Source organism: Argentina silus (genome assembly GCF_951799395.1).
Source record: "Argentina silus genome assembly, chromosome: Y".
In the NCBI taxonomy this organism is placed as follows: domain Eukaryota; kingdom Metazoa; phylum Chordata; class Actinopteri; order Argentiniformes; family Argentinidae; genus Argentina; species Argentina silus.
The window spans coordinates 34110000-34254178 of record NC_139654.1 but is presented as its reverse complement, the minus strand read 5'-3'; positions in this window follow the sequence as shown (position 1 = coordinate 34254178).

Genomic DNA, 144179 nt, shown 5'->3' with positions numbered 1-144179 from the left:
GACATTGCGCCAAGAATTGAGGATCTTTGCAAGGCAAAGCAGGCTCAGGTCTCACATTAACATCGCCAACCTGCAAGCTTCTGTAAAAAATGCAGATGATATGCCTACTATTAGGCCTAGTAATAATAACAATAATAAAGCATAAATTCATATCAGAGGTCTGGTGCCAATTCCCAATTATAGCAGTAGCCTAGTAATGATAATAGGCCTACTGATGATAATGATAATAATAATAATAACAACAACAATAAAGCATGTAACCTCATATAATTATATAGCAATAGCCTAGTAATGATAATAGGCCTACCACTACTCATAATAATAATAATGCCTGCAAGCTCACATTAGAAGTCTGGTGCTACTGCCAATTATAACAATAGCCTAGTAATGATAATAGGCCTACCTACCGCTACTGATGATGATGATAATAATAATAATAATAATAATAATAATAATAATAATAATAATAATAGTGTGGGCCTAACAATAATAGCCTAGGGCTATCTATCTATCTATCTATCTATCTATGCAAGGTGGTGTAGTGGGGGTGGCGCCGGGAAGGGGGGGGGGTGGCGCCGGGAGGAGGGGGGGCCCCAACTGCAATGAACCAGCTTTGGGGGGGCCCAGCTTGCAAAAGGTTGAGAACCCCTGCTCTAGAGCTTGCAAGTCTGTGGCCATGGATTCAAAGATCTGCACCTCAGATGGTTCCCAAATTGAGAGTCATACAAATATCTTGGTATCTGGATTGATGATAAATTGTCATTTAAAACACAGTGCCAACTGAAGCCCACTTTAGTCTGAAGGCAAACTATTAGGCTAGAAGCTTCCATAGAGAACTCCACCCCCACCACTATCGTCAGTGAGGAGCTAAAAGTAGCCTACAAAAAGCTGGGTCCATAGACTGGATCAGATAAATTACGCTAGCAATGGCTAGCAGATGAGTATTCTGGCTAATGTGCTTGGCATGGCAGAATCCCTAACTAATCATGTGAGTCTTGCCCAGGCTAATAGGCCGGGATGGGTTCAGAAGGGTGCTCATTGAGAAAAACGCTAAATGGTTATCCAGTCTAATTGTTTTATGGGTAATGTGTGCGTGAGGTTGACCGGTGCTTAGATGAGGTGTGTTTGTGTGTGCGTGTGTGTCTTTTGACTGGTACGGAGCACAGCTGCTCTATGACAGATAGGGCCTCCCTGATTCCTAATGATACTGTGAGAGGGCTCACACTGCTGCGGATGAGTGCCAACGAGACATCTGCAAACTATTCCCCTCTCTCCTCTTTTCCCCTCTCCTAACCAAGAGGGCTGGGCAACAAGTGAGGTTACAGCCAGCCTACAGTAAAAGCTATGGTCAACAGTTTTGAGAAAGCTGCTGTGTATGCCTGTGTGTGTGTTGGGATAGAGCGATGAAGGTAGAGTCAGAGAGAGAGAGATGAGGAAATGGTAAAGATAGGCAAGTAGGCCCAAGCGGAAAAAAGTACTCAAGTGTATTCTCAAAGTATACTTTAATTTTATGCCCTTAAATTTGTGCTTCAGTATATTTTAAATTGTACTTTAGTATACTTACAAAAGGTACACATTGTCATGTAATTGAATCTGCATTTTAGTATACTTACAAATAGTATACTTTGTCATATCCTTAAATGTGTACTTCGATATACTTATACAATAGTGTACTTGTATTTCAAACATTTGTAATCCCATACTTTTGATTTTTCATTTTGACAAATGAGAGTCCCTGAGTGTTAGGTAACCTGGTCCTTCAACTTTAATGCAGTTGCACCTCTAATGGGATCAATTAGAAACTCAGTTTTGGCAAGTAAATATCTTGGTCGTCTTGGGCCATGAGTAAACCATCTCAGCGACAGCTTTGAACAAAAACATTTGTAGAATACCCTGAAAAAAAATCCCATTAAAAATATTAAATGAAGTATGCTTAGAATAATGTTAATATACTTAGTTAGTTAGTATATTTCATGTAAATTACATATTAGCCAGCATTCCTGTCTCACATGTACGTTTTTGTTAACAACAAGACTTACAGTTTGATTATTTATTGGATTCAATGCTCATTTTGGATAGTTCACATCCTGCTATACACCACAATTATGTGTATGAAGTTGCTAACTAATTAATATAGGACCATAATTAGGACCAAGATAAGGTATGCCATTCAGCCCCATGTACAAGTCAGAAGCCAATGGGCTCCTTGCTTGGCAGTTGACCTGCTGCAAGAGTTACATGGTTACATGTCATGTCCCCCTCAACCTCAATAGTACGTCATGCATTAATAAAGGTTGAATATTAAAATAAAATAGAACATAAATACCAATGCATTTTCGATCTAATTGAAATGTACTTTTAGAATACACAGAAATATGCTAGTGACACATTATTAAACACACTTCTAATACAGTTCATACTGTTCAACAGTGTCTTTGAATATGTACACATTCTAAGTGTGTTGAAAGTACATCTCAGATAATCTTCTTATAAACATACTATAATATGAATTAGGAGGGGTCAATTTACAATTTTAGTGTATTAAATTCAACTTAAATACAATTTAAGATGGGTCATTTTAGTATCCTTCAATAAAGAGCATTGGCACAGTAGGGGGAGAGGAATGTGAAGTGGGCATTGGAGGAACCTTTTGGCCGGGGAGGTCTCCTTGCTCTCTGCAGCCTGCCTTTGGGACTGGGGGGGGTGGGGGGAGGGGGGATGGCTGGTGACCGGGGACAGAGCTGGCAGGGGGCTGGCGGGAGCTTGGGGGGCTTTATCGTTAGCCTGGGGAGGCTCCTCCTTCTCTTTGATGCCCTCCATCTGAGGCTTCTCCTTCTGCTCCGGACCGCTCGGGGGGGGGTCAACTAGGGGACACAAAGACGTCAACCACGGGGGGAAAGACAGGGAGACACAACCAGAGGGGTCATGGGAACCATGAACACGCCATCAACCAGGTAGTCTAGTATAACCACGTGTGAGGTCAGGGGTCAGACAGGTCAAACAAGGTCACATAGAAAAATTATCCGCGAGACTTGAATGGAGAGGTCTCTAAAACCACATCAGAAATAATTCCAGGTCAACGAGAAGGTCAGAACTAACTAGCATCCTCACTGTGGAGTTAGACACGGATCGATCTAAGGCCTGTGTCGAAATTCTTCACCTACTAGTTAGAGGTACAGTGGGGGAAATAATTATTTGATCCCCTGCTGATTTTGTTAGTTTGCCCGATTACAAAGAAATGAGCGGTCTATAATTTTTATGGTACTTTTATTTTAACAAATAGACACAGAATATCAACAAAAAAAGTCCAGAAAAACATATTATATAAAGTTATAAATTAATTTGCATTTGATCGAAGGAAATAAGTATTTGATCCCCAAGCAAAACATGACTTAGTACTTGGTGGAGAAACCCTTGTTGGCAAGCACAGAAGTCAGACGTTTCTTGTAGTTGGTCACCAGGTTTGCACACATCTCAGGAGGGATTTTGGTCCACTCCTCTTTACAGATCCTCTCCAAATCCTGAAGGTTTCAAGGCTTTTGCTTGGCAACTCAAAGCTTCAGCTCCCTCCACAAATTGTCTATAGGATTAAGGTCTGGAGACTAGCTAGGCCACTCCATGACCTTAGTGTGCTTCTTCTTGAGCCACTCCTTTGTTGCCTTGGCCGTATGTTTTGGGTCATTGTCATGCTGGAAGACCCATCCACGACACATCCTCAGTGCTCTGGCTGAGGGAAGGAGGTTCTCGTCCAAGATCTTATGGTACATGGCCCCGTCCATTGGCCCCTCAATGCAGTGAAGTCGTCCTGTACCCTTAGCAGAGAAACAACCCCAAAGCATAATGTTTCCACCTCCGTGTTTGACGGTGGGGATGGTGTTCTTGGGATTGTAGCATTCAGCATTTCTCTCCCTCCAAACACGACGAGTCGAATTTATGCCAAAGAGTTCAGTTTTGGTCTCATCTGACCACATCACGTTCTCCCAAGCAGTGTTGCCAACTCCTCAGTAAGGAAAGTAGCTATTGGCTGTCCTAAAAGTCGCTAGAAGTCGCTAAATGACGTCATCGCCTAATTTGCATAATATCTCATTTGCATGTAATTGTAATGGACGCTGTAGGAGAGAGGAATAACGTCCTGGGAGAGACAAAAGTGAGTAAAAAACACCCTAAATATGTTTAGAACTACAAATGAACTTTCTTCTGTTGATTCTTGTTTTTTTGTTTTTTTTAATTTTGCCATTGAAATCACTTCTCAAAATAACGTTAATGCTTTGTCTAGACCCACATTACATAAAACTATTTTGTCCTGTATTGTTAAATGTTAGAATATCAAATTTAATCAAAATACTGTTATGTGGGGTGGAATTGCTAGCTCTACGTCCAACCCTCCTCCTTTATCCGGGCTTGGGACCGGCAAAGTGACCCAAAAGAGACGTGGTTTTCTTTTTTAAGTTTTTTTTTTTTTTTTTTTCTTAAGTTTGGTTTAGTTTCTAACCTTATGCTCCACTTAGGAGCCTACAACAAGTCACAGTGAAACATGAACATGTTTTGCCATAACTATAAAAAAATTTTTTTTTTGTATAGACGGTTTTAACTTGACAACATTAACAATCTAAATGGACCAAAAAGAGACAATAGAAAAAACTGTCAATAGCAATGTGACAAAATGATGGTAACTAGTCTGGCCCTAATTCAGGTTCATTGTTTGTTTTTTTCAGACCCCCCTCCACACACACACGCTGTGCTGGCTCACAGAAAGAGTAGGTCATCTTCATTTTGGTCAAGGCAGGTTCAGCAACTGAGGGAGCTGACTTAAATGAGTAAGCAGCTGATGTGCCAAAAAGCTGCAAAACATTATCAGGCAGTTTGTGCTCATAGCAAGCCTCACCAGACAACTTCAGACCATATCAGACATAAGAGAATATAGTATTCACCTTCTGTCAAAAGGTGATGACGTCACATGAATTTAATCATCAAAAATAATACTTGAAAATTATAAGTCCCGCCCCTTTGGGGCGGATGTGGTGGGTGTTGATGCTTGCACAATGAGACGTTGGTGAGAGGACAAGGTGTTCTGCTGATTGTGAAATTAGATTTAGGAACTTGACAGTTTTATGTGGTGGGTGTTGATGCTTGCACAATGAGACGTTGGTGAGAGGACAAGGTGTTCTGCTGTTTGTGAAATTAGATTTAGGAACTTGACAGTTTTTTGAGGATGTGGTCACCCCCATAGGATATAGAACCGTTAGAACGTTTGGATTAGGGGCCTTTTCTCTTTCTAGGAAACCAGGGGCCCTGAACTGGCTGAAGACCAACCAAGGGCCAGCTAAAGTTTGTCACTGATAAGTGCTGTGTGATGTGTCGTGATGACTTCATGCCGCATACATACATCTATGTCAAAATTGCATATGAGGCTTAAAATAAAAGCTCAATACTGAGGGTTAAAATGTGCAATAAAAAAATAAAATCAAAAAAGGCTATTAAAAAATGGTTAGGCTGCTACTCTAGTGGTAGTAATGTGTTCAATAATGAAGAATAAAAATAAGTGTTCAATAATGAAGAATAAAATGGGGAATTAAAAAATGGTTACATTTTTAAAAATGTTTAGTTTCAAACATGGGTATGACACATGTCGCGGGCGTGTCACTGATAAGATCACGTGTTTCCCGGGCAAAAGGTGTATATATATGACCCTGTGTGAGATCTGTAGTAGTTGTCACTATATGACAGTGTCTAAAATGTCGTCTACAAGTATGATGTGGGAATTGGACGGCGGTCGTGTAGTGCGTGTAGAGTTTGCATCAGGAGGTGCATTCCCCTATGTGGACATACACACTTTCGAAAAAGAATCTGAGAATCTTCTGAGAATCTATTCATCAGAATTCGAAAGATTGAAGGGTCACATCCTGGAATTCATCCGCTACATGTATTCTGTGCACGACGAGTACCGAGCCGTTCCCTGCAGGAAGCTTTTCTTGTTGACTGTTCAAGATCTCACATATGGCTGTTGGTGCGATTCCAGACAGAGGCAGAGTCTTCTGAAAGACCAAAGACGGTGATGGAGAAAGAGCGCTACTGGCCGATTAAACTGGCAATCAAAGTGGTAGACTTCTCAAGGTTGACAAATCTCCTGAAAGCTATCACCGAGTTTTTCAATCAGGAAAGTCAGAGACTGAGACTCATCCAGCTGGCAAAACGTCTGAACACGTGCTCTGGTAAACGGATCTCAGGCCCGTCCAGGCGTTTAACCCCTAGATCTCTGTCTGACTCTGAGCCATACAGACGTAATCTTTTTCCAGAAGACATGCTTGAAACAGACGGTGTTGAATCACAGTAAATCATGCTAGACACCTCTACTACCAATGGCTACTAGACACGCCTACTAGACACAAGCCCTTCCCCCCCCCCCCTCACCTTCAATCTATTTAAGAAGTTTGGAAAAACGAGTTTGTGCGACATTACTTCAACATGGCTGATTTTTTCACAGTCAACGATTTGCCTTCATCAAGTGAAGACGAAGGCTACTCTACAGCTGGGGAATGTAAACCCCTAGAATCTCAGGACGAAGAGTCCTTTCTCAGGAATCTGGCGGCTACGATGATTTGTATAAACCGGTTCTTGAAGACTATCGGAATGCCCAGACGGACGACCTCACGAGGTGGAAAGCCCTAGAACATCAGAGTGATTCCGAGGAGACTATTAGCCTTGTCACCTACTCTCCCGACTCGCCCGACAGCGACGTGTCAAATACTCCGTACTGGCCTCTTGAATTCCCCGTCAAAAGATATAGGCCATATACCGACAAGCCAACATCGGACAAAGCACCCTGTCTGTACACCCCTGGGTGTCAGGCTTCAGATTTTGCTGCCCCCGTGGCTGAAGATCGTTCTGTCCTCAACGCCTATCCTACACCTCCGACTTCGCCTCGCCTGCAAGTAGCGGGATCCCCTGTGGTTCAGAACGAACCCTGTGCCGAAGCTTGCATCACTGCTCAGGGGACACCCCTGAACCCTCCCTTGTATGAGCCGATGGTTGTTGTGGTTAAAGAAATTCTAGAGAACCGGCTTCAATCTCAGCGTCAGGGTGGTGATGTTTTTCTGGACACGGTGAAGGCCAGCGTTGCCATTGTGTTAACATTGGTGATAGAGGATCAGATAAAAAACGAATGTTATGGGTGTAAAACCGGTCATCCAAGCCAACGTCAGCATGCTTGTCTGTACCCTGTAGAGCGTGATTACTTTTACAGCAACTTTGAGGCGCTGATGACCGCCCTGTGGACATGGAAATTTCTCCCGACTCTTATGGTTGCTCTGGAGACGGTTGGATTAGGTGAGATAGCAACCGGCCGTGTTCAAGGAGCAGCCGAGGCCTTTCTATACGGTCTGAAGTATGAAGAAAACATCCAGGGGAAGCTTAAAGAGATCGTTGATGCGTATGTGGGGGCTGACAAGGACCGGGATCATATGACAGATGAACTCATATCCTACTGGAAGAGTGTTGAAATAGTTCACACCCTCTTTTGAACTAGTCTAAACTGATCAAAAATGGGGAATGCTTTCAGACTATTCTTTAACTTTTTAAATTCCGCTTCAGGTCATCCTGGGGTCAGCTCTCTTGTAAAACGTGCTATTGCTAATCGTGTTAATGATGAATCTTTATTTCAAACATGTAGCGATGTTGACATTGAACAAGTTGTCCGTTTTGAGAGGTCATTGGATATTGTGAGAGGTTGTGTGTCTTTTAACCATTGTATTCTACAAAGTGTCCTAATGAGGGTTTTATTGTGTTTGAAAAATGTATTCTGCAATGTATTCTACGAAGTATCCTAATGTTGTTTTATCGTGTTTGAAAAATGTATTCTACAATGTATTCTACGAAGTATCCTAATGCTGTTTTATTGTATTTGAAAAATGTATATCTCATTAAATTCTTATTCATACGTCACCCCACCTCGTCGTTTTTTACATATTCTGGGCTGGATATAATCAGGGTTCATCGTTAACCATGCGGTTAGTCTGTTTTAGTACAGTTGTAAGAATGGATGTGACTGTCGATCTGGCATTCCAAATGCCATGTAGCATGCTAATAGTGGGGCCTAGTGGCTCAGGTAAAACTTTTTTTGTAAAACAATTACTTGAAAACATGGAGAGTACATTTTCAAAAGTGCCGGCTCGTATAATCTGGGCATACTCTTCATACCAGCCAATGTATGACGAGCTCAGTCAAAATGTCAATATCGAATTTATAGAAGGTATTCCCGCAAACTTTAATGATGAAAATCTATTCCCACGGAACCAACACAATCTTTTAGTGGTAGATGACTCCATGGATGTGGGTGGCAATCATGAAGAATTAATGAAAGCGTTCACAGAATATCGACATCATAAAAAATTGAGCGTATTTTATCTGCTTCAGAATTTGTTTAATCAAGGGAAACATTCGCGCACGATTAGTTTAAACACTAATTACATGGTGCTGTTTAAATCACCACGTGATAAAATGCAGATCCGGGTTTTAGCTCAACAAATGTATCCCGGCCTGAAAAAATTCTTTTTAGAAAGTTATGAAGATGCTACAAGGGAACCGTATACATATTTAATCGTTGACCTGCGTCCTAATTGTCCAGAACCCCTAAGACTGAGGAGTGGAATACTCCCTGGAGAGTGGCCGGTGGTCGATCAAACTAAAAAGTGACAAGAGACTTTTTAAATAAATAAACAATGTCTCAACGGATGAAAAGAAACCTTCCCATTTTAAAAGCTTTGCTCGCTCTAAAACCCTCTGAGAGAAGAAGTTTTCTATGTAGAGGGTCGGAAGATCTCATACTAGCCCTGTGTGAGATTGCATTAAACATATTGAAGGGAAACATACCTCTCACCCCTGGACAGTTCACTAAATTAAAAAAACAGAAACAATTTATCAAGCTTTTTGCCCAGCGTAAAACCGGATTTAAACACAAGCGGAAAGTGCTGACGCAATCGGGGGGCTTCCTATTGCCATTATTAGCGACCGCAATACCATTTATAACTAGTCTGTTCTCTCGTCAGAGATAGTCATAGACACTCTGGGCATGGCTGCGTTTAATAAAATGTACATGATTTCTCCACAACAGCTGGATAATTTAACCCAAAAGAGTTCACAGAGCATTGGTGAGCGAGCCCAACATGTCTTGCAAAACAATATGGAACGAGTTCTGAAACAGACAAGTGTTGACTCGCATACTGAAGCCAAGCAGTTCAATGATTTACTCGATAAATATCTAACCTTGCACCGCAAGGGGGCGACTCAAGATCGCGAAATCGTTTTTAAACTACCTGACAAACCCTCTGAGAAATCAGGTGAAGGGGATGAGGGCTACATAAGAGTGGGGGAGGAGGAAGAAGCTTCAGACAACCTGGAGGATGAGATTTTGGAGAATATAGGTTCTCGCAATCGAAAAAACGCCGCCTACATTCTGCAGAAGCTTCGTCAATCAAACCTTCTAAGATGGAATCGTTCAGGCGAGATAATTGTCCAGGATACCCCTATTAAAGGATCTCATATTTTCGATTTGATGAAGACGCTGTCAAACCGTCGGTTCCATTCCGGAACTCTACCGCGAGGCTGGGATGTTTTTTTAAATACAATTTCTGAATTAAATATTCCAATCACAACGGTTACGAACACCCACGCTCGCCAGCAATTACGACTTAAACCCTCCAAAACCGCGAGTGAATCAATTCCTCAGATACGTCACAGCAAGAGAAACCGTGGAGAAAAAAAAAAAAATCTCCATTGTCAACATCATTATTATTAGACATGTCTTACGCCAGGACCCCTTCTAAAACCCCAATGGACATGTTACAGATGGCTACATCTGCAGACTCTGAATGGTCAACCCCCACCGAATGGCAACTCTCTACACCCATCCATCCTAGATGGTTAGATTTCAATCGAAAAAAATGAATTCAAACAGACTGTATGATGTTTTAATCAATAAAATGATTTATTGAAATTAATATATGTCCGAAAAGAGTATTCATTCATGACAATTATAACACTCTTTAAACAGTTTTAAAGAGCAGGCATTCTGATTATACATTTTAACAGTCTTCACCCGTGAAATACATTTAGCATATTTCTTGACAAACTTGCTGACCATAACATCATTCTTTTTTAAATGATCAGAATACAATCGCATTGTTTCTTGAAAGGAGAGTCCTTTAAATCGATGACATAGGTAGAATACTACATGGGCTCCGCAAGTCGTTGAATAATCATCTTGAACCTTCTGTTTGTTATAGAGTATTTCTTGAGCATTCCTTGATAGAAAACGCATAAACGCTTCAGGGTAGAATCTGTGATCTGGAGGATTTGCATATGAATCAAAAAATGTTGCCTTGTCAGGTTCAGCTTCGATAATCATACCCACCCAATGTTCGCCTTCTCGGTTCTGATCGTGCGTGTTAACGACTAGATAGCTGGGGCGTCTAGCTATCTTGGAGGGTAGTAAATCACTAGGCCAAACACCTGCAAAAGCATCACCTAAAATTGGCTTTAATATAGACTCCAGCTGATGGTTATCCATCCTTTTATCAGGTTTAAAGGTTTCCACTTTTTTTTTAATAGTCGATCAGGACTTGACGCTTTGAGTTTATCTCTATAACACTGTCGTAGCAGGCATACACTATCAGGGTCATTGTCTGAGGGAGGGCTATTCTGAATCTTAAATCCAGACGACATGTGCCATGCACCGAGGGTGAGAGAGCCTCGCTGTCTAATTCATCATCCCTTGACAAATTGAACAGGAACAGCGAGTATCCATTTTCAAAGTTGTCACGGTTGATGCAGAGCGGAGAGTCTCTGATATGTCGGTTTGTACCCACATATAAGTTGTAAAATTCTCGAACACTCTGATGGGTGTCAAAGTGGGGTTGGTAGGGTTTTGCGGGGATAAAGCGTGAATTTACACTGAGACTGAGATATTCAAGATCCGAGTGATGGAATCTGAATGGGTTCTTATCTCTTGCGCCTACGAAAGCTCGATGATCAACTAATCCCGCTACTATATATTTAGGGAGCCTCCCTAAATATAAATTGTCTTGCGCGCACACCCGGGAGCCTCTAGGGATTGTATAATTCTTAACGACTACCCGGCTTATAGGGTATAACGCATTGGATTTCATCAGAGCAGCCGAATGTCCTAACATGACATCGGGTGAAACCTGTACTTTTTTCGCAAAAATACTTGCAGATAGGATTTTTAATGCATACTCCTGGTCAGCAGCCGACACCAGTGTAAAAGCACTTTTGGCTTTCACCAGTTTCAAACGAACATCGACATTGTTTAACAAGAGTCTTTCGGAGAAAAATATGTCACTGTGTAGAGGCCCCATTAGTTCGAATGCGCGTGAACCTCGACAGAAGCTCGCGCGCTTAACAAGTCCTGTGTTAGGACCATCAGCGGCAATAGATACAGAGTCCAAATTTACACCTTCATCTTTGTACCATAGCCCCGCGGAAAACTGACTCTCCAAGGTTTCTTTTGAAAAGTTGAGCAGAGTTTCAATAATAGATCTGTAAGGATGTGTAGCGGACGATGAGCTAATGAGAACATCATTTAGACTAACATCTACCTGGGAGAATATAGTATTTAAGGGGTATTGTATTATTCCACAATTATCACCGCCCGCCAGATCTGTTCCATCAGCCTTGGTAATCTTGAGTCGTAGATATAGCAATGTTGAGTTTAGATCTAGATATGCACTTCCACTTCCTGATATCTGAAAATCCAGAACCTCTTGATCCACAATAGAGTTTAGAGGATGGATCTCCACGTAACCGCTTTGTTCTATAGACAATTGGGTCATGGGCGGTGCAAAAAGGTCAAGTTCCGATTTGGTGCACTCTGCTGAGAGATGATGTACAAGAGACATTCTTCTTATTCTTATTATTTTTAGAATATATTTCCGTCACTTTGTTTTTTAGACTTTCTGGGTTTTTTTGATATGCGTTTCTTAGAGGTGCGATGCTCTAACAATGCCACAGATCTTTTTCTTCTTCTTCCTCTGGCAAGGCGTCCTATTCCAGATCCTTCCTGAGACCTGCTGGCGCGATCGGCGATATGACGGGTTACGGCCCCCACAACGTCAGATGCTATCCCCTTCGCTGCTGTTTTCAAATGCGGTTTAACTATATATGCACCGCGCTTAAGAAACGGTAGGACAAATCTGAACGCCCTACTTAAGATAGACCCTAACCCTCGACCATATTGCACAGGAGTACCTACAAACCCACTTAGACTGCCGCGACCTGTTTGGTTTACGTAATAATTCACAAATCTTTGTGAATCCATTTATTTTATTTTTTTGCTGCTGTTTTTGCTTTGTTCTATAGATTCAGATGAGAGACTTGGGTTTAAAGTGCAGCTTGCAAATTGTCTTCCCGTATGTGAATCGAATCGGCTTGTTTAAATCCGTTTTTAGCTCAATCTGTATATCCTGTATGCGCTGTTTATTAACAGTAACGTAGTGTAGCCTGCTGTAGGAGAGAGTGATTACATCCCCGTAAGATCCTTCTTTTTTAACGATTCTTGGAAGAGGAACCGCATAGTCACCAATATGCTGTGCTTCCACGATATTCGTATAGACGAAAAAATTATACTGCCCCGCATTAATATCGCTGGGATATTTACTCAACGGTTTTCCACCCGACCGTGTCCAAGCGTCGGGTTCAAACCCTAGCATGTAGGCTAGTGGAGCCTTGAACCTGAGAGAATATTTGTCAGGTCCTAATATAGAAATTCTTTTATGTATAGAACAGTAATGTAAATGTAGATCTGTTTTTTGTTTCTTAAATACGGTATTTATCTCCTTCACTAGCGCCTCGATATTGTCATAATGACCTGTAGGGATTTTCAGGTGGTTTGGAGGGTCCCTCGGTCTCGAATGGTCTTTCAGATCATAGGTATCTTCTAAACTTAAAATATTATTCCAGGTATGACAGTACATTATCTCTGCTAACGCCACCTCATAAGGTCCATGTAACTCTATAGGCTGAGACAGCGTTATCGTATAATTTGAACTGTTATTGCTAGGGTAAACGCTGTGACATGCATTTGAAGGGAGAGTCACATAGAAAGATTCTCGCTCCTCCATCCTTGCTTCTTCTAGTTTGGCTTCTTGTTTTTCTTCCTCCCGAGCTCCATGACCTCTTTAGCCGGCAGCCATGAGTCAAACTGACTAGGCCAACCTTGCCAGTGGACTAAAACCATCTTCCGTCCATTTTGAATTTTCTTGTCTAAAATCCTTTCTACCCGAAAGACTGTGTCAGAGGTGATTCTCACCTTCTGCAGTTCTGCCTCATAGAACGTGCCAGTAAGAATTTCACCTTTTATATCCCTTAATTTATAAACGGTCGGGAGTCTAGGGATACATTCGTTAACTATAAAGTATTCATCAGTGAATGATTGTTCGTACATTTTATCGAATATCCCCCTGTATTTGGAAATCCGCACAATGTCACCCTCTTTGAATTTAAACACAGGGGTCATACTGTTCAGAGGTAAAGTCCCGTATAAATTCTCAAAGACTTGCATGCTATTGGAGGATGTTACCTCAACAGGTTTCATTTTGATACTGCTATGATAACTATTATTATAGCTATCAAGCAAATCCCGAATCACATCAATATATCTGCGGGTGTTCTTAGCTGTGAAAAACCTCCACATCTTTGTCTTCAGCGTACGGTTAAAACGTTCCACGACTGACGCCTTCAAATCACTACCCGTTGCAAAGTGTTGAATATTATGTTTCTTCATTAGTTTTTCAAAGATACGGTTAAAAAATTATTTTCCAGCATCCGTTTGGATTTTAACTGGTATACCGCTCTCCTCTAAGACTGCTGCAAAGGCCTCCGCAACTACGACGGCCGTCTTGTTTTTTAAAGAGCGTGCATAAGCTTTTTTTGAAAATACATCTATTACTGTAAGCAGAAATTTAAAATTATCATTGTCTTCAGACAGTGCACCCATATCGCAAAGATCCGCTTGAAATTGATACATAGGACGTGGCGCAAAAACACGATTTCTAGCATAGGTTTTTCTAGCCGTTTTGTGTAAGGTATACGCCTCCTGACCAGACAGCCACTCTCGTACTTGATCAGTGCTAACTTTTTCAGCCGTCTGCTCTTCGACGGCTTTTTGAAGTTTTTCTACCCCTCCAAAAGATCCCGGGTGTGCAGGGTCATAATATATTCTCTTCATTACACGCTCAGCCTTTTTTGAGGTCATGACGACTAGCAATCATGCGAGATCTGAGTACAATGGCAATTTTGCATAATTATTTATTGATTACAAGTCATTACATCTGAATGATTAATACAAGTTTTTAATACATCCCCACAGAAGTGTGTAAGACATTTAGGGCCCTATCAACATCAAATGCTAGACCATTCTTAAAACGATATGTTGCTACATCAATTATATAGGTATACAACACCATGAAATGACTAAATTTGAAGCTATGCATACTTCTCTAATAATTCCATCTAATGTTTTTTCAAATTTCTCCGCATCCGAGGCATTTGAACCAATATACACCAATTCCTTCCAACGGTTAAAAGACACACAATCTCTCACAATTTCCAATGACCTCTCAAAACGGACAACTTGTTCAATGTCAACATCGCTACATGTTTGAAATAAAGATTCATCATTAACACGATTAGCAATAGCCCGTTTTACAAGAGAGCTGACCCCAGGATGACCTGAAGCGGAATTTAAAAAGTTAAAGAATAGTCTGAAAGCATTCCCCATTTTTGATCAGTTTAGACTAGTTCAAAAGAGAGTGTGAACTATTTCAACACGCTTCCAATAGGATACGAGTTCATCTATCATATGATCCCGGTCCTTGTTAACCCCAACATACGCATCAACGATCTCTTTAAGTTCCCCCTGGATGTTTTCTTCATACTTCAGACCGTATAGAAAGACCTCGGCTACTCCTTGAATACGGCCTGTTGCTATCTCCCCTACTCCAACCGTCTCCAGAGCAAACATAAGAGTCGGGAGAAATTTCCATGTCCACAGGGAGGTCATCAACGCCTCAAAGTTGCTGAAAAAGTAATCACTCTCTAGAGGGTAGAGACAAGCATGCCGACGTTGGCTTGGATGACCGGTTTTACACCCATAACATTCGTTTTTTAAATGTTCATCTATCACCAGTGTTAACAACATGGCAACGCCGGCCTTCACCGTGTCCAGAAAAACATCAACATCCTGACGCTGAGATTGAAGCCGGTTCTCTAGAATTTCTTTAACCTCTACAACCATCGGATCATCCAAGGGAGGGTTCTGAGGGGTCCCCTGAGCAGTGATGCTAGCTTCCGCAGCGGGTTCGTTCTGAGCCCCAGCGGACCCTGGTACTTGCAGGCTAGGCGAAGTCGGAGGTGTCGGATAGCCGTTGAGGACAGAATGATCTTCAGCCACTGGGGCTGCAAAATCTGAAGCCTGACCCCCAGGGGTGTACAGACCGGGTGCTTTGTCTGATGTTGGCTTGCCGGTATACGGCCTATATCTTCTGACGGGGAATTCAAGAGTCTCGAACAGAGTATTTGACGCGTCGCTGTCGGGCGAGACGGGTGAGTAGGTGACAGGGGTAATAGGCTCCTCGGAATCGCTCTGATGCTCTAGGGCTTTCCACCTTGTGAGGTCGTCCGTCTGGGCATTCCGGTAGTCTTCAAGAACCGGTTTATACAAATCATCGTAGCCGCTAGATTCCTGAGAAAGGCTCGGAAGATAGCTGAGAAGCTTAGACTCTTCATCTTGAGATTCTAGGGGTTTACATTCCCCAACTGTAGAGTAGCCTTCGTCTTCACTTGAGGAAGGCAAATCGTTGACTGTGAAAAAATCTGCCATGTTGAAGTAATAAGTATTGTCGCACAAACTCGTTTTTCCAAACTTCTTATATAGATTGTAGGTGAGGGGGCGGGGGAAGGGGCATGTGTCTAGTAGGCGTGTCTAGTAGGACTGGGTAGTAGAGGTGTCTAGCACGATTTACTATGATTCAACACCGTCTGTTTCAAGCGTGTCTTCAGGAAAAAGATTACGACTGCATGACTCTAAGTCAGACAGAGATCTAGGGGTTAAACGCCTGGAAGGGCCTGAGATCCGTTTACCTGAGCACGTGTTCAGACTTTTTGCCAGCTGGAGGAGTCTCAGTCTCTGACTTTCCAGCTTGAAAAACCCAGTGATAGATTTCAGGAGATTTCTCAAGGTTGAGAAGTCTACCACTTCGAATGCCAGTTTAATAGGCCAGTAGCGCTCTTTCTCCATCACCGTCTTTGGTCTTTCAGAAGACTCTGCCTCTGTCTGGAATCGCACCAACAGCCATATGTGAGATCTTGAACAGTCAACAAGAAAAGCTTCCTGCGGGTTACGGCTCGGTACTCTAAGATCCACGCCCATCTCTATAGAAGCTTTCATACCCTCCAGGGGCACGTTTTGTGTGTCGTGCACAGATTGCATGTAGCGGATGAATTCCAAGATGTAAGCCTTCAATGTATCGAATTCTGATGAATAGATTCTCAGACGATTCTCTGATTCTTTTTCGAAAGCGTATATGTCCGCATAGGGGTGTGCACCTCCAGATGCAAACTCTACATACACTACACTGCCATCCATCAATTCCCACATCATACTTGTAGACGCCATTTTAGACCCTGTCATATAGCCTCAACTACTACTACAGATCTCACCCATGCTCATATATATATATATATACACCTTATGCCCGGGAAACACGCGTCTCATTGGGCAAGCCTCAACAGCCCACCACATCCGCCCCCAAAGGGGCGGGGACATAATTTTCAAGTATTATTTTCGATGATTAAATTTATGTGACGTCATCACTTTTTGTCACAAAGTGTATACTATATTCTCTGAGGTGGTATGCTTTAAATCTTGGGCAGATCCTTTTTTCTCCAAACGTTCCTCTTACAATCACTCTGGTACATTATAATATTAATCTTATCTGTCCACAGGACCCTTTTCCAGACCTCTGCAGGCATTTTAGGTACTTTTTATTAAACTGTAGGTGACCATCCTTTTTGAGGATAACAAGTGGTTTGCATCTTGCAGTGAAGCCTCTGTAGTTCAGCTGGTGACGTATTCTGTGGATGGTAGTCTCTGACACATTGACACCTACCTCCTGGAGAGTGTTCCTGATCTGTAGGACAGTTGTTTTGGGGTTTTTCTTAAACATTTTTCAAAGAAGCATTCTTCGGTCATCCACAAATTTGCGATTGCGGAGGTCACCAGTGCTTTGTTTTCTTTTTAACGATGTTCCAAACTGTTGATTTTCTGATTGTTCAGCCTAAAAAAGGCTTCCTTGACTTTCATTGACAATGCTTTGGACCTCATGTTGACAGACACCAATAGCAGACTCCAAAGAAAACGCAAAGTCTAAAATCAATTCTAGACATTGACAGCTCTCTTATGCCTGCACAAATGATGTGACAGAACATGCCCGGTGTACCAGAAACACCTGTCAATCCAATACTACTGGTTCCCTGAAATAGGGGGACTATGCATCAAAAGGGTTGTCATTTCTAAATGGGGAAACAAATCTGAAAAAAGAAAACATTGAATTAAAGCTGAGAATCTCTACTTTAATCTCATAGTAATTAAAAAAAGATAAAATGCTCCCTCTTTCCAATACTTATGGAGGGCACTGTTTTTAAGTTGATAAAATAATACATTATTACCTTAATGTCATTTTGTTACCATAATTCTGCTACTGGATGTAAATCCACTTCTTTTACTGTACAACCAAACTCAACCAAAATATTTTCAAACTCAAGGTATCATATGATAGCTAACACCCCACTCTTTCTGCAGACATATTTGCAGAGTTTATGTTTAGGTTACATAGAAAAAAACTGTGAGATTGTATGGTCAATTGCTAGTATTCATTGCATAGAGCTGTATGGTTTGTTAAACTTTGTGTGATAGAAATATTATTGATAGAAATGTTTTAGACAGAATACTGCTGCATTGCTTAAAAGAATGTACTAGGCCTTGCCCTTATGGTGAGGCTGACAGAGCTACTGGGCAAAACGGGGTTTGAAGGTTGGAAAAATAAACTGTGGGAGAAAACAGTACTCGTGTCACCTGTTATTGACACAATATGTTCCAATCCTCAACATTCCTATCTTTGTCCTTGGTTGAGGCACGGTGTGCTCCAACCCTCCCTATAAGAAAGGAAAGTTGCTGAGCTGCTTCAGAGATTTCACTAAACTCTGTTTAGAGTGTCTCTCTGCTTGCAAGTGTAATAAAGACTTATATTGTGGCTAAACTTGTTTTGACTCTTGAATCTCACCTTTGCTGAAATACTACAGTGGGGAATTTCCACAACATTTGCTACCAAGGGTTGTTGTTTGGCATAAGTTTGAAAGTAAAAATTCTAGTCCCAGCATCATTCTGTTACCGTGGAATTGCCCATAGGTACACACACAAAGCAATATCCCCCTCAAACATTGCTAATTGTATGTAGAGTCTGTCTGTCTGTCTGTCCACATTGCTCTCTGCAACCAAGCCTTCCCCCAAGCCCAGACTCAGGAGAGAACCGTATTTATTGTCATTCCCGCTGTAATGTAATATACTGTTATGGAGGGAAAAAAATAAGGAGAAAAATGTGGGAGGTTGGGAGGCGACTCAAGAGTGAAGATACTTCTCACACACACACACAGCCTGTGGCATTGTTATTGCGATTTGATAAAAACTGAGAGAGTAATTGATGCCTGGGAAGCTACAGTACATTGCCTTCAATAAACCTCAGTGGCATGGCACTGCGCATTGCAATTGCATTTCCGCTTCTTCGTTCTTCTACAAATATGGCTTTGCCAATCACCCTCTGGTTTCTGGTTTTTAGTGCCATGTTTGGAGTTTTCCACCGTGGCGTCAGGTAATGACAGGTATAAAGTTAATCTGTATGGATATTAAGCAGCCCATTGGATATTTTGTGGGGCCGGAGAAAATCTGTGATGATGGAAAGTACGTGGATATTTTCAAAACTTGGATAAGTGATGCCGAAACGGGTAAGGGCATATTGAATTAAGTTGTAAGCTCCGGTGAGGTCGGAAATCCGACTCGGTGTGAATATCGACTCATTTAGCGTCTATTTCCGGTTCATTTCCTGGTTTTGATATTGCGCAATTATCAGACGTATGAGTGTATGTGTATTTCATGGATGTTTTTGGGTGCGATTTAGCTAATATGCGTTTGTATTTATGGATCGTAAATTAGGTGTAACTTAGCTAATATGCGTTTGTATCGAGCTAGCTTTATGCAACGTAGATTCACTACAGTATTTATCCAATTAAACATTAGGCAGCCATAAGCGCTGTTAAACTCGATCATTCTAATGAAATCACCAGAGTACATTTTTACACCGAGTCGGATTTCCACACCGCAACAGATCATCATATACACTTGTTGCCTCGCTTTCTCAGGTCGTCCGCGTAGCATGATAGAGATGTCCCTGCTCTTTTACGCGAGGTGCTGGGTCGATCCCTGCCTGGAGCATGTTCTTTTTTGTTGATGTGATTTCATTTTAATGATCGAATTGAACAGCGCTTATGGCTGCCTACTGTTTAATTGGATAAATACTGTAGTGATTCTCTACATTACATTAAGCTATCTCGATACAAACGTATATTAGCTAAATTACGATCTATAAATACAAAGGCATATTAGCTAAACTTCACCCGAAAACATCAATTAAATACACATTCATATAAATTCATTAAAAACACTTATATTTCTGATTATTGCGCAGAATCAAAACCCAAAATAGACGCTACCCGAGGAGATATTCACACCGGGTCAGATTTCCGCGTTACGATAGTCGATGTGGCGATGAAAACTGGTGGGACTGATTCGACACGGTTGCATACAGCTGGCTGTGTAACATCGTGGATGTTGAAATTCCTAAAGAAGAAGTGCATCCGAACTGTAACATCATTTGTGTGTGTACGAGTCAAATGTCGCACTTCCAAATAATAGTTCCATTGTTAAGAGTTAAGCATGTTCTGCCAACAAAAATCTGCCATGTAAATAACTAAAACATTTTGATTCCGAGGTGGGACGCAAACTCAAAACCTTCACGCGGCTTACCATGAACAATACCACTCATCTGTCGTTCCTTAACATCGAAAGTTTGTGTTTCATCATATGGAATTCTGCATTGGTTTTGCACACACAAAATCACTGAGACGCCCCATAATAACTTGACACTGACGTTTTTCAGAATTTACTCCGAGTATTACGGACACATTCTGGCAGACACTTTCGCATGGACATGATTTATTGTGAGATGTGCAGAGCACTCTTAAGCTGTCACCAAAAAGCGAGGGTTTAGTAATGATTCTGCTGCCATGGCTGCCACCTGTAGGTGACTGAAGTGATTACACAGTGTCATCATTCCGACTGAAATGACTCCAACCAAAGAGAGTAGTTCGAACACTTGGCTATCGCATTAATTTAATCTCTGCTTAAAGTGTTGTAAGCGTTCATCGGGGGGTGTAACATGCACATGTCATTGCACCTCGTTAAGACGCTCTGTCGGACAATAGGTCATAGCGATGCTTACAGGCTAATCACAAGTTATTATTATTATGATTCGTACACACACATATTATGTTACAGTTCGGGTGCAGTTCTTTATTGGGAATTTCAACATCCACGATGTCACACCCAGCTGTATGCAATCGTGTCGAATCAGCGCCACATCGAGTATCGTAACACCAGCAAGCCAATACCACGACACTGGAGTGTCGCGTCGGAGCAAAATTGTAGCCAACCTCTGTGTCAAATACAAACGAGTGTTCTAATGTTTCAATGTAACAACGTTCACTAAATTATAAATACAGCATTGACGTGTATACATGAAGATACCATACATTCCAAGCTGCTTTTATGTTTGCATTGATCACGTTCAACAGACGGACAGACTATCTATTAATAGTCTTAACTCACCCAAACTGCCTGGGAAACCGTCCATTTCTGGGAGAAATATCCGAGCAAATTCCAAGCGCTATTCCTGTTATGACGGGTCCGAGTCTAGCGTCGTTTTTCAGCCCTGTATTCGAGGAGCAATGGGGGACTGTCGGCCTCAATACGGGCTATCCAGGCGGGCAAGACTGAGGTTATTACACAAGCCGACCTTCTCACGGAGGTCGGCCTCTTCAATGACAAACGAGGGTCTGCCGAGTCACTGTGATTTCTCAGTCCGGACAACACCGTGGTTCTAGGGACAGCTGATCACGCTCTCTCGCTTGACTCCGGCGGTGGAGGAAAAGATGGGGGGGGGGGGAAAGCAATGCTCGGTTTTCGCGTTTCCGACTCCGCCCGCTTCGGCACAGTCAGCTTCCCGTCAAAGACCGAAGAGCAGAGTGGCTGCAGTGCAACAGCTATGAATACAGCGTGTGTGTGACAAGACGATATGAATTTGGATTTCATGCAACATATTTCAACTATAATAGATAGGCCTAATTTTTTTAATTTGTTTAATTTATCTTATTTGACTAGGTAAGTTAACTGAGAACATGTTCTTTTTTGCAGCAACAGCCTGGGGAAGAGTTACAGGGGAGGGAAAAAGCAGGCCATTGTAGTATGAGGGCCAGATTGAGAATTTAGCCAGGACACCAGCATAAACACACCTACTTTTGCAATAAGTGCCATGGGATCTTTAACAACTTGGGAGTCAGGACCTCAGTTTAACCTCTCATCCAAAGGACAGCATCCCCTTCACTGCCCTGGGGCACCTAGACCAGAGGGAGGAGTGCCACCTACTGGTCCTCCAACACCACTTCCAACAGCCTGTTTTGGTACCCACATCCAAGGATTGACCAAGGCATACCTAGCTTAGTTTCCCAGACAGGCCAGCAGAGGGATACAGGGTGGTGTGGCTGCTGGCTAATGGAAGCACTGCTAATAATTCTCAGTGTTCACAGCTCACTATCTTAGATACCCCATCTTTCAGATGTATTTCAAGTCAAGTTGACACTGTGTGGGAGGAGAGTTCCCACTGAAACTACAGCAGTAGTACACTTCCTGCCTATGTATCTCTGGCTCATATTGTGCATGCCCACATTTGACTTGGGAGGTGTTCTATGAAGTTGTCTAACCCGTGGTCAACCAGTTATCCTTTCCCATAGAAGTCTTTGGGATGACATCAGCACACATACACTCACCGGCCACTTTATTAGGTACACCTTGCTAGTACCGGGTTTGACCCCCTTTTGCCTTCAGAACTGCCTTAATTCTTTGTGGCATAGATTCAACAAGGTGTTGGAAACATTCCTCAGAGATTTTGGTCCATATTGATCCATATAGCATCACGCAGTTGCTGCAGATTTGTCGGCTGCACATCCATGATGCGAATCTCCCGTTCCACCACATCCCAAAGGTGCTCTATTGGATTGAGATCTGGTGACTGTGAAGGCAGTCCACTCATTGACTGTGGAGTACAGTGAACTCATTGTCATGTTCAAGAAACCAGTTTGAGATGATATGAGCTTTGTGACATGGCGCGTTATCCTGCTGGAAGTAGCCATCAGAAGATGGGTACACTGTGGTCATGAAGGGATGGACATGGTCAGCAACAATACTCAGGTAGGCTGTGGCATTTAAACAATGCTCAATGGGTACTAAGGGGCCCAAAGTGTGCCAAGAAAATATCCCCTACACCATGACACCACCACCAGAAGCCTGAACCGTTGATACAAGGCAGGATGGATCCATGCTTTCATGTTGTTTACGCCAAATTCTGACCCTACCATCTGAATGTCGCAGCAGAAATCGAGACTCATCAGACCAGGCAACGTTTTTCCAATCTTCTATTGTCCAATTTTGGTGAGCCTGTGCGGTCTTCTGCTGTAGCCCATCTGCTTCAAGGTTCGACGTGTTGTGTGTTCAGAGATGGTCTTCTGCATACCTTGGTTGTAACAAGTGGTTATTTGAGTTAATGTTGCCTTTCTATCATCTCAAACCAGTCTGGCCATTCTCCTCTGACCTCTGGCATCAACAAGGCATCTTTGCCCAGAGAACTGCCGCTAACTGGATATTTTCTCTTTTTTGCACTTGTAACAAGGTCCATTGTACACAGAGAGGCAGACGCAGCGTGTTGGTGAGGGAATGTCCCGTTTATTTATCAAGTTCGTAATCCTTTGGCTTTTCAGCCCTCCAAAACCAAAACACTCGGCGACTTTCCAGTCGCCGTCCTTCCCTCTCGAACGCAGAGGCACACACATCTTAAACCATCTAGTCAACGAGGCTTCATTTGCAACAGGTGTGCAACGGAGCCTCGCTGACGTCACCCTGGCCACGGTCCTGTAGCTCCCTCTACAGGCCGAACGCTGCATGTCCCCCCACATACCGACACAGGCCGGGGACACGACGGCCGACAACCTACTCCCCCCCCCCTGCACGGGAGAGGAAGTCTGCCACGACCATCTGCGCCCCCGGTCTGTGCACGACCGAAAAGTTGAAGGGCTGCAACGCGAGATACCACCGGGTGATCCTCGCGTTCACATCCTTCATGCGGTGGAGCCACTGGAGGGGAGCATGGTCGGAGTAGAGGGTGAAAGCGCGACCCAGCAGATAGTAGCGGAGGGCGCCGACCGCCCACTTGATGGCCAGGCACTCCTTCTCCACCGTGCTGTACCGGCCCTCCCTCTCCGATAGTTTGCGGCTCAGGTACAGCACCGGCCGGTCAGCCCCCTCCACCCGCTGGGTCAGCACTGCTCCCAGGCCTCTATCCGACGCGTCCGTCTGTAGGGAGAAAGGGAGGTTAAAATCAGGCGCATACAGGACCGTTTCTCCACAAAGAGCTCCCTTAAGGGCCTCGAACGACCCCTGGCACTGGCCCGACCATTGGACCGGATCTGGGGCACCCTTCCGGGTGAGGTCCGTCAAGGGACTGGCCAGCTCTGGCCCTCACCTCCTTCTACGTCTTGGGCCGCGGAGAGGCGGCGATGGCCGCAGTCTTTTCAATCTGCGGCCGCACCTCCCCCCGACCCAAGTGGTACCCCAGATACCGGATCTCCCTCCGCCCGATCACACACTTCTTCGGGTTGGCCATCAGCCCCGCCTGCCTCAGGGACCGCAGAACAGCAGCCACACTCTGCACATGCTGCGCCCAGGTGTCACTGTGAATGACAATGTCATCCAGGTAGGCCGCAGCATAGGCAGAGTGCGGCCGCAGAATGCGGTCCATGAGGCGCTGAAAAGTGGCTGGGGCTCCGAACAACCCGAAAGGGAGCACCGTGAACTGGAATAGCCCGAGCGGAGTGGAGAATGCAGTTTTCTCCCGGGATACCGGCGAGAGTGGAATCCAACGTCGTGAAATACTTGGCCGTGCCAAGCCGGTCCAAGAGCTCGTCAACCCGGGGCATCGGGTAGGCATCGAACTTGGAGACCGCATTAACCCGTCTATAATCCACACAGAACCGTATAGCCCCATCCGGCTTGTTGACAAGCATGATGGGGCTACACCAGTCACTGCGGGACTCCTCGACCACACCCAGCTCCAGCATGGCTTCCAATTCCCTGCACATAATGTCTCGTTTGTGCACCGGCAACCTATAGGGACGCGTGCGCACCGTTAAAACCGGCTGCGTTTCTATGTGGTGGTCGATAAGCGTAGTCCGACCGGGCAGGGGAGAGAACACGTCCGCGAACTTAGCTTTCAAATCTGCAACGTCCGTGGGCTGGCAAGCAGAGAGATGGTTATCAATACCGACCGGAGTGCTAACTTTTGATTTTGGGACTTCCGGACCGAACTCATCTCTCTCTGGAATTACTGTAGCCAGAGCAACAGTGACCACGTCGTTCCATTTTTTTAGGAGATTTACGTGATACACCTGCAAGCTATCCCCCCGGTCCGAGCGTACTACCTCGTAATCCACGTCCCCCATGCGACGTGTGACCACAAACGGCCCTTGCCACTTCGCTAGTAATTTCGTGCTGGAGGTGGGTAACAGTACGAGCACCTTATCTCTCGGTGTAAATTCTCGTAGGGGAGTTCCCCTGTCGTACAGTCGCTTTTGGCGCTCCTGGGCTTGCAGCAAATGCTTGCGTGAGATAACCCCTAGGGCGTGGAGCTTTGTGTCCAGGAGTCCAGGACGTATTGAATCTCATTCTTATTGTCGCTAGACCCTTCCTCCCAATTTTCTTTAAGAAGGTCTAGGACACCCCGGGGCTTACGCCCGTAGAGTAATTCAAACGGGGAAAACCCGGTGGAAGCTTGGGGGACTTCCCGTACCGCAAACAACAGGGGATCTAGCCATTTATGCCAATTCCGACTATCCTCGTGTACAAACTTCCGGATCAAGGTCCGATTGAACCTCTCACAAAGGCCATCAGTGGCCGGGTGGTAAACACTGGTTCGAACCGCCTTGATGTTCAACAACCCGTACAGTTCTTTGAGGGTGCGTGACATAAAATTAGTGCCCTGATCAGTGAGAATCTCTTTCGCGATTCCCACGCGGGAGATTACTTGAAACAATGCCTGCACTACACTCCTGGCAGAGATATTGCGCAGCGGTATTGCCTCGGGGTATCGGGTTGCTTTACCAACAACTGGGTTACTTCCTCCTGGCTATGTGAGTCACGACTTACTCGGTACAACCTGTCGCTGATAATCGCGAAATAGGGGTGGGCGCGTACTGCATCTGGCCGTACCAAAGTACCATCAATCGCTATCACTTGGTCATAGGCCGATCTTAGGGTCTCGTCACGAGACTGCTCGAGGGGGAAGTCGCCTAGCAGCGGATAGTTCGGCGGGGGAATCTCGGGTTGAGACCCCCCCGCCGGCTCCGGCTCCTCGGCAGTGTCGCGAGGCACCGCCTCAGCACAGAGCACATTACACGCCTCACACCTCCCCCTTTGTCGTGCACGCACCCCGGTAGCCCGCTTTACTGCTTGAGGAAACCCCTCCCAATCTACACCCAGAATAAGGGGATGTGTGAGGCGCGGGCTAACCGCCGCCTGTACACTATGCTTTTTCCCTTCAAAATGAATTTCGATCGCGACCACAGGATATTCGTGAATGTCCCCATGCACACACTTCACCAACACCCTTGATGCCTTTAACAATGCCCCCGGTCGAACCTGGCGCTCCTGGATCATGGACTGCATGCAGCCCGAATCCAAGAACGCCTGGTGCGTATCATGTTGTATCCTTACCGGAACACGATACGCCGCTCCTGGTCCGGGGGGAGGGCCCGGTATGTCGCCGATGCGGACGACCTGCCCCACCTCCCTCGGCACTCCGACCGTACATGGCCCGGCCATCCGCATCGCCAACACACCCCCCCTGTCGCTCGGGGTGCTTCCTGTGGGGCCAGGGCTGGTTCTCGACATGCCTGCCCCTGCCATCTCGTCCTCGGGGCGGGCGCCGGCCTCTCCTCCTCCGGCAGCACGGCACCTTCCGGGCGCCGGCCTCCGCGCCCCCTGGCGCGGGGCCGGGGTTGGTCGCCGGGGCTCCTGCGGCGGGAGGGAGAGATGGTCCTCCGCCAAGGTAACGGCGGCCGCGAGATCCTGGGGCCGGTGGTACTGGACCCAGGCGGTGGTCCGGGCCGGGAGCCCCGTGAGGAAGTGCTCCAACACCACCCGGTCCCCGACCTCCTCCGCCGAGCTGTTCTCTGGGTCCAGCCACCGCCGCGCGCTGTCCCGCAGCCGCTGGGCATAGGCAAAGGCGTAGCGTAGGCTCCCCTCCTCCATCGTCAGGGCCCGGATCCGGCGACGGTGTTCCTCCGGGGTGAGGCCCAGGCGGTCCCGAATCGCCCGGGCGAGGGAGGGATAGTCCCGCTGGGCGGCCGTTGGCAGGCTGTGTCTGCCTCGCCCGACAGGAGGGGCAGCAGATGGTACGCCCACTCGCCGTCCGGCCACCCCGAGATCCTCGCCGTCCCCTCGAAGACCGCCAGGAACGCCTCCGGGTCGTCCAGGTCCCCCATCTTCTGGAGGTGTACCTTGGGGGGACCTTGTGGCGACCCGGGCGCCGGTCCCACTTTGATGGCCCCGAAGAGCTCCCGCAGGAGGGCACGGTCCTCAGCCCTCACCGTCGCCATCTCTCCCATCGCGGACTGCTGCTCATGCTGGAGGTGGGCCTGCTGTTCCGATATGAGGGCCATCTTTCCGATGGCCGTGCTTAACGCCTACATCTCTGTGTCCCAGGTTGGGCGCCAATGTAACAATGTCCGTGACACACAGAGGCAGACGCAGCGTGTTGTTGAGGGAATGTCCCGTTTATTAAGACAATCGTTATTTCGATGTGACTTTCCAGTCTTTCAAAAACACTCTGCGACTTTCCAGTCGCCCTCCTTCCTTCCCTCTCGAAAGCAGAGGCACACACATCTTAAGACCTTTCGTTAGCGAGGCTTCATTCGCAACACCTGCGCAATCAGCCTCGCCTCCGAACCCTGGCCACAGTCCTGTAGCTCCCTCTACAGGCCGAACGCTGCATGTCCCCCCACAACAATATAATATAGTAATAAAAAAAGTACAATAGTAATAGTGCAAGCTGTGTTTTTGTAACCTATTTTACTCTGTTTTAATTGCCTTGGAGTTGCGCTAGCTGAGAGATTCTGATCATTTTCCACCCCTGCCTTTCACTCCACACTGTGTGGGAATGTGGACAAGAAGGAGTTGCATACTATACAGAAGCCATGGGTGGGGGGTTGATGTGTACTGGGAAGGGGGCTCTCCTCCCAGCCCAATAGAACACCATATACAGGTCTATACTCCAACAGTTTGGATTTGAAATCAAACATTTACTATAACTTTAATTTAGGAAGTACAACATACTCTATTATTATTTAGTGTTTCAGGAAGTATTGGAACAAATCATATAATGTCTAAATAAAGTACTCATGTTTAGTATTTGGTTGGCAATCCTTTGCATGCAATAACTGCCTGAAGTCTGTGACCCATTGACCGCACCAGACACTGGGTATATTCTCTGGTGATGCTCTGCCAGGCCTGTACTGCAGCCATCTTCAGTTGTTTGTCCTGGGGTATTTTTGCCTAAAATGTTATCATCAGGTAATTAAATGCATGTTCAATTGGATTGAAATCTGAAGATTGACTTGGCCAGTCAAGAACTTTCCACTTTTTGGCCCTGAAAAACTCCCTAGTTGTTTTAGCAGTATGTTTGGGGTCATTGTCTTACTGTATGACGAAGCGCCATCCAATGAATCTGGAGGCATTCGCTTGTACTCGAGCAGACAATGTGTTTCTGTACGCTACAGAATACATTCTGCTGCTGCTGTCAGCAGTAACATCAATTAAGTTAGCCAGTTCTTGTGACAGCTATACATGCCCAAACTATAGCACTCCCTCCACCATGTTTCACAGATGAGGTGGTATGTTGTAATTCTTGGGCAGATCCTTTTTTCTCCAAACCTCCCTCTTGCAATCACTCTGGTACATGATAATATCCGTCTTATCTGTCCATAATGGTCAGGCTAGTGAACCCAAATGCAGAACACAGAGAACAAAGGCAGATGATGGTTGAACCCAATAGATGGGTGTGTTTATTGTAGAGGCAAGGGTGTGCTAGGAGAGAGGATGAGGGAATACAGAGTAGCAGGGTGGAATGGCAAGCAGGGAAGAGGTGGCTGGGCAGGCAGGACAGGTAACAGGAGGCTGGAGTCAGAGGCAGGAGTCAGGCTGGGGTACTGCAGGAACAGGGAAACAGGTATTACTAAATATATCAGAATACTGGTGGGACAGTATATAGAAAGGCTGGAAGCGCAACTTAACAGATAAACTGAAGCTATGATCTGGCAGCGTGGTGAAGTCTGGACGGGGTCTTTATGGCAGGACTAATGATGGGAAGATGACAGACAGCTGGTAACCTGACTCCCGCACACCTGACTCCACTTCTGACCATCAGGGAGAGGGCGACAGAGCGAGAGGAGGGGCACTGCAGGCTAGATGGAAGTGGAGGGCGTGACACATAAGACCGTTTTCCAGACCTCTGCAGGCTTTTTAAGCACTCTTAATCAAACTGTAACCTGGCCATCCTTTTTTAGGATAACTAGTGGTTTGCACCTTGCAGTGAAGCCTGATCCCCTCAAAACTGGACTCCAGTTCCTGTGGTGGAATACCACGTTAAAATGCCGAAGACTAGAGCTGATGGTTTATTCAGAGACTTTTATTCACAAGTAATAAAAGCCGATCTGGTTCGCGAAGTAGATCACGTTGTTCTCCCTATCCACCATCTTTATACTTTCAAATTTAGGTTTCCTCCCTCCTATGCAAATCATTCACCCTTCCTGGCTGTATACACCAATAACATTCGGTTCCTATATCTCGTCACGGCCTGGTTTCCCCTCCCATTTCTGAAGACAATTCTCGCGTTACTTCATATTGGTGATGAGCTCATTGTGTTTATTACTGTGATCCTCGTGCCTGGTTCTTGATGACCTTTTCTTCACCTACCAACTGCCCTTGTGTGTGCTTCTGCCATTTCAGTAGGAGAGGTGGGCTGGGAGCGAGAGAAGGAGAACTCGACAGGCAACTGGAAAGTTACCGAGTGCATGACGGCTGGAAAGCCAAGACAGAACATTATCGCTATTACCTTGAATAAACGGGAGCAATCCCTAACCCCTACACTGCGTCTGCCTCTGTGTACCATCGGACATTGTTACATTGGCGCCCAACCTGGGACACAGGAAAAAGGCAAGATGGACGCGCTAACAGCGGCGATAGCAAGGATAACGCTCGTTCTCGAGCAACAGACGGCCCTGCAGCAGACCCAGCAGGCGACCCTGGAGGAGCTGACGGCGGCGAGGGTCGCGGACAGGGCCGGCGGGCCGGCGCCGGGGACCGGAGCGGCACCAGGTCCCCCCAAGGTCCAGCTGCAGAAGATGGGGGACCTGGACGACCCAGAGGCGTTCCTCGCGGTGTTCGAGGGGACGGCGAGGATCTCGGGGTGGCCGGACCGAGAGTGGGCCTACCATCTGCTGCCCCTCCTGTCAGGGGAGGCGCAGCTCGCGGCCCACAGTTTGCCGGCGGCCGCCCAACGGGATTACCAGTCCCTGGCCCGGGCGATTCGGGACCGCCTGGGCCTGACACCGGAGGAACACCGGCGCCGGTTCCGGGCCATGACCATGGAGGAGGGGTGCCGGCCCTTCGCCTTCACCCAGCGGCTGGGGGACAGCGCATGGCGGTGGCTGGACCCCGAGAACAACTCGGCGGTGGAGGTCGGGAACCGGGTGGTATTGGAGCAGTTCCTCGCGGGGCTCCCGGCCCGCACCGCCGCCTGGGTCCAGTACCACCGCCCCCAGGACCTAAAGACCGCCGTGGGTCTGGCCGAGGACCATCTCTCCCTCCCACCGCGGGGGCCACAACGACCAACCCCGGCCCCGCGGCAAGGGGGGGGGGGCCAACGCCCAGGAGGAGCCGGGGAAGCAGAAGGAGGGAGGCCGGCGCCCGCCCCGAGAACGAGATGGCAGGAGCACGCCGATCCGGAACCAGCCCCGGCCCCGCAGAGAGCACCTCGAGCGACAGGGGGGGTGTGTTGGCGGTGCGGACGGCCGGGCCACGTGCAGGCCGAGTGTCGGGCGATGGACGTGGGGCAGGTCGTCCGCATCGGCGACATACCGGGCCCTCCCCCCGGACCAGGAGCGGCGTATCGTATTCCGGTAAGGATACAACGTGATACGCACCAGGCGTTCTTGGATTCGGGCTGTATGCAGTCCATGATCCAGGAGCGCCTGGTTCGGCCGGGGGCACTGTTGAAGGCATCGAGGGTGCGGGTGAGGTGTGTGCATGGGGACATTCACGAATATCCGCTGGTCGCTATCGAAATTCATTTTGAGGGGAAAAACCATAGTGTACAGGCGGCGGTTAGCCCACGCCTCACGCATCCCCTGATTCTAGGTGTGGATTGGGAGGGGTTTCCTCAAGCGGTAAAGAGGGCTACCGGGATGCGTGCACGACAGCTAGGGAGGTGTGTGGCGTGTAATGTGCTCTGTGCCGAGGCGGCGCCTCGCGACACTGCCGGGGAGCCGGAGCCGGCGGGGGCGCCTCACCCCGAGACTTCCTCGCCGAACTATCCGCTGCTAGGCGACTTCCCCCTCGAGCAGTCTCGTGATGAGACCCTCAGATCAGCCTTTGACCAAGTGATAGCAATTGATGGTACTTTGATACGGCCAGACACAGTGCGCGCCCACCCCTATTTCGCGATTATCAGCGACAGGTTATATCGAGTAAGTCGTGACTCACATAGTCAGGAGGAAGTAACCCAGTTGCTGGTTCCCCGCAGCCGCCGCGAAATGGTCTTCCAGGCGGCTCATTTCAACCCCATGGCGGGCCATCTAGGGTATGACAAAACACTGCACCGTATAATGGCTCGATTTTATTGGCCGGGGATTCGGGCAGAGGTGCGTAGGTGGTGCGCGTCCTGTCGGGAATGTCAGTTAGTAAATCCCCCGGCCATCCCACGGGCCCCCTTGCGGCCCTTACCATTGGTCGAGAACCCATTCGACCGCATTGCGATGGATATTATCGGGCCATTTGAGCGGAGCACACAGGGTTATCGATTTGTGTTGGTCTTGATAGATTACGCCACCCGATACCCCGAGGCAATACCTCTGCGCAATATCTCTGCCAGGAGTGTAGCGCAAGCATTGTTTCAAGTCATCTCCCGCGTGGGAATCCCGAAAGAGATTCTCACCGATCAGGGCACTAATTTTATGTCACGCACCCTCAAGGAACTGTATGGCTTGTTGAACATCAAGGCGATTCGAACCAGTGTTTACCACCCGGCCACTGACGGCCTTTGTGAGCGGTTCAATCGGACCTTGAAGTCAATGATCCGGAAGTTTGTCCACGAGGATAGTCGGAATTGGCATAAATGGCTAGATCCCCTGTTGTTTGCGGTGCGGGAAGTTCCCCAAGCTTCCACCGGGTTTTCCCCGTTTGAATTACTCTACGGGCGTAAGCCCCGGGGTGTCCTAGACCTGTTTAAAGAAAATTGGGAGGAAGGGTCTAGCGACAGTAAGAGTGAGATCCAGTACGTCCTCGACTTGCGCACAAAGCTCCACGCCCTAGGGGCTATCTCACGTGATCATTTGCTGCAAGCCCAGGAGCGTCAGAAACGCCTGTATGACAGGGGGGCTACCCTACGAGAGTTTACACCGGGAGACAAGGTGCTCGTACTGTTACCCACCTCCAGCACGAAATTACTCGCGAAGTGGCAAGGGCCGTTTGTGGTCACACGTCGCATGGGGGACGTGGATTATGAGGTTATACGCTCGGACCGGGGGGATAGCTTGCAGGTGTATCACGTCAATCTCCTAAAAAAATGGAACGACGTGGTCACTGTTGCTCTGGCTACGATAGTTCCAGAGAGAGAGGAGTTCGGTCCGGAAGTCCCAAAATCGAAAGGTAGCACTCCGGTCGATATTGATAACCATCTCTCTGCTAGCCAGGCCGCGGACGTTGCAGATTTGCAGCTTAAGTTCGCCGACGTGTTCTCTCCCCTGCCCGGTCGGACTACGCTCATCGACCACCATATAGAAACGCAGCCGGGTTTAACGGTGCGCACGCGTCCCTATAGGTTGCCGGTGCACAAACGAGACGTTGTGTGCCGGGAGTTGGAAGCCATGCTGGAGCTGGGTGTGGTCGAGGAGTCCCGCAGTGATTGGTGTAGCCCCATCGTGCTTGTCAACAAGCCAGATGGGACTATACGGTTCTGTGTGGATTATAGACGGGTTAATGCGGTCTCCAAGTTCGATGCATATCCGATGCCCCGGGTCGACGAGCTCTTGGACCGGCTTGGTACGGCCAGGTACTTCACGACATTGGATTGCACGAAGGGATACTGGCAGATTCCACTCTCGCCGGTGTCCCGGGAGAAAACGGCATTCTCCACTCCGCTCGGGTTATTCCAGTTCACCGTGCTCCCTTTCGGGTTGTTCGGAGCCCCAGCCACTTTTCAGCGCCTCATGGACCGTATTCTGCGGCCGCACGCCGCCTATGCTGCGGCCTACCTAGACGACATTGTCATCCACAGTGACACCTGGCCGCAGCATGTGCGGAGGGTGGCCGCTGTTCTGCGGTCCCTGAGGCAGGCGGGGCTAACGGCCAACCCGAAAAAGTGCGTGATCGGGCGGAGGGAGATCCGGTATCTGGGGTACCACTTGGGACGGGGGGAGGTGCGACCGCAGATTGAAAAGACTGCGGCCATCGCCGCCTCTCCCCGGCCCAAGACAAAGAAGGAGGTAAGGGCCTTCCTGGGGCTGGCGGGATATTACCGCCAGTTCGTACCTGGGTTTTCAGAGCTGGCCAGTCCCTTGACGGACCTCACCCGGAAGGGTGCCCCGGATCCGGTCCAATGGTCGGGCCAGTGCCAGGGGTCGTTCGAGGCCCTTAAGGGGGCTCTTTGTGGAGAAACGGTCCTGTATGCGCCTGATTTTAACCTCCCTTTCTCCCTACAGACGGACGCGTCGGATAGAGGGCTGGGAGCAGTGCTGACCCAGCGCGTGGAGGGGGCCGACCGGCCGGTGCTGTACCTGAGCCGTAAGCTGTCGGAGAGGGAGGGCCGGTACAGCACCGTGGAGAAGGAGTGCCTGGCCATCAAGTGGGCGGTCGGCACCCTCCGCTACTACCTGCTGGGTCGCGCCTTCACCCTCTACTCCGACCATGCCCCCCTCCAGTGGCTCCACCGCATGAAGGATGTAAACGCGAGGATCACCCGGTGGTACCTCGCGTTGCAGCCCTTCAACTTTTCCGTCGTGCACAGACCGGGGGCGCAGATGGTCGTGGCAGACTTCCTCTCCCGTGCAGGGGGGGGGGAGTAGGTCGTCGGCCGTCGGGTCCCCAGCCTGTGTCGGGCGGTGGGGGTATGTGGGGGGACATGCAGCGTTCGGCCTGTAGAGGGAGCTACAGGACCGTGGCCGGGGTTGTGTCGGCGAGACTTTTGTTGCACACCTGCTGCGAATTAAGTCTCGCCGGCGAATGTTTAAGATGTGTGTGCTTCTGCCATTTCAGTAGGAGAGGTGGGCTGGGAGCGAGAGAAGGAGAACTCGACAGGCAACTGGAAAGTTACCGAGTGCATGACGGCTGGAAAGCCAAGACAGAACATTATCGCTATTACCTTGAATAAACGGGAGCAATCCCTAACCCCTACACTGCGTCTGCCTCTGTGTACCATCGGACATTGTTACAATCCCTTATCCTGTTTTCTCACGGAATAAGTGTATCTGGTTTCTATAACCCACTATTAGCTTCTTTGTTCTGTCTCACATGGAATGTTTACAAGTGGTTTTGTTTACATCATCTCCTGCACTTCTTATCTACTATATCCTGGCTTCTCATGCCCCCATGTAACCTCTAAGAACCTCTTTCACAAATCAACCTCTGGCCATCTGCGTTCTTATTCTCTCTCTACTTCAACCTTTTCTCTGTGGAATTAGGCATCTTTATTCTCTATAAAAATGTACCATATTCCCACCCCACAATTGTCCCACCAGGAAGCTGCCCTTCACTATGGACCCCTGAACTCTTGCACCACATTCCACATTAGTTTACTGTTTAGCACCTGATCAGCCAGAGGAGGATGGGTCCCCCCTGGAGTCTGATTCCTCTCAATGTTTCTTCCTCACAGGGAGTTTTTCCTTGCCACTGTGCCCTATATTTTTCTCCCCTCTGGGGGTCTATGGTTTGATGTTTTTATTGTTTAGTGTTGTTTAGTATTGTTTTGGTTGTGAAGCACTTTGCAACATTTGTCTATGTAAAAACTGCTATACAAATACATTTGACTGATTGATCTGTGGGACAGTTTTTTTTTTTTTTTTTCTTAATTATGGTGAGCATTCTTCGGTCATCCACTGTACAAGTCTTCCTTGGCATACCAGCTCATTTGCGATTGCTGAGCTCACCAGTGCTTTCTTTCTTTTTAAATGTGTCATGAATCAGAGACTGAACCCAAATGCAGACTAGGGACAATCAGGTAAGTGTAAAGCAAGTGGATTTAATAAGACAGGTATAATAGAAAGGAACAGGCAGGCATACGGGTAGTCAGACAGGCAGTGGTCGCACAGGCAGATGGGTAATCGAGCAGGCAGACGGGTAATCAGACAGGCAGGGTACTGGAGCCGGAAGCGTGGCACAAAGACAAAACCATGAATGGCAAACAACCCAGCGTTGACTAGCAGCCGGTGCAGGGTATAAATAGTGGAGAGTCGATTACTCGATTGCCGACAGGTGTGCTAGTCACCTGAGATCATGGAGGCGGAGTCGTGACAATATCAGAATCAGAATTCTTTTATTTGGCCAAGTATATGTGCACATACAGGAAATTGACTTGGTGAGGTTGGTGCATGGGACATAAAAAAACAATAGCAAATATTGACAAGAAATTTACAAAATAGCAATAACAAATTTACTAATTTACAAAAAAGAACAGCAAAACAATACATTTTGTAGGCTGTGCGAGGCTAAGTGGCAATGAGGCTAGAGGCTGTGGGTATGGGGCATGTAAATATATATATATATATATATATAAATTAGAATAATTTTAAATAATTATAAATTACACTGTCAGTGCATTGTGTGTGTGTGTGTATGTGACAGGGTGGGGGGGGGCGGAAGTCCCAGGGTCAGTGAAAGGCAGGGAGCTTGTTTGTGAGCCCCACTGCCATGGGGAAGAAACTGTTCAGGTGGCGCAAGGTTTTGGTCTTGATTGACCGGAACCTTTTGCCGGATGGAAGTCTGTAGAAGAGGTGGTAACCAGGATGGGAAGGATCAGCTATGATCTTTCCTGCTCTCTTACTGGTCCTGGAGTGGAACAGGTCCAGGAGAGATGGCAGGTTGCAGCCGATGACCTTCTCGGCTGACCGAATGGTCCGCTGCAGTCTGCCTTTGTCCTTGGCAGTGGAGGCAGCGAACCAGATGGTGATCGATGAGCTGAGGATGGACTCAATGATGGCCGTGTAGAACTCGACCATCACTTTCTGCGGCATGTTGAATTTCTTCAGCTGGATGAACATCCTCTGCTGGGCTTTCTTGATGGTGGAGGTGATGTTCTCCGCCCACCTGAGGTCCTTTGAAATGATTGTCCCCAGGAATCTGAATGACTCCACAGTGTTAACTGGTGTTAAATGATGTTAGAAACTGTTGGTTTTGGTAAGTCTAAGGTTTTAGCTACATTTCTGATTGATTTTTCTGATGTTTCAGCCTCATAATGGCTACCTTGACTTTCATTGATGTCTCTTTGGTCCTCATGTTGACAGACACCAATAGCAGACTCCAGAGGCAAATGCAAAGCCTAGAATCAATACTAGACATTGACAGCTCTCTTATGCCTGCACAAATGATGTGACAGAACACACCTGACTAACCAGAAATACCTGTCAAGCCAATTTTCCAATACTTTTGGTACCCTGAAATAGGGATACTATGTATAAAAAGGGTTGGCATTTCTAAATCGTGAAACCAAACTGAAAAAAGAAAGCATTGAATTAAAACTGATAATCTCGACTTTAACTTCATAGTAATTGTTTGATTTCAAATCCAAACTATTAGTATAGAGCTAAAAGAAGACAAAATACTTCCTCTTTCCAATACTTATGGAGGGCACCTGCACTGACTTTAGTGTATTAGTTGAGAGATGTTGTGTGTTGATGTTCTTTGTGTCTGTATGTTTTCATTGGTCTGGTGCAGCTGCATTTGTCCTGTGGGGATGAAAAGTATTATCTTATCTTATCTTTTGCCTTATTGATTTTCCACACTATAGTACAAGATTCAAGAAGATGATTCAAGATTCAAGATGGTTTTATTGTCATATGCACAACAGTTACAGAGCAATCGCTGGCAATGAAATTCTTAAGTCTTGGGCTCCTCCAACAGTGCAATAAGAAGTGTAAATAATAAAAATAAAGAAACAACAACAATAACAATATTTACCTAAATATAAAACTAAATAAATGTAAATGTAAAATGTAAAAAGTGAAATGTAAACAGACGTTTTTATCCAGATGTCGACTGGTATAAAGTGGCATTTTATAGTGGCATGTTATAAAGTGGCATAGTTAAAGTGTCATTGTGGTGAGCTAAGTAGCTCAGGAGTTCAACAGTCTTATAGCCTGTGGGATGAAACTGTCCCTGAGTCTGGTGGTGCGAGACCGGATGCTGCGGTAGCGTCTGCCAGACGGGAGCAGCCGAAACAGTTTGTTGCTGGGGTGATGAGGGTCTTTAATAATCCGGTTAGTCTTCTTCCTGCAGCGCTGAGTGTAGAGGTCCTCCATGGATGGCAGCTCCGTCCTGGTAATGTGCTGGGCAGCTTTCACCACCCTCTGTAATGTCTTACGGTTGAGGGCGGAGCAACTGCCGTACCAGGCGGTGATGCAGCCAGTCAGGATACTCTCTATGGTGCACCTGTAGAAGTTGCAGAGTATCCTGGAGTCCATGTTGAACCTCCGCAGCCTGCGGAGGAAGAAGAGCCGCTGTCTTGCCGTCTTTGTGATGGCGTCGGTGTGGTGAGTCCAGGTCAGGTCCTCGCAGATGTGGACCCCGAGGAACTTGAATCTGCTGACTCTCTCTACTGCCGTCCCGTTGATGGTGATAGGGGCGTGCCCGGCTCCCTGCCGCTTCCTGTAGTCCACAATCAGCTCCTTAGTTTTGCTGAGGTTGAGCTGGAGGTTGTTGTCCTGGCACCAAGATGTCAGGACTCTCACCTCCTCTCTGTACGCCGTCTCGTCGCCGTCGGTGATCAGGCCGATGACGGTCGTGTCGTCAGCAAACTTGATGATGGTGTTGGAGCTGTGTGTGGCCACGCAGTCATGTGTGAACAGGGAGTAGAGGAGAGGGCTGAGCACGCAGCCCTGGGGTGCGCCGGTGTTGAGAGTCAGGGTGGATGATGTGGCGCCTCCTATCCGCACTGCCTGGGGTCTGCCCGTCAGGAAGCTCAGGATCCAGTCACAAAGCGTGGTGTTGAGCCCGAGGTCCCTGAGCTTCACAGCGAGCTTGGAGGGCACAATGGTATTGAATGCTGAACTGTAGTCAATGAACAGCATTCTCACATATGTGTTCTTCTGGTCCAGGTGGGAGAGGGCAGTGTGGAGGGCGAGGGCGATGGCGTCGTCTGTGGACCTGTTTGCCCTGTATGCAAACTGCATGGGGTCCAGCGAGTCAGGGAGGGAGGAGGTGATGAATGATTTGACTAACCGCTCAAAACACTTCATGACGATGGAAGTCAGTGCTACTGGTCGGTAGTCGTTGAGGCAGGATGTTTTTGACTTCTTTGGGATGGGGATGATGGTGGACTTTTTGAGACATGTGGGGACCACCGACTGGAGCAGTGACAGGTTGAAAATGTCTGTAAACACACCTGCCAGCTGATCTGCACACACCCTGAGAGCCCGGCCAGGTATGCCATCCGGACCAGGGGCCTTGTGTGGATTAATCCTTTTGAAGGATTTGCACACATCTGCCCTTGTTATTGCTAGTGTGCAGGGGTCCTGGTCCATCTGTACTTCCTCAGCCGGAGAGTAGCTCTCAAAACGTGCGAAGTAGGTGTTAAGGTCATCTGGGAGAGATGGAGACACTTCCTCAGTCACACTCGTAGTCCCTTTAAAGTCTGTAATTGTTCTGAGTCCGGTCCACATGTGCCTTGAGTTGGAGCCCTCAAAGTTGGACTCCATTCTGTCCTTGTATTGTCTCTTAGCAATGTTAATAGCTTTCCTGAGTGCATACCTGGAATTGCTGTACTCCTCCAAATCACCTGAGTTGTAGGCGGCAGTCCGTGCCTTAACCCTCGTATTGTCTTCACTTTTTGGACCCTTTGGAAGTCTTCGGGTCAAATTGACCCGGGACATTATTGGGGCTTTAAAAGCAATACAAAAATACAAATTTCCATTCAAAACTCTTTAACATATATTGTCTTTATCTCAATTCCAAACAATATAGATAACATGTATGATTAATATTTGCAATTAATCTCTGCTAGATCATATTTAACAGTGGAAGTGTAATTCGTTTTTTGTGATAAAGTTCTGCTTAAAAGATAAGCAGAACTTTATCATATCTGATAAAAGATCTGCTATAATAAGGACTTGGGTGGAATGCTTATCTCTGAAAAGTTGAAATGAAACAATGTTTTCATTGATGTTTATTATTTTTCAGGAGATATTCTCATTTGATTTTCATCTTTATCTTATTATAATCAAAGCTGTGAAAAGCAAATACAGGTGATGAACGACAATAGAAACACGAGAACCAAACTTAGATCGATTTAGTCACTGGATATAAAATACATCTCTCAAAAATGTCTCCAAAATAATTTGAGATGATTTACAATAAATAGAAACACAAAACATGAACGAAATGCTTTATTCACTGTCAATGAAATACAGTACACTGAAAAATACATCTTTCAAGCAATTCTGAAATAATATTGGATACATACAATTTGAGAGTATGTGTACTACAGACTTTTAGCAGTTTCTGCATGTGGTTTGTGTCTTTGAGTCCTTTGAGGGTTCACACACCTCGCTGTGCTTCCTCTTGTTGCCACCAGCTGCAATCTAGAATAATGAAAATACTTTATTAGTTCAGGATTTTTTTCCCACCACATCTTCTAATAGTCAATTTCAATTTGACCCACATACATACAGAGATACTCAGAAACATACACACACACACACACACACACAGATACATGCACACATAAACAACAACAACAACAACAGGACACTTACTTCAGGCACTGGAGGTTGTGGTTGTGTGGGTCGTGCAGGTGGGACAGCAGGAGCCTCCTCCACCCTCCTCACTATGGCTAGAGAAGCTGGGTTCCTGGGCACATGTTGTCTCCTCTGTATGTGCGGTGTCACCAGTGCTCATAAGCATCACATTTTTGCCCTTTTTGGGTATGTAGGATACCAGGGCCATGTTGGCCGTAAACACAAAGTGGGAGGAATGGACTGGCCTGTTCTTTACAGTTGGGAGCTCTGTCTTATTTTTTCTGACTGTTCCACCCATTGTCAGCTTTCTTTTGAGAAGTTCCTGTCCCGGGCTGTACGATGTGAAAAAATTATCCCAAGTGATGTTGTGGCCACTGAGGCCCTGTGACATATCCAGTACCACCCGTGTTCCCTGGTGTCTCTCAGGGTCTCCTCCCTCTGGCTTCCCAGAATGTTTTGTAACAACATTGTGCAGATTCTGTGTGTGTGTGTGTGTTTGTATGTGTGTGAGTGAGTGTGTGTGTGCGTGCATGTTTCTGTGAGTCTGTGTGTCTCTGTGTATATGCGGGTCAAATTGACCCGAAGACCTTGTGAAGGACATAAATGTGTAGGGGGGGTGTAGCATGTGCACTCAATGATTTTTTTTTCTTTGACATGTTCTTCACAGTAAATAAGCCAAGGCCATGGAGTTTCAGGTTGAAAAAATGTTTCCTTGTATATTTTTTCTTCAATTAAAAATTTAACACGGGTCAATTTGACCCGAAGACCACACAAGGGTTAAGTTTGGCTCGGACTTCTCCATTAACCCAGGGCTTCTGATTGGGAAATGTCCGTACAGTAATCCGCGGCACGACGTCATCAATGCATTTGCCAATGTAGCAAATCACCGAGTCCGTGTGTGTGTTTAAATTGTCGTCCTTAAACACATCCCACTCCGTAGTGCTGAAACAGTCCCGTAATGCGGAGTCTGATTGGTCAGACCAACGTTGAATGGTCCGCGTCACCGGCCTGTCACGTTTGAGTATCTGCCTGTAGGAAGGCAGAAGCAGTACTGAGCTGTGGTCTGATTTGCCGAATGGGGGTCGTAGGAGGGCCTTATATCCGTCGCGGAAGGGAGAGTAAACATGGTCGAGCGTGTTTGCGCCTCGCGTGGGAAAGCTGATGTGCTGGCGGTATCTCGGCAGGACTTTCCTCAAGTTGGCTTTATTAAAATCCCCAGCCACAATGAAAGCAGCCTCGGGCCGTGAGGTCTCCGTCCTGTCGATAACTCCATACAGCTCGTGCAGCGCTTGGTTGGTATCAGCGTCTGGTGGTATATAGACAGCTGTAAGCACAACCGATGTAAACTCCCTGGGCGAATAATAAGGTCGACATCCGATCATGAGGTGCTCTAAATTGGGAGAACAGTCCGATGAAAGTATCTCCACGTCTGAACACCACTTGTTATTCACCATGGGTTGGGAGGGGGGGGGTGGTTTCAGCTTCCTGACAGCTAGGAGGATGTGGCTGGGGGAAGTGAGGGGAGAGAATTTAGCTTCCTGACAGCTTGGGGTATGAAGCTTTTCGTGAGTCTGGTGGTGTGGGCACGGAGGCTCCTATACCTTCTTCCAGAAGGCAGGAGGCTGAACAGACTGTGTGCGGGGTGGCTTGCGTCGCTCACAATCGAGGTTGCTTTTCGGGTGAGGCGGGTGGAGTAAGTCTCTTGCAGGGAAGGGAGTGGGGCACCAATGATCTTAGCAGCTGTGTTCACAATGCGTTGCAGTGCTTTCCTACTGTGTTCGGTGCAGCTACCGCCCCACACAGTGATGCAGCTGGACAGGATGCTTTCAATGGTGCCTCGGTAGAATGTTGTCAGGATCGGTGTGGGAGCTTTCGCTCGCTTCAGCTTGCGGAGGAAGTAGAGGCGCCGCTGGGCTGTCTTCGCCAGTGATGCGGTGTTGGTGGTCCAGGAGAGGTCCTCACTGATGTGCACCCCCAGGAATTTGGTGCTGCTCACTCTCTCCACAGCAGCACCATCGATGGTCAGTGGTGGGTGTTCGGTGTGCCCTCTCCGGAAGTCGACCACAATCTCCTTCGTTTTGCTGACATTCAGCAGGAGGTTGTTGTCTCTGCACCACGTGGTCAGAAGGTTGACCTCCTTTCTATAGTGGGTCTCGTCGTTCTTGGAGATGAGACCCACCAGAGTTGTGTCGTCCGCAAACTTCACCATGTGATTGGTGCTGTGGGTTGATGTGCAGTCGTGAGTCAGCAGGGTGAAGAGCAGGGGACTGAGCACACAGCCTTGGGGTGCCCCTGTGCTGAGTGTGATGCTGCTCGAGGTGTTGTTGCCGACTCGTACTGCCTGTGGTCTCTCGCTGAGGAAGTCCAGCAGCCAGTTGCAGAGGGAGGTGTTGAGCCCCAGCTGGTCCAGTTTGCAGATCAGTTGTTGCGGGATTATGGTGTTAAATGCTGAGCTAAAGTCTATGAAAAGCATTCTCACATATGAGTCTGCTTTTTCCAGGTGGGTGAGGGCTGGGTGGAGAGCAGAGCAGATTGCGTCCTCTGTGGAACGTTTTGCTCGGTATGCAAACTGAAAGGGGTCCAGGGTGGGGGGGAGGATGGACTTAATGTGAGACATGACTAGCCGTTCAAAGCACTTCATGATGATGGGGGTCAGTGCTACCGGGCGATAGTCATTGAAGCAGGATGGAGCGGATTTCTTTGGCACAGGTATGATGATGGAGGTCTTGAAATGTGATGGGACAGCAGCTTGACGCAAAGAAGTGTTAAAGATGTCCGTGAAGACATCCTTAAGCTCCTCTGCGCAGTCCCTCAGCACACGGCCTGGGATGTTGTCTGGGCCTGTTGCTTTGCGGGGGTTGATGGTAGAGAGTGTCCTCTTCACACTGGCAGCAGACAGGCACAGGACCTGATCGTGGGGGGGGGGTGGAGTTTTCTGTGGGCTTGTAGTGTTTGTTGCTTCAAACCGTGCAAAGAAGCTGTTGAGGTTGTTGAGCAGAGAGATGTTGTTGTCGCAGGTCTGTGGCGCGGGCTTGTAGTCCGTTATGGTCTGAATGCCCTGCCACAGGCTCCGCGTGTCTCTGCTGTCCTTGAAGTGGCAGGTAATCTTATTTGTGTAGTCCAGTTTTGCTTTCTTGATGCCACGGGACAGGCTGGCTCTCGCTGTTCTTAGGCCATTTTCATCCCCGGCTCTGAAGGCTTTGTCTCTGGCCCTCAGCAGCCGATGGACAGCCCCTGTCAGCCATGGCTTCTGGTTAGCCCGAGTGATGATGGTCTTTTTGTGGGTCACATCATCAGAGCACTTACGGATGTAGGAGAGGACAGTGTCTGTAAGCTCCTCATTGTCCGTATGGTTGTTCTGTGTGGCTGCTTGCTTGAACATGTCCCAGTCTGTTGTTGCAAGACAGTCCTTGAGAGCAGACCTGGACCCCTCCGGCCACACAGTTATCTCTTTCCGGACCGAACATCAAGGCGATTCGAACCAGTGTTTACCACCCGGCCACGGACGGCCTTTGTGAGCGGTTCAATCGGACCTTGAAGTCAATGATCCGGAAGTTTGTCCACGAGGATAGTCGGAATTGGCATAAATGGCTAGATCCCCTGTTGTTTGCGGTGCGGGAAGTTCCCCAAGCTTCCACCGGGTTTTCCCCGTTTGAATTACTCTACGGGCGTAAGCCCCGGGGTGTCCTAGACCTGTTTAAAGAAAATTGGGAGGAAGGGTCTAGCGACAGTAAGAATGAGATCCAGTACGTCCTCGACTTGCGCACAAAGCTCCACGCCCTAGGGGCTATCTCACGTGAGCATTTGCTGCAAGCCCAGGAGCGTCAGAAACGCCTGTACGAAAGGGGGGCTACCCTACGAGAGTTTACACCGGGAGACAAGGTGCTCGTACTGTTACCCACCTCCAGCACGAAATTACTCGCGAAGTGGCAAGGGCCGTTTGTGGTCACACGTCGCATGGGGGACGTGGATTATGAGGTTATACGCTCGGACCGGGGGGATAGCTTGCAGGTGTATCACGTCAATCTCCTAAAAAAATGGAACGACGTGGTCACTGTTGCTCTGGCTACGATAGTTCCAGAGAGAGAGGAGTTCGGTCCGGAAGTCCCAAAATCGAAAGGTAGCACTCCGGTCGATATTGATAACCATCTCTCTGCTAGCCAGGCCGCGGACGTTGCAGATTTGCAGCTTAAGTTCGCCGACGTGTTCTCTCCCCTGCCCGGTCGGACTACGCTCATCGACCACCATATAGAAACGCAGCCGGGTTTAACGGTGCGCACACGTCCCTATAGGTTGCCGGTGCACAAACGAGACGTTGTGTGCCGGGAGTTGGAAGCCATGCTGGAGCTGGGTGTGGTCGAGGAGTCCCGCAGCTATTGGTGTAGCCCCATCGTGCTTGTCAACAAGCCAGATGGGACTATACGGTTCTGTGTGGATTATAGACGGGTTAATGCGGTCTCCAAGTTCGATGCATATCCGATGCCCCGGGTCGACGAGCTCTTGGACCGGCTTGGTACGGCCAGGTACTTCACGACATTGGATTGCACGAAGGGATACTGGCAGATTCCACTCTCGCCGGTGTCCCGGGAGAAAACGGCATTCTCCACTCCGCTCGGGTTATTCCAGTTCACCGTGCTCCCTTTCGGGTTGTTCGGAGCCCCAGCCACTTTTCAGCGCCTCATGGACCGTATTCTGCGGCCGCACGCCGCCTATGCTGCGGCCTACCTAGACGACATTGTCATCCACAGTGACACCTGGCCGCAGCATGTGCGGAGGGTGGCTGCTGTTCTGCGGTCCCTGAGGCAGGCGGGGCTAACGGCCAACCCGAAAAAGTGCGTGATCGGGCGGAGGGAGATCCGGTATCTGGGGTACCACTTGGGACGGGGGGAGGTGCGACCGCAGATTGAAAAGACTGCGGCCATCGCCGCCTCTCCCCGGCCCAAGACAAAGAAGGAGGTGAGGGCCTTCCTGGGGCTGGCGGGATATTACCGCCAGTTCGTGCCTGGGTTTTCAGAGCTGGCCAGTCCCTTGACGGACCTCACCCGGAAGGGGGCCCCGGATCCGGTCCAATGGTCGGGCCAGTGCCAGGGGTCGTTCGAGGCCCTTAAGGGGGCTCTTTGTGGAGAAACGGTCCTGTATGCGCCTGATTTTAACCTCCCTTTCTCCCTACAGACGGACGCGTCGGATAGAGGGCTGGGAGCAGTGCTGACCCAGCGCGTGGAGGGGGCCGACCGGCCGGTGCTGTACCTGAGCCGTAAGCTGTCGGAGAGGGAGGGCCGGTACAGCACCGTGGAGAAGGAGTGCCTGGCCATCAAGTGGGCGGTCGGCACCCTCCGCTACTACCTGCTGGGTCGCGCCTTCACCCTCTACTCCGACCATGCCCCCCTCCAGTGGCTCCACCGCATGAAGGATGTAAACGCGAGGATCACCCGGTGGTACCTCGCGTTGCAGCCCTTCAACTTTTCCGTCGTGCACAGACCGGGGGCGCAGATGGTCGTGGCAGACTTCCTCTCCCGGGCAGGGGGGGGGGAGTAGGTCGTCGGCCGTCGGGTCCCCGGCCTGTGTTGGGCGGTGGGGGTATGTGGGGGGACATGCAGCGTTCGGCCTGTAGAGGGAGCTATAGGACCGTGGCCGGGGTTGTGTCGGCGAGACTTTTGTTGCACACCTGCTGCGAATTAAGTCTCGCCGGCGAATGTTTAAGATGGGTGTGCTTCTGCCATTTCAGAAAGGGAGCTAAGCTGGAAACGGCGAGACAGGCGAGGAGAGCTGAGAGTGGAGAGAAAGGGCGACTGGAAAGTCGAACTGAGGAACTTTATGAATAAACGGGAAAGTTGTTCCCTTACCTCAAACGCTGCGTCTGCCTCTGTGTACAACCGGACATTGTTACAATAAGTTAAAACAATAAAAAGGTGAGGAGGGGCGTGAGACACGGCAGCCTTCCTCGGCGCCATCTTTCTCAAAGTACAGTTCAACAAAGTTCACTATAGTACAGTATGTTTCTTTCCCTCGTGAGAGTTCAGCCTAGCCATGGTATGTACTATCCAGAGAGCCCCCAGGCCCCTGTGAGTGGAGTTGGGAAACCCCAGGCCACATTTCCTCCTCTCATGACTCTCTGTTACCCCCTCTGTTCTTTACTTTCATTAGGGCTTCAGATACCCTCAGAACTACAACCCCCAGCGTACCCCCAAGGGGAACCTCCAGGTTGTCCAGGATACCCTCCAAGATTCTTTGCTGTCTGGGAGGGGAACACAGTGGAGTTCTGCACTGCGATAGAGAAGTCTTGCAGAGGGCAGGCTTTCCCAGGAAGGAGGAAGAGCTCCGTCTTGTCAAGATTGAGCTTGAGGTGGTGAGCAGACATCCAAGCAGAGATGTCTGTGAGAAACGTAGAGACACGTGTTGCCCCATGTGTGTCAGAGGAAAGAGGAAAAAAGTTGGGTAACACTTTACATTAAGGTCACATTTCTAAAGGGTTTTTAAATGGTTTATAATTAGTTAATAAATCACTCATAACCAACTGAGACCCTCCACTTATTGATTAATTTCTGGTATGGCAAGACCTCATTGGACAACAGCAATAGCAGTTCCAAGCCGCTCTGGGTACACTTTTATGATAATTATGATAAACATTTAGAAAATTGATTAATTAACAACAACATTAACATTTCATGATAATTGTCTAATACTGTAATAATATGGCTCTATAAAATGTCTCTATAGTCTAATGAGTGCCCTATGTTGTCTAAATGGTACAATGGTATAATGAAAGAGACATAATGCACAGGCCACACTGTGCTGAAGCAATGATGGTCAAGGTCTGTAGGTTTGGATTTAATGGCTGCTACTGGGACACAATGTATAGGTCACTCTGTCTGTTACAGCAGGTTCTCTTGTTAGAATTCAGCATGACTGGTAATTAAACCGTTTATGGGTGTCACGGCTTTGCCTGGCTCCTCCTCCGCTGTGTGTTAATTGTCTCCTGCAGGTGGAGTGGATGCAGCGGTACTAATTGGTCTGAGAGGTTTAAGAAGGCTCTCCAAGCTGGCTGGGTTGCCTCTGTTACACAGAAGGTCTAAGGCCGAAGGCGTATTTAATAATAAAAGGGAAAAGGGTAGGGGAGAGAGAGATAATCCAAATGAGTAGTCCAGGGTTCGGCAGGCAGGCGGGTAGTCAGACAGGAATGGGATAGGTCCGTGGAAGGTGGACGAGGGGGAATCCGAGGAAGACGAGGGTTCTAGGGGATCACAGGAGAACGAGGTGAGTCACAAGGGAAAAGACAAAACACAAGGAACAGCTAGGAACTCTGGAGGGCTAGAAGCGGCTGTGGGTCTCGTGGAAGGTTTACCGTAAGTCACAGTATGATCTGGCACTGGAGTGAAGATCGGGCAGGGCTTTTATAGGGTGCTGATTGGGGATGGGTCACAGGTGTGCTGATTGGGGATCGGGTCCAGGTGCGCTGTCGACTGGGAGGAAGACGCTCCAGTGATGATCGCTGCAGCCTCAAGGTGGTGCCAGAGGGTTGGTTAGAAGGGGGAACCGTAACAGTACCCCCCTCCCTACGGGAGACACCGGGCGACCGTCCTGGAGCATCTGGGTGGGCCCGATAGAAGTCGGCCAACGAGGAGGGGTCCGCGAAGTAGGAGGCCGGGACCCAGTCCCGATCCTCGGGCCCATAGCCCTCCCAGTCGACCAGGTACTGGAACCTGCGACCCCTACGGCGGGCCGCCAGGACCTCCCTCACGGTCCACACAGGGTTGCCGTCGTCCAGCACTCGGGGTGGAGGGGGGGCTCCGACAGGGGGAGACAGGGGGCTAGAGACTGCAGGCTTGAGCGGGGACACGTGGAAGACAGGGTGAATGGACATGGAGGTTGGGAGGGTGAGACATACTGCTGTGGGGTTGATGATCCGGTTGACCGTGAAGGGGCCCACGTAGCATGGGGCGAGCTTCCGGGAGGTGGAGGGGAGGTTGAGGTCCTTGGCCTGTAGCCAAACCCGTTGGCCTGGACGGTAGGTGGGGGCAGGTCTGCATCTGCGGTTGGTGGTGCGTCTGGACCGCTCAGTGGCTCTCTCCAAAGCGGCCCGAGCGGTCCTCCAGACCCGCCGACACCGACGGAGGTGGGCCCTGGTGGTCGGGACAGCCACCTCCACCTCCTGGCTGGGGAACATGGGAGGTTGGTAACCCATGGAACACTCAAAAGGGGACATCCCGGTGGCATTGCTGGTCATTGAATTGTGTGCATACTCCACCCAGGGCAGGCTCCAGGTGGAAGGATGACAGGAGGAGACACACAACGGAGAGCCGACTCCAAGCACTGGTTGGCTGGCTCTGCATGGCCATTGGTCTGTGATACCCGAAGGAGAGGCTGACCGTGGCCCCAATGCCCTTGCAGAAGGCCTGCCACACCCGGGAAGTGAATTGGGGACCACGGTCAGACACGATGTCCTGGGGAATGCCATGGAGACAGACAACGTGGAGCACCAGGAGGTCGGCGGTCTCAGCAGAGGAGGGGAGTTTGGGAAGGGCGATGAAGTGGGTGGACTTCAAAAACCGGTCATGATGGTGAGGACCATGGTGTTACCCTGGGAGGCAGGAAGACCAGTTACGAAGTCCAGGGCTATGTGAGACCAAGGGCGGCTGGGGATAGGAAAGGGTTGTAGTAGTCCGACAGGAGGTTGATGGGACGCCTTACTCCAGGCGCAGATGGTGCATGCGGCCACGTACTCCCGGATGTCCGTCTCCATGACGGGCCACCGGAACCGCCTCCGATAAATGATAGCGTCCGGCTCACCCCTGGGTGACACGCGAACTTACTACCATGCCCCCACTCCAGGACTCGGGATCGGGCTGACCGGGGAATGAAGACACGTCCGGGGGGTCCTGGGCTGGGGTGGGTACGCTGCCTAGGTGACGATGCCAACCACTCGGGAGGGGGGAAGGATGGTATCGGGGGTTGATGGAGCCACCTCCTCCGGGGCCAGGTGGGAGAGTGCGTCGACCTTGGTGTTAGTGGAGCCCGGCTTGTAGGAGATGGTAAACTCGAAGCGCGTGAAGAAGAGGGCCCAGCGTGCCTGGCAGGAGTTGAGCCTCTTGGCCGACTGGATGTAGGTCAAGTTCTTATGGTCAGACCAAACCACAAAAGGCCGCTGGGCCCCCTTGAGCCAGTGTCTCCACTCCACCAAGGCCGCATACACTGCCAGCAGCTCCCGGTTGCCCACGTCATAATTCCTCTCCGCCGGTGTTAGCCGCTGGGAGTACGCACAGGGGTGGAGTTTCTGGTCCTTCGTGGACATCTGGGACAGGGCGGCCCCGAGGCCGGTGTCAGACGCATCCACCTCCACAAAGAACTGACGGGTAGGGTCGGGGTGGATGAGCACCGGGGCCGCCGTGAACAGACTCTTCAGGGTCGAGAAGGCGGCCTCTGCCTCCGAGGTCCAGGAGTAGGGCGGAGCGTGGAGGTGAGGGCGGTCAGTGGGGCGGCTACCTGGCTGAACCGCCTGTAGAATCCCGAAGCCCAAGAAACGTCTCAGCTGCTGGCAGTTCAGGGGTTGGGGCCACTCCACCACCGCCTGGTTCTTCCTCCCGTCCGCCCGTAGGTGACCCTTCTCCACAATGTGGCCCAAGTACTCTCGGCACTTCTCGGCCTTCACGAAGAGTCTGTTCTCCAGGAGTCGCTGGAGGACCAGCCAGACGTGCTGGTGGTGCTCCTCCTCCGTCCTGGAGAACACCAGGATGTCGTCCAGGTAGACCACCACAAAGATGTTCAACATGTCACGCAGCACGACTTTCACCAAGGCCTGGAAGACAGCCGGGGCATTAGTGAGCCCAAAAGGCATCACTAAATACTCAAAGTGCCCCAGGTGAGTGTTAAAGGCCGTCTTCCTTCCTTTATGCGCACCAAATGGTGCGCACTCCGGAGGTCGAGCTTAGTGAAGACGGCTGCGTGACGGAGGGGCTCGAAGGTTGAACTAAGGAGAGGGAGTGGGTACTTATAGGTCTGGGGGTGGGGCGACCGGTCTGGGAGGTCCGGGTAGAGAGGGGGTGGAGTGGAGGCAGTTAGCATGACACCCCACGCTCCATCCCAGGATCCTCCCAGTGGCCCAGCATACAGTCATGAGAAAAAGTTAGGACACCCCCCAAAATATTAAGTTATTCTCTTAAAAATATGGACATATCAATATGTTATCTTCTTTCTAACAATGTCTATAGATAAAGGGGATGTAATTGAACAAAAAACTATGAAAATGTAACTTTGTAATCATTTATTTAACGAAAAATTAACAATAATGCCAATTCCTACTGAGGAAAAAGTTAGGACACCCTATGCCCTAATAGCTAGTATTGCCCCCCTTGGCTGAAATAACCTCAATTAGACGTTTCTTATAACTGTCTACAGGTCTCTGACATCAATTGGGAGAAAGTTTTTCCCACTCCTCCTTGCAGAATTCTTTCAGCTGTGTGATGTTCGAGGGGTGTCTTGCATGCACAGCCAGTTTCAAATCAATCCACAGCATCTCAATAAGATTAAGATCCGGGCTTTGACTTGACCATTCCAGAACTCTCAATTTATTTTTCTTGAGTCATTCCTTGGTAGATTTACTGGAATGTTTTGGGTCATTGTCATGTTGCATGGTCCACATCTGCTTCAGCTTTCGAACAGATGGTCTCACATTTTCCTCAAGCACCCTCTGATACAATACAAAATTCATAGTGGATTCTATGATGGTGAGCTGACCAGGCCCTGCTGCAGAAAAGCAGCCCCAAACCATGACATTTCCACCCCCATGCTTCACAGTTGGTATGAGGTTCTTGTTCTCAAATGCTGTCTTGGTTTTGCGCCAAACATGTCTACTCTTACTGTGCCCAAATAGTTCAACTTTGGATTCATCTGTCCAAAGCACATTGTTCCAGAAGTTCTGGTCTTTCTCTAGGTGTTCTCTGGCAAACTTTAGTCTTGCCCTGATGTTTTTTTTTGACAGCAGGGGTTTCCTCCTTGCACACCTCCCATGTAATGCAAACTTGTTCAGTCTCTTTCTTATGGTGGATGCATGTACTTTGACATCAATTGTGGCAAGAGATACCTGTAGGTCTCGTGATGACATTCTGGGATTGTTGGAGACTTCTTTAAGCATCTTTCGGTCAGCTCTTAGGCTGAACTTGCTTGGGCGGCCTGACCTGGCCATGTTGGTGGTGGTTTTAAATGTTCTCCACTTGTAAATTATTTTCCGGACAGTGGAATGGCCAATTTCGAATAGTTTGGAGATCTTTTTATATCCCTTCCCAGACTCATATGCATCTACAATTTTTCTTCTGAAGGCCTCAGAGAGCTCTTTTGATCTCGCCATGGTGATGCAACTCACTTCAACAATCAAGAGCAAACCAAACTAAATATCTGAGGTTTAAATAGGACAGGCTCCTCCAAAATCCTCTGTAACGATGTTCTAATCATTTGCACCTGATGTGGTGCTCTTTATTATAATTTTAGGCATTTTAAGTGGAACTAAATGTAGGGGTGTCCTAACTTTTTCCTCACAAGAAGATTGCATTTCTATTAATTACATTTTACCAATAATTTTTTAAATAATTTGTTTCAGTTGTATTTGTTTAGTTATATTACCTCAATTTTTCAATATTGTTCAAATGAATATCAAATGTCCATATGTTTGAATATGTTGAAGAAGACAAAGGTTTTCATAGGGTGTCCTAATTTTTTCTCATGACTGTATGTGGGGGTTGTGTCTCTCCAACCAGGGTCTACCTAACACCAGGGGGGCCGTGGACGCTGGGATGACAAGGAGCCGGAGATCTTCACTGTGGTTACCCGACAGGGTGAGGGTGAGAGACACAGTGCTGTGGGTGATGGTACCCAGGGGTTGGCCATCCAGAGCCTGGGCGTGAATGGGGGTATCCAAAGGGAGCAGGGGAATCCCAGCCTCCTTAGCCAGGGTGGCATCAATGAGGCTGTCGTCGGCCCCGGAATCCAGGAGGGCGCCCAGGCTATAGGACTCCTGGTTCCAGGCGAGAGTTGTGGGGATGAGCCAGGTTTGAGGGGTGCCGGGGTGGGCAAGTGTAGTATGGCTTACCAGGACCCCTCCCTCTGGTAAGCCATGTCTTTTGCCGCGGGGGGTCGAGGACGAGTCGGGCAGGCTCGGATGTAATGACCGGTCTGCCCGCAGTAGAGGCAACGCTGGTCCCGGAAACGCTGCTTGCACTCCACAGCGAGGTTGACGCTCCAGCGATGATCGCCGGGGCCTCAAGGGGGTGCCAGAGGGCAGGTCAGGGAGAGGGACCATAACATAAACATTCATTACTGTTCATAATTGCTTATGAAAGGTGAGGCTACTCTACTTGTAGTGCCTTATTTTAGATGTTATACTGTAGGTGCACATTAATTATGCTAATTTACAAATGTTTGCACCCTAGAAATTAAAATAAATCAAATCTAACTTTTTTGAGCTGTATGTACACATTATAACCCTCATCATCAAAGTGAAAATAAAATTTGTAAAAAATTCTGAACAATTATTAAAAATTAATACCTGGTTTGGTTAAGTGATCAGCCCCTTAGAGTATACCATTGTAAACTTGCTCAGGTGCAACCAATCAACTTCCAGATCAAACACCAGGCTAATTGCCCCCCACCTGACATCAATTGTAGTGGTTTTGATTACTTCAGAATAAAACCAGCTGTTTCTTGAGGATTCCACTACTAGAAGTGCATGGTTCTGCAAAGAATTCACCATGGTTGGAAAAGTACTTTCAAAAGGCCTCCGGGATAAAGTTGTAGGAAGGCACAAGTTAGGTGAAGGCTACAAAAAGATTTCGAAGGCTTTAGCTATCCCTCTGAGTACCGTTCAGAGCATCATTAAGAAGTGGAAGGCGTATGGCACCACCAACACCTTGCCTAGATCAGGCCGTCCGACCAAACTGGATTACCGAGCCAGGAGGACATTGATCAGAGAAGCTACCAAGAGGCCAAAGGCAACTTTGAAGGACTTACAAGTCTTTATGGCTGGGACTGGTCTGTCTGTGCATGTGACAACAATCTCACAAGCTTTACACAAAGCTGGCCTGTACGGCAGGGTAGCAAGAAAGAAGCCTTTTCTGAAAAAGTGCCACACTCAGTCTCGTTTGTGCTATGCAAAAACACACCTGGAAGATTCTGTTGCCATGTGGAAAAAGGTTTTATGGTCAGACGAGACTAAGATTGAACTTTTTGGACTGAACTCCAAGCGCTATGTTTGACGAAAACCAAACACAGCACCCCTACTGAGAAGCATGGTGGTGGCAACATTATGTTGTGGGGATGTTTCTCTTCAGCGGGGACTGGGCAATTGGTCAGGATTGAAGGGAAAATGGATGCTGCCAAGTACACCCAAAGTCTTGAGGACAACCTGCGTCCCTCTGCTAGACAGCTGAAGATGGGCAGGTCATTCACCTTCCAACACGACAACGATCCTAAACATACCGCCAAAAGAACAACGCAGGCTTAAGGCTTAAGGATAGAAAGCTGAATGTCCTTGAGTGGCCAAGTCAGAGCCCTGTCTTAAATCCGATAGAAAATCTGTGGATGGACTTGAAGAGAGCCGTCCATCGCCGCTCACCACGGAATTTGACTGAACTCGAACAATTCTGCAAGGAAGAATGGGCAAATATTCTCCAATCTAGGTGTGCAAAGCTAGTAGAGACATATCCAAACAGATTGATGGCTGTAATTGCAGCAAAAGGTGGCTCTACAAAGTATTAAATCAGGGGACTGATGACTTTTCCAACCCTGTTATTCTTGTTTTTCATTTTTTATACATTTTCAGAACTGTCGCCTTTTTTTTCATTCGTTTGATGTTGTATGGCTAAATTTGTACATAAAGCTGGAAAAAGGGTTTTTTAATGGGTTTTGATTTCAGGCTGTACGACAAATATAGTAACTATTTCAAAGGGGTATGATGACTTTCTATAGGCACTGTATGGTCAGAGGTTTTCTCCATAAGTACTCACGATAGAAGAATACTCACGTAACTTCATTATCAATGTGGTCTACTCATTGATATACCCAAACTAGCTCAGAGCACTAACCACACATCGGTGAACACAGAGAAGGGGTGAGTAGTGGATAGATATATCAACAAATAAAATCTGTGAACCTGCACGGTGGACATCATGAGGTTTAAATGAGGAACGTGGACATTAGGATTTCAAGGGCCATGGTTAAAAAAACATGGTGACAGCTGTTCTGTACTTGTCACGCCCTTCACTTCCATCTAGCCTGCAGTACCCCTCCCCTCCTGCTGTCGCTCTCTCTCTGATTACAGGAGTGGAGTCAGGTGTGCCGGAGTCAGGTTAACCAGCTGTTTGTCATCATCTCATCATTAGCCCAGCCATAAAGACCCGGTCCAGACTTCACCCCTCTGCCATATCGTAGCTTCAGTTTACTGTTAAGTCGGGCATCCAGCCTTTCCATTATACTGTCCCGTCAGTATATCCTTTGTATATTAATTCCTGTTTCCCTGTGCCTGCAGTACCCCAGCCTGACTCCTGCCTCTGACTCCAGCCTCCTGTTACCTGCCCTGCCTGCCCTGTCTACCTGCCTGCCTGCCCTGCTGCCCTACCCTGCTTGCCATTCCAGCCTGCTACTCCATTCTCCCCTACTACCTCATCACCTCTGTACTGCCCGAACTCTGCTCAGCTCCTCTCTGCCTTGGTCCCCTCATCCTCTCCCTCGCTCTACCTTGCTTCTACAATAAATTCACCCATCATTTGGGTTTACCATCATCTGCCTATTTCTCTGTGTTCTGCATTTGGGTTCACTAGCCTGACCATTACAGTACTTTGGGAGATATTCACATTGTACTGTATGTAAAGATGTGTTGAATCGGTTTGGTGCCGGCCGAATCAACCTCACAATTCAGGAAATACTGTGTAACCACTGTGCAACCATTGCAAATACTTTTTGCAATGATTTCACATCAGGGTTAGTTTTAAAGCATTTATAAGTGCATTTATGAAGCATTAATAACTGGCTCCTGATTGCAAGTTCCCTATTTGGCAAGCACCAACTTACCTCTGGTACTTACCTCAATAAATTCAGCACAATTGGTAACTACCTACGACTAAATGGCACACTGATTCAGTAGATCTAAAAGAAACAGTGATTGATTATTAATGTAGAATTATTAAGTAATAGCGATTTTACCCAGTACTTTCTGAGTAGCAGTCCCTGCTGAATACCTGATTGTAAAATAAAGGGTTACCAAAAATACTTATAATAATGCACACATAGAGGGCACAGGCAGAGAGAGGGAACATGTGTTCAATTATAATAGAGAGGGGAGGATAAGCAATATTGGGCGTTATGTGTATTTACAGTGGTGGAGTGCACAGTGCAGACACAGTGAGCCACTCAAATACGCACACACACACACACACACACACACACATTTGAATACTTTACTTGGGTTCACGGTAAAGCATTACATCAAAGTATACAAAAAAGTATACAAAATATGACAAAGGTCACACACACACACACACACTCATTCTTTCTGGGGTTTCTCTCCTCTTTTTTATTTCCCTCCCTTTCTTTCTCTAAAATGTGAGAAAGGCCCAACTTGTTATTTTGCGTGATAATCTGGAAAATGTACATTTCCATCACAAACATGTTGTTACGGTTCCTCCTCCTAACTGACCCTCTGGCACCACCTTGAGGCCTCGGCGATCATCGCTGGAGCGTCCAGCTCCCAGTCGGCAGCGCACCCGCAATCCATCACCAATCACCTACCTATAAGAACTCTGCCCGGTCGTCACTCCAGTGCCAGATCGTACTGTGACTCATGGTAACTTCCCACGGGAACCGCAGACGCTTCAGCCCTCCTAAGTATCCTCGCTATTCCTTGTGTCTTGTCTTCCCCTTGTGACTCACCTCGTTCTCCTGTGCCCCTCCAGAACCCTCGTCTCCCTCGGACCCCTCCTCGTCTATCCATTCCACAGACCTAGCCCCTACCTGTACCTCGACCCCCAACCCCTCTCAACTACTGGACCTCCCCTGGACCGGACCCCGACGACCCCCTTGGATTACACCTCTACCCTCTCTGTGTGCCGTCATTTGGTTCTCCAGACGTTCCTACGTAACACGTCTACATTTTTGATTATTGGCTAACTACTTCCAGCAGTGTTATACAGTCGGCGGTCCGGTAAGGCATTGTGTTGACATTTAAGTTAATGGTAGAAAATGAATTAGCGGTCATGTTTATAAGTTAAAGATGTGACCCAACCGAAAAAATACAGCCAGATTACTCAACAGCATGACAAGGCACAGCCTGCCCAGAGCTGATAGGCCGTCAGACAGCTCTTCAGAGGCTAAATATACAGTAGAACCATTAGCTGCATGTATCAAGAATGACTACATTGTAAATGTACAGTGCAGTTGTCAGGTATGATTGGTCTTACTTCTCAAGAGGGTATCCGGCCACACTGACCGGTTTCTCCCATGGGAGTAATGGAGGGTGACTGTCATGATGTAGATCTGTTGCCTATTGTTGCTACTTTGTCATATTTCAGAAAACTCATCACTAAATTATGACTGGAAATGAACCACACCACCCCCCCCCCCCCCCATCCAATTTTTTTTAGAGAAACAACAAATTGTGTATGTTATGTATGTTATGCAATTGTGTCATTACCTGACCACGTGTCACATTCTTCTGGACCTGTCCGCTGCATTCGACACAGTAAACCACTTGATCCTTCTCTCCACCCTCTCAGAATGGGGCATCTCGGGGTCTGCACTCTCCTGGTTTGCATCCTACCTGGCCGATCGCTCCTACCAGGAGCCCTCACCACTGGGGCCCTTACTGTTCTCCCTCTATACCAAATCTCTTGGCTCTGTAATTTCCTCACATGGTTTCTCCTACCACAGCTATGCAGATGACACTCAACTCTATCTCTTTTTCCCCCCTTCTGACTCACAGGTGGCAAGGCGTGTCTCTGCGTGTCTTGCAGACATTTCTGCTTGGATGTCAGCCCACCACCTCAAGCTCAACCTTAACAAGACTGAGCTGCTCTTCCTCCCAGGGAAAGCCTGCCCTCTCCAAGACTTCTCCATCACAGTAGAGAACTCTACTGTGACCTCCTCCCATACAGCCAAGAACCTTGGGGTGATCCTTGACAACCACTTATCCTGTGTGGCGAACATCACAGCGACAGCACGCTCCTGTAGATTCTTCCTCTACAACATCAGAAGGACACGTCCATTCCACACCAGAGAAGCAGCACTGTAGAAGCAGCACAGCAGTGTTTGGTCCAAACACTTGTGATCTCTCGCCTTGACTACTGCAACGCACTCTTGGCTGGTCTCCCTGCCTCCACCATCAGGCCTCTGCAGCTCATCCAGAACACTGTCGCCCGTCTGGTGTTCAATCTCCCCAAATTCTCCCATGTCACTCCCCTCCTCTGCACCCTTCACTGGCTCCCGGTAGCAGCTCACATCAGATTCAAGACCCTGGTGCTTGCCTACTGGGTGGCAAAGGGAACAGCCCCTCCCTACTTGCAAGATTTGATTAACTGTTTATATTTAGGGAGTTCGTGAGTTAAGTTGCCCTTGTTAAAGTCCCCAAGGACAATAACTGGGGAATACGTGTTCACTCTCCTTCTCTCCACTCCTAATATTTGGTCGGCGAGTTGACGTTGAGCCACTTTCACGTCAGCTTGCGGGGGGATGTAAACTTCAGCCAATATAAAAGAAGTGAATTCACGTGGAGAGTAAAACGGTCTGCAGGTGATGAAAAATGATTCCAGGTCAGGAGAACAAGTTTGCCATGTTCAGGCCGAGTGCCCAGTGATGGAGGTGGGGCAGGTCGTCCGCATCGGGGACATACCGGGCCCTCCCCCCGGACCAGGAGCGGCGTATCTTGTTCCAGGTGTTCTTGGATTCGGGCTGCATGCAGTCCATGATCCAGGAGCGCCTGGTCCGACCGGGGGCATTGGTAAAGGCATCAAGGGTGTTGGTGAAGTGTGTGCATGGGGACATCCACGAATATCCTGTGGTCGCTATCGAAATTCATTATGAGGGGAAAAAACATAGTGTACAGGCGGCGGTTAGCCCGCGCCTCATGCATCCCCTGATTCTGGGTGTATAATGGGAGGGGTTTCCTCAAGCGGTAAAGCGGGCTACCGGGGTGCGTGCGCGACAGAGAGGGAGGTGTGAGGCGTGTAATGTGCTCTGTGCTGAGGCGGCACCTCGCGACACTGCCGAGGAGCCGGCGGGGGGGTCTCAACCCGAGATTTCCCCGCCGAACTATCCGCTGCTAGATGACTTCCCCCTTGAGCAGTCTCGTGACGAGACCCTACGATCGGCCTATGACAAAGTGAGAGCAATTGATGGTACTTTGGTACGGCCAGACACAGTGCGCGCCCACCCCTATTTTGCGATTATCAGCGACAGGTTATACAGAGTAAGTCGTGACTCACATATTCAAGAGGAAGTAACCCAGTTGTTGGTTCCCCGTAGCCGCCGGGAAATGGTCTTCCAGACGGCTCATTTCAACCCCATTCGGGCAGAGGTGCGTAGGTGGTGCGCCTCTTGTCGCAAATGTCAGTTGGTAACTCCCCCAGCCATTCCACCGCCCCCCTTGCGGCTTTTACCATTGGTCGAGAACCCATTCGACCGCATTGCCATGGATATTATCGGGCCATTTGATCGGTGTACACAGGGATAACGATTTGTGTTGGTCATGATAGATTATGCAACCCGATACCCCGAGGCAATACCGCTGCGCAATATTTCTGCCAGGAGTGTAGCGCAGGCATTGTTTCTCCCGCGTGGGAATCCCGAAAGAGATTCTCACCGACCAGGGCACTAATTTTATGTCACGCACCCTCAAAGAACTGTACGGGTTGTTGAACATCAAGGCGGTTCGAACCAGTGTTTACCACCCGGCGACTGATGGCCTTTGTGAGAGGTTCAATCGGACCTTGAAATCAATGATCCGGAAGTTTGTACACGAGGATAGTCGGAATTGGCATACAGTGGGGGAAATAATTATTTGATCCCCTGCTGATTTTGTTAGTTTGCCCGATTACAAAGAAATGAGCGGTCTATAATTTTTATGGTACTTTTAGTTTAACAAATAGAGACAGAATATCAACAAAGAAGTCCAGAAAAAACATATTATATAAAGTTATAAATTAATTTGCATTTGATCGAAGGAAATAAGTATTTGATCCCCTACAAACCAACAAGAATTCTGGCTCATACAGACCGGTTATATGCCCATGAGGCACACAGATTAGTCCTGTCACTTTAGGAAAAGTACTCCTAATCTCTGCTTGTTATGGGTATAACAGACACCTGTCAATAGAATCAATCTCTTCCATTCCAACCTCTCCACCACCATGGGCAAGACCAAAGAACATTCAAAGGACATCAGGGTAAGAGTTGTAGACCTGCACAAGGCTGGAATGGGCTACAAGACCATCAGCAAGAAGCTTGGTGAGAAGGAGACAACTGTTGGTGCAATTATTAGAAAATGGAAGAAATACAAAATAACCATAAATCGCCCTCTGCCTGGAGCTCCATGCAAGATCTTGCCTCGTGGGGTAAGGATGATCATGAGAAGGGTGAGGGATCAGCCCAGAACTACACGGGAGGAGCTTGGTAATGATCTCAAGGCAGCTGGGACCACAGTCACCAAGAAAACCATTGGTAACACACTACACCGTAACGGATTGAAATCCTGCAGTGCCCGCAAGGTCCCCCTGCTCAAGAAGGCACATGTACAGGCCCATCTGAAGTTTGCCAATGAACACCTAAATGATTCAGAGAAGGCTTGGGAGAAGGTGATGTGGTCAGATGAGACCAAAATTGAACTCTTTGGCATAAATTCGACTCTTCGTGTTTGGAGGGAGAGAAATGCTGAATGCTACAATCCCAAGAACACCATCCCCACCGTCAAACACGGAGGTGGAAACATTATGCTTTGGGGTTGTTTCTCTGCTAAGGGTACAGGACGACTTCACTGCATTGAGGGGCCAATGGACGGGGCCATGTACCGTAAGATCTTGGACGAGAACCTCCTTCCCTCAGCCAGAGCACTGAGGATGGGTCGTGGATGGGTCTTCCAGCATGACAATGACCCAAAACATACGGCCAAGGCAACAAAGGAGTGGCTCAAGAAGAAGCACACTAAGGTCATGGAGTGGCCTAGCTAGTCTCCAGACCTTAATCCTATAGAAAATTTGTGGAGGGTGCTGAAGCTTCGAGTTGCCAAGCAAAAGCCTTGAAACCTTCAGAATTTGGAGAGGATCTGTAAAGAGGAGTGGACCAAAATCCCTCCTGAGATGTGTGCAAACCTGGTGACCAACTACAAGAAACGTCTGACTTCTGTGCTTGCCAAGAAGGGTTTCTCCACCAAGTACTAAGTCATGTTTTGCTTGGGGATCAAATACTTATTTCCTTCGATCAAATGCAAATTAATTTATAATTTTATTTAATATGCTTTTCTGGACTTTTTTTTTTAATATTCTGTGTCTATTTGTTAAAATAAAAGTACCATAAAAATTATAGACCGCTCATTTCTTTGTAATCGGGCAAACTAACAAAATCAGCAGGGGATCAAATAATTATTTCCCCCACTGTAAATGGCTAGATCCCCTGCTGTTTGCGGTACGGGAAGTCCCCCAAGCTTCCACCGGGTTTTCCCCGTTTGAATTACTCTACGGGCGTAAGCCCCGGGGTGTCCTAGACCTTCTTAAAGAAAATTGGGAGGAAGGGTCTAGCGACAGTAAAAGTGAGATTCAATACGTCCTGGACTTGCGCACAAAGCTCCACGCCCTAGGGGTTATTTCACGCGAGCATTTGCAGCAAGCCCAGGAGCGTCAAAAGCGCCTATACGACAGGGGAACTAACCTGCGAGAATTTACACCGGGAGACAAGGTGCTCGTACTGTTACCCACCTCCAGCACGAAATTACTTGCGAAGTGGCATGGGCCGTTTGTGGTCACACGTCGCATGGGGGACGTGGATTATGAGGTAGTACGCTTGGACCGGGGGGATAGCTTGCAGGTGTATCACGTAAATCTCCTAAAAAAATGGAACGACGTGGTCACTGTTGCTCTGGCTACAATAATTTCAGAGAGAGATGAGTTCGGACCGGAAGTCCCAAAATCAAAAGTTAGCACTCCGGTCGGTATTGATAACCATCTCTCTGCTAGCCAGGCCACGGACGTTGCAGATTTGCAAGCTAAGTTCGCCAACGTGTTCTCTCCCCTGCCCGGTCGGACTATGCTTATCGACCACCATATTGAAACGCAGCCGGGTTTAACGGTGCGCACGCGTCCCTATAGGTTACCAGTACACAAACGAGACATTGTGTGCAGGGAATTGGAAGCCATGCTGCAGCTGGGTGTGGTCGAGGAGTCCCGCAGTGATTGGTGTAGCCCCATCGTGCTGGTCAACAAGCCGGATGGGGCTATACGGTTCTGTGTCGATTATAGAAGGGTTAATGCCTCCAAATTCGATGCCTACCCGATGTCCCGGGTTGACGAGCTCTTGGACCGGCTTGGCACGGCCAAATATTTCACGACATTGGATTGCACGAAGGGATACTGGCAGATTCCACTCTCGCCGGTATCCCGGGAGAAGACTGCATTCTCCACTCCGCTCGGGCTATACCAGTTCACGGTGCTCCCTTTCGGGTTGTTCGGAGCCCCAGCCACTTTTCAGCGCCTCATGGACCGCATTCTGCGGGCACACTCTGCCTATGCTGCGGCCTACCTGGATGACATTGTCGTTCACAGTGACACCTGGGCGCAGCATGTGCAGAGTGTGGCTGCTATTCTGCGGTCCCTGAGGCAGGCGGGGCTGACGGTTAACCCGAAGAAGTGCGTGATCGGGCAGAGGGAGATCCGGTATCTGGGGTACCATTTGGGTCGGGGGGAGGTGCGGCCGCAGATTGAAAAGACTGCGGCCATCGCCGCCTCTCCGCGGCCCAAGACGAAGAAGGAGGTGAGGGCCTTCCTGGGGCTGGTTGGCTATTACCGGCAGTTCGTGCCGGGATTTTCAGAGCTGGCCAGTCCCTTGACGGAACTCACCCGGAAGGGTGCCCCGGATCCGGTCCAATGGTCGGGCCAGTGCCAGGGGTCGTTCGAGGCCCTTAAGGGCGCTCTTTGTGGAGAAACGGTCCTGTATGCGCCTGATTTTAACCTCCCTTTCTCCCTACAGACGGACGCGTCAGATAGAGGCCTGGGAGCAGTGCTGACCCAGCAGGTGGAGGGGGCTGACACTATGTTTTCTTGACCTCAGCAGGTTTTAGTCTACCCTGCTTGTCCTCTCTATGAGATGGCCTGTGGATCCATTAAGGTGGCTATAGAGGGTAAGAACCAACCTGATATACTGTCCTGGTCCGGTCCACATGACTCAAGGAGGAGACGTATTTTCTCCAATGATTATGGAAAATTAGTCAACAGCTGCCATAGGAATGAATTAACTACTTGAACCTGGATTCAGTAGAGATACAAATAAATGAAATTATGCATTTTCAACTGGATTTTCAGCCTCATTCCGTATGGAATGTTTTGTGGAGATGACAGAGGAGAGAGCTATAGGGTCTGAATGGGGTCAGATGTGAGCCTGTCTAAGCTTATAAAGTGATGTGATTTGAACGGACCTCCTTTAATGTTGCCCTAACTGCATGGGGAATGACCTGGTCATCTCAATAGGCAACACAACAGCTTGATATAAACTTGCAGTAGTATTGACCACTGAAAACGCTGGATTTGTCCCCTCAACAGCTAGATAGCATGTCTAGTTTTAAGAGGTGAATATCTTTATTGTGGGTTTGATATTATTGAGAAAAAAAGATGTAGCTTATTTTTTACAGCTCAGCATAAAGTCTACATTTTGGATAAAGGTTCTTGTATCGGCCTACATTATGAATCGTGAACTGTAACAAAGGCATTTCTTGATCAACATGATTATGATCTCTCTTTGACAGCATATTTTAATTTAGAAACAAACGCATGCATTGAAACCGCTTTGAGAATGTTGAGCATGCCTGTCAAAATGGGTGCCTCAATGTCGACATAGACAAAAGTTTGTTATAAGAACCGGTCCAGTGTCAATCTTCTATATTCACCTCTTTGAGTGGTTTTTGAGTGGAGAAAGCTGACCTGAGAGCAGCGCTTCTGGCCTATCTATTATGCATTGATCGATACATATTCCTCTCAACTTCAAGATGAGCTACACAAATGTGAGTTATGAGCTGGTTTGGGAAACACTCTTCAAACTACATTGCACGTTAGCCAAGTCCTGCTTGAAGAGGTTTGTGAAACTCAAAGATCCATCGTTATTGGGAAACTTACACCTGGACTGATGGTCATGTGGCCTACAGCACTACCTACTTTGGAATAGAGAATTGTAGCTGACTCTTTCCAAAATCATCCCAAAATACATCTCTATTGCATTTTACATGTATCACATGAGAGCTTATTCCTATTTCTAGAAATGTGTAATTTCTAAGCCAGGCTTGTGCTCTCTGACCTGTTGTGGCCCTCAGACCGTGAGTGTTTCATGACCGCAGCACTAAACATCTGCCCCCAATAGGGATGGACCGAGCGGTCATGGGCGGACAGGCTTCTTTGATGTTGGTTGAAGAAAACCATGGTGACCACATCAGAACATCTCCCTGGGTCTGTGGCACAGGATAGACCTGCTTCATCTCACAGTCAATTGCAGAATTGTCTTCACCTGACCCTCCCTGTGGTTCCCATCTCTTGCCATTCTCTCACCCCCATCCTCCCCCAATGCCAAAAGCCACATGGCTAGTCTCTCCTCTGGTCTGTCCGGCGCCTGCTCTCCATGTACCGTGTGACGCAGGTCAGTCACATGCGCATACACACAGCAGGTGTTTGATACCTAGCCCACAATATTTAGCCCACAACATTGGCACAGAAGCCGGAGATGTGCACAAACCGGCATCTGGTCATGAATCTGGTGACACTCAAGTTTATATTTCAATGAAACAAGGAGAAGTACCACGGCTGGACGCTTTAGAAGCTTGTGTTTTGGACATAAAAAAGTGGATGGCGGGCAACTTCCTACTCCTCAACTCGGACAAGACTGAAGTGCTCTTCCTTGGCCCGAAGAAACAGAGAAACCAACTATCTGATCTGACACTCAGTCTCGACGGCTGCAGGATCACTCCTAAGCAGGCAGTAAAAAACCTTGGTGTTACTATTGACCCTGATCTTTCATTTGATACACATATCAAAACCATTACGAGAATCGCGTTCTTTCATCTCTGTAACATATCTAAGATTAGACATTTTCTATCATTTAGTGATGTTGAAAAGTTAATTCACGAGTTTGTATCCTCACGACTTGATTACTGCAATGCACTATTATCTAACTCCTCGCTGAAAAATCTCCAACTAGTACAAAATACAGCTGCTAGAATCCTTACGAGAACCAAAAAGTATGATCACTAGGGTTGGGCAGTATAACAATAATACGGTATAAGGATTAAAAAAAAAAAAAGACCACGGAATGCTTTTCAATACCATCATAAGATTTCTGCTCCATTATCTATCAAACTGCCAAATTAAGCGCTGTGTGTCAATTCACAATGTGTAACAGCGCCGCTGCCAGCGTGGTCGGAGAAAATATTTAAATAATTTCACGAGTGTAACTTTTGGGGTGTTGCACGTGACCTCTTCCACCTAAAGTTAGAGAAGGAGGGGAAAAAAAGATGACGCGAAAATGCCATTGCTGCTATATGGCAGCATTTCGGGTTTGGACAAGGTTGTTGTTGTTGTTTCGGGTTTGGACAAGATTTGCATGAAAAAGATGATGGCCAGAGATGTGAACACTAATCTACACTCGCACCTCAAACTGAAACACCTATTAACAGCTGCACGGATATCTGTCTATATCAAGTGCTGCTGTCGGGTTCAAACAGCTATTCGCTGACAACGGATATGTGGTCGTCAGTTAACATGACGCCATACATATCGTTAACCATCCACTTTGTCACACCCGACTGGAAACTACAGTCAAAATGCTTACAGACAAGCTTTTTTCCAGAAAACCACACAGCGGACAACATTGTGCACTCTGCGCGGCACTTGGATGTGAATAAATTCTCAGCCATAACGACTGACAATGCTGCTAACATTGCAGCCGCCATGAGGGCCCTGAATTGGCCATGGCTCAACTGTTTTGGCCACAACCTCAATCTGGCGGTGACAAAGGCTTTCCCTCCGAGTCTGCCCTGCAATTACCTTTGGCCCTTCTACCGAGTTGGTACAGGTTGGGGGGTCGGCATCTGCTGCCTGGGCCGATCTCAGTTCCTTCTTCCCATTCAGTGGTGGGTGGGCTCTTGTGATGTGCAGGCTTGGGTTGGCAGGGGCCTCTGTTGTAGGCCCTTCCAGTGCAGGCGTATGGCCCAGTACTGTGGGCTGGGATGGTCGCGGTGCTGGCTCGGGGCATCTCAGACTCCCTTCATCAGGAAATATCCCTTAGATGTGCTGGGGGCCTCAGGCCACCTGCTTTATGCTGATTCTCTCCTACTGTTTAATCAGTTTGCAACAGCCTCAAATATTGTGTTGTCCTCTTTGTGCTTATCTGTCCGAGGGGCTCTCAGCCCCTCAAAACTAGACTCCAGCTCCTGAATTCGTCCTGGCTGAGTCTACTCCACCCAAAAACCTGGTCCTTGCCGCCCCACCCAGGTCCTACCAGAAAGCTGCCCTTCACTATGGACCCCTAATCTCTTACACCACACCACATTCCACATTCATTTACTGTTCAGCACCTGATCAGTCAGAGGAGGATGGGTCCCCCCTGGAGTCTGGTTCTTCTCAAGGTTTGTTCCTCCTCCGAGGGACTTTTTCCTTGCCACTGTGCCCTATATTTTTCTCCCCTCTGGGGAGTTTTTTTTGCTTACTTACTTTTTTTTGCTTACTTTTTTTGGCTTACTTTTGCGGGTCTATGGGTCAACGGAGGTTGGGCAGACTCTTTTGGACAGACTTGAGAAACATGGAGGTCATGTTGACAACACTGACATAGCACAGCTTTGTTTATATGCACGATTTTATGATGGCAAGTGCATTCGGGAGGACGTGCTGGGCCTAATACCATTGGAGGGTCACACGACTGGTGAGATAATTTTTCAGAATGACAACTGATGGTGCTCCGGCTATGTCAGGAAGGGTGCAGGGTCTGTCTGCCCGGCTGTCGGATCTTGCACCACAGATGAGGTCACTACACTGCCTTGTTCACCAGAGCGTTCTGTGTGCTAAACTCAGTGGTGATTTAAAAAACACGATCAACATCTAGCCTGCAACACTGTTTGTTTTGGAAACTGCTATCAGACATGTTAGCTGAGTATAATGATCTACTTTTACATAATGATGATCGGTGGCTAAGCAAGGGTAATGCACTTAATGAAATTATGGAGGAGATGGTTGCTTTTCTCCAAATTGCCGACACAAGAAAGCCAACACATATCTATTGCAAATGCTGGATGAGGATGGCAGAGGTTTGCTTTTTAAGTGACATCTTCAAATCACTTCAATGGACTTAATTTGGGACTACAGGGGAATGATAAAACGGTTATGATATTATTGGAAAATTGACTGCTTCTCAAAAGAAATTTGTTCTATTTTCATCCAATTCGCGCCCTGAGAAAATGCTACATTTCCCTACACTTGTGGGACTATATCCATTCATCATCAGCCCAGATCACTCCAGTGATGTCTGAGTTTTGGGATAAATTGAGGGCGAACTGCAACAACATTTGATGACTTCGATCTCCCGCCAGAGGTGATGCGGTTTGTCAAAGACCCGTTGTCTGTTGATGCAGGGGGAGACTTCTCAGTAAAAGCCGAGAACAGGTGCTGACATCACTCGAGGGCCCACTTCAACTGGAGCTGATTGATATTCAAACATCAGCTGACCCGAGGCAGGCGCTTCAGTCTGTGGGCTGTGCAAAGTTTTGAACTGAGCACGTCAATGGAGAGCAATTCCCAAACACAAGAAGATTGGTATTTTTTCTTCCAATTATGTTTGGATCAACGTACATGTGTGAATCCAGCTTCTCTCATATTAATGCTATTAAAACAAACACCCGACACATGAACACCATCATCACTGACTCATCACACATTTTGAGATTAACTGTGATAGTTGTAAGCCATCGCACCGGTGTTTGATTTTATCTGAGGTTGGAGACAACCAGTCGAGATGAAAATCACCTATTACCACTACTTCAGAATGTAAATAGGAGGAACTGCAGCTAAGTTATCAAGGGTACTATGATGAGCAGATGGTGGGGAATACGCTATCACAGACAACTTAGTTATTTCCAAAACACACACTTGGACTTGGTGTGACAGAATGCGTTCAGCCACCGATGTAGCTGCCATAGCCTGCTGAACCTCATGTCACCTGAGCGAAATGGGGGTAGTGGACCAGAGATCACTGGCTGTAGTACTGATTCCTTAAGGGTTGTGGAGAGTTGTATGAAGTCAGTTTTTGCCTCCCGGTTACATTCCAGGACTAAAGGAAGCATCTGGTTTACAGTGCATTCGGAAAGTATTCAGACCCCTTCACTTTTTCCACATTTTGTTATGTTACAGCCTCTGGCACCACCTTGAGGCCCCGGCGATCATCGCTGGAGCGTCAACCTCCCAGTCGACAGCGCACCTGTTCCCTGTCTCCACTTAGCACACCTGCGACCCATTCCCAATCACCCGCCTATAAGAATCCTGCCCAGCCTTCACTCTGGCGCCAGAACGTACTGTGTATATGGTAACCTTCCCAGTAACCCACTTTACGCTTCCAGCCTTTTCATATCCCCCCGTGTTTCTAGTGTTTGTTTTGTGTTTCATCGCGTTCTCTTGTGCCCCTCTAGAACCCTCGTCTTCCTCAGATTCCCCTTGTCTACCTTCCACGGACCTAGCCCATTCCTGTTTGATTACCCGTCTGCCTGCTCGACCTCTCCCTGTCTGACTACCCGCCTGCCTGCCCGACCCCTGTCTGTCTGACTACCCGCCTGCCTGCCGAACCCTGGACCGACCCTGGACTACTCTCCCTAGGATTATCTCTCTCTTCCCTACCCCTCTCGCCATTACTTTCTATTAAATACACCTTCGGGATTAAACCTACCTTCTCTGTGTGCCGTCAATCTGGTTCTTCAGACGTTCACGGGTAACACTCACTCCTCAAACCACCTCCTCCCCCTCCTCCCTGTCTGCAGATGACTGTCACCTACTTTGAAAAGAAGGTTCATGATATTAGCAGCTCTTTCTCTCTACCTCTCACCAACACTGCTACCACTCCTCCCAAACCCACTGCACTACACTCTGTCTCTGGTTTATCAGCTCTTTCCCCCCTCTCCCCTGATGATATTCTAAAACTGGTCACATCCAAGCGGGCAATGACCTGCCTTCTTGATCCTATCCCCTCCCCCTTTCTCCAATCCATTTCCAAAGACCTCCTTCCGTTCTTTACCACCATAATGAAATCCTCTCTATCCACAGGATCTGTCCCAGCTGCTTTTAAGACAACCAGAGTCAAGCCTCTTCTCAAGAAACCAACTATTGACCCGTCTGCTGTCCATAACTACAGACCGGTATCCCTTCTCTCCTTCTTATTTAAAACCCTTGAACGTGCTGTCTCTAACCAACTGTCTCACTATCTCCTTCAGAACAACCTCCTTGATCCTCACCAATCCGGCTTTAAGGCTGGGCACTCTACTGAGACTGCTCTCGTTGCTGACCAATTTGGAGTTATAAACTCACGCCACTCCCCCCCCCGCTTTATCACACCTGGAACAAAGGCCCCGGCGACTGCCAGGAGCTTAGCTATTGATTCATTTGATACGATAGTCCAACGACTGATTAATTATTAACCTTTAAGAACGTGGGTTTTTTTTCGAGTTTTTTTCGTTTTTCGAGTGTTCTATAGTAGCATTCTATAGTCCTTGTTAGAGCAGCCGACTGGGGATATGCAGAGCTAGCATTTCAAACTGTGGATGCGCTGATATTGCGCAAATAAAGTTGCAATTATAATGGGACAAGTTGGAGGTGTCTGCGCAGTTATTGTGCATGAATGATATGGAGGATGTAGCGAGTGATTATTGACGGAAGGAGAACAATGTTAGCTTGTGTTAGCAATCGAGCCATAGTGCTAGCCCACACAGGGTCATTGTTGCGCTGCGATTGGAATACTCAGGTAGCTACATTCTAAACACACCTGTGTGACGGTACGCTTTTATGGAAAAGAGTACGTTCTTAAAGGGTAACAGATGCGTATCGTGTGCCAAACACATTCATCAGTAGTGTGCTACCTGTGATTCTTCCCAGTTATCGAAACCCCTCATTCCTTTCAGTCCTTCCTTACCTCATTTGTTTTGTGCTGTTTATATTACTCTTTAGTTAGAAAATAAAGCTTTCTTTGTGTTTTGATCTCTATATCTGAGCTGTGTGTGTGAACGTTTGCATCCATGAAAACGTAGAATCTGCTACCTTTAGAGAATTGAGACGAAATATTGGTCAAGATAGATAAAGTAAATGTAAGGAGTTTAGCTTAAAGATCTCTTCTCTTTAGTGGTGCGCCGCCTTTATAGTTACTGTTTCATTGGAATAAAAGCAGATAAATCATAAACAAATTGGATATTGATAATTGATAAGCTATTATACATAGGAAATACCTTTTACATAAAAGAGAGCAGCCCTAATTAAATCAGTAACACCCTCTGTTCATCTCTACTCTGCTCTCCTGTCTCCTCAAGGTAAACGTTGAACATTCGAACAAGGCACTCTCTGGGGATGGCAACGACAGGCATCATCATAAAGTGCATTACAGACATTAAGGAACAACTTACACTGAAAGACACACTCGACAACACACCTGCTTACAGGTGAGCACTTTAGTCAAAAATCGTGCGTTCAGCAATGTATTTCCATCTACCCATGGTAAATCGCACACACTCCAAGGTGTGCCAGGGTGGATGATAATCAGGGGGATAAAGAGAGTGAAGAGGTCAGAGAGTCAGAACTGATAGCAGGATTTCAGGTTAGTTTTACCTACAAATCTCACTCGAAATGCACTTAAACAAGCCTTGGTTTGATCTTTGATGAGCTCATAGCCTTTGAGTATGGTGATTACAAAGCAAAAAAAAAAAAGGTTCAAGTCTGACAGGCATTAGAGATGGTCCAAGCCTGGCAGTGGTAACTCATGTGACCACTGGGTTGGAAGACGTATGCTGCTCACAAAACCACTGTATAACAGACTAAATCAATTTCCGTGGCAGCGAGCTGAAACTGGCTCCCTTCAGTTCTCCAACTTAAAAGAGGATATTTTTTTCATGATATCTTCAATTTTTGGCTTGAGCCGTTGCGGCGAGACAGACATATCTGGCGTGCAGAGGGCTCCATTGAGTCAAGTGGTCATGAGTTGCACAGGAAAGCGTTTATGCAAACATGCACCAAGAAGCTTAGCACACAGCTACAAGAAAGCTCATGTCACTGACTATGTACTTGGCTATTTGTTGTTTTTGATGTATTTGTCATGGTTCCCTTCAACATTTTCATCCAAAAAGGGGGTTACTCCATTTTCTATCACTGATGATGATGACTGTTAAGGGCAATTCCACGGGGGTTGGGACTCGATTTTTCACTTTCAAACGTATGCCAAACAAAAATACTTGATAGCAAAGTTTAACAAACCATACAACTCTATGCACAAGGACTACGTCTTACAATTCCCACTGAAAACGTAAAAAAAACACATTTACTGTACTTGTAGACAGATTTGGTGGCACCAGCCATGTGATTTAAATGTGATTAAATGTGGCTGAGACAAAGACAGATCTTGATCGCGTGATCTTCCCTTGTGAATGGTGATCAATGGCCCCCCTCTCTCAGCCCGGAACACCTATTTACACTTGAATGGGCATGCCTGGTGGATGTTCAGAAGAAATCGCACCGACTGTCGTCAATTCCTTTGCTATTGTAATATATATAGTATAGGCCAACTGGCCTCTCCCACCTATGTTCTATTGCTTGGAGGATATTTAAGGACGATAGAGACCATTCATTATTTGAGTTTCTCGAGGTAGCCTATGGGCACTGGTTTCCTGTGTTGTCCTTGATACACAGTCTTAGACGTACAGTATGGTTAAACTTCCATTTGTTTACTCCAGTTATATGTTCCTTTGAAACTTAAATTAATACAATTAAATTAAATTGATTCATTTGTTGATACTCTATTCTCATTCTCTTCCTATGTGCATTAATGTGATGATGTGCGCTAGATGAAGGTTCTGTTAAAACAGCACAACATAATCGTGACAAGGTTATCCCATAAATGTCTAATGTTCACATGTATCGTTAACAACACGTAGAGTCAAGTCATCGGCTTCAGGTATTGGACCAAGCGTAAACTCCTTGCATAACTTGTGAGCACTTGTGTAGAGTCCGCTGTATCATGTCCGTAACTGTCTGAAATTGTACTTGGGAATAAACGTATGTCTTTATTCTTAACCTGTCCAGTCCTTTCTCTATTGTTCAGTGTTTCTATTCCAATTCTTCATATTTTAAGAACTCTGCAAAGTTTGGTAACGGAATGCCCATAAAATATCCCTGGGTTTTTTATGTCCAATCTATGCTCGTTGTCGTCGTCATTGACAAACGTAATAAATACTGCACACTCAACTTCAAAACTTCTGTAATTAAAAAAATTGTTGGAAAGAAACTGGAAAATCACTTTTTACAATAGTCATGGCTGGTTTGAGGCTGAAAAGTTTGTCTGTCCCATTGTAACCATGGTAACGTTTTAACAGCGCATATTTTAGCCGGGCTACTTTTTATCCTTCTCGTAATTGCTTGTGAGTTATCAGACAGATCAGTGTGGACAGAGTCATGCTGTCTGTCGTAAGACAATGATGTTAGGACATATGCCAAACAAAAACTCTTGATGGCAAAGTTTAACCAACCATACAATTATATGCATAAGTCCTTATGCATATAATTGTATGGTTGGTTAAACTTTACCATCAAGGGTTTTTGTTTGGCATATGTTTGAAAGTGAAAAATCCCAGCAACATTCTGTTACCGTGGAATTGCCCAACTACGACTATATGATTTCCCACTGTTTTTCGACTGTCCCTGTGAGAACCCTTTGGAACCCTTTTGAGTTCCATGTAGAACCCTCTGTGAAAAGAGTTCCCACAGACACCCTTTTAGGTTCTTTACAACCTATACAAAAAGTAAATGTAGCCAATTCAATTTCAGTAATTCTGTAACTGATTTGATCATTCTGTTACAGATTTGGTAACCTTGTTGAGACCAGACTTCCCTTGCTCAGAAAGCCTGGGGAAATCATTTGCAGAAAGTAGCAACAAAGGGGTGGAAACCTGTTTGAACTGAGTGAGGCCTCACAACACGTTAAACCAATCAAATATCTTGCTTGGGCAGAGCTCCAAAAGGTTTTCCAGTTTTTCCTTCAGGTTATCTTCCATTTTCGTCAATGTTGCAAGCTAGCATGGGCAACAACTCTCTGCAAAATACAACCCGGTCGGGACAGACAATGCACATAACAAGCATTCTAGAGCATGTGGGGGTGAAATTGCGAGCACATTCTCCCATCGCTCTGTCCAGTTCAATCCAAGTCAGATCTGCTAATCTAAAATTCCCCAGACCTCCAAAGGAGGCGTGAGAACAACGTGATTTAGAGGTACAGTATGGCTACGCAAGACTACCGTTTTTGTAACAGGTTGACCAGTTTGAATCACTTATTAATTCATGAACTAAATCGATATCAGTAACAACACTACTTACAACACTAAATACTTGGTAGGTCTACCTATACTTGTTACCTTTGTTAACTTTCATTATCCACGCTCCTCATGTATATAATATCTTAAACGTGGATTTTTGGTAACAGGACGACCCAATGATTCTTTAACTTACAGAAGCCAAACAAAATTATATGAGTTGACCGGGGTCGAACTTGAACATTGTACTGGACCTTTTGCTTAAAGGTGGACTCAGCGATATTGTAGCGAACACTTCTTAGAGATTAATTCACCAACGTGTTTGTATTGTGTTACATGGGCTAGCGCCCTTTAAGACTGGGTCACAGTTGTGACGTAAGGGGTTGTGCATTTTGTTTTTATGCGCCAGTAGTTTTGACTGTGTTGATGCGAGTTGTGAGCGAAAAAATTTAACTCAACGCATTTGGGCTTTTCACTGCAAACAAGTCTCCGGTTCCTTTGTTCCCTTCGACTCCTAGAGTGGTGACCCTGACTAGTTTTTGGGACGATTTCCAAGATGACGATGAACGCAGTCTCGCTTAAATTACCAGAGTTTTGGGAACGGCAATCTACAGCCTGGTTTGCCAAGACCGAAGCACAATTTGCACTTCAAGGAATTGTTGCAGATGACACCAAGTACTACTATGTGGTCTCTGCTCTCGGAAGCTCAACAGCAGCCAGGGTTGTGAGTTTTCTCGAGGACCCTCCTGAGCACGACAAATATGCGGCATTGAAAACTTACCTCCCAGAGACTTTTGGATTAACTGAATCTGAACATGCCTGTCAGCTTCTCTCTCTGCACGGCCTTGGTGACTCCAAGCCTTCGGAGCTGATGGACAGCATGCTAACTCTCCTAGGGAATCACAAGCTGTGTTTCCTTTTTAAGGAACTATTCTTGCAACAGCTACCAATGCAGGTTTGGGCAGTGTTAGCTAACACAGCAACAAAGGTTTACCGTGCTCTGACTAAGGAGGCTGATATATTTTTCTCCGCTGGTCAACAGCGCTGCACGGCCATTCTAGACCACGCCCACGTCAACTCATCGCTGCCAGGGGACATTGTAGCCGTTGCCACAGCAGGCCAATGACAGCAACCCACGGACCTGTGCTACTACCACGAAAAGAAAAAAAACGGCACCGCCGTTGTGAGAGCTCCGCAGAGGCTGTGCGTTTTATTTGTTTTTATGTGTTTTCTAAATTCTCTCTTTGTGAGAAACTCACTGGCACTGATATCCTACGACAAGAACACACTTCCAAATGGAAATTACAACTTAAGACAAAGTATTTTTGACAACTATTTCATTGACCCGGCGTGGCTGGCGGAGATCAGAAGGACCCCCCACGATAACAACAATGGGAGCGCGTCTAAAAAGAGGAGGAAACACCGGGGAAAGCGGGAAGGCATTCGGAACCGACTGAGAGCTCAGGCCCACCGCCCACCTCTGCCTAGCATACTTCTTGCTAATGTCCAGTCTCTGGAGAACAAGATGGATGATCTCAGGGCGAGGATTACTTTCCAGCGAGACGTAAGAGACTGTAACATCCTTTGTCAAACAGAGACATGGCTAACTTTGTTGGTACCGGACCGAGTCATCTGCCCTTCCGAGTCCTTCTGTTTTCCGGGCGGATAGAACAGAGGAGTCCGGCAAATCCAGGGGTGGTGGAGTTTGTTTCATGACCAACAACAACTGGTGTAATCCTAACAACGTAACAACGCTTTCTCGGTCCTGCTCGGTGGACCGGGAGCATCTGACCATCTCATGCCGCCCATTCTACCTTCCCGGGAGTTCAGCTCAATTATCATCACAGTCGTCTACATTCCACCACAGGCGAACACCGAGGCAGCGCTATCGGCCCTACACGATACGTTGTGCCGGCATCAGAGCAACCACCCTGATGCAGCGATGGTAGTAACAGGGGATTTCAATAGGGCTAACCTTAAAAAAGTTATGCCTAACTTCCGCCAACACATTACATGTGTCACCAGGGGAGATAGAACTTTGGACCACTGTTTTACTCAGTTTAAGAATGGGTACAAAGCTGTTTCCTGCCCTCCCTTTGGGAAATCAGACCACTCCGCCATTTTGTTGATGCCTGTTTACAAACAGAGAATCTTACAGGAAGCGGTCGTGAAGAGGGAGGGAAAGCAGTGGTCCGACCAATCAGAGGCCGCGTTACAGGACGCGCTGAGTGACGTCGACTGGGATATGTTCCAATGAAGTTCCAGCGATGTCAGCGAGTTTGCAGAGACTGTCTTGGATTTCATATCAACATTAGCCGACAGCATTGTACCAACGAGAACGGTCAAGATCTACCCCAACCAAAAACCCTGGGTCGACAGTTCCATCCGCGCCGCTCTGAAAGCCCGCACCGCTGCTTACAACTCCGGCCTGGCATCCGGCAGTATGGAGGAATATAAAGCGTCCTACAAACTGTGGAGGGCGGTGAAAGACGGCAAGAGGAGCTATGCAGACAGGATGCAGGCGCAGATGGAGAATAACGACACCAGGAGCCGATGGCGAGGACTACGGTCTTTTACGGACTACCGGAACACACCCCCCTCAACCTGGAGTGCAGGTGCTTCCCTAGCCGAAGACCTGAACTCTTTTTATGCACGGTTTGAGGCTGGCAACAACACCGCTAGCGCGTCGGCTAACAACAACAACAACGTCAGAGTGCTGGCTAGCGCGGCTGATGGAGTGCATACGCTGGGGCAGAGCAAGCACTCTCCGTGACGGAAAAACAACGTGAGGAGGGCTCTGCTGAGGGTGAATATAAGGAATGGCATACCTGGGCGAGTACTGAAGACCTGTGCTAACCAGCTAGCTCCTGTGTTCACCACTATATTCAACCTCTCACTGGCTAATTCTGTAGTACCCACCTGTTTTAAAAGATCCTCCATCGTCCCTGTGCCCAAGATCACCTCCCCAGCCTGCTTGAATGACTATAGACCCGTGGCTCTAACCTCAGTGGTCATGAAGTGCTTTGAGAGGCTGATTAAGGACTACATCTGCTCCTCCTTCCCTCCGACCCGCTGCAGTTCGCATACAGACCAAATAGATCCACCGATGCAGTCTCCCAGGTCCTCCACACCACTCTCTCTCACCTTGACAGTCAGAAGGGGGGCTATGTGAGAATGCTGTTTATAGATTACAGCTCAGCGTACTATAGTCCCCACCAGACTGGCTGAAAAATTGATTGGATTGGGACTGAACACTCCCGTGTGCCTGGATCCTGGACTTCCTGACGGCCAGGCCACAGGTGGTCAGGGTGGGTAGACACACCTCCAGCTCACTCATCCTGAACACAGGGTCCCCCCAGGGCTGCGTCCCCTCCTCTACTCCCTGTACACCCACGTCGTGGTGGGGCTGATCTTATGGTAAATTTAAAGACAATATAAGGGTTTGTAATCCCACACCTAGGGAAGAGGTCACAGGAAAACAGATGATCCTAGAACATTTGGAGAAGGCAGTAAAGAGGGGTAAGGTCAGATTGAGGGGTTTGCTATAGGTGAAGAAAACAAAGGATCAAAACGGGAGAAAACAGGATAGAGTAAGTAAAGTTAGGGTAATTAAGTAATAAACAAAGTTGTAAACAGCTTCAGCAAAAGGCTTTTGAAAACAGCCTGGGCGTCAGCAAGGTCTGATCGGATAAACGGGTGCCAGGCCGGTGGGCGGCGCACACCTTGATGACGAAATGTAGATCTTGAATGTTATTGGTGTATGTAGACAGGAATCAGGAATACGTTGAATAGAAGGCGTTAACCTGTGTGAAAGAAGACAGGTGACTGAGGAGATAACGGGGTCAACTTTGCAAATTTGAACGGCTGCATATTCTGCATGAATAGTCTTTGAATGAATCAACAGCTCTGGTTAATGGTATTTTATTTCAAAGTATTATAGCTTAAATTCTACGACAATCTCAGACAACAAAAAGAAAGCCTACCTGGACGAGGTGGCGGACCTGTCACTCTGGTGTCAGGAGAATAGCCTCTTCCTGAATGTCTCCAAGACAAAAGAGCTGATTGTGGCCTTCAGGAGAGCACAACAACCAAGAACCTACACGCCGCTGGACATTGGTGGGACTGCTGTGGACAGGGTGAGCAGTTTTAAATACCTGGGAGTCCACATCACAGAAGACCTGACCTGGACTACCCACATCAGCACACTGGTGGGAAAGGCAAGGCAACGCCTGTTCCATCTCAGGCAGGAAATTTAAAGTCTCCCAGAGGATCCTTCAGTCCTTCTACTCTGGAGCTGTGGAGAGCATCCTGGCTGGCAACATCACCGTCTGGTTCGTTAACAGCACGGCCCAGGACAGGCGAGCTCTGCAGAGGGTGGTACGCGTTGCAGAAAGGACCATGGGAGCTCCAACCCCCCCCCCCCCTCCTCCATGTCCTGTACACCAGGAGGTGTAGGACCAGAGTCTGCAGGATAATGAAGGACCCTCACCACCCGAAAAATTGACTGTTCCAGCTGCTGCAGTCAGGCAAACACCTTCACTGTCATGCAGCAAGAACAGAGCGGCTAAGACTGAGTTTCTTCCCCCATGCCATCAGGATCATCAACGACGACCCCATCAGTGCCCCCCTCAAAGTCACTCACACACTCACTGACATCATAACACATACGCACACACATAATTACCCATTGCAGACTCATCTTTCACTGTAATTAACTGTACTGACAACCTGTCAATGCCATTTTATATAGTCATTCCATTGTGTACATTGCTTACATTGCTGTTCAAACTGCTGTTTATATTCTATTTATTTTAAATGTATTTTTTGGGGGAACATGCAGCGTTCGGCCTGTAGAGGGTGCTACAGGACCGTGGCCAGTGTGCGGGAGCGAGGCTTTGTCGCACATCTGTTGCGAATGAAGCCTCGTAAACGATGGTTTAAGATGTGTGTGCCTCTGCTTTCATGAGAAGGATAGAACTGAAAAGTCGGCGAGGGTTTTGGAGGGCTGGAAAGCCAGAGACGAATAATAACTAAAACTTTATGAATAAACAGGACCATTCCCTCATCACACCACTGCGTCCGCCTCTGTGTACAACGGATCTTGTTACAGTATTGTTGCACTCCTCTGTGGCACTGTCACTTTTGCATTTCACTGCATACATGTATGCACGTGACAAATAAAGAATCTTGAATAGTATGGCCCCAAAGCAAGGAAGTGCTGCTTCAGTGCGTCGGGAAACGACGTGTCGGCTGTTCAGGTAGCTTATTGTTTATTACTGACACTGACTCTGGACAACGTTTCCTTTGTGACATGGGGGCTCAAGTGAGCATCCTGCCCGCATCACGCTTGGACATACAGGGTGATGGCCACGGCCCCACCCTTGAAGCTGCCAACGGCAGCCCCATCCGTACTTTCGGGACACAGAGTGTGGCGCTGTGTTTGGGAGGACAGCGTTTTGGCTAGGATTTTGTTATGGCTAATGTGTCCACCCCCCTCCTCGGCGCCGATTTCCTCTGCATTAATGACCTTTTGATGGATGTCAAGAACCAACGGCTCATCAATGCAGAGACTTTTAGTTTGCTCGCATGTGCATTCAGTGGTTCGGGCACAACAAAGCTGTCTAGCACGCTCTCAACCTCTGATGTGTTTTCCCACCTCCTTGCTGAATTCCCGGACCTCACAGAGCCCACGTTGAACATCACGTTGAACATTGGCCCCTGCCCACCAGTCTATGCTCGTGCCCGGCGTCTCAATCCAGCTGAACTCGCCGTTGCTAAAGCGGAGTCCAAGTGGCAATTACCGCCACCTCAGTGGGATTACGACCTCTGACCACGACCCGAATCCACACATCCAGGACTTTTCGGCCCATCTGGCTGGGAAAGTTGTTTTCTCCAAGGTGGACCTCGTTCGCGGCGACCACCAGGTTCCCGTCCAGCCGCAGGATGTCCCGAAAACACCAGTGATCATCCCGTTTGGCCTGTTTGAGTTCCTGCACATGGCGTTCGGCCTCAAAAACGCAGCACAGGCTTTTCAACATCTAATGGATACCGTGCTACGAGACCTGCCATTCCTGTTCATCTATCTGGATGACATTCTCATCGCCAGCACCTCCAGGACGGAGCATTTGTCTCATCTACGGACTCTCTTTGAGCGGCTCAACTAGCACGGCCTGGTTATTAATTATTATTATTAGGTGCCAGTTTGGGTGACCTCCATCGACTTCCTCGGACACCGCATCACAAAGGAACGGGCGGTGCCCCTGCCATCAAAGGTAGACACCGTGACGGATTTCCCGCGTCCACTCACGGTGAAGGCCCTGCAGGAGTTTTTGGGCATGGTGAACTTTTACCATCGCTTTGTTCCTCGAGCAGCTCAGCTCATGCAGCCCCTTTACAAGGTTCTCAAAGGCAAGTCCACGAAGCACGCGGTCGACTGGTCCACGGAGAGGGACAGAGCATTCACGGACGCCAAGAAAGCTTTGGCTAATGCGACCATGCTTGCACATCCCTTACCTAATGCACCGATTGCTATCACCACAGATGCTTTGGACTATGCAATTGGTGCTGTGCATGAGCAGTTGGTAAACAGTGCCTGGCAGCTGCTCGCTTTCTTCAGCCAGCAGCTCCGCTCCAACGAGCGGAAGTACAGCACCTTCGATCGGGAGCTCCTCGGCCTCTACCTCGCCATTCGACACTTCCATTTCCTGTTGGAGGCCCGGCCGTTCACAGCTTTCGTGGACCACAAGCCATTGACTTTCACAATGGCGAAGGTTTCAGAGCCGTGGCCTGCCAGTCAGCAGCGCCAGCTGTCCTTCGTCTCGGAGTTTACCACAGACATCCAACATGTTGCGGGTAAGGACAACCACATGGCCTCCCCCAGGCCGTCGACTACACCCGTATGGCAGTGAATCAGGCCTCCGACCCGGACGTTCAGGCTTGCAGGGCGGCTGTCATGGGACTCCAGTTGGAGGACGTTGTGTTTGACGACGCCGGTACCACGCTCCTGTGCAACATTTCTCCCAAGCAGCCACGGCCCATCGTGCCCGATGGGTGGAGACGGCAGGTTTTTGACGCCATTCACAGCCTTTCCCACCCAGGTAGAAAACCGTCTCAAAAGTTGGTGGTGGCTAAGTTGCATTGCCATACAAAAGCTCCACTGGCACATTTTTCGGGTGCCCAAAAGGAGGTTTGACCATGTTAATGTGGACCTAGTGGTGCCCCTGCCACCCTCCCATGGGTTTACCTACCTCCTCACGATGGTTGACAGAACCACCCGATGGCCAGAGGCCGTCCCGCTAAAAGCAACCATGTCCGCCGAGGTGGCTCGGCGTTCATTGGCACTTGGGTCATCCGGCTCAGCGCCCCATCTGACGTCTCCTCTGACCCAGGACCACAGTTCACATCTGAGCTCTGGAACGCAATCGCCGGAGGCCTGGGGGTGAAGCTCCATTACACCACCGCATATCACCCACAGGCTAATGAGTTGTGTGAACCGTTTCATCACTCCATGAAGGCCACGCTTCGGGCCAGCCTTAAGGACGCCAGTTGGGTCGACAGGCTCCCATGGGTCATGCTGGGTCTCAGGACCGCCCCCAAGGAGGACCTTCAGTCCTCATCCGCTGAGCTGGTCTATGGGCAGCCGCTGCGAGATCCTGGGGATTTCGTCCCCTACGCCACGGCCCCCTGTTCAGCAGCCAAACAGCGAGCCATGCTCCTGGACAGCGCCAAGGTTTTCACACCTGTGCCCACATCGCAGCACGGGCTCCCTCAGCTGCCTAGCCTGCGGATTATGTGTTCATCTGCCATGACGGCCACTGAGGACCTTTTCAACCTCCCTGCGATGGTCCATTTCACGTCCTGGAGGCCGGGAACAAGGCTTTCCTGGTGGACATCGGTAAGCCGGACTAAGTTTCAGTGGACCGCCTGAAGCCAGCCCACCTGGACCTGGACGAACCCGTCGGATTGGCTAAACCCCTGCGGCAGGGTCATCCTCCAGCCTTTCCCCTTCGCCTCCACAAGGCTCCTAAGGAGCTTCCTGTGGGTCCCCCGGGCCCCCCTCCGGTTTTACGGAGCCATTTCGGATGGGTGATCCCCACGTTGACATTGCCAGTGCTGGTGAATTCTGGGGGGACGTATGTAGCGGACACTACTGAGAGACACTGATATAATTCACCAGCGTGTTTGTATTGTGTTACATGGGCTAGGGCCCTTTAAAACTGGGTCGCAGTTGTGACGTGAGGGGTTGCACATTTTGTTTTTATGCAGCAGTTGTTTTCACTGTGTTGATGCTAGTTGTAAGCGGAAAAATTAAACTCAACGCATTTGGGCTTTTCACTGCAAACAAGTCTCCAGTTCCTTTGTTCCCTTCGACTCCTACAATATGATGTAACCACAGGAAGTGGAATGACTTCAGATGTTTCAGATTCACCCAAGCAAGATGTTTCACACGTAGCGATTCTGTAGGTCAAACACAACAATGCAACGTGATAGCCACGTGACAAAAAGCTTGGTGAGTGAATTGTCTTCAATTTTGCAAGTTCTCTCTTCTGTAAGTCTCCCCACTATTTCATGGTTTCATATCGCTGAGCCTGCCTTGAAGAATGAACTTTGACACAAGTAGATGCAAGTCCATTGATTTTTCAAGTAAGAGCTGGGAGGTGGTTGCAGGTGTATCGCCAGGGAACACATAAAAAAACAGAATAATAAACGGCTGTAAAAGCCTTGTACTTAAGGGGTTCTGAGGAACCAGACAGCTTTATCTTATAGCTTTAAGACTTCTAATAAACACCATAGTGTGCGCTTCATATTGAATGGGAAACACAAACAACAAAATAAACACTGGACTCCAGTGTTTGACTTGGTACAGTTGATGTTGCACAACCATAAGTCAGCACTTAGTCTTTTTGAATCAATTCAAAAAGGGACTGGCAAGCACCGCAGAAGATGATGTTGTCACAGAAGACCCCTAGGGCCAAATCCTCCCACTGAAAGACAACTCAATTGTTACGGTTCCCCCTCCTAATCAACCCTCTGGCACCACCTCAAGGCCGCGGCGGTCATCACTGGAGCGTCTTCCCAGTCGACAGCGCACCTGGACCCGATCCCCTATCATCACACCTGCGACACATTCCCAATCAGCACCCTACATAAACCCTGCCTGATCTTCTCTCCAGTGCCAGATCGTACTGCGTCCCACGATACCCCGGCCTCCCTGGTGTTTCCCCTCGTCGACCCTTCCACGGACCTAGCCCCCCTCCCCGACTACTGGACCTCCCGGCTTCCCGACCATCTGCTCGTCCTACTACCCGCCTGCCTGCCGAACCCTGGACCGACCCACGACTACTCTTTTGGATTATCTCTCTCCCCTACCCCTTTCTATACCCCCAAATAGACAATTCCACATGCCCTGGAGGTTGACAGAATGAAAGTAAAAGCTAGATGCATAATCAGACAGCTAAGCTCTCATTAATTCAATGGCTTTGATCAGATTCATAAAAAATTGATTGCCTGGGAAGGTATTAATTTCAGCTTTCTCTGTTGAAAGTGAGCTGGAGAGGAAGTGAGGTTGGTGTGTGGTATAAGGGGAAAAGAACATCACAAGACAGTGTGTGTGTACCACATTGACACTTCCTGCTATTAAGAGGAGGTGGAACTAGTGCTATGGAAAATACATTCTTAGAACTATTTTCAGGTTATACACTTTCATATGACTGATACAACTTGTGTAACTACTATGATTACATTTTCTCTTGCCACACCTCTAAAGTTCTATAGCCATTGTTCTGAGAAGCACTGTATGATTTACCATATGAACAGCGGTGATTTTGGAGGGAGTGGTGAGAGACCGCAGTAATGGGGGAACAGACATATCCTGCCGATAGGTGTGAAATGTTGAACGCCGATTAATCAGTAAGAAAGCGCTGATTGATCAATAAGAGAGTCTCCCCATTGTTCATTCTCTCCCCCCCTTTCTCACGTAAGCACAAGCCCATCAGCCGATAGCCTTGGCGGCGCCTGGCATTATGTTTAAACTGTATAAAAGACAACTCTGATAATCGTCTCGTCAGACTTGCGCTGAACGGAACCCCGGATCTACGCTGGGCTGCTGTTACGCTCTTGTCTCTTGTTTGCAAGCAATAAATACCAGACTCAGATATTGTGGCTACTCAGGATTTGTTTCTTGATTCTTACCTCCGAAGAGCTAAAGTACAGAGTGGTAAATCCTAGACTTCCACCACACTAGGCTTCACCTGCGGAACTTGTCTCTCATCTTTTCCGGGTGCGGCACATCTCCGCCCGCATGTAGTGGCGACTGGTCTCAAACTCTGTCTCCATAGCCTCCATCTTGTGAGTGGTGTGGGACAGCCGCTGGTGCATGTCTTCATTCTGCTGCTGCAGGATCCTGAGCAGGGGAGAGGGGAGGGGTCAGTCCAGACGTAGTGGGATAATAAAACACATATTGTGGAAAACACAGATGTTACTACACCAACACTAACAGACAGAGAGCCACAAGTGGAACTATCCCTTCCCTGCTTTCAGCCACCGCAGACCACTATGTAAAAAAGGGCTGTAATTTCTAAATAGTGAAATCAATTTTTTTTTAAAAACCATTGAAATTACTCGCTTCAGCCACAGAACTCATCTCATTGATCAGTCAGTAATTACTCAATTCAAATGTTAGAATCACAAAGCCTACAGTACACATAGTGAAGGGTGAAAATGAGATAACAGCACTCATGTATGAGGTGAGTGTGTATAGATGACTCTTGTGCAAGTGTCTCTTTCTGTACTGTGTGTACATGTGAATTTCCCTGTGTGGGAAAGGGTATAAGAGACAGAGAGAGTTTGTGAGTATCCACGTGTCCCTGTCTGTTTGTGTGTGTGTGTGTCTGCTTTTTCTTGTGATGACTGATGGTTAGATGATTCACTTACTTAAACAAATGTATTTGTTGTAAGTTGCTTTGGCAGGTAGCCTGGAGGTTAGAGAGGCCAGCCAGCAATCGGAAGGTTGCTGGTTTGATCCCCCCCCACTCCAGGAGGAGCCGGATGGGAGCTGGTGACTGGAGGGTTACTGGCATCATATCCAGGTGCCACTGCTGTTGTGCCCTTGAGCAAGGCACTTAACCCCTAACTGCTCCAGGGGTGCCGGAATATGGCTGACCCTGTGCCCAGAGCTCTGTTCTCCCTTGGGGGTGTGGGGGGTGTGTCCAAAAATTACCACATTCCAAAAATTGATGAGAATTGATTGCATGGCCAATAAACAGTCTTTGTCTTTGTCTTAAAGGTGTCTGCTAAATGCCATGAATGTAAAAATGTAAATGTAAGCTCTGACAACTGGTGTCAATGGAGCCTTGTGCCTTGAGGAATTCCAGGGGCAAGAGTGGACGGGAGTCATTACAGCAGCACTCAACCTAGGTCCGGTTGTAGTCAGACACTGGACATCTTTCAGAATCATTCAACATCCCACACTTGGCATCTAGGCCAATCAATTAATTTGCCTGTGCCAAAAAGCAGCTTACGCTTCCATTGACCACCATAGGAAGCAGCCGCTATGTCAGCTGCAATTCATTTAACACAAACACTGCAGGCCAATGCCGCTGACAGCTTGCTCATGGACTTACACCAAGGTTCTTTTTGCTAAGCAAACAAAGTTCATATGGAGAGGCTGAGCTTAAAGGGATGGTTGACTATTTTGGCATTCCCTTTAAGATGCATCCATGTTGTGGATTGATCCAGATGGGTTTTAGGCCTATCATTATTATTTAGCCATGTCCACCATTCTCCAAGCTCCTATAGCAGGGGTGTAAACATTTTGGGATTTTAGCTTCCCACACAGTGAAGATAGAGCTACATTTACACTGTGGACATCTCAACATTGGGCTGAATGAGAGGCAGGCAGAATAACACTGAAAACCAGCAGAACATACAAGCCTTGATGTATAACATCGTTTTAGGATATCAAAAAACCTTGTGAATTTATTTTTATTCCGTGGCTGAAGCATCTCAAATTCAAAAGGTATGCCAATACATATTATTTGACAATGCATAAAAGATCCATTCACTTGATCCTGTCTGCATCTGATAAGGAGTCCTGCAATAAAGAAAAAAACATGTAAGTTTGGGAAAAGTGGATGTGTAGGCAACAAAAATAATTTTGTTTACTGGCTATTATTTTCTTTAAAAAATTAAGCATTGTCAGGTAAACATGGGAGTGACAATACTCTCATAGCAGGTCTCTCATACTGCATTTGCTTTCAAGTTAAAAACAACCATATAACGCACACAAATAACACACAGGTGCTATGTTAATTACTCATTTTGTACCACGGCATGAATTGACTTGTTTGAATGTTTGTTGGATTTTAGTGTTGGCCTCATCTCTGGGGGAGTCAAAGGTTTACAGCCTGGATGAGCAGCCAGGGGAACATTTTATATGATGTGTCTCTGCACTCAATATTCTGCCATATATAAAGCAATCATTTTCCAGAGAAAGGGTGTCTACACATATAGTGTACAGTACTTAAGAGGTTGTTAACAGCTCTGTATTTAAAAGTATCATATCTGTAGGCTAATTGCACTGTGAAACAAGAAAGCAGGCCAATCGATATGACTAAGTTGTATGTTTGTGAGGGGACATGCAGCGTTCGGCCTGTAGAGGGAGCTACAGGACCGTGGCCAGGGTGACGGAAGCGAGGCTGGTTGCGCACCTGTTGCGAATGAAGCCTCGCTAACGAAAGGGTTTAAGATGTGTGTGCCTCTGCTTTCAAGGAGGAAGACGGCCACTGAAAAGTTGCCGAGTGTTTGGAGGGCTGGAAAGCCAGATACGAAAAACTAAGAACTTTATGAATAAACGGGACCATTCCCTCACCACACCACTGTGTCCGCCTCTGTGTACAACGGAACCTGTTACAGTGGCGCCCAATGTGGGGCACAGAGAGACGGAAGGGAAATGGAGGCGTTAAGCGCGGCCATCAGAGGGATGGCCCTCATACTGGAGCGGCAGGCCCAACTCCAGCAGGAGCAGCAGTCCGCGATGGGAGAGATGGTGACGGCGAGGGCTGAGGACCGTGCCCTCCTCCGGGAGCTCGTCGGGGCCATCAAAGCGGGACCGGCGCCCGGGTCGCCACAAGGTCCCCCCAAGGTACACCTCCAGAAGATGGGGGACCTGGACGACCCGGAGGCGTTCCTGGCGGTGTTCGAGGGGACGGCGAGGATCTCGGGGTGGCCGGACGGCGAGTGGGCGTACCATCTGCTGCCCCTCCTGTCGGGCGAGGCGCAGCTCGCTGCCCACAGCCTACCAACGGCCGCCCAGCGGGACTATCCCTCCCTAGCCCGGGCGATTCGGGACTGCCTGGGCCTCACCCCGGAGGAACACCGTCGCCGGTTCCGGGCCCTGACGATGGAGGAGGGGAGCCGGCCCTTTGCCTACGCCCAGCGGCTGCGGGACAGCCCGCGGCGTGGCTGGACCCAGGAAACAGCTCGGCGGAGGTGGTGTTGGAGGACTTCCTCACAGGGCTCCCGGCCCGGACCGCCGCCTGGGTCCAGTACCACCGGCCCCAGGATCTCGCGGCCGCCGTTACCTTGGCGGAGGACCATCTCTCCCTCCCGCCGCAGGAGCCCCGGCGACCAACCCCGCGCCAGGGGGCGAGGGGCCGGCGTCCGGAAGGAGCCATGCTGCCGGAGGAGGAGAGGCCGGCGCCCGCCCCGAAGACGAGATGGCAGGGGCAGGCATGTCGAGAACCAGCCCTGGCCCCACAGGAAGCACCCCGAGCGGCAGGGGGGGTGTGTTGGAAATGCGGTCGGCCGGGCCATGTCCAGGCGAATTGCCAAGTGATGGAGGTGGGGCAGGTCGTCCGCATCGGCAACATTCCGAGCCCTCCCCCCGGACCAGGACAGGCGTATTGTGTTCCGGTAAGGATACAACACGATACGCACCAGGCGTTCTTGGATTCGGGCTGCATGCAGTCCATGATCCAGGAGCGCCTGGTTCGACCGGGGGGATTATTAAAGGCATCGAGGGTGTTGGTGAAGTGTGTGCATGGGGACATTCACGAATATCCTGTGGTCGCGATCGAGATTCATTTTGAGGGGAAAAAGCATAGTGTACAGGCGGTTAGCCCGCGTCTCACGCATCCCCTTATTCTGGGTGTAGATTCGGAGGGGTTTCCTCAAGCGGTAAAGCGGGCTACGTGCACGACAGAGAGGGAGGTGTGAGGCGTGTAATGTGCTCTGTGCTGAGGCGGCGCCTCGCGACACTGCCGAGGAGCCGGAGCCGGCGGGGGGGTCTCAACCCGAGATTTCCCCGCCGAACTATTCGCTGCTAGGTGACTTCCCCCTCGAGCAGTCTCGTGACGAGACCCTACGATCAGCCTATGACCAAGTGATAGCGATTGATGGTACTTTGGTACGGCCAGACACAGTACGAGTGGGAACACTCAAGGTAAGGTGAGGGACTGGGACACTCTTGATAGAGACTGGGAACAGGCTGACCACGGTCAGATGGTTGGGGAGTTGGAAGGAGGACGCAGGCAGAGAGAAGTCCAGTTTAGCCGCAACGGGCATTTATTGATAATTCTTTTCTTTCAAGTACTCTTTCTTTAATATTTCTGGAAATTGGTTACATTGCGTGTGTGCTGTAACAACAAAAGAGGCAAAAAACATAGCCATCAGAAATAAGAACTTCATAATCAGCACACTTCACATTCAGTGTCATAAGTTGAGTGTTGGCCCCAAATGGGCCTCCACACTAACATCTCACATTAGCAAATCACATAATTAATTAATTAACTGTTCGAACAGCACAATACATCATTATAAAGTTGCATAACTACCATGGCAGCATTAACATAAATTATTCCAAAGGATAAATCAATATACTGCAGATTTAAATATTTACATCACTACTTCCGGTTACCGGCATAGCACTCACATTATCACCGCTTGCTACACAAACAATACTTGCAGGCGCGAACTTCAAACCACATGCAGGTGTCGAATAATGTTGGATATACAGCCAAGATCAAAGGCAGGAGGAGAGGGAAACCACACTCACGTTTCAAAGACGCACACAGGATAATTTCGCAGGCCAGGAGATAGGAGACGTGTCGGGATCTCGGGCAAACGATGGCACCTCGCAGCCAGGTAGGTTATATTGCGGTTCTAATCAGCTGATTGTCATCAGGTGTTTGCGTTACGTGTGAGTTGTGGCATGGTTGCATGAGTGCGTACTGGGCAGGGACAGTTGAAGCAGCGCGATGACACAAACCAGTTATTCAGGAAGTGAGTGGGGATTTTGTACAACGCGCCCACCCCTATTTCGCGATTATCAGCAACAGGTTATACCGAGTAAGTCGTGACTCACATAGCCAGGAGGAAGTAACCCAGTTGTTGGTTCCCCGTAGCTGCCGGGAAATGGTCTTCCAGGCGGCTCATTTCAACCCCATGGCGGGCCATTTAGGGTATAAGACACTAAACCGTATAATGGCTCGATTTTATTGGCCGGGAATTCGGCCAGAGGTGCGTCGGTGGTGCGCTTCTTGTCGCGAATGTCAGTTGGTAAATTCCCCCAGCCATTCCACGGGCCCCCTTGCGACCCTTACCATTGGTCGAGAACCCATTCGACCGCATTGCCATGGATATTATCGGGCCATTTGATCGGTGTACACAGGGATATCGATTTGTGTTGGTCTTGATAGATTACGCAACCCGATACCCCGAGGCAATACCGCTGCGCAATATTTCTGCCAGGAGTGTAGCGTTGTTTCAAGTAATCTCCCGCGTGGGAATGCCGAAAGAGATTCTCACCGACCAGGGCACTAATTTTATGTCACGCACCCTCAAAGAACTGTACGGGTTGTTGAACATCAAGGCGGTTCGAACCAGTGTTTACCACCCGGCCACTGATGGCCTTTGTGAGAGGTTCAATCGGACCTTGAAATCAATGATCCGGAAGTTTGTACACGAGGATAGTCAGAATTGACATTAAATGGCTAGATCCCCTGCTGTTTGCGGTACGGGAAGTCCCCCAAGCTTCCACCGGGTTTTCCCCGTTTGAATTACTCTACGGGCGTAAGCCCCGGGGTGTCCTAGACCTTCTTAAAGAAAATTGGGAGGAAGGGTCTAGCGACAGTAAAAGTGAGATTCAATACATCCTGGACTTGCGCAAAAAGCTCCACGCCCTAGGTGTTATTTCACGCGAGCATTTGCAGCAAGCCCAGGAGCGTCAAAAGCGCCTATACGACAGGGGAACTAACCTGCGAGAATTTACACCAGGAGACAAGGTGCTCGTACTGTTACCCACCTCCAGTACCACCGGCCCCAGGACAAGTGGCAAGGGCCGTTTGTGGTCACACGTCACATGGGGGACGTGGATTATGAGGTAGTACGCTCGGACCGGGGGGATAGCTTGCAGGTGTATCACGTAAACCTCCTGAAAAAATGGAATGACGTGGTCACTGTTGCTCTGGCGACAATAATTCCAGAGAGAGATGAGTTCGGACCGGAAGTCCCAAAATCAAAAGTTAGCACTCCGGTCGGTATTGATAACCAGCTCTCTGCTAGCCAGGCCACGGACATTGCAGATTTGCAAGCTAAGTTCGCCAACGTGTTCTCTCTCCTGCCTGGTCGGACTATGCTTATCGACCACCATATAGAAACGCAGCCGGGTTTGACGATGCGCACGCGTCCCTATAGGTTACCGGTACACAAACGAGACATTGTGTGCAGGGAATTGAAAGCCATGCTGGAGCTGGGTGTGGTCGAGGAGTCCCGCAGTGACTGGTATAGCCCCATCGTGCTTGTCAACAAGCCGGATGGGTCTATACGGTTCTGTGTGGATTATAGACCGGTTAATGCGGTCTCCAAATTCGATGCCTACCCGATGCCCCGGGTTGACGAGCTCTTGGACCGGCTTGGCACGGCCAAATATTTCATGACATTGGATTGCACGAAGGGATACTGGCAGATTCCACTCTCGCCGGTATCCCGGGAGAAGACTGCATTCTCCACTCCGCTTGGGCCATACCAGTTCACGGTGCTCCCTTTGGGGTTGTTCGGAGCCCCAGCCACTTTTCAGAACCTCATGGACCGCATTCTGTGGCCACACTCTGCCTATGCTGCGGCCTACCTGGATGACATTGCCATTCACAATGACACCTGGGCGCAGCATGTGCAGCAGGTCCCTGAGGCAGGCGGGGCTGACGGCCAACCCGAAGAAGTGCGTGATCGGGCGGAGGGAGATCCGGTATCTGGGGTACCACTTGGGTCGAGGGGAGGTGCGGCCGCAGATTGAAAAGACTGCGGCCATCGCCGCCTCTCCGCGGCCCAAGATGAAGAAGGAGGTGAGGGCCTTCCTGGGGCTGGCTGGCTATTACCGGCAGTTCGTGCCGGGATTTTCAGAGCTGGCCAGTCCCTTGACGGACCTCACCCGGAAGGGTGCCCCGGATCCGGTCCAATGGTCGGGCCAGTGCCAGGGGTCGTTCGAGGCCCTTAAGGGCGCTCTTTGTGGAGAAACGGTCCTGTATGCGCCTGATTTTAACCTCCCTTTCTCCCTACAGACGGACGCGTCGGATAGAGGCCTGGGAGCAGTGCTGATCCAGCAGGTGGAGGGGGCTGACCGGCCGGTGCTGTACCTGAGCCGCAAACTGTCGGAGAGGGAGGGCCGGTACAGCACGGTGGAGAAGGAGTGCCTGGCCATCAAGTGGGCGGTCGGCACCTCTCCGCTACTACCTGCTGGGCCGCGCTTTCACCCTCTACTCTGACCATGCTCCCCTCCAGTGGCTCCACCGCAAGAAGGATGTAAACGCGAGGATCACCCGGTGGTATCTCGCGTTGCAGCCCTTCAACTTTTCGGTCGTGCACAGACCGGGGGCGCAGATGGTCGTGGCAGACTTCCTCTCCCGTGTGGGGGGGGAGTAGGTTGTCGGCCGTCGTGTCCCCGGCCTGTGTCGGGCGGTGGGGGTATGTGTGGGGACATGCAGCGTTCGGCCTATAGAGGGAGCTACAGGACCGTGGCCAGGGTTCGGAGGCGAGGGTTGTTGCGCACCTGTTGCGAATGAAGCCTCGCTAACGACAGGGTTTAAGATGTGTGTGCCTCTGCTTTCGAGAGAGAGAACGGCAACTGGAAAGTTGCCGACTGTTTGAAAGGCTGGAAAGCCAAATAAACTAACAATTCCCTCATCCCAACACTGCGTCTGCCTCTGTGTGTCACGGACATCGTTCCATAGGAAAGAAGAAGAAACCTTGACAAACGCTCTCTGTGATAGAAATATTATTTATTGAAATGTTTTAGACAGAATACTGCTGTATTGAGGCCTTGCCCTTATGGTAAGGCAGGTTGTGGAAATTCACTGAGTATTGTTGCTGGGCAAAACTGGATTTGAAGGTTGGAAGTAGACTGTGGGAAACAGTACTTGTGGCACCTGTTATTGACAGCGTGTGCTCCAACTGCCAACCTCCCTATCGCTGTCCTTGGCTGTAAGGAGGGAAAGTTGCCATGTTGCTTTAGAGATTTCACTGAACTTCTGTTTGGAGTGTCTCTCCGCTTGCAGGTGTAATAAACTTACACTCACTGGCCACTTTATTTGGTACACCTTGCTAGTACCGGGTTGGACCCCCTTTTGCCTTCAGAACTGCCTTAATTCTTTGTGGCATAGATTCAACAAGGTGCTGGAAACATTCCTCAGAGATTTTGGTCCATATTGAGATTTTGGTCCATATTGACATAATAGCATCACGCAGTTGCTGCAGATTTGTCGGCTGCACATCCATGATGCGAATCTCCCGTTCCACCACATCCCAAAGGTGCTCTATTGGATTGAGATCTGGTGACTGTGGAGGCCATTGGAGTACAGTGAACTCATTGTCATGTTCAAGAAACCAGTTTGAGACGATGTGAGCTTTGTGACATGGCGCGTTATCCTGCTGGAAGTAGCCATCAGAAGATGGGTACACTGTGGTCATAAAGGGATGGACATGGTCAGCAACAATACTCAGGTAGGCTGTGGCGTTTAAATGATGGTCAATTGGTACTAAGGGGCCCAAAGTGTTCCAAGAAAATATCCCCCACACCATTACACCACCACCACCTGCCTGAACCGTTGATACAAGGCAGGATGGATCCATACTTTCATGTTGTTTATGCCAAATTCTGACCCTACCATCTGAATGTCGCAGCAGAAATCAAGACTCATCAGACCAGGCAACGTTTTTCTTCTATTGTCCAATTTTGGTGAGCCCGTGCAAATTGTAGCCTCAGTTTCCTGTTCTTAGCTGACAGGACCACCCGGTGGCACCTGGTGTGGTCTTCTGCTGCTGTAGCCCATCTGCTTCAAGGTTTGACGTGTTGTGCGTTCAGAGATGGTCTTCTGCATACCTTGGTTGTAACGAGTGGTTATTTGAGTTACTGTTGCCTTTCTATCATCTCGAACCAGTCTGGCCATTCTCCTCTGACCTCTGGCATCAACAAGGTATTTTCGCCCAGAAAACTGCCGCTCACTGGATATTTTCTCTTTTTCGGACCATTCTCTGTAAACTCTAGAGATGGTTGTGCGTGAAAATCCCAATAGATCAGCAGTTTCTGAAATACTCAGACTAGCCCGTCTGGCACCAACAACCATGCCACGTTCAAAGTCACTTAAATCACCTTTCTTCCCCATTCTGATGCTCGGTTTGAACTGCAGCAGGTCGTCTTGACCATGTCTACATGCCTAAATGCATTGAGTTGCTGCCATGTGATTGGCTGATTAGATATTTGCGTTAATGAGCAGTTGAACAGGTGTGCCTAATAAAGTGGCCGGTGAGTGTATATTGTGGCTTTAACAAGACCCTTGGCTCTCGAATCTCACCTTTTGCTGAAATAAAATACGACAGTGGAGAATTTCCACTACACTCTGTGGTGAATTGTGGTGGAAGTCTAGGATTTACCACTCTGTACTTTAGCTCTTCGGAGGTAAGAAACAAGTCCTGAGTAGCCACAATATATGAGTCCGGTATTTATTGCTTGCAAACAAGAGACAAGAGCGTAACAGCAGCCCAGCGTAGATCCGGGGGTCCGTTCAGCGCAAGTCTAAAGAGACAATGATCAGGTTTGTCTTTTATACAGTTTGAACATAATGGGAGTCGCCGCCAAATCTATCGGCTGATGGGCTTGTGCTTACGTGAGAAAGGGCGGGAGAGAATGAACAATGGGGAGACTCTCTTACTGATTAATCAGCGTTCAACATTTCACACCTATCGGCAGGATGCGCCTGTCCCCCCATTATTGCTCTCTCTCACCACTCCCTCAGGCATCACCGCTGTTCATATGGTAAATCATACAGTGCTTCTCAGAACAATGGCTATAGAATTTTAGAGGTGTGGCAAGAGAAAATGTAATCACAGTAGTTACACAAGTTGTATCAGTCATTTGAAAGTGTATAACCTGAAAATAGTTCTATGAATGTATTTTCCATAACAACTCTCGCAGGTATTGAGGTGGTGAGTATTAAGAGTTGCAGTAGATACGTTGAACACTACGAATTGAAAAATTAGGTTCACACAGTTGGAGGTGTGCATATACCATTAGTGTCTATATTTGTTTTTTAATAGATTGATCATTTAGCAAAAGAGCCAGGCTTGATGAAGCAAGGTGAAGAGTAGCCTTCAAAGCACACACAGCCACCAAAGTGAATCATAATAATTTAGCATTTTATGTATTTTTGTAATTAACATATGTTTAATACAATTCAAGTGATTTTGAATGTGGCAGCATTACATCACTGTCGTCAGCAGCAAGTTAGGGCTAAGCAGCAGGAAAAACACACAGGCTCTCCAGGAGGGACAGAGCCAGAGAGAGTTTGCAACAGTAATAGGAACAGCAGTCTGAGGCTGAGTCTTAGTCAAATGAGGGACAGGGGTGAGCATGAGGGTTGGAATATGAATGGATGTATTGATATTCTGATTGATCAACATCGATAATAAAATGGAAAATGTTGATTTATTTTTCTAGCTGGGAAGCATTGGCCAGCCGACTACTTTTTAACTTATTTTTTGTATACAGTAAGGCTGGGTATAGGTTATAATTTAGGTTATTAGTCATTCTATAGCAGGGATGTAAAACCAGCTTCCAGAGGACCACCTTATCATTGTGTTTTGAGTGTTATAAGATGTGGACTCTTAGGAGACATGCTAATCAGGTCAACCATTTGGAGTGATCAAGTTAGGTGTGACAAGAACTATCAAAACAATTAACATATACAGTGGGGGAAATAATTATTTGATCCCCTGCTGATTTTGTTAGTTTGCCCGATTACAAAGAAATGAGTGGTCTATAATTTTTATGGTACTTTTATTTCAACAAATAGAGACAGAATATCAACAAAGAAGTCCAGAAAAAACACATTATATAAAGTTATAAATTCATTTGCATTTGATCGAAGGAAATAAGTATTTGATCCCCAAGCAAAACATGACTTAGTACTTGGTGGAGAAACCCTTGCTGGCAAGCACAGAAGTCAGACGTTTCTTATAGTTGGTCACCAGGTTTGCACACATCTCAGGAGGGATTTTGGTCCACTCCTCTTTACAGATCCTCTCCAAATCCTGAAGGTTTCAAGGCTTTTGCTTGGCAACTCGAAGCATCAGCTCCCTCCACAAATTTCGATAGGATTAAGGTCTGGAGACTAGCTAAGCCACTCCATGACCTTAGTGTGCTTCTTCTTGAGCCACTCCTTTGTTGCCTTGGCTGTATGTTTTGGGTCATTGTCATGCTGGAAGACCCATCCACGACCCATCCTCAGTGCTCTGGCTGAGGGAAGGAGGTTCTTGTCCAAGATCTTATGGTACATGGCCCCGTCCATTGGCCCCTCAATGCAGTGGTCCTGTACCCTTAGCAGAGAAACAACCCCAAAGCATATTGTTTCCACCTCCGTGTTTGGCGGTGGGGATGGTGTTCTTGGGATTGTAGCATTCAGCATTTCTCTCCCTCCAAACACGAATAGTCGAATTTATGCCAAAGAGTTCAATTTTGGTCTCATCTGACCACATCACCTTCTCCCAAGCCTTCTCTGAATTATTTAGGTGTTCATTGGCAAACTTCAGATGGGCCTGTACATGTGCCTTCTTGAGCAGGGGGACCTTGCGGGCACTGCAGGATTTCAATCCGTTACGGTGTAGTGTGTTACCAATGGTTTTCTTGGTGACTGTGGTCCCAGCTGCCTTGAGATCATTACCAAGCTCCTCCCGTGTAGTTCTGGGCTGATCCCTCACCCTTCTCATGATCATCCTTACCCCACGAGGCAAGATCTTGCATGGAGCTCCAGGCAGAGGGCGATTTATGGTTATTTTGTATTTCTTCCATTTTCTAATAATTGCACCAACAGTTGTCTCCTTCTCACCAAGCTTCTTGCTGATGGTCTTGTAGCCCATTCCAGCCTTGTGCAGGTCTACAACTCTTACCCTGATGTCCTTTGAATGTTCTTTGGTCTTGCCCATGGTGGTGGAGAGGTTGGAATGGAAGAGATTGATTCTATTGACAGGTGTCTGTTATACCCATAACAAGCAGAGATTAGGAGTACTTTTCCTAAAGTGACAGGACTAATCTGTGTGCCTCATGGGCATATAACCGGTCTGTATGAGCCAGAATTCTTGTTGGTTTGTAGGGGATCAAATACTTATTTCCTTCGATCAAATGCAAATTAATTTATAACTTTATATAACGTGTTTTTTCTGGACTTCTTTGTTGATATTCTGTCTCTATTTGTTAAACTAAAAGTACCATAAAAATTATAGACCGCTCATTTCTTTGTAATCGGGCAAACTAACAAAATCAGCAGGGGATCAAATAATTTCCCCCACTGTAGGTTGTAATGACATGAAGATGGTAATGCTTTGTATACTGCGTCAGACTGGGTGATAGATCAAAGTACATTACATTTCCATTCATGGCATTTAGCAGACGCCTTTATCCAAAGTGACTTACAACAAATACATTTGTTTAAGTAAGTGAATCATCTATCCATCAGTCATCATAAGATTAAGTCATCAATGCTCAGACCAGGGGCCAGAGGCAGTCACAATGCTATTATATTAACAGGAGAGAAACTTGTACAAGGGGGGTAGTGGGGGTGAAGAGGTATTTAGGAGGGAAGTAAGTAAAAACAAAGTAAAACACTACAAGAGCTGAATGAAAACTCTTCAGTTCTTGGGGCAGATCACACAGCTGGACCCAGAGTATGGACTTGCTCTGCTGCCTGATACACCAAGTGAAAGATTAATTAAACACAGAAGTTGTTACGGTCCTTTATTTTCTTATGGCAAGCCAGCCAGTGAGGGAATTGCCAGAAGACAATTGTGGAATAACAGAGGGTTTGATTCCGAAGCACTGGAATTGAAGAAGAAGAGTAACTGGATCAACTGGATTCTGGACGTTGTTATCGAACACAAGTCATATGGATATTCCCCTCAGTAAAACAACCGAAGAATTAAAGGACACTTTTGGAACCTTTCAAGTAACTGGCAGATGGGAATTGGGATTCAAAAGCAGAAATATAAGACATCGGCCTACTGTGCCTAACAAACTGAGAAAGAGGTTTTGATGTTCTGCAAAGGCAGTCATAGCAGCCTAAATTAACTGGACCACCTAGGTCCACAATAGTAGCCACTTTTGGTTGTGGTCTATTTCTAAAGCAACAGGAATACAAGGAGATTTAAAGCAACAACCTTAATAGTACATGATTGTCAAGTTGTCTACGTGTTACAATCAGTTCAGCTCTGCCCAAACTTGAAAACGGCTTGCTCAACACATGAAGGATGCAAAGGGACAACTCAATTCCTTTTTGGTGTTTTATTTTTCTTCCAGATGATTTTGATGGCATTGGTAATATGTTGAAACAGTTGAATTGTTGAATAGAGTAGATGAAATGAATTTAATGACATAGGATTAGGGACTAAGAAATAGGGAATAGGTTGATAACCTTAACCAGAAAATGAACATGCATTACTTTACACAATAAACAATGCATGACAAAGCAACAAAGCATGGCTTTGAATAAAGTAAATGTTTAAACCTCAATTTAATCTAACACTTTAAGCAATTACTTCCACTGCTACATTATCTGCAGTCAGGAAATATTCAAAATAAAAGGAATCACCACTCCGACTAGAATTAAACATGGAATTCGTGCTAAGCACTTAATGCAACATAATAAATCATTTCAAACATTTCAAGATTCAAGATTCTTTGTCACGTGCATACAAGTATACAGTGAAATGCAAAAGTGACAGTGCCACAGAGTAGTGCAACAATACAATAAGTTTTAAAATAGAATAAAATAAAAATAGAAGTACTAAAAAATATACAGTATGGACACTATAAACAATATGAACAGTATAAGCAGTAAGCAATATAAACAGCAGATGGATGATTATGTGTGTGCATGTGTGTTATGATGTCAGTGAGTGTGTGAGTGACTTGAGGGGGGCACTGGTGGGATCATCGTTGATGATTCTGATGGCGTGGGGGAAGAAACTCAGCCTTAGCCTCTCTGTTCTTGCTGCATGACAGCGGAGGCGTTTGCCTGACCGCAGCGGCTGGAACAGTCCGTTTTTCGGGTGGTGAGGGTCCTTCATAATCCTGTAGGCTCTGGTCCTACACCTCCTGGTGTACAGGACATGGAGAGGGGGGGTTGGAGCTCCCATGGTCTTTTCTGCCAGGCGTACCACCCTTTGCAGAGATCGCCTGTCCTGGGCCGTGCTGTTACCGTACCAGACGGTGATGTTGCCAGCCAGGATGCTCTCCACAGCTCCAGAGTAGAAGGACTGAAGGATCCTCCGGGAGACTTTGAATTTCCGCAGCTGCCTGAGATGGAACAGGCGCTGCCTTGCCTTTCCCACCAGAGAACTTATGTGGGTAGTCCAGGTCAGGTCTTCTGAGATGTGAGTTTCGTTTCTGAGCCCCAGACCGGCTCGGAAACGAAAACACAGGCGAGGGAGCCGAGGTGGGCTGAGAGCTAGGCTAAAGCTAACTCCACACCGACTCTCACTACTTAGCCTTTTCCTCGCTAATGTTCGTTCCCTGGCAAACAAGATGGATGAACTGCGGATCACCACAAACAAATGGATTACGGACTGTAATATCATGGTTTTCACGGAAACCTGGCTCAACAGCGAGGTACCCGACAACGCTATCGAGCTAGCAGGGCGCTACGTTCTCCGGGCAGACAGAACAGCGGGTGACTCCGGTAAGACCAGAGGTGGAGGTTTGTGCATTTATGTGAACAAGACGTGGTGCACGGACACTACCATCACCGAAAGTCACTGCTCAGCTAACCTGGAGTTTCTCATGGTTAAGTGTAGACCTTTCTATCTGCCCAGAGAGTTCACGTCAACTGTTATCACGGCAGCCTATATCCCCCCGGATGCTAATGCTAAGATTGCTATGAAAGAACTGCATACTGCCATTAGCAAACAACAGACTCTGCATCCCGAGGCAGCCTTCATTGTCGCGGGTGACTTCAATCACTCCAATTTAAAGACTGTACTGCCCAAATTCCACCGAAATGTCTCATGCCCCACCAGAGGAGACAGGACATTGGACCAGGTATACACTAGCATGGCTGATGCTTACAAAGCCGTTCCCCTCCCCCACCTAGGTCAATCTGACCACCTCTCATTGTTCCGACTGCCCAAGTACTCAGCACTCATCAAACGGGTGAAACCTACAGTGAGGACAGTCACGGTCTGGCCAGAGGGTGCTGACTCAGCGCTCCAGCAGCGTTTCGGAAACACTGACTGGGGTGTGTTTGCCACACAGGCCACCCATGACTCCCACACGGACATTGATTCATATGCCTCCTCTGTTTTGGACTACATCAATTCCAACATCAATAGTGTCACCACACTCAAACGGATCACCACTTTCCCCAATCAGAAGCCACGGATGAACAGTGAGGTCCGACTCCTGCTGAAGGCACGCGACATTGCCTTCAGATCAGGGGATGCTCGGGCCTATAGCTCATCCAGGGCTAACCTGCAGAGGGGCATCAAAAAGGCCAAGCACAACCACAAGCTGAGGATAGAGGACCACTTCAAGAACAACTCTGACCTCCGACGCATGTGGCAAGGCATCCAGGCCATCACTGATTACAAACCGACTAACACCTCACCCCTCTCCGTCAACGCCTCCCTGCCTGATGAGCTGAACCACTTCTATGGCCGCTTTGACAGGGACAACAAGGAGGTGGCCATCAAGGCTGTGCTCCCTGCGGATCACCAGCCCCTCACTCTATCTCCCACCGACGTGTGTGCGGCACTGAGCAGGACTAATGCACGCAAGGCTACTGGTCCTGATGGGATCCCCGGACGCGTCCCCAGGGCCTGTGCTGTGCGCAGCTGACTGAGGTTTGGACTGACATATTCAACCTGTCCCTAGCCCAAGCAGCTGTCCCCATGTGCTTCAAAACCACCTCCCTCGTGCCGGTGCCAAAACACTCCACGGCAACGAGCTTAAATGACTTCCGCCCAGTGGCACTCACGCCCATCATCATGAAGTGCTTCGAGAGGCTGGTCTTAGCTCAACTCAAGACCTGTCTACCACCCACACTGGACCCCTTCCAATTCGCCTACCGGCAGAACAGGAGTACAGAAGATGCCATCTCAACGGCACTTCACTCCACCCTGTCTCACCTCGACAAGACCAACTCTTATGTGAGAATGCTGTTCATTGACTTCAGTTCAGCATTCAACACCATCATCCCCTCCAAACTGATCTCCAAACTCAGGCAACTGGGCATCAACTCCTCCCTCTGCAACTGGATTCTGGACTTCCTAACCGCAGTCTGTTAGGCTACACAATCACACCTCTTCAACCCTCACCCTGAACACCGGCGTTCCACAAGGCTGTGTGCTGAGCCCCCTCCTCTACTCCCTCTTCACCTACGACTGCACACCTGTACATGGCTCAAACACCATTGTCAAGTTTGCAGACGACACAACGGTGATTGGTCTCATCAGCAACAACGATGAGTCGGCCTACAGGGAGGAGGTCCAGCACCTAACAATGTGGTGCGACCACAACAACCTGGCTCTCAACACCAGGAAGACCAAATAGCTCATTGTGGACTTCAGGAAATCAAAAGCTGGCACAAACCCCCATCCTCATCAACGGGACTGAGGTGGAGCGAGTCACCAGCTTCAAGTTCCTGGGTGTCCACATCTCTGAGGATCTCTCCTGGACCCTCAACACCTCTACCCTGATCAAGAAGGCTCACCAGCGTCTCTTCTTCCTGAGGAGACTAAAGAAGGTCCACCTGTCTCCTCAAATCCTGGTGAACTTCTACCGCTGCACCATCGAGAGCATCCTTACCAACTGTGTCACAGTATGGTATGGCAACTGCTCGGCATCTGACCGGAAAGCACTGCAGAGGGTGGTGAAAACTGCCCAACGCATCACCGGTTCCTCACTCCCCTCCATTGAGGCTGTCCAGGGCAAACGATGCTTGCGTAAGGCACGCAGCATCGTCAAGGACATTTCTCACCCCAACCATAGACTGTTCACCCCACTCCCCTCCGGGAGGCGCTACAGGTCTCTCCGCACCCGAACCAGCAGGTTCAGAGGCAGCTTCTTCCCTGCGGCTGTCACCCTACTGAACTCGAACACTGCACCTACGTGACAACCTACCAACCTACCAACCCCTGCACCCCCCCCCGGACAATTGCACTATTACTGTGCCACTGCTCTTACTCAATACCACTGCTCTTCTGTACATATCTGTCTATACTGTTCATAATGCACATATCCCTATATTTTCTTTAATACTACTGTTAATACACTGCACATATCTGTACATACTGTACATACCTGTTTATACTGTTCATACGGCATTCCATATTTATTCTGCTATCTACCTTATGTTACTGTTAATACATATATACTGCTAGACTGCATTACCTATACAGCTCATATGCTGCTACACTGTTCATACTGTAACCTATTTATTCTGCTTATAATGCTACTGCTTACTCATATACTGCTTACACTGCACTACTTATATTATACTGCACTACTTCCTGCTCATATATTGCACTACCTGTATGTACTGTTCATTGCACTTTCTGCTATTTTGCACTTCTGGTTAGACGCTAACTGCATTTCGTTGTCTCTGTACTTGTACTCTGCACAATGACAATAAAGTTGAATCTAATCTAATCTAATGTGGACTCCCAGGTATTTAAAACTGCTTACCCTGTCCACAGCAGTCCCACCGATGTCCAGCGGTGTGTAGGCCCTTAGTTGTGCTCTCCCGAAGTCCACAATCAGCTCTTTTGTCTTGAGACATTCAGGATGAGGCTATTCTCCTGACACCAGAGTGACAGGTCCGCCACCTCGTCCAGGTAGCCTTTCTCATTGTTGTCTGAGATCAGCCCCACCACGACTGTGTCGTCCGCAAACTTAATGATGGAGTTTTCGCTGGACTTAGCCACACAGTCGTGGGTGTACAGGGAGTAGAGGAGGGGACTAAGGACGCAGCCCTGGGGGGACCCTGTGCTCAGTATGAGTGAGCTGGAGGTGTGTCTGACCACCTGTGGCAGTGCGTTCAGTAGGTGTAGCACTGTTCATACCAGTTGCGTCTTTAGGGTTAGTGAGCTGTGTGTTTCTTGTTTGCAGGTTGAGGAATCCAAGCAAAAGGGTGGCAAAGCTAACTCCAAACATTTTATACCAATGCTTATCTGGCAGGTGCGCAGGTCAAAGCAGTCCCTCCAGCAGCGCTGGCTAAATTGTTAGGTCCACTCATGCGTTTGGGTTCTCTGCCCTCTTCAGGCCTGTAGTTCTTTAGAAGAAAAGCTGCCATTGTGCTCATGTTTAGTATGTTCTGTCCTTTGATGCAACATCTCCCACTTGACCTCCTGGTTCTTGAACCCAAGGAGGTCACACGAACCTCTGTGTTGGGGCAGGTTCAATTTCAGTTGTCAGGTTTTTTACTTCTTCAACAGAAAGTAAAACAATGATGCGTCTGACATCCCTATGAAGAACTGTAGCAGGTATTTTGGTTGAGAGTTTCTTTGATTTCCCTTGAGCAGGCTTCACAGTTGGGACTGGGTAGCTGGGAAAAGTTCTGATGTGCACATCTCTGACGATGCCCTTTTTGTCAATGTTGACACTGATGACTCTGGCAAGTCTATACTGACCCCTCCAGGCGTTTTGGTCAGCCAGCCAGACAACATCTCCAACAGCCACATTCCTGTGTGTTGTGTGCCACTTACTCCTCACGAATAGATTGGGCCCAGCTAACTGACTCCATTTCCTCCAGAACCGGTCAACTTCTGCGTGGATAGCTCTCAATCTTTTGCATGGGTAGCTTTCAAAATCAAAGCATCCAAGATCTCCTCTGGGTCCAGTCCGTCCAAGCAGAAGGGAATTTGGGCTGATGTATTCTAGGCAGTCCTCCCGGCTTTGAGTCCTGGCATCTATGGGCCTCTCATTGGCAAGGTTAGCAGCCGTGAAGAGGAATGTTTGAAACTCACTCCATGTGAAGAGTCCTTCTCCTCCCAGGTTGTGCAAGGCCCGCTTCACAGTGCGAACAGCTGCTTCTGCAGCTCCATTCCTGTGAGGGGAGTCTGCTGGGTGGATTTTCCAGCTCCATTCTGTTCCATGCTTGGAAGCTTCATTTTCAAGCTCAGATTTACTGAGTTGATCCAGGAAGAGGTAGAGCTCTTTGAGGGCCGGTCTGGCACCCACAAAGTTCTTTCCAGGATCTGACCACAGTTTCTTTGGATGCCCTCTCAGTGCTGTGAATCTTTGGTAGGCCAGTAGGAAGCCTTCAGTTGACTGGTCACTGACAATATCTGTGTGTATAGCTCTGGATGCCATGCAGCAGAAGACAATTCCCCACACCTTGAGCTTGACTTTCTTTCTCACCTCGTCCTTGACTTCATACGGTCCAAATAAGTCCACTGTTGTGTATTCAAATGGTCTGGCTGGTGTTATTCGCTCGGATGGAAGGTCACTCATGATCTGCTGGCATTTTCTGGCCCTGGCCTTTCTGCACACCACACAGTTGTCAACTCTCTTTTTAGCCAGCTTCCGGCCTTTTATCACCCAGGCTTTCTTCCTCATCCGGAGGAGTGTACCTGCTATTTCTTCATGGTTTGCACCGTGGGCCTCTTGAGCTAGGAGAGTGGATATCCATGCCTCATATGGTAGAATCGGTACAGCAGTCTCGTCCTCATCAAAGCTCTGGAACCTTCCTCCACAAACTAAGAGCCCAGTCTCTTCATCTCTGTAAACAGCGAGTCTGTTGAGAGTGGTGTTTTGAAAGATTATACCTTCTTGAGCTGCAAGGAACAGGTCTCTTAGTGCATCTTCACACTCCCCAACAGTGAGTTCAGCTTGTTTGGCTCTGGACCTCCAGTTTGTTGAAAGAATTTCCTCCCACTTTGGTTTATCTGAGGCTGAATTCTTGATCAACACCTCTTTCCATCTCGTTGCAGCTCTCCAAACCCAGGCAACGACTCGGATCAGCCTGGTCAGGCTGCTGAATTTCCTGATGTCAAACAGTTTTGTTACTGCAGAGCCGGCTGGTGGTCTTCGGATCTGAGTCGTAGGTTCATCTGGGTTATTTTGCCCATTTTGCTGTGCATCACTTTGACTTTCTTTCTTCTGAACTCTCCCTTCAGGAAGTACATCACTATTGTTACTCTTGGCCTGCGCTCTGGTCAGTGCTGCTGAGAAAGATTTCCTTTGAAGTTTGTCTATGCCTTCCTTGGCATACACGGCGACTTCTTTGGCTGACTTCTGTGGCCACTCTTCCACAGGTTGCCGCAGGAACGCTGGCCCACTCTGCCACATGGAATCTTCCTGGAGGTCTTCTGGGGCTGCCCCTCTCGTTATGACGTCAGCACTGTTCAGGCCTCCCGGGATCCACCACCAGTCTTCGACAGATGTGGATTTCTGGATCTCTCCAACTCTGTTTGCGAAGAAAGTTTGATATCCATAGCTGTCTCTCTGGATTGCTCCCAAGACAGTTTGACTGTCCAGCAGATGGAGCCATCGTTCAATTTCCATTCGACTGTGCTTTTCGACGTACTTTCTAAGTCGTGCTGCATAGACAGCACCGCAGATTTCAGCTTTCACTGGTTCTCCCTTTTGGTCCAATGGTGTGAGCTTTGCTTTGGACTCAACCAATCTGATTTGGATGCCTTGCTCGGTCCCCCATCTGAAGTATACTACGGCTCCATAGCTCTTGTCACTTCCATCAGAGAACGTTATTCCCCAAGGTTTTCCAATCCAGTTAACTGGTGTGAGGCTTCTGTGGAAAGTGATTTGGCCAAGACGTGTGTATTCCTCAAACAGTTGGATGGCTTCTTCTCTCAATTTTTCAGACAGAGGCTTGTCCCAAGTGTCTCGGGTCAGAGTTTTGCCTCCAGCTTCCTGAAATGCCTTTCGGACCAGAATGGCGCCCTTTTGTTTGGCAGGTGTGACGAGGCCTATTGGGTCATACAGGCTAGCTACTTGGCTTAGCAGTTCTCTTCTCGTCAGTGGGTTTGGAGTTTTCCCTCTCACCTCTTCATCAAGGAGATTTTGGCAAACTCTCATTTTCTTTTTCCTCTTTGAGAAATTGATTGAAGTCATGAGGTTCAGTTTATCCTCTTTAACAAGGTATCCAACTCCAAGGGCTTTATTGTCTCCTTCCCTCATTTGGTTTGGGAGAATGAGTACTGTGATTGACTCTGCCCCTTGTTCTCCTGGTACGATCTCCTGCCTCCCACTTTGGCCTGACCGGACCCAGGGCTTGAGGAAGAACCTGCCTGCCTTCAGGATCTCTTCAACCCCTTTGATGTTCTGGTCCAGCTTTTGCAAGTCATTATGGGAAGTCAGGATGTCATCGACATAAGCATCCTCTTCAAGGATCCTACGTTCCTCCTCCAGGCGAGCGAACATGGGCAGTTTTCCTGTCTCTCTCATGGCCAGTTGCGCAATGCACCCTGCTGGTCGATCGCCAATGTTCACTCTGGTGATACCAGAGTTTTCAGTGTCTCTCCAGAGAAATCTGTGGAGGTGCATCTCCAGGTCTTCTAGCCACACAAAATTGTACATTTTCTTGATGTCGCCAAGGGCAGCATGGACGCCTCTCCTGAACCTGAGTAGTACTGCTCGGATGGGATTGAGGACATCAGGCCCTTTCGGCAGAAGGTCATTCATGCTGACCACTTCTGACTGCTGTTCCATACCAGTCGCACAGGTGTTGTGAGAGAGTGCGGGTTTGGCGCCACCAAGTGGCTGACATACTGTACAAAATCCCCACTCACTTCCCTAATCACTGGCTTGTGTCATCGCGCTGCTTCAACTGTCCCTGCCCAGAACGCACTCATGCCACAACTCACGCGTAAAGCAAACACCTGATGACGATCAGCTGATTAGAACAGCAATATAACCTACCTGGCTGCGAGGTGCCATCGTTTGCATCCAGATCGTTTGCCCGAGATCCCGACACGTCTCCTATCTCCTGGCCTGCGAAATTATCCTGTGTGCGTCTTTGAAACGTGAGTGTGGTTTCCCTCTCCTCCTGCCTTTGATCTTGGCTGTATATCCAACATTTTCCGACACCTGCATGTTGTTTGAAGTTTGCGCCTGCAAGTATTGTTTGTGTAGCAAGCGGTGATAACGTGAGCGCTATGCCGGTAACCGGAAGTAGTGATGTAAATATGTAAATATTTAAATCTGCAGTATATTGATTTATCCTTTGGAATAATTTATGTTAATGCTGCCATGGTAGTTATGTAACTTTATAATGATGTATTGTGCTGTTCGAACAGTTAATTAATTAATTATGTGATTTGCTGATGTGAGATGTTAGTGTGGAGGCCCATTTGGGCCAACACTCAACTTATGACACTGAATGTGAAGTGTGCTGATTATGAAGTTCTTATTTCTGATGGCTATGTTTTTTGCCTCTTTTGTTGTTACAGCACACACGCAATGTAACCAATTTCCAGAAATATTAAAGAAAGAGTACTTGAAAGAAAAGAATTATCAATAAATGCCCGTTGCGGCTAAACTGGACTTCTCTCTGCCTGCGTCCTCCTTCCAACTCCCCAACCATCTGACCGTGGTTAGCCTGTTCCCAGCCTCTTTCAAAAGTGTCCCAGTGCCTCACCTTACCTAGAGTGTTCCCACTCGTTTCACATACCATTACTGGTCCTTTCCAGCTGGCAATGATCTCTTTGGTGAGTTTCTTTGCTGCTCTTCTCTCCACCATCTCATGGACTTGAGCTGCGGATGCTATTTTCCACTCTGGCTCTTTTTTGAGTTGTTTTTCTGTTCTCAAGAAGGTGGCTTCCACCCCACTCCTGTTGTTGGGAAGGGAACTTGGATCTTGAATCCAGGGGTATTTTGTGTCCCAGTGTGGTTCATCACTGTGAGCATCTGCTTTGATGTAGGTGAGGCCTTTCCTTATGATCTCCAGCTCTCTTTCCTCACTCAGAGTCATTTCCTTCCCTCCTGGTTGACAGTTGCCGCACCGGCATCCTCCACACCTTGGTTCGCAAGCTGCTCCAATGCTGTCCCATTTCCACCAATCCAAGAACTCTCTGTGAGCAACTGTGCCTTTGGTTTCAGTTATGAACTCTTGTGTTTTAGTTATCTCTTGATACTTGACAGCTGTTGCTGTCATGGATTGAGCAAAGTGTGCTTCAGACTTGTGTGCGGCCATATCCACTTCTTCAAACAGATCTGGATGTGCTCCACCAACAGTCTTTCCTAGCGGGCCTTCCCATAAGACAAGGTCTCCAATCACCTTCACTCTTTGCGGAGCAAGTCTTCCTTCGCGGTGGGTTATCAGTAGCTCAATGCTCTCTGGTCTCCTCAGATCTCCTAGATTGACTTCTGGGAAGAACTTCTTGAGTTGCTCAGGTTTGATGACTCTGTGGATGTTGGCAATTTCATTCAAACCATAGCAGACAAGCTCATGAGCTCTTTCCGTGCCTATGGACGTTTTGACCCTCACTCTGAGGAGATATCTTCTGGTTTTAACCTTCATGGCCATTTTTCCGACTCCATGGATGACTAAAGTGATGTTTTCACTTCGAAGATTTAATCTCCTGGCAGCTCTGTGGGTGATGTAGTTTGTATCCGATGCCAAGTCAATCAGGGTCCCAATTTTTTGTCCTGCATTGGCAGTTACCTCGAGCAGCATTAGAATAACTGGCAATTCTTCTACTGCACTTGACTCAATCACTCCAAGCTGATTCTTCAACACAGTTTGTCTTCGCAGTGATGTTGGTGAACGCTTTCTTGAATTTTTCTGCCATCTCTGGGGAGAGCTTAGATACAAATTCCTCCTGCTCCTCTGTAAGCTTACGCCTTCTCACATTGGATTGCCTTCTTTCTGAGTCACTCCTCTTGAAGTCTCCCTTTAGGAAAAGAAAGAAATGGTGGCCTTTTTTACAGTCTCTGTTCCTGCACAGGTAAGTGTCTTTGCATTCATCATCTTCTCCATGACAGACCAAGCACCTCTTGCAGGCCCCCAGCTTTTCTACAGCATCCAACTTTTCCACAGGCTTCAGTTCTTTGAAACGCTTGCAAAAGAAGAGCTTTTCTCTATGCTTTTCATCTCCACAGACAACACAGCCGCCTTTCCTTGTGGACCGCGTGGACGCATATTTCCTCTCCATACAAGCATATTTCTTTTCTGGCTTTTCACTCACTCCCAGCTGCTCTAGTTTTTCAAGAATTTCCTCTTGTGTTTTCAGGAATTTAAGAAGGTTCTCAAAGTGATTGTCTGGCGTGACATTACTCCTCAGGTTAACCATGAAGACAAGCCAATCTCTCTTGATGTTGTCAGGTAACTTCCTTTCTATGGATCTGATCACTAGAGGTTTGTTGATGGCTCCTGCATTTCCAAGCTCTGTGAGGTCATCCAGGGCCTTCTCTATAGTTTGGATCATGTCGATAACTTTCCTAGGCTGATTTGCTCTTAAAGCAGGAATTTTCTCCAGATCCTCAATTATCTCCAAGGCAATTGTAGACTTGTTTCCATATCTGTTCCCAAGCACCCTGAACATGTCCTCAGCAGTATTATAAGTAGACAAACGGAGGTCTCTGCATATTCTCTCATCTACACTGTCAAGGAGCTGGATCTTCTTTACTTCGACTGAGCCTGTTGGTTCCCCCTGCTTTTGCAGACTCTCCCAGTCTCTTCTCCATCGATGGAAATTCCTTTTATACCCACTGAACCTGGGTAGACAGGTTGGTTTTATTCTCAGTGTCGGCTGTGGAGCTGGCACGGGCATCTGCGGCACTCTCCCTCTGTCTCTATCCTCTTCTGCAATTCTTTGCGCTGAGAGAAATTCTGCCCTCTTTGCTTCAAGGTTGTTGCTGAATGCTTTCAGATCCTTCACTCTGCCTTCCAGCCTTTCTTTTTCTGCTACTGGAATCCACATCTCCCACTCTGCTAGGCTTGTGATTGCATCTTGGACTTGTGTCTTCGCACCATCCCACCGTAGCTCGTAGCCATCTCTATTTATAGCGGTAACAGGTATTTGAGCAACTCCATCACAGGCTGTTTCGGCTTCTTTGATTGCAGACTTCACCTCCTCTTCCCCGTATCTAGGCCATAGGTTGGACTGGATCATCTTCCTGACCTCATCCAATCGTGCTTCGCATTCTTGTAACGTCTTCTCAAGTTCAGTCTGCTGCTGCTTGTTCAGGTCAGCTTCTTCACCCTCATCGGTTTCAGCTTCAATGTCTGCCAGAAGGCCAGTCCTGTATTCGTCATTTGTCTCACTGACCTTCCTCGCGTCCGACATGAGCTTCTTGAAGTCCTCTTGTAGTTTACTCTTAGTCATGTGCTTTGCGCCTCTGCTAAGGAAGTTTGCTTGCTTGGTAAAAGCGCTTTTAGTTAAAGTTCTTCCTTGCTTCAGCTCCTTCACTGTTTTCCCAAGAGCTTCCTCCGCCATTTTGAGATGTCAGTCAATCCTCCTCTCTGCGACGACAGCTTTCCTGACTCCAGGCCGTTAATCCTTTTGTCTTCACTGCCACGTTGGTTATCAACTGTCAAGTTGTCTAGGTGTTACATTCAGTTCAGCTCTGCCCAAACTTGAAAATGGCTTGCTCAACACATGAAGGATGCAAAGGGACAACTCAATTCCTTTTTGGTGTTTTATTTTTCTTCCAGATGGTTTTGATGGCATTGGTAATATGTTGAAACAGTTGAATTGTTGAATAGAGTAGATGAAATGAATTTAATGACATAGGATTAGGGACTAAGAAATAGGGAATAGGTTGATAACCTTAAAGATAAACAGAAAATGAACATGCATTACTTTACACAATAAACAAAGCATGGCTTTGAATAAAGTAAATGTTTAAACATCTCAATTTAATCTAGCACTTTAAGCAATTACTTCCACTGCTACATTATCTGCAGTCAGGAAACATTCAAAATAAAAGGAGTCACCACTCCTACTAGAATTAAACATGGAATTTGTGCTAAGCACTAGTGATGGCAGTTTGACACTGAAGCTTCGATACGTGCTTCAAACACTGACCAACAATTTTTATCGAAGCACTGCTTCGAAGCTTGCTTCGGACGTCATATATCACGTGACATATGACGTCCGAAGCAGCAACTGCTTCGTTGCCTGAATGAATCACCTGACTGGTTCGCGGTCCAATCAGGTGATTCACTGGCACTGCCTCGTCTCGATTCTGACAGGTGAAAGGTTGCGACAGTTTTGAATTTGAGTGCCTCAACACTTTATAACCGCTCTAAACAATGCACAATTTGTGGATTGTCGTAGTAGGTGCGTTGTTGCTGTTGAGTTGTTGGTATTGCGTTTGTATTCTCTGAGTGTTCTTCTTGTAATCTTTGAGTGTTCCCCATCCCACATAATCACCCCCTGCCATAGTTACACAAACACACCCAACCTATGCCATATTTTCCCCAGCACTCTCTCCTCAATAACACAATACACACATTCATCAATCTTTATTTGTAAATAGAACATGATATTCAGTCTTAGTGTGTGTGTGCATCAAAGAATTTCATCAAAGCAAAGATGCTGTAGCGAACGGCGTGGTAGAGCAGCTTGCCTTAAGCGGGTATCGAACTCGCAATCTTTCGCTTACAAACCGGCCGCGCTAGCCACAACACCAAGAGCGGTAACTCCCTTGGCGGAATTGCTAACGGGCCTTTCACAGGGTCGTTACAATACTTTAAATCCAAGGTTGATCAAAGCAAAGATGCTTCAGAACAAAAGATCTTTTCTACAAAAGTAAAGTAGTTTCTCCAACACTGCTCATTGAGGTGTGTGTGTGTTCGTGCGTGCGTGCGTGCGTGTAATTAAAAGCCTCCTGTCCACCAACTAGCCTGCCTAATTTGACTGCAGCCTTGCACTTCGCCAGGAGAGGTCACTGTAACTGAAGCTTCGAGTAATGAACCCATTTTCGAAACAATTGGCACAAGTGGTTCAGTGCTTCACAAAAGCTTCATTTGCCCATCACTACTAAGCACTGAATGCAACATAATAAATCATTTCAAACATTTCATACCAGTTGCGTCTTTAGGGTTGAACAATGAGCTGTGTGTTTCTTGTTTGCAGGTTGAGGAATCCAAGCAAAAGGGTGGCAAAGCAAACTCCAAACATTTTATACCCATGCTTATCTGGCAGGTGCGCAGGCAAAGCAGTCCCTCCAGCAACGCTGGCTAAATTGTTAGGTCCACTCATGCGTTTGGGTTCTCTGCCCTCTTCAGGCCTGGAGTTCTTTACAAGAAAAGCTGCCGTTGTGCTCATGTTTAGTGTTTTCTGTCCTTTGACGCAACAATGATATTTGGAGATTTGGACTGTTATGCATAATAGTTTCCAATTCTAAAGTAAATGGATATGTTATTGTTTTACCTGAAACGTAGTTGGGATAGGAGAGACAGTGTACATCCTAAAGTAACTGGATTGAAGTATTGGAGTCTGTAGTTTTACTACACATCCTAAAGTGGAACTGGAAATACATTTTTTTAAGGTTACTGTTACGCAGAGACGTTCGGGTGCAACCAATGACGGCACAGAGAGCGGAGAATACGGTTATGCCCGAAGGCGTCTTTAATAATAATAATAGGGAAAAGGGAAGGGGGAAGAGTGGATAATCCAGAGAGAGTAGTCGAGGGTCGGTCCAGGGGTCGGGCAGGCAGACGGGTAATCAGACAGGAAAGGGCTAGGTCCATGGAAGGGTCGGGACTGCAGGAGGAGACACAGGAGACAAGGGGTAAGGCAACGACGAGGAGACGAAAACACTGAAGGGCTGAAGCGTAGCGATGAGAATACTCTAGGGTTACATTTACATTTATGGCATTTAGCAGACGCCTTTATCCAAAGCGACGTACAACAAATACATTTGTTTAAGTAAGTGAATCATCTATCGAACAGTCATCATAAGACAAAGTAATCAATGCTCACACCAGGGGCCATTGGCAGTCGTAATGCCAGTAGGCACATTTTTTTTTTAAATGTTTTTTTTATATATTTTATTAGCAGGAGAGAACTTGTACAGGGGGGTAACAGGGGAGAAGAGGTCTCAGGGTTAGGGTTAGTATAGGGGGGGTAGTGAGGATGAAGCGGTCTTTAGGAGGGACTGTTAATACTGTGACTCTGCAGTCCTGACCGTTGTGGGAAGCTCATTCCACCAGCGGGGCGCCAGGACAGTGAAAAGCTGTGACCGAGTAGCGCGGCGACTGCATCCACGTAGAGGCGGCTGTGCCAGGCGGGCAGCCGAGGTGGAGGAGTGGAGTGATCTTTCAGGGGTTTGGGGGCTAACCATTGCTTGCAAGTAGGGAGGGGCTGTTCCCTTTGCCGCCCGGTAGGCAAGCACCAGGGTCTTGAATTTGATGTGAGCTGCTACCGGGAGCCAGTGGAGGGTACGGAGGAGGGGCATGACATGGGAGAATTTGGGGAGATTGAACACCAGATGAGCGGCAGCGTTCTGGATGAGCTGCAGAGGCCTGATGGAGGAGGCAGGGAGTCCGGGCCAAGAGTGCATTGCAGTAGTCAAGGCGAGAGATTACAAGTGCTTGGACCAAAAGTTGTGCTGCTTCTCTGGTGAGGAATGGACGTATCCTTCTGATGTTGTAGAGGAAGAATCTACAGGAGCGTGCTGTCGCTGTGATGTTCGCCACACAGGATAAGAGGTTGTCAAGGATCACCCCAAGGTTCTTGGCTGTATGGGAGGAGGTCACAGTAGAGTTTTCTACTTTGATGGAGAAGTCTTGGAGAGGGCAGGCTTTCCCTGGGAGGAAGAGCAGCTCAGTCTTGTCAAGGTTGAGCTTTAGGTGGTGGGCTGACATCCAAGCAGAAATGTCTGCAAGACATGCCGAGACACGTGTTGCCACCTGTGAGTCAGAAGGGGGGAAGGAGAGAAAAAGTTGAGTGTCATCTACGTAGGTGTGGTAGGAGAAACCATGTGAAGAAATTACAGAGCCGAGAGATTTGGTATAGAGAGAGAACAGTAAAGGCCCAAGGACAGAGCCCTGGGGGACACCAGTGGTGAGGGGTTGTGGAGAGGACAGCGATCCCCTCCACGTCACCTGGTAGGAGCGATCGGCCAGGTAGGATGCAAACCAGGAGAGTGCAGAGCCAGAGATGCCCAATTCTGAGAGGGTGGAGAGAAGGATTGGGTGGTTTACTGTGTCAAATGCAGCAGACAGGTCCAGAAGAATGAGAACAGAGGAGAAGGAGGAAGCTTGAGCGGAGTGGAGAGCCTCCGTGACAGCGAGGAGAGCAGTTTCAGTAGAGTGCCCAGCTTTAAAGCCGGATTGGTGAGGGTCAAGGAAGTTGTTTTGAAGGAGGTAGTTAGACAGTTGGTTAGAGACAGCATGTTCAAGGGTTTTAGATAAGAAGGAGATAAGGGATACCGGTCTGTAGTTATGGACAGCAGACAGGTCAAAAGTTGTTTTTTTGAGAAGAGGCTTGACTCTGGCTGTCTTGAAGGCAGCAAGGACAGATCCTGTGGATAGAGAGGAATTGATTAAGGTGTTAAGGAACGGAAGGAGGTCTTTGGAGATGGATTGGAGAAAGGGGGAGGGGATAGGATCGAGGGGGCAGGTGGTTGCCCGCTTGGATGTGACCAGCTTTAGAACATCCTCAGGGGAGAGAAATCTGCAAAACCAGGGACTGGGAGTTGCGCAGTGGGTTTGGGAGGAGAGGTAGCATTGTTGGTGAGAGGTAGAGGGAAGGAGCTGCTAATGTCATCAACCTTCTTTTCAAAGTAGGTGACAAAGTCATCAGCAGACAGAGAGGAGGGGGAGGAGGGTTGAGGAGTGAGGAAAATGTGGAAAAAAGTTTCCTTGGGTCAGAGACAGAGAATTGAATTTTGGAATGGTAGCATAAGGCTTTAGTGTTAGCAGTGCTGATGCGGTGGACCCAAGTGCGGAGAAATACTCAGACAAAAAAGGCGTAAGGACAAGAACGTTTACTTTAATAGGGATGATCGGGGCACGATACACAAACAAACACTGGGGGGAAAAAGGTGAAAATAAAAGTGGAGAAAACAAAGCTCCGATAACTAAGGTACTCACTTCACAAGTGGCATAACGTAGAACTTAGGAAATTGCGAACACGGACTACGGCAACGGGGTAAACAACTGGAAATACAGGACCGACTGGCAGACAGGGTGTACACGAACAAAACAGGGAGAATATCTGACGAGGACATGGGGAAACACACAGGCTATAAATAACAAACAGGGGACAGAACACAGGTGAAACGAACACTGGTAGATTAGGAGGGCACTGGCCCCGTACCACCAGAGGAGGGTGCTAGAGTCACCAGACAGCAACCTCAGGCGTGACACTTTAGCAGCTGATGCAGATGAGGTGTAGTTGAGGAGGAGAGAGAGATTAGGGTCTAGATCATCAGGTATGCCAGATTTTCTCCATTTCCTCTCAGCTGCCCGGAGCCCTATTCTACAAGGTTGCAGGGTTTCAGACAGCCAGGGAGCGCATGGAGCGGATGGTGCCGGCCTTGAGATCTGTGGACAGAGAGAGTCGAAGGATGAGGAAAGAGAGGACAGGAGGGTGGAGGAAGCTGCATCAGTGGATAGAAGAGAGAAGGATTCAACAAAGGGTAGGGCAGATAAGACAGAGGAAGAAAGAGTGAGAGGGTGCGCAGGCCGCGACGAGAGGACACAATGTGGGTAGAGGCTGGTTGGGAGGGTGAGCATTTGAGAGGGAGGGAGAAGGATACAAAATGATGGTCCGAAACTGGAAGAGGGGTAACAGTGAGGTTTGAGGTATGGGAGGATCAAGTGAAGACAAGGTCAAGCTGATTGCCCGCCTTATGAGTGGGAGGAGAGTGGGACAGGGTAAGGCCAAAGGAGGATAGAAGGTCAAACGTTCCAGACGAGTGAAGCTTCTCCGACTGGATGTTGAAGTCTCCCAGTAGTGTGAGCGGTGTGCCGTCCTCAGGGAATGAGCAGAGAAGGACATCCATCTCATCTAAGAAGTGTCCAAGCTGACCTGGAGGGCGATAGATAACAACAATGTGAAGTTTGACAGGGGAGGTGATAGAAACAGCATGGAATTCAAAGGAGGATATGGACAGGTGTGACAGGGGAAGGACATTATGTGACCACTTAGGCGAGATGAGGAGTCCTGTTCCTCCTCGACCAGAGAGTCTAGGGGAGTGAGAAAAGGAGTAGGCATCAGAGAGGGCTGCCGGGGTAGCTGTGTTATCAGGTGTAATCCATGTCTCTGTGAGAGCAAGGAAGTGGAGAGACATGAAGCAGGCATAAGCTGAGATAGCCTCTGCTTTCCGGACCGCCGATTGGCAGTTCCAAAGTCCTCCCATGACAGTGAGGTCATGGTCAGTTGAGCATGGTGGGTCGATTAGGTTGGAAGGGTTGCGAGTGGGGTTACCGTATGGTCACAGTATGTTCTGGCACTGGAGTGGAGTTCAGGCTGGGTCTATGTAGGGTGCTGATTGGGGATGGGTCGCAGGTGTGCTGATTGGGGATTGGGTCCAGGTGTGCTGTCGACCTGGAGGAAGACGCTCCAGTGATGACCGCCGTGGCCTCGAGGTGGTGCCAGAGGGTTGGTTAGGAGGGGGAACCGTAACAGTAACAGACCTAAAGTATTTGGTTCAGGACTTTTGAGCCCAAGATCAGGAGCAGTAGATGTGTGTATTGTTCCTAAAGTAATTAGTAAAAGAGGTTACAAGAGGTTGCTAATGTTGCTGGTTTGATTTCCAAGAGTAATTGTACAGACATCTGTTGGAAACACTTGTCGTTTTGATTTGTTTTTGAGAAAGGGAGACAGTTTGAGTTTTTCATAGTGTTTTTCATTAGATTTGAGTGTGCCATTGGCAATGTTATTGGGGCAGTATATTGTTAAGCATAGGCTACATGATATACAACAGCAGTTAGACACATCTGCAGCTTTAGCGAAAGTGCAGACAGCTTATGATTACTTGTTGGAAACATGCAATAAGAGGTCCGTACACACTTTTTGGGATAGACCAACACAGCCAGACAAACAAAGGCAGGGGGATAGATTATCTGTTGATACAGTAAGGTTCCCAGTAGCCCCAGTGCACAAGGCAACTGCTCATGGTGATACACCAAGACACTCAGTTGTCACCACAACAGTGAAACCAATGTCTCCCGGAGACATAGATGCAATAGTTAGGAATATTGTGAAGTTTGAACCTGCTCAGCGGGACCCTGTGGAATTTTTAGCTACTCTAGAACGCCATGCTGATTTACATAGCTTAACTGATTGTGACACGTGTTGTGTTGATGGCTTGTCTGCCCTATTCTTTGGCCAGCGCTCTTCCTCAGCAACACCTTGGTGATAGACTGGGATAACATGATTAGTAGACTTCACATCATATTGCCTACTACTGCAATCAATGACCATTACATAATCCAGGAAATGTTTAAAGAAAGAGCAGATGGACTGATGGAATCACTCTAAAGACAAGCCAGACAACCGAGGAACATCTAGCCTCATCAATCATTGGACAATGCGTGGATACATCAGATTTATTATTTTCTCAGATGGTGTTTTGAAGCCGGATTTAACATCTAAGGAGATATCGCATGAACACTACTGTTGCACAGAATGGAACCTCTGAAGGAGAAGCCACAGCCTTAAACTTGAAGGACTGGTACACATATGTTCTCAGATTACGTTCTGAAACTAGAGGTTGACTACTATTTGGAGACGATGAACACTGCACAAAACAACATGGAGCTCAGGAGGGAGCAGCTGGAGCATTACACTTGAAGGACTCCTAGATGATCAGAACAAACATGGATTAGCAAAAAATGACAACACAAGATTTGGGATTTGGACAGTGTGGGGGGACATGTAGCGTTCGGCCTGTAGAGGGAGCTACAGGACCGTGGCCGGGGTTTACGAAAGCGAGGCTTCATTGCGCACCTGTTGCGAATGAAGCCTCGTTGAGGAAATAGTTTAAGATGTGTGTGCCTCTGCTTTCGAGGAGAAAGAGGCTGGAAAGCCAAAGGACTGAAAAGTCCATAGCAACTTACAAAATAAACGGACAATTCCCTCATCCCAACATTGCGTCTGCCTCTGTGTGTCACGGACATTGTTACAGACAGAACTAGCAAGGAAACTGTGTTGCAGTTTAAATACAATTAATGTCACATTTCCTTGTATCAAATTGTTATCAGTGATCGCTATCTTTGTTAATACTTTGTAAATGTTTTGTTTCGTATTTTTGCCCAATTTTGATATATTTACTTTTGTCTGAGGCAGACATATCTCTATTAATTTGGTTTAAAAGCAAGTGTTTGATATTCCCTGTAAAAAAAAAAATAGAATAACCATATTTTAAATGTGTAGGCTCTCACGCAAAAGGAATTGAGTCCAGGGTAAAGAAAGAATACTAATCCAGTGACAAGTAACATGTCCCTAGCAAGAGACAACCTTAAGCATAATGGTATATTCACTAAAACTGAAGAACTTTCAATTGTTGTGATGCTATTTCAATTAAGTGAAAACAGCATCAAAGGGTGGAATCTAAGATACAGCGGTCTCAGGAGAGTGCCCAATCCGGCTTTAAGACTGGGCACTCTACTGAGACTGCTCTCCTTAAATTTTTATAGAAAATAAAGATTCCTAATTCCACAAAGGAAAGGTAGAGAGAGAATTAAGACCAGGATGGCCAGTGGTTGATTTGTGAGGGGAGAGTAGTGGAGATGTTTTAAAGGTTACGAGGAGGGAGCAAAGGTTGGAGAAAACAGATGACCAGGGCATGGGAAAGCAGGATATGGTAAACAGAAAAGAGAAGCGGATATAAATTTGACCAGTTGTGAACAGTCCAAGTGGACAGAACAAACAAGCTGAGAGCAGAATATGGAAACAAGATACACTTATTACGTGAGAAAAACAGGATAAGGGAGAGAGGGTGTGAAGATTTATTAAAACCCTAATAAACACTGCGATTGGTAGGTGAAGATAAGGTCAACCGTGCCAGGCACCAGAATCACAGGACTAAACACAATGAGCTCATCACCAATGTCAGGTAACGTGAGATCTTTAGGAATAGGAGGGGAAACCAGGCCATGACGAGATGTAGGAATTGAATGTTATTGGTGGATGCAGCTGGGAAGTATGAATGATTTGCATAGGAGTGAGGTAACCTATTTGAAACTATAAAGCGGTTGACTGAAAGAACAACGTGGTCGCCTTTGCAAATGTGAACGACTTTTATTACTTGTAAATAAAAGTCTCTGGATAAACCATCAGCTCTAGTCTTGGGCATTTTATTTAAAAGTATTTTTTAACTTGGAATTCCACCATACTTGCTGTCATGGGCCCTCCACTCTGCTCTCATTCTTCTGGACCTGTCTGCTGCATTCAACACAGTAAACCACCTGATCCTTCTCTCCACCCTCTCAGATCTGGGCATCTCTGGCTCTGACTCTCCTGGTTTGCATCCTACCTGGCGATCAAGTAGGATGCAAACCAGGTGATGTGGAGAGGATCGCTGTCATTTCCACGAGCCCTCACCACTGGGGTCCCCCAGGGCTCTGTCCTAGGGCCCTTACTGTTCTCCCTCTACACCAAATCTCTTGGCTCGGTAATTTCCTCACATGATTTCTCCTACCACTGCTACGGAGATGACACTCAACTCTTTCTCTCTTTCCCCCCCATCTAACTCACGGATGGCAACATGTGTCTCTGTGTGTCTTGCAGACATTTCCTCTTGGATGTCAGCCCACCACCTCAAGCTCAAACTTAAAAAGACTGAGCTGCTCTTCCTCTCGGGGAAAGCCTGCCCTCTCCAAGACTTCTCCATCACAGTAGAGAACTCTACTGTGACCTCCTCCCAGACAGCCAAGAACCTTGGGGTGATCCTTGACAACCATTTATCCAGTGTGGCGAACATTACAGCGACAGCACACTCCTATAGACTCTTCCTCTACAACATCAGAAGGATACGTCCATTCCTCACCAGAGAAGCAGCACAACTCTTGGTCCAGACACTTGTGATCTCTCGCATTGACTACTGGAACGCACTCTTGGCCGGGCTCCCTGCCTCTGCCATCAGGCCTCTGCAGCTCATCCAGAATGCTGCCGCCTGTCTGGTGTTCAATCTCCCCAAATTCTCCCATGTCACTCCCCTCCTTCGCACCCTTCACTGGCTCCCGGTAGCAGCTCGCATCAGATTCAAGACCCTGGTGCTCGCCTACCGGGTGGCAAAGGGAACAGCCCCTCCCTACTTGCAAGCAATGGTCAGCCCCCAAACTCCTGCCCGATCACTCCGCTCTTCCACCTCGGCTGGTCGTCTGGCACTGCTGCCTCTACGTGGATGCAGCAGCCACGCTATTCGGTCACGGCTTTTCACTGTCCTTGTGCCCCGCTGGTGGAACGAGCTTCCCACTGCTGTCATGATTGCAGAGTCACTACCTATCTTCCGCCGTAGATTGAAGACGCATCTCTTCAGGCTACATCTTAACTGTCCCTCCTAAAGACCTCTTCATCCCCACTACCCCGTACAAGTTTCTCTCCTGTAAATAAATAAATAAATAAAAAAGTAATTATTCCTTCTTCTTGCATTGTGACTGCCAATAGCCCCCTGGTCCTACCATAGATTACTTTTTCTTATGATGACTGATGGATAGATGATTCACTAACTTAAACAAATGTATTTGGTGTAAGTCGCTTTGGATAAAGGTGTCTGCTAAATGCCATAAATGTAAATGTTATCAGGTGGTATGCAGTAGGCAGATTCTTTTTTCTCCAAACTTTCCTCTTGCAATCACTCTGGTACATAATATTCATCTTATTTGTCCACAAGACCGTTTTCCAGACCTCTGCAGGCTTTTTAGGTACTTTTTTAGCAAACTGTAACCTGACCATCCTTTTTGAGGACAACTTGTGGTTTGCACCTTGCAGTGAAGCCTCTGTAGTTCGGCTGGTGATTTATTCTGTGTATTGTAGTATCTGACACATTCATGCCTACCTCCTGGAGAGTGAGCCTCCTGATCTGTGGGACAGTTGTTGTTTTTTTTTTCTTAATTATGCTGAGCATTCTTCAGTCATATACTGTTGAAGTCTTCCTTGGCCCTACCAGCCCGTTTGCGATTTCTGACCTCACCAGTGCTTTCTTTCTTTTTTAATGATGTTACAAACTGTTGATTTAAACTGACTGGTAAGTCTAAGGTTTTGGCTATGTTTCTGCCTCATCATGGCATCCTTGACTTTCATTGACGTCTCTTTGGTCCTCCTGTCGACAGACACCAATAACAGACTCCAAAGGCAAATGCAAAGCCTAGAATCAATACTAGACATTGACAGCTCTCTTATGCCTGCACAAATGATGTGCCGGAACGCACCTGACTAACCAGAAACACCTGTCAAGCCAATTTTCCAATACTTTTGGTGCTCTGAAATAGGGGGACTATGTTTAAAAAGGGTTGTAATTTCTAAATGGTGAAACTAATCTGAAAAAATAACATTGAAATAAAGCTGATAATGCCTACGTTAATCACATAGTAATTGTTAAGATTTAAAATCCAAACTGTTGGAGTGTAGAGCTAAAAGAAGAGAAAATGCTTCCTCTTTCCAATACTTACGGAGGGCTGTATATGCTGTCTGCACACATTGGAATGGCTTGCTGCCATGGGGAATAGCAGAGCCAGAACCTCCCTCTCCCCCAGGGGGGCTACCAGGGACACGGGTAATGGAACGATTTGGCCTTTCAATAGAGACTATTCCCTCTGAGCTATTCCTTTACAGCACTCTGCACCACAAAAACCTCCACCAGAGATCCTGCTGGATAATTGTCTGACAGGTGTGGGATAATGGCATAATGAGAGTGGTAAAGAGAGGAGTGATGCTCTTTAGAAGAAAGAAAAAAAACATCTGTATGAGAGAAACCTCTCCGATACTAAATAGCTTCACTAACCTGGAATACTGAGACACACATTGCCCATCATGTGAACACCTTGTCTTGGTAAGATCAGAGGACACTCTGAAAGGTGAAAAGGTTAGAGTTAAAAGGTGAAAGGTTACCAGGGCATGCAGCTTCTCCTCCAGGTCCTGGTAGGCCCTTTGAGAGGCAGTGTAGCTGTTCTGCAGTCTGGGGAGGACAGAAACGGATGGGTTTCAGTCAACAGTGGGTTTCAGTCAACAGTCATCACATGACATAAAGATTAGATATCCACATATGCTCGGCAGTTTACAGAGAGTGAAATGTTCCCACTGGTACAGAACATAGCACTGTGGTAATAAGAGAACACAGGACCCTCCCAACCACTTTATCTTCCTTCTCCACTGCAATCACCCCTGCAATCATAGTTCAGATTATGCTGTTGACTTCTCATGTGCATCTTGGCTCTGGCTGGTTGTCATATGAATAAACAAACTGGTCATATACTCAGTAAGAGTAACTGCCGCAATAAGCCATCATATAATGGGCACATCCTGAGGTAAAAAATAAATAAAATGCATGCTGTTCTTTTGGCATCTCTGTAGATTCGTTTTTTTATTTCACATTTACTTTTTCCTTCTTTTAAACAGCAGTGCAGTATGAATCCTCTCAGCGCACTTAATGAAGCCATCAGGATTTAGCTTGCAGCATTTTTCAACAGCACAAATTACAAGAGATGCAAGGATTGAGGGGAGAAAGGGGTGGTTGAATTCAACCCATTTCAATAGGGCCAAGCGAAATTATTTTTCCACTCTATCCACTGCCCCCTAAATTGGCTAGATACATTCTTTCTCTCAAAATGAAAAGTTGTGGATTTTATGCACCTATGCGGGAAAGATTCAAAGGGCTAAACCTGCGCCATACTGATTTTGCACACACATCTTCTGTGCAGGACATGCAGTGCCCTGGGTGTGTAGATACATCTACTGATGCCTCTGGACACATCTTCAGTGATGTTCCTAGAATCATTGGGTGTTTCAGGTCTTTCAACATCATACACCCTCCTCCAGGTGACCCAGCCGGGGCTGATCAGACCCCAGCTTGTGTCCAGGTGGCTCGCTACTTATGACTCCATGGCTCTCCTCTTTTGAGCCACAGCCATCTTGATGCCCTCTCTGCCTCATCGGTGGTACTGCAGATGGCTCTCCTCTCTTCCTCGATGCCCAAATATCTTAAGGCTCTGGCCAAAGAACGGGTTGCGAATCCCCTGCATCCAACCTCCACTGGGAGACACCTCACTCTCCATCCAGCCTGCTGACAGTTGCTGACCAGTCCTGCGTACTTGGAGAGCTTCCTTTCAAATGCCTCTTCCAAGCGATCTTCCTATGGGACTGTCAGCTCCAGCAGCACAGCTTGCTTGGTAGACTCAGACACAAGGACAATGTCTGGTGGCAGGGTGGTGGCTGCAATATGGTTGGGAAACTTCAGCTGCTGTTCGAGGTCCACCAACGGCTGCCAGTCCCTTGCAGAGGTCAGGATGCCTGCAGAGGTTTTGGCTGCTCCCCAGCTTTTTTTGGTAGGGTTTTGTCTGCTCCCCAAGGCGATGGCCTGCTTGGAGGGTCGGGACCCCTTCGCCCACTCAACTCCTGCGCTGATGTCTTCAGCAATGGTCTTCAGGACCTGATCATGCCTCCATCGGTACCGTCCCTCTCCAAGTGCCTTTGTGCAAAAGCTGAGGATGTGCTCCAGGGTTCCTCGCTTGGAGCACAGTGGGCACGCTGGTGACTCTGCCTTGCCCCATGTGTGCAGATTTTATGGGCTTGGAAGCACATTGTACACTGCCTGGATGAGAAATTTGATGTGGCTCGGCTTTAAAAAGCTCAGCCCAGGTCACTTTCCTATCGACCGCATTCTCCCATCTTGTCCAAGCTCCCTGTTGCTTCATTCCCACCGACTTGCAGGTTCTCGTCTCCTCCATTGCTGCTCTCACCTCCTCCTAAACTCGGCAGCGCCTTTCCTTTCCTGATGATGGTGTTCATTTGGGGAGTTGGAAAGGATCCTAGCCCAGCTCGGCCTCGTGTGACCACTCCCACCAGCCTCGTGACGCAGCCTTGCCTCTGCTTCCTGAACAGCTTCCTCTGCCCTCCACTTCCTGCCAGACCTCACTTGGATCCCTGCTTTAGTCACCTTCGGATCACTTGAGTCCCTGTACTGTACCACTTATCTGGCTCTTGTTACCTTGAATTCCTCCTCCAAGGATTGCAGTTTGTTGTGGTGTCCGTAGAGTGCGGTGAGTGCCTTTGACTTTCCCATTGTAGCGTTTTTGGCTGAGTTTAATGAGTGTATCAAACGAGCCCTATTTAAATGGCCTGAAATAAGTCACCAGCTGTAGTCAATCACGATCACTCATAAGAAGTTAAGAGGCTATGCCACAAAGCAAATTTGATTGACACAACTTTCTACATCACCAAAATTGATAATTCAAGGTGCTGTATGTATATTTTTGACCCAGCAGATTGTCACATTTTCAGAAGACCCATAATAAATTCATAAAAGAACCAAACTTCATGAATGTTTTTTGTGACAAAGAAGTATGTGCTCCAATCAATCCATCACAGAAAAATAAGAGTTGTAGAAATATTATATTATATATAATATTGGAAACTCAAGACTGCCATGACATACATGTTCTTTACAAGTGTATGTAAACTTCTGACCACAACTGTACATAGAAGATTTCAAACAACCTGCCATAAGGGTTTCCTTAGAATCAGACTTACATTCCTAGAGCTAGATCCCCAGAGCCCAAAAAAACTATATTTCTGCCTATGGACAGCTAAAGGCTTCACATCTTCACTTCTACACATACATGTTGACATAATTGATCATAATGCAAATGGACGCAACAAAATAAACAATTATTGTTTTGAGAAATAAATAGCAACCATTATCTTGACTGCAGATGCAGGGAAATGGGTTGCCAAGTTCCCTTTAACAGCTATAGCTGCAAACCTGTGTCCTCTTTCTCGCTGGAGTGGTTTGAGTAAAACTGCTGCTGCGCCCTCAGTGTGGTGGGGAAACTCATTGATAATTACCATGTCACTATCATAATTGCATTAGCTTTACAATCTCATTAAAGAGAGTCTCTAAGAGTTTCTCGTCTCATTAAAAGATGTATTATGCACACCCCAGACCACTACATTTTGTGATTTTGTTGCCATTTTTTTAAACCTGCAATTGGACATACAGTTAGGTCCATATATATTAGGACTGTGACACAATTTTTTTTATTTTAGCTATTTACCAAAACATATTCAAGTTACAGTTATATAATGAATGTGCTTAAAGTGCAGACTCTCAGCTTTAATTTGAGGGTATCCACATATCCAAATTGGAGGAAGGGTTTAGGAATTACAGCTCTTTTATACAGTGGGGGAAATAATTATTTGATCCCCTGCTGATTTTGTTATTTTGCCCGATTACAAAGAAATGGGCGGTCTATAATTTTTATGGTACTTTTAGTTTAACAAATAGAGACAGAATATCAACAAAAAAGTCCAGAAAAAACACATTATATAAAGTTATAAATTAATTTGCATTTGATCGAAGGAAATAAGTATTTGATCCCCTACAAACCAGCAAGAATTCTGGCTCATACAGACCGGTTATATGCCCATGAGGCACACAGAAGCTTGGTGAGAAGGAGACACCTGTTGGTGCAATTATTAGAAAATGGAAGAAATACAAAATAACCATCGATCGCCCTCGGCCTGGAGCTCCATGCAAGACCTTGCCTTGTGGGGTAAAGATGATCATGAGAAGGGTGAGGGATCAGCCCAGAACTACATGGGAGGAGCTCGGTAATGATCTCAAGGCAGCTGGGACCACAGTCACCAAGAAAACCATTGGTAACACACTACACCGTAACGGATTGAAATCCTGCAGTGCCCGCAAGGTCCCCCTGCTCAAGAAGGCACATGTACAGGCCCATCTGGAGTTTGCCAATGAACACCTAAATGATTCATAGAAGGCTTGGGAGAAGGTGATGTGGTCAGATGAGACCAAAATTGAACTCTTTGGCATAAATTCGACTCTTCGTGTTTGGAGGGAGAGAAATGCTGAATGCTACCATCCCCACCGTCAAACATTGAGGGGCCAATGGACGGGGCCATGTACCGTAAGATCTTGGACGAGAACCTCCTTCCCTCAGCCAGAGCACTGAGGATGGGTCGTGGATGGGTCTTCCAGCATGACAATGACCCAAAACATACAGCCAAGGCAACAAAGGAGTGGCTCAAGAAGAAGCACACTAAGGTCATGGAGTGACCTAGCTAGTCTCCCGACCTTAATCCTATCGAAAATTTGTGGAGGGAGCTAAAGCTTCGAGTTGCCAAGCAAAAGCCTTGAAATCTTTAGGATTTGGAAAGGATCTGTAAAGAGGAGTGGACCAAAATCCCTCCTGAGATGTGTGCAAACCTGGTGACCAACTATAAGAAACGTCTGACTTCTGTGCTTGCCAGCAAGGGTTTCTCCACCAAGTACTAAGTCATGTTTTGCTTGGGGATCAAATACTTATTTCCTTCGATCAAATGCAAATGAATTTATAACTTTATATAATGTGTTTTTTTTCTGGACTTCTTTGTTGATATTCTGTCTCTATTTGTTCAAATAAAAGTACCATAACAATTATACACCGCTCATTTCTTTGTAATCGGGCAAACTAACAAAATCAGCAGGGGATCAAATAATTATTTCCCCCACTGTATGTAGCCCCCTCTTTTTCAAGGGACCAAAAGTAATTGGACAATTGACTCAAAAGCTGTTTCATGGACAGGTGTGGGCTATTCCTTTGTTATTTCTTTATCAATTAAGCAGGTAAAAGGTCTGAGTTGATTCCAAGTGTGGCATTTGCATTGAGAAGCTGTTGCTGTGAACGCACAACATGCGGTCAAAGGAACTCTCAATGCAAGTGAAACAGGCCATCCTTAGGCTGCAAAAACAAAAAAATCCATCAGAGACATAGCGGTAACATTAGGAGTGGCCAAATCAACAGTTTGGTACATTCTGAGAAAAAAATAATGCACTGGTGACAACACAAAAAGGCCTGAACGTCCACGGAAGACAACAGTGGTGGATGATCGTAGGATCCTTCACATGGTGAAGAAAAACCCCTTCACAACACTCTCCAGGAGGTAGGCATATCATTATCCAAGTCTACCATAAAGAGAAGACTTCACAAGAGCAAATACAGAGGGTTCACCACAAGGTGCAAACCATTCATAAGCCTCAAGAATAGAAAGGCCAGATTAGACTTTGCCAAAAAACATCTAAAAAAGCCAGCCCTGTTCTGGAACAGCATTTTTGGACAGATGAAACTAAGATCAACATGTACGAGAATGATGGGAAGAAAAAAGTATGGACAAGGCTTGGAACAGCTCATGATCCGAAGCATACACATGATCTGTAAAACACGGTGGAGGCAGTGTGATGGCATGGGCATGCATGGCTTCCAATGGCACTGAGTCACTTGTGTTTATTGATGATGTGACAGAAGACAGAAGCAGCCGGATAAATCCTCAAGTGTTTAGGGATATACTGTCTGCTCAGATTCAGCCAAATTCAGCAAAGTTGATTGGACGGCGCTTCACAGTAAAGATGGACAATGACCCAAAACATCCTGCGAAAGCAACCCAGGAGTTTTTTAAGGCAAAGAAGTGGAATATTCTGCAATGGCCGAGTCAATCACCTGATCTCAACCCAATCGAGCATGCATTTCACTTGCTAACGACAAAACTAAAAGCAGAAAGACCCACGAACAAACAACAAATGAAGACAGCTGCAGTAAAGGCCTGGCAAAGCATCACAAAGGAGGAAACCCAGCATTTGGTGATGTCCATGGATTCCAGACTTCAGGCAGTCATTGCCTGCAAAGGATTCTCGACAAAGTATTAAAAATGAACATTTTATTTATGATTGTTAATTTGACCAATTACATTTGAGCCCCTGAAAATGGGGGACTGTGTATAAAAATGGTTGCAATTCCTAAACGTTTCAAATGGTATTTTTGTTCAACCCCTTGAATTAAAGCTGAAAGTCTGCACTTCAATTGCATCTCGATTGTATCATTTCAAATCCATTGTGGTGGCGTACAGAGCCACAATTATGAAAATTGTGTCACTGTCCAAATATTTCCGGTCCTAACTGTAAAAGCGGTAAAACATTTTTTAAGGGGCACATTTTCAGATATCAAAGACTGACTCTTCTGCTAACAAGCATTAAAGTGTACTGTGAACTTTGAACAAAAAACATCTTTATCTAACAAGCTACAGGGTGTACACAGCTGGGACTGTGCCTTTTGCTTAAAGGTGGACTCAGCGATATTGTAGCGGACACTTCTTAGAGACACTGATATACTGTAATTTACCAGCATGTTTGTATTGTGTTATATGGCCTAGGGCCCTTTAAGACTGGGTCACAGTTGTGACGTGAGGGGTTGCACATTTTGTTTTTATGCGCCAATTGTTTTCACTGTGTTGATGCGAGTTGTGAGCGGAAAAATTAAACCCAACGCATGTTTTTCACTGCAAACAAGTCTCCAGTTCCTTTGTTCCCTTTGACTCCGACAGTGGTGACCCTGACTAGTTTTTGGGACGATTTCCAAGTTGACGATGAACGCAGTCTTGCTTAAATTAACAGAGTTTTGGGAACGGCAATCTACAGCCTGGTTTTATGGTAAATTTCTATTGAAAATAAAGATTCCTAATTCCACAAAGGAAAGGTAGAGAGAGGATTAAGACCAGGATGGCCAGTGGTTGATTTGTGAGGGGAGAGTAGTGAAGAGGTTTTAAAGGTTACAAGGAGGGAGCAAAGTTTGGAGAAAACAGATGACCAGGGCATGAGAAAGCAGGATATGGTAAACAGAAAAGAGAAGCGGATATAAATTTAACCAGTTGTGAACATTCCAAGTGGACAGGACAAAGAAGCTGAGAGCAGATGATGGAAAACAGATACACTTATTCCGTGAGAAAAACAGGATAAGGGAGAGAGGGAGTGAAGATTTATTAAAACCCTAATAAACACTGCGATTGGTAAGTGAAGATAAGGTCAACCGTGCCAGGCACTAGAATCACAGTAATAAACACAATGAGCTCATCACCAATATGAAGTAACGCGAGAACTGTCATTAGAAATGGGAGGGGAAACCAGGATGTGACGAGATGTAGGAATCGAATGTGATTGGTGGAGGCAGCCAGGAAGTAGAAATGATTTGCACATGAGGGAGGTAACCTATATTTGAAAGTATAAAATGGCAGACTGAAATGGTAACAGTAACTTTTTTGCAAACTTGTTCACTTTTATTACTTGTGAATAAAAGTCTCTGGATAAACCATCAGCTCTGGTTATTGGCATTTTTTATTTCAAAGTATTTTTAACGTGGTATTCCACCACAGTTTGCCCAGACCGAAACACAATTTGCACTTCGAGGAATTGTTGCAGATGACACCAAGTACTACTATGTGGTCTCTGCTCTCGGAAGCTCAACAGCAGCCAGGGTTGTGAGTTTTCTCAAGGACCCTCCTGAGCACGACATATGCGGCATTGAAAACTTACCTCCCAGAGACTTTTGGATTAACTGAATCTGAACGTGCCCGTCAGCTTCTCTCTCTGCACTGCCTTGATGACTCCAAGCCTTCGGAGCTGATGGACAGCATGCTAACTCTCCTAGGGAATCACAAGCTGTGTTTCCTCTTCAAGGAACTATTCTTGCAACAGCTACCAATGCAGGTTCGGGCAGCGTTAGCTAACACAGCAACTAAGGATTACTGTGCTCTGGCTAAGGAGGCTGATACGTTTTCAAAGTCAAAGTGGCTTTATTGTCAATTCTTCACATGTCAAGACATACAAAGGAATCGAGAGGACGTTTCTCACTCTCCCACGGTGAGACAGATAAAGTGCCCAGGCACAACAGATAACACATACTAAAAGTAAAACATTCAATAAAAATAATTTAAACAGTGCAAAAAGAGCAGTCAGTAAAGACAGTAAATAGCAGCCAAATACTGTGTATTCTGTGTACAAATAATAGTGCAATAGTAGATTGTAGCAATAGAATAGTGGATTGTCCAGAGTCCAGGGTTGGGAGGGGGGGGGGTGGTTTCAGCTTCCTGACAGCTTGGAGGATGTGGCTGGGGGAAGTGAGGGGAGAGAATTTAGCTTCCTGACAGCTTGGGGTATGAAGCTTTTCGTGAGTCTGGTGGTGTGGGCACGGAGGCTCCTATACCTTCTTCCAGAAGGCAGGAGGCTGAACAGACTGTGTGCGGGGTGGCTTGCGTCGCTCACAATCGAGGTAGCTTTGCGGGTGAGGCGGGTGGAGTAAGTCTCTTGCAGGGAAGGGAGTGGGGCACCAATGATCTTAGCAGCTGTGTTCACAATGCGTTGCAGTGCTTTCCTGCTGTGTTCGGTGCAGCTACCGCCCCACACAGTGATGCAGCTGGACAGGATGCTTTCAATGGTGCCTCGGTAGAATGTTGTCAGGATAGGTGTGGGAGCTTTCGCTCGCTTCAGCTTGCGGAGGAAGTAGAGGCGCCGCTGGGCTGTCTTCGCCAGTGATGTAGTGTTGGTGGTCCAGGAGAGGTCCTCACTGATGTGCACCCCCAGGAATGTGGTGCTGCTCACTCTCTCCACAGCAGCACCATCGATGGTCAGTGGTGGGTGTTCGGTGTGCCCTCTCCGGAAGTCGACCACAATCTCTTTTGTTTTGCTGACATTCAGCAGGAGGTTGTTGTCTCTGCACCACGTGGTCAGAAGGTTGACCTCCTTCCTGTAGTGGGTCTCGTCGTTCTTGGAGATGAGACCCACCAGAGTTGTGTCGTCCGCAAACTTCACCATGTGATTGGTGCTGTAGGTTGGTGTGCAGTCGTGAGTCAGCAGGGTGAAGAGCAGGGGACTGAGCACACAGCCTTGGGGGGCCCCTGTGCTGAGTGTGATGCTGCTCGAGGTGTTGTTGCCGACTCGTACTGCTTGTGGTCTCTCACTGAGGAAGTCCAGCAGCCAGTTGCAGAGGGAGGTGTTGAGCCCCAGCTGGTCCAGTTTACAGATCAGTTGTTGCGGGATTATGGTGTTAAATGCTGAGCTAAAGTCTATGAAAAGCATTCTCACATATGAGTCTGCTTTTTCCAGGTGGGTGAGGGCTGGGTGGAGAGCAGCGTTTTGCTCGGTATGCAAACTGAAAGGGGTCCAGGGTGGGGGGGAGGATGGACTTAATGTGAGACATGACTAGCCGTTCAAAGCACTTCATGATGATGGGGGTCAGTGCTACAGGGCGATAGTCATTGAAGCAGGATGGAACGGATTTCTTTGGCACAGGTATGATGATGGAGGTCTTGAAATGTGATGGGACAGCAGCTTGACGCAAAGAAGTGTTAAAGATGTCCGTGAAGACATCCTTAAGCTCCTCTGCGCAGTCCCTCAGCACACGGCCCCTCCGGCCACACAGTTATCTCTTTCCGGACCGGTTTTCCGACTTTCACTCTGGGCCTATATGCTGGCATTAGCATAACAGTGATGTGATCAGAGAGTCCGATGTGGGGGAGGGGGGAGGCCTTGTATGCTCCTTTGTGAGAGGTGTAGACCAAGTCCAAGGTGTTTTCCCCTCTTGTTGGGAAATTGACATGCTGATGGAGTTTTGGTAGGACAGTCTTAAGGTCAGCATGATTAAAATCTCCAGCGAGGATGGTAAATCCATTTGGGTGTGCTGTCTGTTGTTCACTGATGGCCTGATACAGTTCACAAAGTGCCGCATTCCTGTCACTGTTGCTGGAGGTTGGAGGGATGTATACTGCGGCTAGCAAGACCGCAGTAAACTCCCTCGGCAGATAGAAAGGACGGCACTTTTTGATCATAAACTCCGCCAGTGGTGAACAGTGTCTGCATACTACCACAGCGTCCCGGCACCACGCATCACGAATGTAAACACAAACTCCGCCGCCACGCTGTTTACCTCCGTTGACGAGGGCTCTGTCCACTCGATAGCATGTCAGCTGCTCAAGTTGTACAGCGGAGTCGGGGATGTTGTCGTTAAGCCATGTTTCAGTGAAAACAAGTACACAGCAGTTACTCACTGTCCGATTCGCTGACCTCAGCAGTCGTATGTGATCCATTTTGTTGTCTAAGGATCGTACGTTGGCCAGGATGATGGATGGTATGGTTGGGCGAGTTGGACTAGCCGCTAGCCTAGCCCGGATACCTCCGCGCTTGCCCCTCTTCTGCTTCCTCGCGCACCGCTTCCGACCTCTCCTTTCCGGGGGAGTGGTGGCAGTCGGGTCGAGTCGAGTAGTCGCAGGCCGGCGAAGTAATCCGAGCTCTTTGAGTGTCTCTGTTGTGGTGTCCAAAACGTTGTAAATCTTGCTCTCGCAGATGTCTAGCAGAGCCTGTCGACTGTACTTGTATTCTGACGCAGACAGACGAGACGAACACGACAAACTTTCGGGCAAACACTTATTAAACAAACAAAACACCGCATTCTCTGGAGCGCGAGTGGTCGCTGCGTGTGCACGCGCCGCCATCTTGCATAGGAAGATGCAGCGCTGGGTGAGTGTCCTGCCCGCATCACGCTTGGACATACAGGGTGATGACCACGGCCCCGCCCTTGAAGCTGCCAACCGTCCGTACTTTTGGGACACGGAGTGTGGCGCTGTGTTTCGGAGGACAACCTTTCGGCTAGGATTTTGTGATGGCTAATGTGTCCACCCCCCTCCTCTGCGCCGATTTCCTCTGCACTAATGGCCTTTTGGTGGATGTCAAGAACTGACGGCTCATCAATGCCAAGACTTTTAGTTCGCTCGCATGTGCACTCAGTGGCTCGGGCACAACAAAGCTGTCTAGCACGCTCTCGACTGCTGATGTGTTTTCCCACCTCCTCGCTGAATTCCCGGACCTCACAGAGCCCACGTTGAACATCACATCTCGACCACTGGCCCACCAGTCTATTCCCGTGCCTGGCGTCTCGCTCCAGCTGAACTCGCCGTTGCTAAGGCGGAGTCCATGTGGCGATTACCGCTATCTCAGTGGGATTACGACCTCCGACCACGACCTGATTCCACACATCCAGGACTTTTCGGCCCGTCTGGCTGGGAAAGTTGTTTTCTCCAAGGTGGACCTCGTTCGCGGCTACCACCAGGTTCCCGTCCAGCCGCAGGATGTCCCAAAAGCGCCGGTGATCACCCCGTTTGGCCTGTTTGAGTTCCTGCGCATGCTGTTCGGCCTCAAATACGCAGCACAGGCTTTTCAACATCTAATGGATACCGTGCTACGAGACCTGCCATTCCTGTTCATCTATCTGGATGACATTCTCATCGCCAGCACCTCCAGAACGGAGCATTTGTCTCATCTACGGACTCTCTTTGAGCGGCTCAACTAGCACGGCCTGGTTATTAATCCGGCCAAGTGCCAGTTCGGGTGACCTCCATCGATTTCCGACACCGCATCACAAAGGAGTGAAGGCCCTGCAGGAGTTTTTTTTAGGTAAGGGATCCCTTACCTAATGCACCGATTGCTATCACCACAGTTGCTTTGGACTATGCAGTCGATGTTGTGCATGAGCAGTTGGTAAACAGCGCCTGGCAGCCGCTCGCTTTCTTCAGCCGGCAGCTCCGCCCCAACAAGCGGAAGTACAGCACCTTCGATCGCCGTTCGACACTTCCATTTCCTGTTGGAGGCCCGGCCGTTCACAGCTTTCGTGGACCACAAGCCATTGACTTTCACAATCGCGAAGGTTTCAGAGCCGTGGTCTGCCAGTCAGCGTCAGCTGTCCTTCGTCTCGGAGTTTACCACAGACTTCCAACATGTTGCAGGTAAGGACAACCACCTTGCTCCCCCGGGCTGTCGACTACACCCGTATGGCAGTGGATCAGGCCTCCGACCCGGACGTTCAGGCTTGCAGGGCGGCTGTCACGGGACTCCAGTTGGAGGACGTCGTGTTTGACGATGCCGGTACCACGGTCCTGTGCAACATTTCTGCTGGGCAGCCACGGCCCATCGTGTGGAGACGGCAGGTGTTCGACGCCATACAAAAGCTCCACTGGCACAAATTTCGGTGCCCGAAAGGAGGTTTGACCATGTTAATGTGGACCTAGTGGGTCCCCTGCCACCCTCCCATGGGTTTACCTACCTCCTCACGATGGTTGACAGAACCACTCGATGGCCAGAGGCCGTCCATTGGCACTTGGCTTCACCCGGCTCAGCGCCCCATCTGACGTCTCCTCTGACCCAGGACCATAGTTCACATCTGAGCTCTGGAACGCGATCGCCGGAGGCCTGGGGGTGAAGATCCACCGCACATCACCCACAGGCTAACGAGTTGTGTGAACGGTTTCATCACTCCATGAAGGCCACGCTTCGGGCCAGCCTTAAGGATGCCAGTTGGGTCGACAGGCTCCCATGGGTCATGCTGGGTCTCAGGACCGCCCCCAAGGAGAACCTTCAGTCCTCATCCGCTGAGCTGGTCTATGGGCAGCCGCTGCGAGTTCCTGGGGATTTCGTCCCCAACGCCAAACAGCGTGCCACGCTCCTGGACAGCGCCAAGGTTTTCGCACCTGTGCCCACATCGCAGCACGGGCTCCCTCATCTGCCCAGCCTGCGGATTATGTGTTCATCTGCCATGACGGCCACTGAGGACCTTTTCAACCTCCCTACGATGGTCCGTTTCACGTCCTGGAGGCCGGGGACAAGGCTTTCCTGGTGGACATCGGTAAGCCGGACTACATTTCACTGGACCGCCTCAAGCCAGCCCACCTGGACCTGGTCGGGTTGGCTCAACCCCCGCGGCGGGGTCATCCTCCAGCCTTTCCCCCTCGCCTCCACAAGGCTTCTAAGGAGCCTCCTGTGGGTCCCCCGGGCCCCCCTCCGGTTTTATGGAGCCATTTCGGATGGGTGATCCGGGCCCCCCCACGTTGACATTGCCAGTGCTGGTGAATTCTGGGGGGACGTATGTAGCGGACACTACTGAGAGACACTGATATAATTCACCAGCGTGTTTGTATTGTGTTACATGGGCTAGGGCCCTTTAAGACTGGGTCGCAGTTGTGACGTGAGGGGTTGCACATTTTGTTTTTATGCAGCAGTTGTTTTCACTGTGTTGATGCTAGTTGTAAGCGGAAAAATTAAACTCAACGCATTTGGGCTTTTCACTGCAAACAAGTCTCCAGTTCCTTTGTTCCCTTCGACTCCTACAATATGATATAACCACAGGAAGTGGAATGACTTCAGATGTTTCAGATTCACCCAAGCAAGACGTAGCGATTCTGTAGGTGCACGCAAACAAAACAATGCAACGTGATAGCCACGTGACAAGAAGCTTGGTGAGTGAATTGTCTTCAATTTTGCAAGTTCTCTCTTCTGTAAGTCTCCCCACTATTTCATGGTTTCATATCGCTGAGCCTGCCTTTAAGAATGAACCTTGACACAAGTAGATGCAAGTCCATTGATTCTTCAAGTAAGAGCTGGGAGGTGGTTGCAGGTGTATCGCCAGGGAACACATAAAAAAACTGAATCATAAACGGCTGTAAAAGCCTTGTACTTAAGGGGTTCTGAGGAACCAGACAGCTTTATCTTATAGCTTTAAGACTTCTAATAAACACCATAGTGTGCGCTTCATATTGAATGGGAAACACAAACAACAAAATAAACACTGGACTCCAGTGTTTGACTTGGTACAGTTGATGTTGCACAACCATAAGTCAGCCCTTAGTCTTTTTGAATCAATTCAGAAAGGGACTGGCAAGCACCGCAGAGGATGGTGTTGTCACAGAAGACCCCTAGGGCAAAATCCTCCCACTGAAAGACAACTCAATGTACTGTAGATGCATCAAAGATAATCAGTATTGACTTCCTGGCATACAATAACGTTCATGTGGCAGAAACATGCCTATAGAATGGTTTCTTGTTGTTATGTGCGTCGTCTTTTTACAACCAGGTAGGACTATTTTGCAGAGAGTTGTTGCCTATGCTAGCTTGCAACATTGAAGAAAATGGAAGAAAACATGAATTGAATGAACTGAATGTTACATCTGGCACTGCTGCGTCAGTGCAATGTGTTTTACGGCAACGTGCGATTCACGTGACCGTACCTGTTTTCTGTTAGTGGCATTTTGGTTAATAAAATGGAGAGCACGCTCCTAAGTTAGCTCTGGCTTCAGTCTCCGTTATTAAAACCTAACATTGGCGACGAGAGATGGCTGATTGCTCCCTACCACCACCCTCCCCCTTCCTAGCCCTACCGGGAGAACCACCGGTGCCGTGGCCTCGCTGGATTTCCTCGTTCGAAACATATATTCCAGCTGCCGGCTTAGAGGATGTTTCGGCAGTGAGGAAACGTGCACTGTTGCTGCACTGCCTAGGAGCGGAGGGACAGCGCGTGTTTTGAACTCTCGGCACTGCAACGACTTACACAAATGCCGTGGAGCTACTAAAAGCACATTTCGCAGCTCCACAAAGTGCTCTGCTCCGTCGCGTCATATTCCGACGGAGGCACCAACGGTCGGGTGAGTCAGTGACGCAGTTCGTGGCTGATTTACGAGGTTCACCTAGCTTGTGCAAGTTCGGGGCCTTACAGGACGAAATGATAAGGGACCACCTGATACTGCACACGAACTGTGACAAAATAAGGGAAAGACTGTTATTGGAAAATGATGATTGAACATTAGCAGCAGCTCTACACCTTGCAGTTCAGGTTGAATCTGCTCTGGAATGTGCAGCTAGTTTATCCACCTCTTCCAACTCTCTAGCACTGGCCAAGGCAGCGGGCCCACTCGAGTCACGGGTGCCCCTCCTCCACGTGAGTGCAGACAGCAACAAGGAGAACATATTACTAGCCTCTCAGTCACGTGACCGCCCACACCAGCAATGTGGGAATTGTGGCTCTTCTGCGCACAATTCAAGAGCTCAGATCTGTCCTGCCTGTGGTAAAACCTGCTCCAACTGCGGGAAACTCAACCACTTTCACAAAGTCTGTAGGTCTGCCCCAGCTAGAGCCTCCCAGCCACCTACCACAATGTTAGCTCAGGACGAGCGGCATTTAAAACATGCTCGTTGATGGTTGGTGATGTTACTCTGCCCCTCTTCCTAGACACTGGAGCCACGGTGTCCCTCCTGAACTTGGCGACTTACACACAGTTTTTCTCCCACGAGCCACTGGGGCAGCCCACCACCACCCTGCGTGGCTATGCCAACTCCAAGATTGACATTGTGGGCTCCCTTCAGCTGCCTGTGAAATACGGAGAGAAGACACTGCCACTCTTCAGGTTCAATATAGCACGCCACGGGACCAACCTCCTAGGCCTCGACCTTTTCAACAGCCTCGGTTTCACTCTGCTAGACACCGCTGGCTCAGAGATTCACACTGTTGCCATCCCCTGGCAGCAACAGTGGCCCATGCTGTTCAGCGGTGTGGGCTGCCTCAATGTTTTCGCCCACCAGCCCTTGTTAGACCCGCAGGTGACACCTGTCATCCAGCCCCTCCGCGATGACATCTCCTCTGAGCTACAGAGCATGCTCGATGGCGACATCATCGAGTAGGTGAATGTATCGCCCTGGATTTCCAACATTGTGGTGGCAAAGAAGAAGTCTGGGGGGCTGCGACTCTGCGTGGATCTAAGAGCGGTAAACAAGGCCATCATCCCAGACAAATACCCTTTGCCAACGACAGAGGAGCTCACCTCCCAGTTCCACGGGTCCACCACTTTCTCCAAACTAGACCTCCGCCAGGGTTACCTCCAGGTGCCACTACACCCTGAGAGCCGCAACCTCACCGTGTTTATCACCCACAAACGGGTCTTCCGTTACAAATGCATGGCTTTTGGTCTAAGCTCTGCCCCCAGCTGCTTCCAAAAGATAATGGCCTCCATCTTCGCTGGGATCCCGGGTGTGGCCATCTACCTGGATGATATCGTGGTTCACGGGGCCATTGTCGAGAGCCACGACGAGCGCCTCCACAGCGTGGTCAGCGCACTGGCCAAGCACCACTGTCACACTCAACGGCGAGAAGTGTGTCTTCGCTGCCCCGGCCATTGAGTTTGTGGGGTTCCGTCTCTTGGCTGATGGCATATACCCACTCCACTCGAACACAGAGGCCATCCACCGTGTCCCGGAGCCCACCTCAGCCACTCAGTTGGCCTCCTTCCTGGGCATGACAGCGTTCTACCTACGTTTCCTGCCACAGTACTTGGCAACGACCGCGCCACTGTGACAGCTGCTGAAACATGGTGAGCCCTGGCTCTGGACGTCTGCCTGCTCGGACGCTGTGCGCCTACTGAAGTCCCAGCTCACCACACCATCGGTCCTGGCGCACTTCGACCCAGCCAGCCCCACCCTCGTCACATGTGACGCCTTCGCCTCACGGGCTCTCAGCCCCACGGAACAGAGGTACTCGGTGGGGGAGCGGGAAGCCCTAGCGTGCCTCTGGGCATGTGAGTGCTGGCACTCTGTACCTCTACGGACGCACATTCACACTGAGGACGGACCATCAGGCCCTCACCCCCCTCCTAGCCACGTCTGGCACCGGCCACAAACCACTCCGTCTCCATCGTTGGGCCGACCGCCTGCAGCAGTACAACTTCCGCCTGCAGTTCACACCGGGCCGGGACAACGTGGTGGCTGACCTGCTGTCACGTGCAATCCCCAACCCACCCACAGATCCATCTTTGGCCCCCGGTTAGGACCAGGCCGAGCACGACCTCGTCCAGCTCCTCCACACACCCCTCCAGGAGACAGTGTCACTGAGGGAGATCCAGGACGCCTCAGCTGACGACCCCACCCTCTCTACACTCTCGACCTACATCAGACAGGGCTGGCCGGCGAGGGTACCAGATGAGATGCTCCCCTACTCCAGGGTCAGGGACGAACTGTCATGTTGGAACGACACCTGCATCGCTCGCGGGCTCTGCACTGTGGTCCCGAGTGCCCTTGCTATGGCGCACAAGGGCCACTTGGGAATAGTCAAGTTCAAACAGCGGTGTCGCGACGTGGTGTGGTGGCCAGGCATTGATAGGGAAATCGAGACCCTGGTCAAGGACTGCACTGCTTGCCTTCTTAGCGGTAAGACCAGCCCCACCCCCGCCCATGCAACCGCTGGACTGGCCGTCCCAACCCTGGGAGCACCTACAACTTGACATCTGCGGCGAGCTGCATGGAGTACCGCATCACCAGCGGTTGCTCGTCGTTGTCTACGACCTCCACTCTAAGTGGCCAGAGGTAGCGCCCGTGGGCTCGGTCACAGCCAAGGTGTTGATTGATATTCTCGACTCTCTGTTCGCGCGTTGGGGCCTGCCCAAGAGGATCACGACTGACAATGGTCCCCAGATGGTCTCCCACGAACTGTCCTCTTATCTGGAGGGGAAAGGAATACGCCACATTCGCACAGCATTCTACAACCCAGCTGCGAATGGGGGGGTGGAACGGCTGAACCAGTCATTGAAAAATGGCATCAGGGCCCATCTGGCACAAGGGTGCACACTCACCACCAGCCTGCTCCAAACGCTGCTGCATTACCGGGCCACCCGACACGCCACCACAGGAGTCTCCCCAGCCTCCCTCATGCTGGGACGGGAGCTTCAGCTGCCTCTGGATAGGCTCCGCCCTACAGCAGCTTGGGCCCCAGCCCACCTGGTTCGAGCCGCCGTCGACACACGCCAGCGTCGGATGAAGGACCGTTTCGACAGGGCCCGACGTGCTAAGCCATCGCTGTCTTGGACTGGGTCAGGATTCGTCGGCCTCATCGTGACAACAAGCTCCAGTTGTTTTGGGCGGACCCGGTCCAGGTCAGCCAACAGCTTGGCCCGGCTTCATTCAGGCTCGCCGACGGCACACGCTGGCATGCTAGCCGCCTGCGCAAGGTACACGCCCCCCCGAGCCCAGACCTGGTGGTGCCCGCTGCTAGAGTTCTGCCGGCTGCATGGTTAGAGGCTGCACCAATCCCAGCTCCTCCGGCCCAGCCCGACGGGCCAGTGGTTGTTGCTGCACCTGAACCCTGCCCAGTTCGGGCACGCGGCAGGCAGGCCCGAGCACCTGCGTGACTTTGTGTTTGAGTATCACTCCTAGTTCTGTGAGGGGGGGCTAAGCTCTCATTAATTCAATGGCTTTGATCAGATTCATTAAAAATTGATTGCCTGGGAAGGTATTAATTTCAGCTTTCTCTGTTGAAAGTGAGCTGGAGAGGAAGTCAGCTTGGTGTGTGGTAGAAGGGGAAGAGAACATCACAAGACAGTGTGTGTGTACCACATTGACACTTCATGCTATTAAGAGGAGGTGGAACTAGGCGTCACCTGCAGAACTTGTCTCTCATCTTTTCCAGGTTGTCGCGTGTGCGGCACATTTCCGCCCGCATGTAGTGCCGACTGGTCTCAAACTCTGTCTCCATAGCCTCCATCTTCTGGGTGGTGTGGGACAGCCGCCGGCGAATGTCTTCATTCTGCTGCTGCAGGATCCTGAGCAGGGGAGAGGGGAGGGGTCAGTCCAGACGTAGTGGGATAATAAAACACATATTGTGGAAAACAGAGATATTACTACACCAACACACTGTCTGTGTGTGTGTGTAGCAATGTTCGTAACACAGAGGCGGACTTTGGTAGTGGTAGGGGAAATTAACCCGTTTATTATTGGATAGTATTATTATTATTCTTAGTATCTTTCTTCTCCTCGGCGACTTTCCAGTCCTCCTGCCGAAACCCTCGTCACTGCTCTCCCGGCTTTCTCCTGAAAGCAGAGGCACACACATCTTAAACCATTTGTTAGCGAGGCTTCATTCGCAACAGGTGTGCGACAAAGCCTCGCTCCCGCACCCTGGCCACGGTCCTGTAGCACTCTCTACAGGTCGAACGCTGCATGTCCCCCCACAGTGTGTGTCCGCCTATCCCTTGGGTGGGTGGCTGTGTCATGATTCAGCCGCCCCGGGTCTATCTGTGGAGTTTAATGGGACAGCTGCTAGCTGCCAAAACCCACTGTCCCCAATCCTGTCACTTTGCACTGCACTGTGCTGCATCCATCCAACCACCCACTGCTAGCTGCACACACCAAAACAAATTGTGTTTCATTCTCTCTGAACAATCTGCCTCAGAGAGACTTTTGTACCCCGGAGACACACAGTAGTGGTCACCAGCAGACCACAGGGACATCTCCTCATGTCACAGACCCATCCAATCAGCAACTCAACAAATAGCTCAAGTACAAATACTAGGAGAGGAGGGAGAGAGAAGAGATAGAAAACATTTAGCAAAGACAAGCAAGGAGGGCTGCTACTGTAACTACAGCCCATTGGCTGTGGCACCCAGCCAAGTGGGCTCAGATTAGGTAGTGAAAGCCAGGTAAATGATTGGGCAGGGGCCCACAACAGCAAGATCCAGGTGCTCCACCCTGTGACAGAGCATGACAGTGTGTGGAATCAACTGAGTCCCAGCGGAACTATCCCTTCCCTGCTTTCAGCCACCGTAGACCACTATGTATAAAAAGGGCTGTAATTTCTAAATAGTGAAATCAATCTGAAAAAAACCCCATTGAATTAAAGATGATAATCTCTACTTTAACCTCATAGTAATCATTTGATTTCAAATCCAAACTGTTGGAGTATAGAGCTAAAAGAAGACAAAATGCTTCCTCTTTCCGATACTTATGGAGGGCAATGTTGATGCTTATTATGACATGGAACATGAGATCAGGCCTATTCAGAGTGGGAGTGTGTGGATAAAAACGTATTGTTGTAAGTCGCTTGGGATAAAGGAGTCTGCTAAATGTCATAAATGTAATGTAAAGGCTGATGCCTTGGGTAAAGCATAGCTAAGAGAATGTAATCCATCACATTGCACTGGGTAAATATAAGCAGTGAGGAATTATTTTTCATGAATTATGGAACATGACTATGTGAGTAACCCAAATGCAGCAAACAAATACATTTGAAGAACAGTATTGGTACCTTTAAATCAAAGCCGAGATGCTTTAGCACTGCGGTGCAACAGCAAAGTGAGCATGTCAAAGCATAATACAGCACCCAGTACCCTGAGTGCAGGGTGGTTACATAAGGCTCTGATACAAATGAAGGTTACGTATGTAACCACGGTTATGTGAGCTAATTGGATCACTCCAATATGGTATCCTTCCGCGCGGCAGGATACGTTCCGAGTAGAATTTCAGAGAAGTCCCGTGTACCGGGTAGTGCTGCGGCTGCATCACCCCATAAATAGCAGTCCACAGCACTACTTCTTCCTCGTGTCCTTTTCGAGGCGCCATAGATCTCCGGAAAAAAGGATTGGAGTGATCCAATTAGCTCACATAACCGTGGTTACATACGTAACCTTCGTTATGTAGCACTATATTGGATCACTCCAATATGGTATCACAATACCAGATCACTCGGCGATCTATGACCAGTCAACAAGCGAAGCCCAGCACTCACCTAGAAGACGGGGCTGAGCTTGGGCCAGTCAACATTGTAGTGGGCCATCGTCTGCTCCCAGAGAGGCGGAGGCAACCCCCAGCACTGCCCGTTCCAGCTCATTAGAGGGGGCCACATTGACTTGGTAGAACCTAGCAAAAGTGCTAGGCGATGCCCAACTGGTTGCGGCACAGACGTCAGCGAGGGGAACTCCTCTGAGCAGGGCCCATGAGGCAGCCACGCCCCTAGTAGAATGTGCTACTATAGCAGATGACAAAGGCCGGCCGGCCAGCTGATATGCGGTAGTAATGGTGTCAACAATCCAATGTGAGAGTCTCTGTTTCGAAAGCCTCTGACCCAGAACTCTCTCACCATAGCAGACGAAAAGCTGATCAGACTTTCGGAATGCTCGTGTCTGCGTGACATAAGTGTCCAAGGCCCTGACCGGGCACAGTACACTGGAGGTAGTACCTATCCCACTCGCACTCGTGGGAGGGGTATAGGCAGACAGGTGCAAAGGTCGGTTCACATGTCCGGTAGACAGAACCTTTGGTAGAAAAGAGGGGTTAGGTCGGAGGGTGACGCTCATTTTGTCGGGGCCCATCCGGAAACACTCAGCACTCACAGAAAATGCATGAAGTTCACTAACCCTCTTTGTGGAGGTAATGGCCAACAGGAACGCCACTTTCAAGGAAAGGTGCTTAAGAGACACAGAGCCCAGGGGCTCAAAAGGTGGCAGGGTAAGCGCTGACAGCACCACGTCGAGGTCCCAGGTGGGCACCAGAGGGGCCCTTACCGGACATAGACGTCTGTGGGGGGACATGCAGCGTTCGGCCTGTAGAGGGAGCTACAGGACCGTGGCCGGGGTTGTGTCGGCGAGACTTTTGTTGCACACCTGCTGCGAATTAAGTCTCGTCGGCGAATGTTTAAGATGTGTGTGCTTCTGCCATTTCAGTAGGCGAGGTGAGCTGGGAATGGAGATACGAGAGAGAGACTTTCGCCAGAGGCTGGAAAGCCCAAACAGTATTGACAATTTGCTAATGAATAAACGGGAAGCTGTTCCCTTAACTCAAACGCTGCGTCTGCCTTTGTGTACAACGGACTTTGTTACAATTGGCGCCCAACCTGGGACACAGAGTAAAGGCGGAAGATGGAGACGCTAACAGCAGCAATATCGAGGATAACGCTCGTCCACGAGCAACAGACGGCCCTGCAGCAGACCCAGCAGGCGACGCTGGAGGAGCTGACGGTGGCGAGGGTCGCGGACAGTGCCCTCCTCCAGGACTTCACCAGGGCCGGCGCCGGGGACCGGAGCGGCACCAGGTCCCCCCAAGGTCCAGCTGCAGAAGATGGGGGACCTGGACGACCCAGAGGCTTTCCTCGTGGTGTTCGAGGGGACGGCAAGGATCTCGGGGTGGCCGGTCCGAGAGTGGGCCTACCATCTGCTGCCCCTCCTGTCAGGGGAGGCGCAGCTCGCGGCCCACAGTTTGCCGGCGGCCGCCCAACGGGATTACACGTCCCTGGCCCGGGCGATTCGGGACCGCCTGGGTCTGACAGCGGAGGAACACCGGCGCCGGTTTCGGGCCCTGACATTGGAGGAGGGGTGCCGGCCCTTCACCTTCGCCCAGCGGCTGGGGGACAGCGCATGGCGGTGGCTGGACCCCGAGAACAACTCGGCGGTGGAGGTCGGGAACCGGGTGGTAATGGAGCAGTTCATCGCGGGACTCCCGGCCCGTACCGCCGCCTGGGTCCAGTACCACCGCCCCCAGGACCTCCAGACCGCCGTCGGACAGGCCGAGGACCATCTCTCCCTCCCACCTCGGGGGCCACAACGACCAACCCCGGCCCCGCGGCAAGGGGGGGGGGCAACGCCCAGGAGGAGGGGAGCAGAAGGAGGGAGGCCGGCGCCCGCCCCGAGGACGAGATGGCAGGGGCGCACCTATCCGGAACCGACCCCGGCCCCACAGGGAGCACCTCGAGCGACAGGGGGGGTGTGTTGGCGATGCGGACGGCCGGGCCACGTGCAGGCCGAGTGTCGGGCGATGGACGTGGGACAGGTCGTCCGCATCGGCGACATACCGGGCCCTCCCCCCGGACCAGGAGCGGCGTATCGTATTCCGGTAAGGATACAACATGATACGCACCAGGCATTCTTGGATTCGGGCTGCATGCAGTCCATGATCCAGGAGCGCCTGGTTCGGCCGGGGGCATTGTTGAAGGCATCGAGGGTGCGGGTGAGGTGTGTGCATGGGGACATTCACGAATATCCGGTGGTCGCTAGCGAAATTCATTTTGAGGGGAAAAACCATAGTGTACAGGCGGCGGTTAGCCCACGCCTCACGCATCCCCTGATTCTAGGTGTGGATTGGGAGGGGTTTCCTCAAGCGGTAAAGAGGGCTACCGGGATGCGTGCACGACAGCTAGGGAGGTGTGTGGCGTGTAATGTGCTCTGTGCCGAGGCGGCGCCTCGCGACACTGCCGGGGAGCCGGAGCCGACGGGGGCGCCTCACCCCGAGACTTCCCCGCCGAACTATCCGCTGCTAGGCGACTTCCCCCTCGAGCAGTCTCGCGACGAGACCCTAAGATCAGCCTTTGACCAAGTGATAGCAATTGATGGTACTTTGATAAGGCCAGACACGGTGCGCGCCCACCCCTATTTTGCGATTATCAGCGACAGGTTATATCGAGTAAGTCGTGACTCACATAGTCAGGAGGAAGTAACCCAGTTGCTGGTTCCCCGCAGCCGCCGCGAAATGGTCTTCTAGGCGGCTCATTTCAACCCCATGGCGGGCCATCTAGGGTATGACAAAACACTGCACCGTATAATGGCTCGATTTTATTGGCCGGGGATTCGGGCAGAGGTGCGTAGGTGGTGCGCTTCCTGTCGGGAATGTCAGTTAGTAAATCCCCCGGCCATTCCACGGGCCCCCTTGCGGCCCTTACCATTGGTCGAGAACCCGTTCGACCGCATTGCGATGGATATTATCGGGCCATTTGACCGGAGCACACAGGGTTATCGATTTGTGTTGGTCTTGATAGATTACGCCACCCGATACCCCGAGGCAATATCTCTGCCAGGAGTGTAGCGCAAGCATTGTTTCAAGTCATCTCCCGCGTGGGAATCCCGAAAGAGATTCTCACCGATCAGGGCACTAATTTGATGTCACGCACCCTCAAGGAACTGTATGGCTTGTTGAACATCAAGGCGATTCGAACCAGTGTTTACCACCCGGCCACTGACGGCCTTTGTGAGCGGTTCAATCGGACCTTGAAGTCAATGATCCGGAAGTTTGTCCACGAGGATAGTCGGAATTGGCATAAATGGCTAGATCCCCTGTTGTTTGCGGTGCGGGAAGTTCCCCAAGCTTCCACCGGGTTTTCCCTGTTTGAATTACTCTACGGGCGTAAGCCCCGGGGTGTCCTAGACCTGCTTAAAGAAAATTGGGAGGAAGGGTCTAGCGACAGTAAGAGTGAGATCCAGTACGTCCTCGACTTGCGCACAAAGCTCCACGCCCTTGGGGCTATCTCACGTGAGCATTTGCTGCAAGCCCAGGAGCGTCAGAAACGCCTGTATGACAGGGGGACTACCCTACGAGAGTTTACACCGGGAGACAAGGTGCTCGTACTGTTACCCACCTCCAGCACGAAATTACTCGCGAAGTGGCAAGGGCCGTTTGTGGTCACACGTCGCATGGGGGACGTGGATTATGAGGTTATACGCTCGGACCGGGGGGATAGCTTGCAGGTGTATCACGTCAATCTCCTAAAAAAATGGAACGACGTGGTCACTGTTGCTCTGGCTACGGTAATTCCAGAGAGAGAGGAGTTCGGTCCGGAAGTCCCAAAATCGAAAGTTAGCACTCCGGTCGATATTGATAACCATCTCTCTGCTAGCCAGGCCGCGGACGTTG